This window comes from Callospermophilus lateralis, chromosome 7, assembly GCF_048772815.1.
Source record: "Callospermophilus lateralis isolate mCalLat2 chromosome 7, mCalLat2.hap1, whole genome shotgun sequence".
Taxonomy (NCBI): domain Eukaryota; kingdom Metazoa; phylum Chordata; class Mammalia; order Rodentia; family Sciuridae; genus Callospermophilus; species Callospermophilus lateralis.
Genome location: NC_135311.1, coordinates 135077597 through 135218403, shown reverse-complemented (window position 1 = coordinate 135218403; position 140807 = coordinate 135077597). Strand labels below are relative to the sequence as shown.

The 140807-nt window shown below is 49.7% G+C and overlaps 6 protein-coding genes and 2 pseudogenes across 6 annotated transcripts in view; 5 read left to right on the top strand and 3 right to left on the bottom strand.

The window, feature by feature from the left end:
- LOC143404545 (PRAME family member 12-like) overlaps positions 1–1729 on the bottom strand; it is a 2644-nt gene extending 915 nt beyond the window's left edge. Inside the window, exons 1-2 of the mRNA XM_077110090.1 lie at positions 1428–1729; positions 479–1060 (exon numbers count right to left, since the gene is read on the bottom strand). Of these exons, the coding sequence (XP_076966205.1) occupies positions 479–1060; positions 1428–1729 (884 nt within the window). The remainder of the gene's footprint in view (positions 1–478; positions 1061–1427) is intronic.
- Positions 1730–11640: 9911 nt separating this feature from the next.
- LOC143404550 (PRAME family member 12-like) lies at positions 11641–14082 on the bottom strand (annotated as a pseudogene).
- A 6273-nt stretch (positions 14083–20355) lies between these two features.
- LOC143404549 (PRAME family member 12-like) lies at positions 20356–22984 on the top strand. The gene is made up of 3 exons (XM_076862655.2): positions 20356–20642; positions 21020–21601; positions 22411–22984. The coding sequence occupies exons 1-3, from the start codon at positions 20356–20358 to the stop codon at positions 22982–22984; spliced, it is 1443 nt and encodes a 480-aa protein (XP_076718770.2).
- A 17518-nt stretch (positions 22985–40502) lies between these two features.
- LOC143404548 (PRAME family member 12-like) lies at positions 40503–43096 on the top strand. The gene is made up of 3 exons (XM_076862654.2): positions 40503–40789; positions 41167–41748; positions 42559–43096. The coding sequence occupies exons 1-3, from the start codon at positions 40503–40505 to the stop codon at positions 43094–43096; spliced, it is 1407 nt and encodes a 468-aa protein (XP_076718769.2).
- Positions 43097–58559: 15463 nt separating this feature from the next.
- Positions 58560–61204, top strand: LOC143404551 (PRAME family member 12-like). Its single transcript, XM_076862656.2, has 3 exons — positions 58560–58861; positions 59229–59810; positions 60631–61204. The coding sequence occupies exons 1-3, from the start codon at positions 58560–58562 to the stop codon at positions 61202–61204; spliced, it is 1458 nt and encodes a 485-aa protein (XP_076718771.2).
- Positions 61205–64963: 3759 nt separating this feature from the next.
- LOC143404552 (nanos homolog 1-like) lies at positions 64964–65832 on the top strand (annotated as a pseudogene).
- Positions 65833–81128: 15296 nt separating this feature from the next.
- On the top strand, positions 81129–83647 carry LOC143404543 (PRAME family member 12-like). Its single transcript, XM_076862650.2, has 3 exons — positions 81129–81415; positions 81679–82248; positions 83098–83647. Exons 1-3 carry the CDS (start codon positions 81129–81131, stop codon positions 83645–83647), a joined length of 1407 nt encoding a protein of 468 aa, XP_076718765.2.
- Positions 83648–101885: 18238 nt separating this feature from the next.
- Lrrc38 (leucine rich repeat containing 38) lies at positions 101886–129775 on the bottom strand. Its single transcript, XM_076863357.2, is given in 3 exon segments — positions 101886–102214; positions 128369–129125; positions 129128–129775. Coding segments are annotated over 3 exon segments (1659 nt in total). The 3' UTR covers positions 101886–101960.
- Between the last annotated feature and the right edge of the window lie 11032 nt (positions 129776–140807).

The window sequence follows — 140807 nt, the reverse complement described above, 5'->3', positions numbered from 1 at the left end:
GTACCCTCCACCCCTGCTCCTCACCCTCCAGTCCAGAATCACCACCCAGAGCTCAGAGCAGCCTTCCCCAGGGGGGCATTGGCAGCAGGTCCTCTGCTCCCTGCTGGAGAGCACAGAGCTTCCCTGTTACAAGGTGCAGGTGTGGGGGCTTCCCTCCTCCAGCGCCCTCCTCTCTACCCTGCTTCTCCCCACCTTTGCTGGGCAGGCCTCCCAGGGAAGGAACCTCACACCCACTCACTTGCTCCTCTCCCCCCACCGGGCTCCCCAGACCAGGGACCCCTGTTTAGGACTCTGCTTCTGTGTGGGGGTTTAGGTGAGACCTGGCTTCAGGACAGAGTGAAACAAACACTTCATTGACTTTCTAACATCTCCATCAATGTTAAGTCACCATGGCTGGCACACAGCAGGTGCCCGCTGAAGTTTCATGTGACAAAGAGTTTGCTCTGATGTCCTAGGACAGTTCCCTCTGCTTCCTCACCTGAGCACCTGGCACAGACGGCCTTCTAGGAGGAAGACACCATCCAGGTACAGCCTCCGGAGGCTGTCCATCTTGGCAAACTGTGAGGTAATGTCGTCCATCAACTGATCTCTCTCCTCCTGGGAAGCATAGGCAGACACATAGACGTGGGAGAAGAAGAGCTTCCTCAGGTTGCTCATCTGGCCCCAATAGGTAGCAAAAGTAGCCAAGGTGGACAGTCTCCAGCAACAGTGCACATCCAACTGCTGGATAAAGTCCAGATCCAACCTCTCCAAGATCCTCTCGATGCTATGGACGGGCAAAGAGCACATCTGCAGCTTCTGGCAGCACAGCTGTATCAGACCCTTCCTCTCATCCACCCAGCGAAAGAGAAAGGAGAGGAATGCATTCAGGGGTCTTTGCTGAAAGCGCAGGTTTACTAACACCTTCAAGGGCAGAGTGGGCCCTGTGTCTGGAGAGGCCTTCACTGTTTGCCACTCCTTCATGACTCCTGGTGAGCAGGCATCGACCACGGCTCCAGACCACGTCCTCCAGAAGTTCCCATGAACCTTCCGCAAATCCAGCACCTGCAGTTTCCACCTCCTGCGGGGACCACAGCAGAGTCTCAGCCCTGAGGCCCCTTCCTTCCCCTCTCAGCTGCTGCCGCCTGCTCCACCTCTTCCTTCTGTCTCACTTTACTCCTTGCCCCTCCAATCCAGTCTGGTGCCCCCACCTGTACCAGCGGAGGGAGGGGCAGGAGCAACCTCCTTCAGGGGTCATGGCAGCTGCCACAAGCACCTCCACATCTGGAAGCCCCTCCCAGGTGGGGCTCAGCATGGCCAAGGCCTCTCCACCCCTCCTTGCTGGCAGAAGAGGAAGCCATTTGGGAACACTTCAGCACCCACTCTCCCTGCCCACAGCCATCACTTCCCTGGACACCCAGGGAGCTCCCTTCCAGGGTCCCCCTCACCTGGGGCGATCCTGCTGGGCAGCCAGCATGTCCAGCCCATCCAGGGCCACTCGGATCATCCCCAGCTGTGGCTTCTTCATCAGGGCCCCCAGGGGCAGGCAGGGGAAGGGCCAGGCCTGCACCATTTTCTTCAGGACCTCAGTGTGTCCCCCGCTGAAGGCCTCCATGAAGAGTGGTGGGAAGAGCTGTATGGGCAGGTCCTCCAGATCCAGGATGGCCCCGGACTTGTCCTTCAGGAGGCTGCGCCCTGCCAGCTCCTGGAGTGTGGGTGGGGTCCGCCGCTCATCCTTTGGAGTCTGCATGGAGGGATCCTGGGGGACACCCCGCCCAAACACATCATTCACAGCCAAGCTCCATAGCTCTACCTTATACCCACCCCGAGAAAACCACTCAGCCAAGTGGATGCTTTGGCAATTGATTGATCCAATTTCACTCTTTGGGTGGCTAAGCAGACCTGGTGGTTGAGGTCTATAACCCCATGGCTTGGGAGACTGCGGCAGGGGGATCACAAATTCCAGGCCAGCCTAGAATTTAGTGAGACCATGTATCAAAATTAAAAATAAAACAGGGTTGGGGATGTAGCTCAGTACTAGAGTGCCCCTGAGTTCAATCCCTAGCCTCAATAAGTAAATAACTAAAGTGGGTGTCATTGGTTTTCATTTTTAAAATGAGCAATTTTTAAATTAATTTACTTACTTACTCATACTTTTCTTTTTTTGGTGATACTAGGGATTGAAGCAAGGGGTATCTTACCACTGAGCTACACCCTTACCCCTTTTGGTTTGTATTTATTCACTTTGTGGCACAGGATTAAACTCAGGGTGCTTTGCCTCTGAGCTACATCCCCAGCCCTGTATGTTTTTGATACCAAAGATTGAATTCAGGGTACTTAACCACTGAACCACATCCTCAGCTCTTTTTAATTTTTATATTGAGGCTGCTTAGGGCCTTGCTAATTTGCTGTGGCTGGCTTTGAACTTGCGATCCTTCTGCCTCAGCCTCCCAAGCCACTGGTATGACAGACACCTGTCAGCACACCCGGCTCCCAACCCTGTTTTATTTTGAGACAGGATCTCACAAAGTTGTCCAGATAAGTCTCAAATTCAGCATCTTCCTGCCTCAGCCTCTTGAATAGCTGGATTACAGACAGGTACCACCATGAACAGTTTAGATGTAAGCAATGCTAAAAGCCACATATAGTATTTGAGAGCATTTGGAAGTAAGAGATGGAAAATGCTAACTCTGAGATGAGGCTCGATTGTCACATATATCTTGTACACGTGACAGCGTGCCACTTTGGAGTGGAGTCCCAGGAAAAAAACAGATCAGAGTAGAGTGCAGCCTATGAAAAATATTGTGTGGTTCCAGAAAAAAAAAAAAAAACCAACTTTCTAAGTGAAGGAAACTAAGAACTAAGCCCAAGCATGAGAGTGTTAACAAACTTTGAGGTACTGAGTGGCTGAATGTTAAACAAGAACATCAGTGCTTTGCTCTGAATAAGGCTTTCCTTACTCTTCATTCATTCAACAGATATTTACTGAAATGCCTGCTCCAGTCCAGCCAACATTGAAGATGTTGTGTTGAATTATTTAAGAAGAGACTTGTCTTAAGAGTATCAGACCCAGAGAGAAGGAAGGACAATTATGTTTGGAAAACTGCAGTAGCCATTCCTTTGAGTCCCATCTACTTTTTTGAGTCTGTTTCTCTAACTGGAATCAAAGTTACCATGAAGATGCAAAGGAAGAAGTATTTTGAAATTAAAATTGAGAAATAGGTGGAAATTCATCTAAAAAAAAGAAAAACAGAAGGAAAGAAATTTAATATGACCTAAACCAAAGCAGAAATCAAAATTATTGGGATGAGGGAAACTGCATTTAGAGACATGAAATGCAGATATCTGGTCCTTTGGAGAGACAGAATATGATATTCCTTTTGCCATCACAAACTACGTGTCACCATTTTTTGTTTCTTTTTTGATATTGGGGACTGAACCCAGTGGTGCTCTAACACCAAGCTACATCTCCAGCTCCTTTTATTTTTTATTTGGAGACAGGATCTTGCTTAATTGCTGAGGCTGGCCTCCAACTTGTGCTTCTTTTGCCTCAGCCTCCAGAGTTGCTGGGTTTACAGACATATGCTACCTCTCCTAGGCTCTAGGTCACTGGGTAAGAGTGGCTAAGAGTAGACCCCATAGAGGTGCTGTTTTGAGTTCAGTTGCCCAAGCTGGTCTTGAACTCCTGGGCTCAAGCAATCCTCCTGCCTCAGCCTCCTGAGTAGCTGGGACTAAAGGTGTATGCCCCCAGGCAGCCTGAATGGGGTCTCCATAGGGTTTAGTGACTTACCAGAGCTGGATGATTGGCAGGGAGTTCTGAATCCTAGCAGTGCCAGACAGTGACACAGGTTCCAGGTTTCTGTGCTTCTATAGCTCCTTGAAGCTTTTATGGGGTCTTTCTAATTCCCCCTCCTCTTTTCAACTCCTAGCTCCAATCAGAGTTATCTGGTTAAATAGTTGAATCTCCACCTACTTAATCCCACTGAACTTCTTCTTTTTTTCCCTAAATTCACTTATTTAATCAAAAGTACATACCTGAAAGGGAATACCTGAAGAGTAGGGTCTCAATGAAGAACACATTAATTGTTCACTCTATATTATTGATTGACTTTTATTATATTTGACTTTTATAGTCCTGAGTGTGACACAGGAAAGGGTTAAATCTGTTTTTGGTCTTAGGGAAAATCAACTGAATGCATCATTCTTGGGATTTCTTTGGCCATGCCCTCCCATCCGTCTCTCTCTCTATACACAGAAATGATTTTTTTTCGGTACTGGGATTGAACCTTGGGACACTTTACCACTGATCTTCATCTCTAGCTCCTCGTATTTTTTTCCTGGAGACAGGGTCTCACTCAGTTGCCATGGCTGGCCTTGAACCTGCCATCCTCTTGCCTCAGTCTCCTGAGTTACCAGGATTAGAGGCATGCCCCAACATCCCAACGGGCCACATTGAATTTACACACATATGTCAGAGTTACTCAGTGTATTAACTGTCACTTGGGTTTTATGTTTCCTAACATACCAGTTCATGTGCCCACTCAGGCAGGGAGAGAGGAACCCCTGAGGACATGATTGATCTTCCAAAACTTGGGTCCAGAGGATTAGGCCACAGCTATAATGGGAGCAGAGCTAGGGCCTGGGCCGCTGAGGCTGCTGCATGTGGACACTGGAACTCTGGATCACCAAGGCAGTGGGAAGTACATGCACCTATTTTTGGTGCCTGCCTGGGGCTTTGTTTTGGCGTGGTGTAGTTCTCTTGGGTGGTGAGCATGGAAAGATTAATATATCTGTTTTAGAAGGAGTTTAGAGGTCAGAAGGGAAGTAGCTACAAGACGGAATACAGAGACCCTTCAATCTCAGTGCTATCCTTGAGGTAAGGGCTTTCTTTGATTCCCCAAGAAATAAAAGGGGAGTCTCTATCTGGGATCAGCACAGTCAACCTGCTGGACAAGATTGCCTCCAAAAAAGTAAATTGACACAGAAAGCCAGAGAGCAGGTTCATGGTCAGAACCAGGGGAAGAGAGTCTAGACAAAAATCCACTGAGAGCCAGGCATAGGGACCCACACCTATAATTCCAGCAACTCAGGAGGCCGAGACAGGAGAATTGTGTTTGAGGCCAGCCTGGGTAGCTTAGCAAGGTTGTGCCTCAATATAAAAAATGAAAAGAACAGGGCATGGAGCTCAGTGGTAGAGCACTCACCTAGAGATCCTGGGTTCCATCCCCTGTACTGAGACAGGCAGAAAGAAGGAAAGAAAGATAGATCTGAGTGAACACCAGGAGTGAATGGTGGGCTCTTAGGGACATAAGAGATAGAAACAGGGCCAAAGGCATCTGTCCCTGTCTCCATGGTGGCTGTCACCTGGAGCCTTTTGGTTCTTCCCAAAGTAGGGTATTTCCCAGGCTGCATCAACCCTAATCAGTTTCTATGTCTCTTGAGCCCATAAGGGAATTCTCTGTAGCATAATGAAAGGAGAGAGTTTGAGTAACAGCCAATCAGCAATTGGGGAGCCTCAGAGTTATAAAGTTGAGCACGTTCACGCAACCTGTCAGACGCAAGTGCCTATGGGAAAATGCAAAAGGGATCTTTGTTGGTGTGTGTTGGTGTTGCAGCTCCAGGGATTGAATCCAGGGTGCTGTCCACAGAGCTCTACCCCTAGCCCTTTTTAATCTATCTATCTATCTATCTATCTATCTATCTATCTATCTATTTATTTATTTATTTTACCTTCAGTGAAATTTTATTCTAATTCTTTGAAAATTGACAAACCATCTCATATTATAAAACTCAAGTCACCAAAACATTCTTTCTTGTTCCCCATATCTCCACTCTGTTGTCTCATTAAATGACAGTCTCTATAATGAACCTCAACTAACTAGAACTTTCTTTCTTTAAGTATCTACCCATTTATTTACTTATTCTCATTAGGCCTATATGGCAGCAGAATTCATTTTGATTCATTGTACACAATTACAGCACAACTTTTTATTTCTCTGGTTGTACACAATGTATGTTGCAGTCATATGTGTCCTCAGCCCTTTTTAAAATTTGAGCTAGCCCTTGATAAGTTGCCAAGGCTGGCCTGAAACTTGTCATCCTCCTGCCTCAGCCTCCTGAGTTGCTGGGATTACAAGTGTGTACCACCACACCCAGATAGTTGCTCTTTTTGTTTTTGTTGGTTTGGGCTGTGCCTTTTTCTTAAGTGTTTAGCAGAAATTACCCATGTTCACTTCACTTATGTTTGCAGTTGAAGCCTGCTTAGGATTATTTTTAAGACATAATGGGGGCTTTTGGTGAGAAATATTTGAAGCCCAGCCTTCAAATTTGATGTGTCTATACCTCTTTCTTGCTTTGGGGCATCTCTTACGGCAGCTGAGCAAGAGTGTTGAAATGGCAAGGTGTCACTCTCGGCTGCCACCCTTGACTTGGTGCTTGGGACTAGAGACAGGTAGATGTTTCTGCCACCCAGGTAACAATAGAGTGGCTCTCCAAAACTGACTTTAGAAGAGACAGAAATTCAGGACCCCAAGTAAAGTCAGGCCCATCCAGGAGGCAAAGGAAGACAGGGTTTCAAAGGCCACATAAGGTGCTTTGAAACCATTATCATTGGCTGCAAGGATTCAGTAACAAGGTTGGCCTTGGTCCAAGATGACAGGGACCTGCTGTGTGGGTTTCTCCTCAGAAAAAAATAATTATGAGCGGGACACAGTGGTGCATGTCTAAAATCTCAAATGCTTGGGAGGCAGAGGCAGGAGGATTGCAAGTTCAAAGCCAGTCTGAGCAACTTAGTGAGGCCCTAAGATTTTGCATAAGGCTGTGGTTCTGTGAGTCTTTTGTGATGGCTCCTGTTAGCAGGCAGTTGTGGTTCAGGAAGCCCGCTTCCTGGCACCCTGCCGGCCTGTTGTGTTGGAATGGTGTCATTTTGATGGAAAACTTTCACCATTAGCTTCACCTGTAAGTACACAGGAGTTCACGGCTGATAGACATCCTCAGCAAGGACACAACAGTGTTGGTTTCCTTGAGTTGTCAGAAACTGACGGCAGTAGTTTGGAGTGTGTATGGTTGTAGGAAAGTGTTTAAAACTCTTTAAAACCAGGAAACAAGCATGGGGACTATAAAAGGACCACTGGCCAGGGGCCTAGGGATAGGTATGCTCATCCTGCTTTCTTGCTTATTTATTTATTTTTCATACCAAAGATTGAACTCAGGGGTGCTCTACCACTGGATGCCAAAAGCTCTGTCCTTGTCCCTGATAACAATCCAGTAACAAGGACACAGTTTTGAGAAAAACGAAAAAGAATGTTTATTACTTTGCTCACAAAGGAGGAACCCAGGGGACCTGTCCTAAAGGCTGTGATTCTGCCCATCAGCAGGAACAGGTTGTTTTTAAAGAGGTGTTTCAGAGGAAATGAGATTAGAGAGAAACCAGGAAGGAGATCAGGGAAAGGAAGATCAGGGAGGAGAAGGTTAGGGAGAAGATTTGGGGAAAAAAATGTAAGTTTCAAAGCCACAAGGGATATAGTCAAAGCATCAAGGGAACCCCTGTTCCGCACTGAACCACATCCCCAAACCCCACATTTTGGAGGAACTGGGGTTGGACGCAGGGTTGTTGGACCACTGAGCCACATCCCCAGCCCTTTTCATGTTTTATTTTTCAGACAGTGTCTCACTAACTTGCCCAGGCTGTCCTTGAACTTGCAATCCTCCTGCTCAGCTCCTGAGTTGGTGGTCTTAGGGTGTGTGCCACCGTGTCCACTACAATCCACATTTTTTAACCCCCCACAAATTGTGTTCAGTAAAAGAACAAAGTACCACAAATCACTTTTTTTTTTTTTTTTTGGTACCAGGTGATGAACCCAGGGACAGTGAACTGCTGAGCCACATTTCCAGTGTTTTTTTCCCTTTCTTTCTTTTCATTCAATAAATACAACCTAAAGGAAAAGAATAGTTTAATTATAGAGTGTGATAGGCAATTAGGCCTCTCCTATTATTCAGTCCCCTGATTTCGGAAGCTTATTGCTTTGAGGTAAGATGAAATATTGGATTGATCCATTGAAAAATTAATAGAGACACAATTCCCTGCATTACTGAAACCTAGGCACTGAATGAACTTTACCAGCTTCATTCTTACTAACTTATTTCTCAGAAATGCCCTTAGTGGCCCCAGGGATGTAGGTCTCTCTATGCCGACAGCAAGCAGATGGCAGAGCTGCGGTGCTTCTAGATCTCGAGGCTGCTCTTCCTGGTTCTTTGTCATCTTCTGTAAATGATGTCTCTATTTGCTTGTGCCTCTGCTCACACTTCTGTGCTACTGCGTCTCTCGTCTGGGCTCTGAGGCTGTAGGGTCTGCATCCTTGGACTCAATCAGCCTTGGATTGCACATGGTTGAAAATAAGTGCATCTGGGCTGAATGTGTAGAGACTTTTTCTTGTCATTATTCTCTAAGCAGCACATTGTAAACAGCTATGTAATGTTCCCATTGTGTGCAGTGACTTAAGGAAGGTTGAGGTGACTTAAATCACACAGGAGCATGTGTATAGGTTAGGTCCATAGCAGGAGGAACCCCAGGGCAGTTACAAAGCATGGGGATTCTTCACCATGCTCCCCAACAACCAATGGGTCATTGAAGAAACCAAAATGAAAGTGTAAAATGCCTGCAGACCAATGAACAGGGCCACACAAGATATTCAAACCTGTGGACACAACAAAAGTAATTCTAAGTGGGAAGTTTCCAGCAAGAAATACCTACATTAGGAAAAAATCTCAAATAAATGGCTCAGTCCTGCATGTCAAGGGACTGGAAAATATATGCATGGACTATGCCCCCAATTAGTAAAATTGGGAGAAGATATGAGTTAATTAAACTTTAAAAGTAGCTGGATTCCAGACATGTGCCACTCCAACAAGCTTTTCCTACTTGTTATTGTCTTGGGGACCAGGCATTGCACCCAAGAGTGCTTTGCCACTGAGCCACACCCTCAGGAGGCATTTTGAGACAGGGTCTCACAAACTTGCTTACAATCTCACTAAATTGATGAGGCTGGCTTTGAACTCACCACCCTCCTGCCTCAGCCTCCTGAGCTGCTGGGACTACAGCTGAGTACCACCAAGCCGCCTTTTGCAGTTGTTTTTGGAAAAGAATCTTTGAGGACATCAATTTGACCCACCTGTCCAGACCAATTAAAGAATGCATTCCATTGTTTTCATGTGGGTTCTGGTTCTTTCTTTTCAAATATTGCTAACAGATGGACACCTCTATTCCAATTAAACCTTCCCAATGTGGTCACTTCATTTTTGGATTTATTTATTTGTTTACTTATTTCTGTGATGCCTTGGATGGAACCCAGGCCCTTCCAAATGCTAGCAAGTGCTCTACCACTGACTGATGACCCCAGATCCCTGAGGTAGCTTTGATGAAGTTCACTCATTTCACTAGAAAAGCATGGTTTCTGTGTTCCTAGACTGTACAGGTGAAATTGGCCAGTGTTCCAGAAGGGGTTTTACACTCTTTTGATGCAGATGCACAAAGGACTCTGCATCTTTCAGTAGCCACTCCAAGTGTTATAGTTAAAGCATCCTCCTGGGGTTTCACAGATTGACTTCTAGACCACTCACATGTAACTGAATCAAGCCTTTATTGAAGCACACAGATGGCGACTGACCACGACATAAAGCTGTTCCCCTGATCAGCCCCAAACAATTGCAAGGTTGCTCCTTATAAGCCTGAAAACCACAAAAAGGGTGTTTGGGGGTCCAGCCAATGCAAGCAAGACAAGTTACAGAAGTGGGAAAGTGCAGTCAGGTGGAGGGGTGCTCAGCCAATCACAATTAGCCCAGTCACCCCAGGTACAGAAACAGTCCCGTTCCTCTAGTTACAGAAACAATGCCCCATTAGGTAGTTCTGTGTTCTTAAAGGTTTCTATAGCCAAAGGAAAAGAACATCTTGCCTTGGTCATGAGCCTTCTACTTGGCATGGTTGTTTAACAAGATGGAGTCACAAAACAATATGGAGTCACTTTGTCTGGACTATCACCACAAGGAGTGGAACCCAGTCCCATCTGCCTGACCCGATCACGCTTAAACACCCGATCCTGTTTGTCATGACGTCTTACATTTGTGTGCTGTCTCACAGCACAAATGAACCTAGAGTCAAAAATGAGCAGCTCAAAGAGAGTTGAGTGCTTTATCCCCAGGGCTCTGGGAAGACTAAGAGCGCTCACAGCCCTTCCAGTGTTCAAGGGGTCTGGAGACACCAGAATATCTTCAAGTCCCTTTTTAGTCATGATAACTCTTAAAAGATCAAAAGAGGACAGATCTCACTTTGCAGATCTTTGGCTTTATTTGAACCTAGAGTCCAGCAGCAGTGCAGAACAAATGCCGCTCAGAACCGTCCTCCCGCCACGTGTGCAAGTTAGACTTAGAGCCACAGAAAAGGAACTTCCATGAAGAGGGGGTGAGGCACATAGTTCTTGTTTGGGGGACAGATGAGCTGGTGTGCATGGCCCAGACTCTGCTACCAGTTCCAAGAGCGAGCTGCAGTCTGCTTACAAGTGGGTTCCAGTTCACTATGTGTGGAGAGTTATTCAAGCCGTAATTAAAACGCGTCCACAGGCAGCTTTAGAACACCTCAGATGAAGACTGGGGGACCTCGTTCTCATCCTTGGATGGGAAGCTAAGGCTAAGGTCACTGCACAACCCATCAGCCCAGTGCTCAGTGGAGGGAAGCGTTAGGGGAAGGTCTGTCAGTTATGTGCAACCCCGCCCCACCAGAGCTTGTAATTTATTCAGTTTAATTTTGAAATATTTGCAAGTGTTATCTACCTACATGATTCTACTATTTTGCTGAAAGAGGATTTGGATACCTTCAATGGGCACCAATAGTTTGAGGACAGACTTTGTAGGTGGATGACAGGCAATGTTTGGTGAGACCAGAGGCTCTGATCAAAGTACAGCATGGACACCTCCTGCAGGCACTGGGAGCCGGACACTGGGGCCTGTTGTATGCACAGATGCCCTTGCCCAGCGCATCCAGAGACAGGGACCTGAGGTTTCTGGGTCTACATGAAGATCCACGAGGAAGGGGCAGTGTTGAATGTCTGGGTGGCACTGAGGTCCCGTGAGAAGAGGTTTTCTTGCCTTGGCTCATGTTCAGTGCCTACGTAGAATGTTCCAGGCCACCTGTGTGCACCTGCATGTGTTAAGCCCAGAGTAGCCACATATCATGATCAGTTTTCAGTTTGATCCCTTGACTTCCTGGGGCTGAACCTCATTGTTCACCAAGTACCCGGAGAATCCCCAGGTTTCATCAGAAAGCCAGGTAAATCCATCACAGAGGACGTCAGAAGACGAACCCTGAGATTCCCTTCATTTCTGACTATTTATGGACCAGCCATGAAACACAATAGCTTCTTCCTGTGCCCATCCAGCCTGAATCCCATTCTAGAGATCCAGGTCCCTATGTATGTCTCTATGAAGACACATGTCCTAAAGGTCCTATCCTCGGGGGACTTCCCTCTAATGGAGCCCCCTGCTGCACTTTCCTTTCCCATCCACGCCTCAGAGAGTGTGAAATGGTGGGCTCTGAGTTCCCTCTAAGGTGACCCTACATCATGATTATACCTCCAATTGCCTCGAAGTACGCTTTTAAAAAACACCCAACTAGGCAGCTGGTGGACACGAGCAGTGAAGGAGGCCCTGGTTGTAGAGGAACATGCGGCCACATTGAGGACATGGGGCAGTACAGAACACAAGGACCTTGGGCTGCCTAAAGTCCCTCACTATTGCTGTGAGCTCAGCACAGAGTTGGGAACATCTCCCTGGGTGGATGGCACCCTGGGCATCATAGCTCTCCAGAGGGGCAGGGTATAGCTCTATGCTCAACTGGCTCAGCCTGGCAGTGTGAAGCAGCAGGTCCCTCAGGGCTGACATGGAGATGCGGTTCCCATGGAAGCTCAAACCCTGAGCTGGGAGCAGCGGCTCAGGACAGGCAGCAGGGCCTGGAGCTGGGAGTCAGTGATCCTGCAAGCTTCCAAGTCCAGGCTCTTCAGGGTGGCTGCAACAGTCTCCAGCAGAATTTTGAGGGGCTCTGGACTGAAATTGGTCAGTTTGATGCCCCTCAGTTACAGGTGTCTGAGCTTTCTGGTGTTTGGAAATCAGGAAAGATAATTCCAGTCGGAATCTGACAGCCGGCTGTTGGTTATTGAGAGGGTCTCCAGGGGGGGTCTTCCCCTGGAGAATTTGAATACCTTCAATGGGCACCACTAGTTAGTTCTGAGGAGCAATGTCAAAGGCAATTCTGCCTTTTGCAGAATCTGGTCATTCACATCACCACCATGTCAGGGCGAGGTTCGGCATCACTCCTGTGACCGGATGGGTGCACATCTCTATGGATCCCCTCCTCACTGCCAAGCAGAAGGGCACAGCTCTGGCCACAGGAGGTCAGGGGGAGTCATCTACAAAGGACAAACCCAGGCAAGATGAAGGAAACCCACCAGGGTTGTCCACCTGCGAGGCTCACACCCTGTACCTTCCATCCCTGCTTCTCACCCTCAACCCCAGAATCACCAACTGAGGCTCAGAGTAGCCTTCCCCAGGGAGCATTAGAAGCAGCTCCTCTGCTCCCCTCTGGAGAGCACAGAGTTCCCTGTTGAAAGATGCAGGTGAGGGGGCTTCCCTCCTCCAGCGCCCTCTCCTCTACCCCGTCTCCCACCACCTTTGCTGGACAGGCCTCCCAGAAAAGGAACCTCACCCACCTCACTAGCTCCTGTACCCTGTCCTCCTGTGGCTGGCACACAGTAGGTGCCCTTTCATATTTACTGATACTGGTCTGCAGAGGATGCTCACCCCCCTTACTCACCCCAGCACCTGCTCCAGGTGGCCCTTGAGGAGGAGGACAGCATCCACACAGAACTTCTGCAGGTAGTCCATCCTGAGGAACTGCGAGGTGAGCTGGGAGAGCAGCTGCTCCTGCTCCTCTGGGGAGGTGTGGGCAGGCACGCGGACCTGGGAGACAAGCAGCTTCCTCAGGTTTCTCATCTGGCCCAAGAAAGGAACACAAGCAGCCAAGGTGGAGGGCACCCAGGTGCAGTGCACTCCCACCTTCTGGACAGAGTCCAGCTGCAGCAGTCTCAGGACCTTCCTGGTGTGGCGGGTGGGTTTCCCAAAGATCTTCAGCCTCTTGCAACACAGGTGTACCATGTCCCTTCTCTGTGTGACCCACAGGAACAAGTGGGCCTGGAATTCATCCAGGGACCTTTCTGTGAGGCACAAGTCTATGAATACCTTCAAGAACGGCTTAGCTGCCATTGCTGGACCAAGTTTCAATGTTCGATTCTTCTTCATGTTCTCTGGTGAGCGGGCATCGACCACGGATCCAGACCACATTCTCGAGAAGTTGTGGTGAACATTCCGCAATTCCAGCACCTGCAGTTTCCACCTCCTGCGGGGACCACAGCAGAGTCTCAGCCCTGAGGCCCCTTCCTTCCCCTCTCAGCTGCTGCCGCCTGCTCCACCTCTTCCTTCTGTCTGGATTTTCTCCACCCACTTCCCTCCAATCCAGCCTGGTGCCCCCACCTGTACCAGCTGAGTTAGAAGCAGATGCAGCCTCCTTCATGAGTCACCACAGCTGCCACAAGCACCTCCACATCCAGAAGCCACTTCCAGATGGGGCTCAGCATGGCCAAGGACTCTCAACTTCTTCTTGCTGGCAGCACAGGAAGCACTTGGTCCACCCTTCAACACCCACTCTCCCTGGATCCATCAATCACTTCCTTGGACCACAAGGTGTTCCCTTCCAGGCCACCTGGGTCCCTGTCATTGGGGCGATCCTGCTGGGCAAGCAGCATGTCCAGCCCATCCAGGGCCACTCGGATTATCTCAGGCTGTGGCTGCCTCATCAGGGCCCCCAGGGGCAGGCAGGTGAAGGGCCAGGCCTGCACCATTTTCTTCAGGACCTCAGTGTCCCCTGCTGAAGGCCTCCACAAAGAGTGGTGGGAAGAGCTCTATGGGCAGGTCCTCCAGATCCAGGACGGCCCTGGACTTGTCGCTCAGCATGCTGCGCCCTGCCAGCTCCAGCAGCGTGGGTGGGGACTGGATGCTCATCCTGGGGATTCTGAAAGAAGAAGGATCCTGGAAAATGGTCCAGGGAAAAGACCACTATCCCATCCATTGCCAGCCACTGGGAAGGGGGTACTGGGGAGTCTAAAAGCTCACATCACCCTCATGGGGGAAAGGCTTTGATTATTATTTTGTCCTAATACATAGGGAGTTGGAGTGTCATGTGGCCTAATGCAGTGGTAGGCTCCTCAGATTCAGCAACTACTATGGCTGGGAAAGGACATGTCCTCACATGGATGACATTAGTTTGTTTGTTTGATTGTTTGTTTGTTTTGTCCATAGATGGACACCACACAATGTCTTTTATTTATTTTTTTATTTTTATGTGGTGCTGAGAATTGAACCCAGGTCCCACATGTGCTGGGAAAGCACTGTACTGATGAGCCACAATCCCAGCCCAGGTGACATTAGTTTTAATTTTAAAATCATTAAATGTTCAATTGTAATAGCACATGCCCATATTATAAAATAATTTGAAATTACAACAGAGTCTCATGGATATCTGTTACCTATGAGAGATTCTGCCACCTTAGGGGGGAGTTGAAGAGAACAAATAGATCAGAACAGAGTCTGTGAAGTGTTGCATGAAATAGTTTTAAGTTTTTGTGTAATTTGTTTAAACAATAAAATGACAAAACCATGTAGGCCATAAGGAATAATTTTGAGGACTGCAACTGGGTATTGAACTCAGAGCACTCAACCACTGAGCCACATCTCCAGCCATATTTTGTATTTTAATTAGATACAGGGTCTCACTAAGTTGCTTAGGGCCTCACTGTTGCTGAGGCTGGCTTTGAACACCAATCCTCCTGCCTCCTCAGTCTCCTGAGTAGATTGGATTACAGGCACATGCCATCTCACCTGGCAATAAAGTTTCATTTTAAGGGCACACAAAGTAAATATCTTAAATATCAAATAGCAGAATTCCACTCAATTAGAATGATATAGAATTCCAATCATTCTCTTTGGTTAAGAAATATTAAAGCGGCTTTGGCTGGAAGTCAGTAGTGAAGCAGTCGCCTAGCATGTGTGAGGCCCTGGGTTTGATTCTCAGCAGCACATAAAAATAAATAAATAAATAATGTGCTGGGCATATAGCTCAGTTGGTAGAGTGCTTGCCTCACATGCACAAGGCCCTGGCTTTATTCCCCAGCACCACCAAATACATAGATAGATTCATAAATGTGTTGTGTCCCTCTCAACTAAAAACAAAAACAAAACAGAAGAAGATTTGGGCCTTTTGCAAATGCCTGTGATTCTAGCAGCTGGGAAAGCTGAGACAGGAGGTCACAGTGGGTTCAAGGCCAGCCTCAGAAGAAGAGGTGCGAAGAAATTCAGTGTGACCTTGTATCTAAATGAAATACAGAATAGGCCTGGCAATGTGGCTGAGTGGTTGAGTGCCCTCAGTTAGATCTCTGTAGCAAAAGGAGAGAAAGAAAGAAAATTGAAAGCAACATAAACTAAAGTGCAAATCCTAATGTTCAGCATAAAGGTAAAATGGCACTGAGAGGCAAAATCTAAGTCTTAAATTGGTGCATAAGAAAAAACCAAATACAAAATTGTTCCTGCCACTGCACAGATGAGGCTGGAACCAGATAGTTCAGATAGTGGTGGGTGACAGTCCCTAGTCAGGTAAGTAAAGCTCTCTTTTGATTTGAAATTCAGACTTAGAGTGCTTTCTGGGGGGCTCCCCATAACACCATCTACTTAGCAGGCTAAGGCAGAAGGATCTCAAATTCAAGGTCTGTCTCAGTGATTTAGTGAGAACCTGTCTCAAAACAATTTTTTTTTTTTTAAATGGGCTGGGAATGTAGCTCAGTGGTGTAGTTCCCCTGGGTTCAAACCTTGGTACCCAAACTGAATAAATGAATAATTTAATTAACTAAGTAATGAATTAAAAAATGAAAAAAGCTGAGGATGTAGCTCAGTGGTAAAGCTCTCCTGGGTTCAATCCCCAATGCCAAAAAATAGAAAATAAAAATAAATAAATTCTAGGCCTAAATATTTTTTAAAAAAATGAACACCTGTAGTCATAAAATTTCTGCAAAAGTCTAACTCTTCCTAGAATAATAGATGAAAAACCTAAGGCCTAATGAACAGGCAAAATTGAATTTAACAGTGACTTTCTGGTGGAGGGACACTGAGAGCCACTCCCTCCAAACCCACCTGTTCAAATGTGGCTCAATGAGTTTCAACACTGATTCCCACTCATCTATTAATTCCCTCCAATGGGAGATGGAGCAACCAGGAAAAGTCCATCCTGGCACTGAGAGAGAATCCAACCCTAACCATTGTGTGATGCACCCAGAGAAAAAAATCTTCTTCCCAAGGGGGAAACATAATGGTGTTCAAATCAACAGGCAGGAACTGTGTCAAATCCGGATGTGGGGGAAGCAGGGTGCTGTGAAGGGAGGGTCCCTGGGCAGCTCTGCCTGATGGCAGGAACTATCACAAACCAGTCAGCCCCAACCTCAGCTGTGCATAAAACCTACCCCAACCTGTACCCCCATGTTTTCTAGGAGGACACTTGGCCAGTCGCTGCCTGTTGTCCTTGAACTGAGGCCACCCTTGGTACTGAATCTGTGGAGCCAGTGAGAATTGACTCAAAGCTGCCTTTGACACCCTGTCTCCCTTTGCCTCCTGGATGGGGCTCTGACTCGTCTTGCTTTGGGTGTCCTGCATTCCTGCCCTATTAGGTCTGACTACCCTTGTTCTTTGGAGAGCCACTGTCTGTTGTGACTTAGGTTGACAGAAACATCTACCTGCCCCCTGCACCAAGTCAAGGGTGGTAGAGAAGGCAGGGCTGTGCCGTGAAGTCACCCTTTCAGCTGGCTACACACAGACAAATGGCAGAGAAATTCAGAATTCAGTCAGAGACTAGATTTCAATTGTTGTGGAGCCTAAAAAGCAATGAGGTCTCTGAAATAGCCTTAGCCCTACTTCACTGCACACATAGGAGATTAAATGTGGTCATCCGTGGTAAGTCATTATGTGAAACAGAAACCAAAGGTCATCTCAGCCAACTGTAAGTATCCAACTGGGATGTGAGCAGGGTTGTTTTCCAACAAGAGACCCAAGAAGACCATCCCGGTTTAGATGCTGTGTCTCCCAACAGCTCACCTGTGAGACAATGGTTTGGGAGGAGACATGATTGGTTTATAGCCTTAACCTTGTCAGTAAGTTAATTCCTAATGGGATTCACTGAGTGACAACAGGGGGCAGGTGTGGTGTGGCTGGAGGAAGCTGATCATTGGGGGTGTGAATATGGAGTGTATATTTTGTATCTGGCTAGGGGCCATCTCTCCCCCTCTGTTCTCTAATAATGTGAGCACCTTCCCTCTGCCACAATCTCCCACCATAATGGTCAGCCTCACCTTGAAGGTGAGGGCCCAAGGAATGGAATCTGCTGTGTGTGCGTTGAGACCGCAGAAACCATGAGTCCCCAGATCAACTTTTCCTCCTCTGTAGTTGTTGGGGTTGGGTGTTGTAGTGACAGCGTGAAAAAGCTGACTAACACAAAGACAGAACAACCAAGCAGAAATGCTATTCTGTATCTGCTGCCTATCAAACCATTCCTTCTACGTCTTCCCTATAAGCCCTCCCCTCACATGGCTCATCAGCCAAGCACTCCCTCTCTTTCCGTCTCTCCTTCCTCAATTCCTGAATCACTTTTTACTCAGGCTCTTCAATTTTTCCTTTGCCTGTGAACTTCTCACAGCCTAAAGAGCCCTGGAAACTGCCTGGAGCAAAGGCTGCTGGGAGATGTGCCCTGGGGGTCCCTGATTCTGCAGGGAGACTCTCCAGTGGGTGGCCTCCCTGATGTCAGGAACACCTGCTGTCCAACCCCCTGTCTTTCTCTCCCATTCCCAAGTTGCCCACAGTTTCCACCCTCGGTGGGTCTCAGACTTTTCCAAGTCCCCATCAGGGGCATGTTGGCCCACGCCTGTAATCACAGCAACTCAGGAGACTGAGGCAGGAGGATGGCAAATTTGAGGCCGGCCTCAGCAACTTAGTGAGGACCTAAGCAGTTTAGTGAGAAAATATCTCCAAATAAAAGCAAAAAATAAAAAGGGCAGGGGATGTGATTCAGTGGTTGAGAACCAATGGGTTCAATCCCCAGTACAGACAGACAAACAGGAGAAGTCTTGCCCTAAGTCTAGAAGACTGATTCCACCCTCCTTGTCTGCTCTTCCTCTCTGAGTGTTCCCAGACTTCCTGAAAGGTAACTGGAAACTTGTGTTGTCAAGTTGGTTTCCATTCTGTGGTCTTCGTGGATGACACTACTGTCTTCAAAAAGCTGTTATTACTATGGAATTTTTGGGGAAAAAAATTAATAATTTTGATATGGCCCAAGACCCCTTTGAAAGCTATTTTCAGTTGTTGTTTTTTCTTAGGGACTCAGTGCTTTTCTGTCTCACGGGAGGAACAGGAGGGTCACATATGGACAAAATTAGGTCCATGGTGTGGAGTGCATGGAGGGACGCATCCCTGACTGTCACACTCTCCCTGATTCCGTGCTCCTGCATGAGCAGCAGACTCAATCAATCAATCTGGAGGAAGAAATTCCGATCAGGATTAAGTGGGTGGAGACTGGAGAACCTGATCAGATACTGCTTTCTGATTGGATGCCAGCCAATCAGATGGAGCTGGGGGCGTGGTCAGAGAGGTCCATAAAAGCTTCTGTGGAGCCAGAAGAGAAACACAAGAGTCCTGGAGCCCAAGGAGAACCAGCCTGGCCTGGTGAGGCTCCGAGAACCCTGCACACCTGGACAGATCCCGTAAGTCCCTCACTGCCCTGAGCACCACCCGGTTCCCGCCTCACCTGTGCGGATTCAGGAACAATTTTTTTCCCTGTCTTTTCTCATGAACCAGTTTACAACGTCGATTTGCCTCTCAGTGTAGTTTTATCTTGATCCTGAACTCTAGGATTTCCACTTTGGTTTATGTCACTTTCAATTTTCTTTCTTTCTTTCTTTGATATGGGCTATGGAACCAAGGGGCACTCAAACAGTGAGCCACCTCCGCATCCCTGTTTTGTGCTGTATTTAGAGACAGGGTCTCACTGAGTTGCTTAGCGCCTGCTCTTGCTGAGGCTGACTTTGATCGCATCATCCCCGGGTCTGAGTCTCTGGAGACCCTGGGATTACAGGCTTGTGCAGGACGCCCCGAACTTTTTCTTTTTCTCAATTGTTGTATTCTAAAGTTTATATAGATAATATAATTTATTTATCCATTTATTTATTTGGTGGTATGGCGATTGAACCAGGGCCTTGTGCATGTGAGGCAAGCACTCTATCAACAGAGGTATGTCCCCAGCCCAACATTGAATAATTTTTACCTTCTGCTGAGGATCAAGCCCAGTGCCTCACATGTCCTAGGAAAGTGCTCTTCCACTGAGCTCCAGGCAAAGCCAAAATAAAATTACTTAACCAAGGAAGTGAGTTGCAATCCTATTTCATTCTAATTGATTGGAATTCGATTTCCTGATAATAAAAATGCATATTTTGTGTGCCCTTAAAATTATACTGTTTTGCTGGGCGTGGTGGCACACACCTGTAATCCCAACACCTCCAGAGTTTGAGGAGGCCAGAGAATTAGAGTTCAAAGCCAGCCACAGCAGCAGGAGGTGCTGAACAAATCAGTGAGACCCTGTCTCCAACTAAAATACACAATATGGCTGGGGGCAGTGACTTACTGGTTGAGTGTCCTGAATTCAATCCCCAATATTGCCTCATCCCCCAAATTATACTTCAAGGCTTATGTAGTTTTGTAATTTTATAATTTGTTTAAACAAATAAACAAAAAGCTTCAAACTATCTCATGCAACAATTCACAGACTCAGTTTTTCTGATCTGTTTATTCTCTTGATCTGTTTACTCCCCCTAAGGTAGCAGAATCTCACATGGGTAACAGATATCCATGAGACTCTGTTGTAATTTCCAAGTGTTTTATAATATGGGCACATGCTTTATAATTGCCCATTAAATTTTTTGAAATTAAAAATAACTTCACCCATGTGAGGGCAACTCCTTTCTGAGCCTCTGTAGTTGTTGAAACTGAGGAGCCTACTGCATTAAGTCACATGACACGCCAATTCCCATTTAATAAGGACAAAATAGTAATCAAAGGCTTTGTCCATTAAGGTTGGGGTGAGTTTTAGACTCCCCAGTACCCCCTTCCCAGTGGCTGGCAATGGATGGGATAGTGGCCTTTCCCTGGACCATTTTCCAGGATCCTTCTTCTTTCAGAATCCCCAGGATGAGCATCCAGTCCCCACCCACGCTGCTGGAGCTGGCAGGGCGCAGCCTGCTGAGCGACAAGTCCAGGGCCATCCTGGATCTGGAGGACCTGCCCATAGAGCTCTTCCCACCACTCTTTGTGGAGGCCTTCAGCAGGGGACACACTGATGTCCTGAAGAAAATGGTGCAGGCCTGGCCCTTCACCTGCCTGCCCCTGGGGGCCCTGATGAGGCAGCCACAGCCTGAGATGCTCCGAGTGGCCCTGGATGGGCTGGACATGCTGCTTGCCCAGCAGGATCGCCCCAGGTGAGGGGGACCCAGGTGGCCTGGAAGGGAGCACCTTGTGGTCCAAGGAAGTGACTGATGGATCCAGGGAGAGTGGGTGCTGAAGTGTGCTCCACAGGCTTCCTGTGCTGCCAGCAAGGAGGGGTGGAGAGGCCTTGGCCATGCTGAGCCCCATGTGGGAAGGCTTCCAGATGTGGAGGTGCTTGTGGCAGCTGTGCTGACCCCTGAATGAGGCTGTACCTGCCCCTCCCTCAGCTGGTACGGGTGGGGGCACCAGGCTGGATTGGAGGGAAGCGGGTGGAGAAAAGTGAGACAGAAGGAAGAGGTGGAGCAGGGGGCAGCAGCTGAGAGGGGAAGGAAGGGGCCTCAGGGCTGAGACTCTGCTGTGGTCCCCACAGGAGGTGGAAACTGCAGGTGCTGGATTTGCGGAGGGTTCCACGGAACTTCTGGAGGACGTGGTCTGGAGCCGTGGTCGATGCCCGCTCACCAGAGGACATTAAGAAGAATCGAAAATTGAAACTTGGTCCAGAAATGGCAGCTAAGCCGTCCTTGAAGATATTCATAGACTTGTGCCTCACAGAAGGGCCCCTGGATGAATTCCTGACTCTCTTGTTCCTATGGGTCACACAGAGAAGGGACAGGCTGCACCTGTGTTGCAATAGGCTGAAGATCTTTGGGAAACCCACCCACCACACCAGGAAGGTCCTGGGACTGCTGCAGCTGGAGTCTGTCCAGAAGGTGGAAGTGCACTGCACCTGGGTGCCCTCCACCTTGGCTGCTTATGCTCCTTTCTTGGGCCAGATGAGGAACCTGAGGAAGCTGCTTATCTCCCAGGTTCGCGTGCCTGCCCACACCTCCCCAGAGGAACAGGAGCGGCTGCTCTCCCAGCTCACCTCGAAATTCCTCGGGATGGACTGCCTGCGAAAGTTCTATGTGGATGCTGTCCACCTCCTCGAGGGCCACCTGGAGCAGGTGCTGGGGTGAGTAAGGGGGGTGAGCTTCCTCTGCAGACCAGTATCAGTAAATCTGAAGGGCACCTACTGTGTGCCAGCCACTGACACTCTCATGGTGAACAAGGCACTGGAAGGTTAATAACCCATCATCTGTTCCTGCTGTATCCTGAAGCTGGATCTCCTAACCTGTGTTAGAGCAAAGGGCTAAACCAGGGTTCATGGTCTGGAAAGTGACATCATGCTGGGAAGCCAGCTGATGTGGACAGGAGCTAGTGAGGTGGGTGTGAGGTTCCTTCCCTGGGAGCCCTGTCCAGCGACAGGGGTACAAAGCAGAATAGAGGTGAGGACTTTGAAGGAGGGAAGCCCCCACACCTGTACCTGTTCAACGAGGGAGCCCTGTGTCCTCCCTCTGGGAGCAGAGGAGCCCACTTCTAATGCCCTCCTGGGGAAGGCAGGTCTGAGCTCCAGGTGATGACTCAGGGGTTGTGAGTGAAGAGCAGGGAGTGAGACCTTGCTGAGGGGGCAGGGAGTGAGCCCTGCAGGGGTCAACCCCAGTGTGTTGTGACACATCTTTCCTGGATTTGCCTTTGGCACATGACTCTTCCTGACTTGCTGTGGCTAGATATGTGGCTTTCTGCTTGTCATTGAGGGTGACATTCATAGAGATGGAGGACCCACCTGGATATACAAGTAGTGGTGAAAGTTTCAGGTTGAAATGGAGTGACCTGAATGAGCAGATTCTACAAAATGTCAAGCATGTTCAGATGGTCACAGTGACCTTGGGTTTGGGCCAATTCATCTTCTCCCTCAGAACTAACTGCTTGGTTCCTCCTTAGGCACCTGAAGACCCCCCTGGAGACCCTCTCAATAACCAACTGCCCACTCTCGGATTCCGACTGGAATTATCTCTCCCGATGCCCAAACACCAGCCAGCTCAGATGCCTGGATCTAAGGGGCATCAAACTGACCAATTTCAGTCTGGAGCCCCTCAAAATTCTGCTGGAGACTGTTGCACCCACTCTGAAGTGCCTGGACTTGGAAGCCTGTGAGATCACAGAATCCCAGCTCCAAGCCATCCTGCCTGCCCTGAGCCGCTGCTCCCAGCTCAGGACCCTGTGCTTATTCCGGAATGGCATCTCCATGTCGGTCCTCAGGGACCTGCTCTGTCACACTGCCAGGCTGAGCCAGTTGAGCGTAGAGCTCTACCCTGCCCCTCTGGAGAGCTACAATGCCCAGGGTGCCATCCACCCAGGGAGATGTTCCCAACTTTGTGCTGAACTCACGGCACTATTGAAGGACTTTAGGCAGCCACAGGTCCTTATTTTCTATACTTTGCCCTGTCCTCAATGTGGCTACATGTTCCTCTACAACCGGGGCCTCAATCACTGTTCCTGTCCAACAGGTGCCTAGTTGGGTCAGTATAAAAAGCTGCCCTCTACGCAATTGGATGTATAACCAGGATGTAGAGGGATCATGAAGGGAACTCAGAGCCCAGCATTTCAGACACTGCCTGAAGTGTGGATGGGGAAAGGAATCAGATGCTGGGGGCCACATTGGAAGGAAGCCCCCGAAGAATGGACCTTCCGTATAGAGCCATATGTGTCTGTATAGAGTCATCCCAAGGGGCCTGGGTTTTTAGAATGGGATTTAGGCTTCATGGTCATATGAAGAGACTTTTTTGTTTCATGGATGGTCCATCAATAAATTGTCTGAAATGAATGGAATCTCAAGATTAGTCTCTGACATCTTCCATGATGGTTTCACCCAGTTTTCTGATTTTGACACTGGAATTCTCCAGGGGCTGATGGAGAAATACCACCAAGTACTTGGTGATCAATGAGGTTCATTCCCAGAGACTCAAAGCATCCAACTGAAATCAGGTCATTATCTGTGGCTACACTGTGGCACAATCCATGTAGGGGAACACAGGAGGCCTGGAGCATTCTAAGTGGACAGCAAAATTTCAAAACACCCTTCTTAGGCGACCTCAGTGCCACCCAGACACTCAAGGTACACCCATCCTTGTGGGTCTCCACATAGACCTAGAAACTTGGCTACTTGGTCTTTGGATGCAATGAGAATAAAATAGGGTCTCTGGGCCTTATAAAACCTTGCCTGTCATCCTGGTACAAAGTTTTTCCTGAAATAATGTAGTCATGGCCAATGAAACCATCTAAATTAGCTTTCATCAAAATAGTAGAATTATGTAAGTAGGTAATACTTGTGAATGTAAACTAAACTTAATAAATTACCACCTTCTGGTGGGGGAGAAGGCTGCTCATAACTGACAGATCTTCCCCTAACACTTCCCATCTCTCCCTACCCAGAGACACAAGGCTTTCAATAAGCAGATGATCAGAGGATGAGTAAGCATTAGGTGGCTGTGGGCAAAAGGGTGGCCCAGCCTGTGCTGCCTGGTCCTAGACCAAGATCCCCTAAATGATGATTCCTGCTGAGGACTCAGGCTGTTGGGATTATGCAGTGACCTTAGCCTTAGCTTCCCATCCAAGGAGGAGAAGGAAGTCCACCCAATCTTCTTTTGAGTTATCCCAAAGCTGCTTGTGCATGTGTTCTAATTTGGGCCTGAAGGCTTCTCCATACACAGTGAACTAGAACCCAGTTGGATATGTAAGCAGACTGCAGCTCACTCTTGGAACAGGTTGCAGAGTCCAGGTCCTACACAGCCAGCCCATCTGTCCCCCACACAGGGATCTGTGTGCCTCAGTCCTCTTCATGACACTTCCTTTTTCTGGCTCTACATCTAACTTGCATGTGTGGTGGGTGGGGTGGGGAGTTCTGAACAGCATTCATTCTGCTCTGCTGCAGGATTCTAGGATCAAATAAAGGCAAGGAAGATCTGCAATATGAGATGTGTCATTACTGGTTGTTTTAAGGCTTTTCATGACCAAAATGGACTTGAAGATATTCTGGTGTGACCAGACTCCTTGGATTGTGTAAGGACTGAGAGCTGCATGTGTCCTCACACAGCCCTAGGGATAAAGCACCCATACTCCTCTTTGAATTCCTCCTCTTTTGACTCTAGGTTTATTTGTGCTGTGAGATAGCCCACAACTGTAGGATGTCATGACAAACAGGACCGGTTGTGTAAGCACATTCCTTTGAGCATCTTCATTAAAAGAGTCTAGATCCCCTTCTGGAACACTGGCCAATTTCACCTGTACAATCTAGAGACCCAGAACCCATGCTTTTCCACAGAAATGAGTGACCTTCATAAAAAATAACGGAGGGCCTGGGGACATAGCTCAATGGTAAAACACTTGACCTAGCATGTGGAAGGGCCTGGGTTCCATCCCCAGAACCACAAATCTATGTGAACACATAAATGAATAAGTAAATCCAATATTGATGTGACTCCAGGGGGAAGTTTTAATTTGAAGAAAATTATCTAACTGTGAGGAGAACAGAGCCCATATGAACACAATGAAATGCATTCTTTAATTTGAATGCTGCTGAGCCTTTCTCAGAAACCCCCTTGGTCAGGAAAGTGAAATGTTTTCCTTAAAATGGCAGCTGTCATTTAAGATGGCCATCCAGGTGCTGACCAAGAACCTTATAAGTCCTAAAAAGAAAAGAGAAAGTTGGACACAGCAGAGACTCCTAAAACCTACCCGTGAGAACAGGGAGGGAGAAGACTCTTTGGTTCCCCTAAAAGTAAAGGGTGTTTTGGGGGGGGTATTGGCTCAGCAAGGAGGCTTGAGAAGAATAAGCATGCAGAGGGAATGTCTGTCATTAGCCTGTCATGATTAAGTGTGTTTGCAATGCTTAAAATTAATCTAGAATTGTTTGCTGTGATTTGATTATGTCTATTGGAGTGCCTACCATTAAGGACTGTCATTTTTCTTGATTAAGAACCTATAGAGGGCTTGGATTGTGGCTCAGTGGTAGAGCTCTCACTTAGCATGGGAGGGACACAGGTTCAATCCTCAGCACCACATAAAATAAAGGCATGGTGTTGTGTCCATCTACACCTAAAAAATAAATGTTAAATAAAAGAACCTAAAGTGTGATATTGTATTGAGTAATTTGAGTGAACAAAGCACCGAAAGGGGCAGAAGCACGTGGACATTCTTTATTTCTCTTAGATCTTGGCCCAGCACCAAGATTCTCAACCTTCCATCCCTTCTCCTTCGCAAGTTCACTCTGAGTCTTGGTTCCCAGATGGCTCCTTCTTCCTTCAGGAGGGAATTCACGGGGTAGGGTAGGCAATAGTCCCTCTAGCCTCAGTTGTGTAAGAGCCTCCACTCCCAATATCAGCAGGCTGAACTTGTTGTCCTCATCAGAGCCTTCACTGTGGCAAAGGGAGCCCCTCTCAATGTCTACTGTCCCTTGAATTACATTTAGACTGAACTAAACTTCCTTGGCTCTTCCTCTGTCACAGGCCCTCCCAAGGAAGCCACTCGACACCTCCCCTTTGAGCTTCTATAGGGACAGCCCACCTCCCTGCTCAGCTCACCACCTCTGATTCTCCACTCCCCCTTGCTCCTCATCTCTTCTGGCCCCTTCTTGCATACACTGGGATCCTTCTTTGGCAACACAGGGATGTTGTTCTGGCAAAGCCAATTCTGCCTCTTCTCTTTCTCCCACTCTGTCTCCTGGTGACCTGGTACTTTTACCACCACCAAAAGCCCGGCTCCTCCTATCAATTCTCTGCAAAATGGACTGGACCCTATCAGGTCATTCTTACCACTTGTTTGGTGGCCCAACTTGAGGGCATCCCATATCGAGTTCCTAACCCCCATTTAAAACAGTCCTCTCTGCCCTCTTATACAGTGAGACCCACAGGCCTGCCACAGTCTGGCTGGGCACAAAATCACGAGCCACTCACAGCTTTGTAGATTCAAACAGCAATTCTTTATTCCCGAACTCACACCAGCCCTCTCCAAACAAGTTCTGGGGAAATCCACGTTCTCTGCCCAAATCCCACCTCCACTGGGCTCCTGTCTCCCCAAAATACTGTCTGAATCCTATGAGAACTCAAGGGGAACTCAGGAAGCAGGATACGCCCTATTCCCAGCAGGAATAACCTTAAACCTGGAACTGCCCTAAACCCTGATTGTTCTAAACCGGGAACGCCCTAAATCCAAGGAGAGCCTTAAACCCTGATCCACCCTAAACCCGGATCCGCCCTGGTCCTTGAGCAAGGTCACCTTACATGCAATGTCACTGCAAAATGTCCTATTTCCACGAGTCCTTCCACTAAGCAACATGGGATACACTGGCAAGGAAATTGTCATATCTGCTTGGCTAATGGCTCCCAGCATCTCCCCCCTTCTGATTAATTAAACAACAAGTAATGTGGCTTAAGGACCGTGCCTGGTAGGTTGTCCAATTTAACATATGGTTCTTACCCGTCATCGGAAAACTGACCTTTAGGCGTCAGCCTCCTGTCTTAGGTTGATACCACTGCAATTGGATCATACCCGTCACTGACTACCAGTCCAGCATATAGCCATACTTGTGGATTGGTCTATGCACCAGTGGGGGGGTGAGGTTTTTTGTCTCACCTCTGTAAAGGACAAGCAATGTGGCTTAAGGACCGTGCCTGGTAGGTTGTCCAATTCAACATATGGTTTTTACCTGTCATCGGAAAACTGACTTTTAGGCGTTAGCCTCCTGTCTTAGGTTGATACCACTGCAATTGGATCATACCCGTCACTGACTACCGGTCCAGCATATAGCCATACTTGTCTATGCACCAGTGGGGGGGTGAGGTTCTTTGTCTCACCTCTGTTGGCCCCCAAATTTAGACCATCACTAGCAGAAGGGAGGAGGATACGGAAATGCCACGACACCAAGCCAATTGACATCCCCTTTGGAAAAATTCCATCACTGGTGACACCATCAGCAAAGATATGCCAGCACTACCACAATTCTCTGCACCAAACGATAGTTCACAATGTCCAGGCAAGTTCTGTAAGCAGTTCAAAGTTTAGGAATCTATCAATATGTCCGTTTCCTCCCAAAATCCGTTTCCTCCCAAAGTAAGTTGACTCCTTGATTGAGCATTACTTGTTGAGTTATATTCATTGATGCATCAGTTTATACAGTTTACTGTGATAGCTATCATAGAAGCTGTAGTTTGATTTTATCTTTGTCTTCACCGGCACTGGGATGAAGATAGAAATTTTGGCAATGATGCTAAAGAGACATTATCCTGAAAAGAATTATTAAATATAATGAAAAGGAAAGGTGAAAGTAAACAAACAGATCTGTTAACCTTTAAAAACAATCCTTAACAGCTGTTTACCTAATTTAAATTAAACCATTTAAATCACGTGAATAAAAAAAATAATAATTTGGATCCATTTTTTCATGAACGCTCCTCATATATGAAATATGGACATACACACACCCAGACATACAACACAAAACACAAATGTGCACACAAATGTACAGCACATAAGACAATAATAAAGGCCTTGTAGCTTTACCTAGGTGAAATCTCCATTGCAATGTTTAAAAACTCCACAGTCAAAAAATAAAGCTGATCAGAAAAACATTAACCTAGGTTTGTATGAGCTCAAAAAATAAAATAGAACTTTATGATGTGGGAAAAATGCAATAATAAAATAGATATTGAAAAAAGCATCCTGGTTAATCACTGTCGCAGATGTAAGAATGGCCAAGCTGGAGTTCTGGATTTCAGCTGTTATGGATTTGAGTCAAATCATCTTCTTTTCGATCTGTAGAAATTGTTTTACTTAATCTCTCTGGAATCCAAATCGGCTGCTGTTCTCCCTGTGGAAACACGCAAACAGAGCCCCGACTCCAGACAATCACTGGGTCAGGACCTTTCCATTGTCCTGTTAGAATATCTTTCCAAAGTACTTTAGGCTTATGTACATTTTTTGGATACATATGCCTTTCCGCAGCACTAAGTCCTGATGAATCCAAATTTAAAAAGTTTAGAGTAAAAAGCGTTATTTTAAGTTTATCTTTGGGGGATATATACCCCCTTCCAATTCCCTCTTTTTGCTTTAATAAGTACGTTTGTATCTAATAGTTGTCTTAGCTTTTTGCATTTTCTATCTGAAATACCTTACTTGACATTTTCAACCATTTTTTATCTTATTTCTGTCTTGTAGTTTTTTTCCCCCCTAAGGTTTGTACATTTACCCTTAGTTGCTTTTTTTTTTCTTTTTCCTCTTAGTTTTCTTTTGTTTCCTATTTTGTGGGTTTAAAATTCTTGTCTTCCTACATCTTCTCTATCTTCCTACATCCTTTTTATCTTTTTTCTTTTTAACTTTCTATACTTCTGTCTTTAAAGTTTTTCACTTCAAATTTTTAATCTTCTTTATCTAAATATCTTTTATCCTATTATCTTCTCATTTTTGTGGTTCTTTTTTTTCCTCTGTCATGAAGGCATCTCGACCACCTTCAATTTAACCTTTTAAAGCCTTCCAATTATCATCTATACTAAATTTTTAAATGTACTTTTTTTTTTACCACCTATAGCTTCACTCTTTTAAACGAGGCTTAGATTCTGTATTATTGCTTTAATGTTAGTTTACATGGCTGCCCTTCAACTAAAGGCTCTTTTTTACTCCATTAAGAAGCTTTGTCTCAATCTGCCATGTACAAATACCTTTTTCTTCTTTTTTCCTTTCTCAAGCTTTTAAAGTGAGTCTAGTTTCCTCAAAATCTTTTTAAATGGCATTTTACAACTGTTTTACTTTACCACACAGAGATTATCTCATCTAGAAACATTTCTTTTTCTTTTAACCTTCCATATTAAATATATTTCCACATCTTGAATCTTTAAATATCTCTTTTCTAGCCGTTAACCCATTTTATAAATTCACATTCTGAAACAACTGTTATAAAATTTCTGATTTAGATAAATTACTCCACTTTAATAAGATGAAATACTTTCATGTTTTTTATGGTACTATAATACTATAATTGAAACCCAACTGAAACTTCTTATACTCTTTGCATATAAATTACACCTGATAGAATCTTAACACTTAGTAACCTTGTTTCAGCAAAGACACAGACCAAAGCAATATTAAACCTTTTTCCATTCACCAATTTATGAAAACACACATAATGTTTAAATATATTACCTTATGGAACTTAATAAGTAAAGAGTACTTGATTTTATATTTAGTGGTTGATATTTTAACACTTTAGCTTTGTAAATTAATCAGATGTCTGTAAAAACCAAGATCTTAGACAAATGTAGTAAACAGAACTAGCCATCTCTTTCTTGTTGAAGAAAAACCCTTCTACAGGATACCATGATGGTCCCATTGAAATACTTAATAACTTGTCTTTAAAACTAAAATTTGGTGGCTCGCACGGGGAGCGACTGAGGGTAAGTAAACCGCTCGCCCCTGAGGGCAGGGTGAGAGGATGGGGAGCCATTTTAAGATTCCTCTTTTGTTTTGCTTCATTTTTGTTTTAAGTTGCCTGTCCCTGGAGATGAGTGAGACGGAAGAAAAACCGCTCACTTCTGAGGAAAAACTATTTACGTCTGAGGAACAGATAGGGAGAAAGGATGGCTGCACATGTAAGGAGGATAGAAAGGCTATAATGAATTTTTGTTGTTCCATTTTTATTTCATTCTGTCTCGGGTTTGTTTGGTGTTATCTTGTTGGGTTGTATTATAGTAGAAATACGGGATCAGAAACTAGTAAAAAACAAACTGAAAGAGTGTTAAGTAAATTGTTAGAGGAAGAAGGCATCTCAGTAAAATCAAGAACAGTCAGGGCATACGTTGATACAATGCAAAAATGTAGCCCATGGCTTTTTAAGGAGGAGTTGTTAAGTGTATCACAATGGAACCATCATGGTGAAGATTTAAAAAGAATAGAAAAGAACAGCCCAGGAACTCTGCCAGCTGGCACATTGGCATTGTGGGCATTGGTATCTGGTTTTCTTAGTCCAAAGCCTTCAATTCAGACAAAGGTAGAGGAAGGAGAAGACATATTGATTCAAGTAAAAGAGGAGGTCTCTCAAGTTAGTCAGAAAGAGGAAAAGATTCAAGTAAAAGAGAAGGTCTTTCGAGCTAATCAGACAGAGAAAGAAAGTTTAGAGCAGAAAAAGCCATCAGGGGGAAAGTTACAAAAGGAGACTGCTACTAAAATCTTTCTATCACCAGAGGATGTAAGTGTCCAACTGACAAGGCCACCTCCATATGCTGAGAGGCCCCCAACCCCCGCAGTGGATAGTTCAGATCCTGAGACAGGATCTCAAGTATTAACATGCCCTGTATTTGAGGTAGGAGGGCAGAGAATTTACCATACTTTAAATTTCAAAACAGTGAAGCAGCTAAAAGAAGCTGTAACAACCTATGGTCCTCAAGCACCCTTCACTGTAAGCTTGGTCGAATCCATTACCAACTTGAACATGACGCCAGCAGATTGGGCTAATATGTGTAAAGCTGTGCTAAATGGAGGACAATACCTGTTATGGAAGGTTGCCAATGAGGAATTTTGCAAGGAGACAGCTAGGCGAAATGCAGCAGCTGGTTATCCTCAGAGAAATCTAGATATGTTGTTAGGAAAGGGACCTTATGAGGATCAGCAGCAACAAATTGCATATGATCCTGGTGTATATTTACAAATTGCTGTAGATGCAGTTAAGGCATGGAAGACTTTACAAGGACATGGAGGTTTACAAGGTCAATTATCTAAGATAATACAAGGAACTAATGAATCTTATGCTGAATTTGTAGATAGGCTTATTCAAACAGCTACCAGAGTTTTTGGGAATACAGAACAAGCAATGCCATTAATAAAACAACTGGCTTATGACCAAGCGAATCGTTGGTGCAGAGATATCATTAGACCATGGAAACATGAAGATTTAAACACATATATTAAATTATGTAGAGACATTAATGAACAAGAGCAAGTCATGGCAGCTGCAGTAAAACAGGCTTTAGATGCCAGAGACATTAATGAACAAGGGAAAATTGTGGCAGCTGCAGTAAAACAGGCTTTAGATGCCAGAGACATTAATGAACAAGGGCAAATTGTGGCAGCTGCAGTAAAACAGGCTTTAGATTCCAGGCCAAGAACATGCTACAATTGTGAACAAACAGGACATTTTAAAAGGAATTGCCCCATAGGAGGAGGGTTTAACAAAACTAGGTATCAAAGAAGTAGAATACCGGGTATTTGCCCACGATGCCGTAGAGGGAGACATTGGGCTAATGAATGCCGTTCTCAAACCACCATAGAGGGTACTCCATTATCAAAAAACGAACAAGGAACAAGTGTTTATCCACGATATCGTGGAGAAAGGCATTGAGCTCCATTGCCAAAAAATGGACAGGGGGGCCCAATGCTCCAGGGCCCAAAACCACAAATATACGGAGCACTGGAGGAACCCAGCAACCCCATCAGGGTAGTGCCCAGGACACATTGTCCATCAGATCCCTCATCAGACAAACCAGAGGGAGCGCAGGGTTGGACATCTGCGCCTCCGCCAGATCAGTACTAACTCCAGAGATGGGAGTTCAAATCATTCCCACAGGGGTGAAAGGACCTCTTCCCAAAGGAACAGTAGGCTTATTATTGGGACGCAGCTCTTCTACTCTAAAAGGACTTATGATAAGTCCGGGGGTAATTGATCCCGATTATGAAGGTGAAATAAAAATTATAGGCAGTTCTCCAAATGGTATATCAGTAATTTCACCAGGAGATAGAATAGCACAGTTACTAATAATACCAAGCCTACATGATAAATTTTCCAGTCGTGCTGTAGAAAGAGGTTCCAAGGAATTAGGCTCCACAGGTGTAGATTGGGCTATGCTGTCTTTAAATTTAGATTCTCGCCCCATGCTAAAACTAAATATTCAAGGACATGAATTTAATGGGCTACTGGATATAGGTGCAGACCTTAGCATCATCTCTCGTCAAGAATGACCAAAACATTGGCCATTACAACAAGCCACTCAAACGCTTCGAGGCCTAGGAGTGGCGACTAATCCCCATAGAAGTGCAATGGTATTAGATTGGAAGGATCCTGAAGGATGTGAAGGAACTATACAGCCATATGTATTGGATCATCTTCCTATAAATTTATGGGGACGAGATGTCCTAGATCAATTAGGTTTGACATTAACAAATAACATCAACCAAAATGCACCCACTATTATGACTAGACAAGGTTTTAGGAAAGGAAAAAGATTAGGAAAACAAGAACAAGGTATAGCAGCACCAATACAAATAGATCAAGGAACAGACAGACATGGGTTGGATTTTCAGAAAGGGCCACTGAGACAATAAAAATTACTTGGAAATCAGAAAGACCAGTATGGGTTCCTCAGTGGCCCTTGACTAAAGAAAAGATACTAGCAGCCCATGATCTGGTCAAACAACAATTAGCAGAAGGACATATACAACCTTCTGTATCTCCCATAATACTCCCATTTTTGTCATCAAAAAGAAATTTGGTAAATGGAGATTATTGCAAGATTTAAGAGCCATTAATAATGAGATGGTTATTATGGGACCTGCTCAATCGGGAATTCCTCAATTGTCTGCTTTGCCAAAAACTTGGTATGTTTTAGTTATAGATATTAAAGATTGTTTTTTTTCAATTCCAATTCATCATGAGGATAGTCCACGTTTTGCATTTACTATCCCTGCACTGAATCATGAAGGTCCTGATCAGAGATATGAATGGAAAATACTCCCTCAAGGGATGGCTAACAGCCCAACTATGTGTCAAATTTATGTTAACAAAGCAATCCAGCCACTTAGAAATCAAAATCCTGAACTACAAATATTTCACTATATGGATGATGTATTATTAGCACACAAAGCTAAAAACACATTGCTAGACTGTTATGCCACACTTACAAACTTATTAAAAAATTATAATCTAGAGATAGCAATAGATAAAGTACAATTAAATTTTCCAATTAATTATTTAGGAGTTCTATTATCCTCAACCATGGTCTGTCCACCAAAAATTCAAATACGAGTAGATCAACTCAAATCACTTAATGACTTTCAAAAGTTATTAGGAGACATAAATTGGATAAGGCCTTATCTAGGTATACCAACAGGAGAGTTGGGACCTTTATTTGATATCCTAAAAGGTCCATCAGATCCAAATTCACCCGAATGTTAACGCCTGAAGCAAGAAAGGCATTAAAAATCATTGAAACATATATGGAAAATATGCATTTGGATAGAATTGATATAAGTTTGCCTTTATTATTTATTATACTACCAACAAAAAATATTTCTACAGGAGTATTTTGGCAAGAAGGCCCATTATTATGGATACATTTATCTTATTCTCCTAACACTATTCTTACTAGGTATCCTGAGGCTGTAGGACAATTAATACTCAAAGGAATAAAAGCAGCAAAGGGAGTGTTTGGAATTTCTCCCAATAAAATTATTACTCCATATACTATGAATCAAATTGATGAGTTAGCTAATGAGTTAAATACTTGGGCAATAATCATGTGCAAATCTAATGTTTCATTTGATAACCACTTACCATCTAATCCTTTATTGTCTTTTTGGTCATGGCATCCTGTAATTTTTCCAAAAATGACAAGAAAAATACCTATTGGGAATGCTCCAAATATATTCACTGATGGATCAAATAATGGTACAGCAGCAATAGTTACACCTGATCAAACTTTTACATTTTTAGTACCCAAACAATCAGCTCAAAAGGTAGAGCTTAAGGCAGTATTACAGGCTTTTGTGATGTTTAAAAATTCTGTATTTAATTTATTTTCCGATAGTCAGTATATAGTTAATGCTATAGTATCCCTTGAAGATGCTGGTAGGATTTCCCCTTCCTCTACTATTTTCTTTTTGCTTTCCACTATACAAAGTCTAATCTGGGACAGAAAAGATCCATTCTTTATAGGACATATCAGAGGATTGAGGTGGTGGCTCAGTGGTAGAGTGCTTGCCTGGCATGTGTGAGGCACTGGGTTCGATTCTTGGCACCACATATAAATAAGTAAAAATAAAGACCCATTATAGGACATATCAGGGCACATACAGGATTGCCTGGAGCCCTTAGTTTGGGCAATGATTTAGCAGATAAAACTACACATGACATACATATTTTCTCTACACTAGAAGAAGCTATAAATTTTCATAAAAAGTTCCATGTCAATGCTAATACTTTACAAAAGCGTTTTAAAATAACTAAGGAACAAGCTAGACAAATAATAAAACAATGTCAAAATTGTGTGACCTTTTTACCACAAGTTAATCTTGGAGTCAATCCTAAAGGATTGATACCTAACCATATTTGGCAGATGGACGTCACACACTTGCCAGAATTTGGAAAATTAAAATATTTGCATGTTACAGTTGATACTTCTTCTGGATTTTTGATGGGCTCCCTTCATGCTGGAGAAAAAACTAAAGATGTTATAGCTCATTGCTTACAAAATTTTGCCACTGTGGGTGTTCCAAAACAGTTAAAAACAGATAATGCCCCTTGTTATACTTCTACCTCTTTTAAACAATTTTGCTCATCATTTGGCATTACTCATATAACAGGAATCCCATACAATCCACAGGGACAAGGCATAGTTGAAAGAGCTCATCAAACTATTAAAATGTACTTATTAAAGCAAAAAGAAGGAATTGGGAAGGGATATATATTCCCCAAAGATAAACTTAAAATAACCCTTTTTACTCTAAACTTTTTAAATTTGGATTCATCAGGGCTTAGTGCTGCAGAAAGGCATATGTGTCCAAAAAATGTATATAAGCCCAAGGTACTTTGGAAGGATATTCTAACAGGACATGGAAAGGTCCTGACCCAGTAATTGTCTGGAGTCGGGGGTCTGTTTGTGTGTTTCCACAGGGAGAACAGCAGCCGATTTGGATTCCAGAGAGATTAACTAAGGTCCTGACCCAGTGATTGCCTGGAATCGGGGGTCTGTTTATGTGTTTCCACAAGGAGAACAGCAGCTGATTTGGATTCAAGACAGATTAACTAAAGCGATTTCTACAGACCAAAAAGAAGATGTGATATCCAGAACTCCAGTTTGGTTATTCTTACATCTGCAACAGAACCAGAATGCTTTTTTCAATATCTATTTTATTATTGCCCTTTCCCATATTTTTTTTTGAGCTCATACAGACCTAGGTTAATGTTTTGCTGATCAGTTCTATTTTTTGACTGTAGAGTTTTTAAACATTGCAATGGAGATTTCACCTGTAAAAAGTTATAAGGCCTTTACTATTATGTTATGTGTCGTATGTATTATGTGTGCACACTTGTGTTTTGTGTTTGAATGTACGTATGTCCATATGTCATATATGATGAGCGCTCATGAAAAAATGGATCCAAATAATTTTTTTTTATTCACGTGATTTAAATGGTTTAATTTAAATTGGGTAAACAGCTGTTGAAGATTGTTTTAAAATGTGAACAAAAAAGGAGGTTAACAGATCTGTTTGTTTACTTTCACCTTTCCTTTTCATTATATTTAATAATTCTCTTAAAGATAATGTAAATTGTTAAGAAAATTGTTTTCTTTTAATGCCTTCTGGAACGTTACATAATTTTTTCTTTAGCCATTATTGCCAAAATTCCTATCTTCATCCCAGTGCCGGTGAAGACAATGTAAATTGTTAAGAAAATTGTTTTCTTTTAGTGCCTTCTGGAATGTTATATAATGTTATATAATTTTTCTTTAGCCATTATTGCCAGAATTCCTATCTTCATCCCAGTGCATGAAGACAAAGATAAAACCAATCTACAGCTTCTGCAATAGCCATCACTGAACTGCTTGCAGAACTTGCCTGGACTATGTATCACTTATATGCATTGTGAACTCACTTGTATGCATTGTGAACTATCTGTTGGTGCAGCAACTTCTGGTAGTGTTGGGGTATTTATGCTGATGGTGTCATCGGTGGTACAATTTTTCCAAAAGGAGCCGTCAGCTGGCTTGGTGTATCTTCCTCCCTTCTGTTTGTCATGATCGTTCAGCTAAAATTTTGGGGCCAACAGAGGTGAGGCAAAGAACCTCACCCCCCCGCTGGTACGAAGACCTCTACACAGGTGTGGCTGTATACTGGACTGGTAGTCAATGACGGGTAAGATCCAATTACTATAGTACCAACCTAAGACAGGAGGCTGACGCCTTGAGGTCAGCTCATCCGATAACGGGTAAGGACCATATGTACTATTGGACAACCTAAGGAAGGCACGGTCCCTAAGCCACATGCTTGTTGTTTAAACAGAGAGGGGGAGATGTTGAGAGCCACAGCCGAAGGGGCCCCAGCAAACTTTCAGACTGCCAGCTGATGATTGGATCACAGCGGCCCCAGCAACATCTAGCTGATTGGCTCCTCTGCGGTGATGCTCATTGGGCTGTTTCCCTGCCCTTTCAGACCACGGAGCTGCTCATTGGGGGACTTTTTTGGCTCCGCCCATGCGACCCAGCCAATCGGCCTCAAGAGCAGGAGGATTGTGGGAGGAAGAGGTTGTTGGGGTGTGTGGCTTGTGGGAAGCCGGGGGTGGCAGTTGGGCTCTGAGGGTTTTTTCCTGAGGAGCTGTTTAGTTTGTCATGTGTGGTTCTAAAAATAAAGTTAGTTTCTTTTGACAAGTGGCTCCTGAATTGTGCCCAGCCAGACTGCGGCAAAAAAGCCATGGGCTACATTTTGTATTGTATCAACGTATGTTCTAACTGTTCTTGGTTTTACTGGGGTGCCTCCTTTTTCTAACAATTTCTCTTTTTCGGGGGTGAACAACTTCAAACCTTTAGTCGACCATTTTCCCCAGTTTGCCTGAGACCCAAGAAGACCATCCCGGTTTAGATGCTGTGTCTCCCAACAGCTCACCTGTGAGACAATGGTTTGGGAGGAGACATGATTGGTTTATAGCCTTAACCTTGTCAGTAAGTTAATTCCTAATGGGATTCACTGAGTGACAACAGGGGGCAGGTGTGGTGTGGTTGGAGGAAGCTGATCATTGGGTGTGTGAATATGGTGTGTATATTTTGTATCGGGCTAGGGGCCATCTCTCCCCCTCTGTTCTCTAATAATGTGAGCACCTTCCCTCTGCCACAATCTCCCACCATAATGGTCAGCCTCACCTTGAAGGTGAGGGCCCAAGGAATGGAATCTGCTGTGTGTGCGTTGAGACCGCAGAAACCATGAGTCCCCAGATCAACTTTTCCTCCTCTGTAGTTGTTGGGGTTGGGTGTTGTAGTGACAGCGTGAAAAAGCTGACTAACACAAAGACAGAACCACAAAGCAGAAATGCTATTCTGTAACTGCCGCCAATCAAACCATTCCTTCTACGTCTTCCCTGTAAGTCCTCCCCTCACATGGCTCATCAGCCAAGCACTCCCTCTCTTTCCGTCTCTCCTTCCTCAATTCCTGAATTACTTTTTACTCAGGCTCTTCAATTTTTCCTTTTGTGAACTTCTCACAGCCTAAAGAGCCCTGGAAACTGCCTGGAGCAAAGGCTGCTGGGAGATGTGCCCTGGGGGTCCCTGATTCTGCAGGGAGACTCTCCAGTGGGTGGCCTCCCTGAGGTCAGGAACACCTGCTGTCCAACCCCCTGTCTTTCTCTCCCATTCCCAAGTTGCCCACAGTTTCCACCCTCGGTGGGTCTCAGACTTTTCCAAGTCCCCATCAGGGGCATGTTGGCCCACGCCTGTAATCACAGCGACTCAGGAGACTGAGGCAGGAGGATGGCAAATTTGAGGCCAGCCTCAGCAACTTAGTCAGGACCTAAGCAATTTAGTGAGACACTATCTCCAAATAAAAGCAAAAAATAAAAAGGGCAGGGATGTGGTTCAGTGGTTGAGAACCAATGGGTTCAATCCCCAGCACAGACAGACAAACAGGAGAAGTCTTGCCCTAAATCTAGAAGACTCATTCCCCCTCCTTGTCTGCTCTTCCTCTGAGTGTGCCCAGATTTGCTGCAAGGTAACTCGACACCTGTGTGACTGTTGTCAACATGGTTTCCATTCTGTGGTCTTCGTGGATGACACTACTGTCCTCAAAAAGCTGTTTTTACTATGGAATTTTTAGGAAAAAAAAATTAATAATTTTGATATGGCCCAAGATCCCTTTGAAAGCTATTTTCAGGTGTTGTTTTTTCTTAGGGACTCAGTGTTTTCTGTCTCAAGGGTGGAACAGGAAGGTCACATATGAACAAAATTGAGTCCATGGTGTGGAGTGCATGGAAGGACGCATCCCTGACTGTCACACTCTCCCGGATTCTGCGCACTTTCATGAGATCGGATTCAATCAATCAACCTGGAGGAAGAAAGTCCAATCAGGATTAAGTGGGTGGAGACTGGAGAACCTGATCAGATACTGCTTTCTGATTGGATGCCAGCCAATCAGATGGAGCTGGGGGCGTGGTCAGAGAGGTCCATAAAAGCTTCTGTGGAGCCAGAAGAGAAACACAAGAGTCCTGGAGCCCAAGGAGAACCAGCCTGGCCTGGTGAGGCTCCGAGAACCCTGCTCACCTGGACAGATCCCGTAAGTCCCTCACTGCCCTGAGCACCACCCGGTTCCCGCCTCACCTGTGCGGATTCAGGAACAATTTTTTTCCCCTGTCTTTTCTCATGAACCATTTTAGAACGTCGATTTTGCCTCTCAGTGTAGTTTTATCTTGATCCTGAACTCTAGGATTTCCACTTTGGTTTATGTCACTTTCAATTTTCTTTCTTTCTTTCTTTAATATGGGCTATGGAACCAAGGGGCACTCAAACAGTGAGCCACCTCCGCATCCCTGTTTTGTGCTGTATTTAGAGACAGGGTCTCACTGAGTTGCTTAGCGCCTGCTCTTGCTGAGGCTGACTTTGATTGCATCATCCCCGGGTCTGAGTCTGTGGAGACCCTGGGATTACAGGCTTGTGCAGGCACGCCCCGAACTTTTTCTTTTTCTCAATTGTTGTTTTCTAAGGTTTATACGGACAATATAAATTATTTATCCATTTATTTATTTGGTGGTATGGCGATTGAACCAGGGCCTTGTGCATGGGAGGCAAGCACTCTATCAACAGAGGTATGTCCCCAGCCCAAAGTTTAATAATTTTTACCTGCTGCTGAGGATCAAGCCCAGTGCCTCACATGTCCTAGGAAAGTGCTCTTCCACTGAGCTCCAGGCAAAGCCAACTTAAAAGTACTTAACCAAGGAAGTGAATTGCAATCCTATTTCATTCTAATTGATTGGAATTCTATTTCCTGATAATAAAAATGTTTATTTTGTGTGCCCTTCAAATTATACTGTTTTGCTGGGTGTGGTGGCACACACCTGTAATCCCAACACCTCCAGAGTTTGAGGAGGCCAGAGAATTAGAGTTCAAAGCCAGCCACAGCAGCAAGAGGTGCTGAACAAATCAGTGAGATCCTGTCTCCTACTAAAATGCAAAATATGGCTGGGGGCAGTGACTTACTGGTTGAGTGTCCTGAATTCAATCCCCAATATTGCCTCATCCCCCAAATTATACTTTAAGGCTTATGTAGTTTTGTAATTTTATAATTTGTTTAAACAAATAAACAAAAAGCTTCAAACTATCTCATGCAACACTTCACAGACTCTGTTCTTCTGATCTGTTTGTTCTCTTTGACCTCCCCCCTAAGGTGGCAGAATCTCCCATGTGTAACAGACATCAAAGTGTTTTATAATATGGGCACATGCTTTATAATTGCCCATTTAATTTTTTGAAATTAAAAATAACACCACCCATGTGAGGGCAACTCCTTTCTGAGCCTCTGTAGTTGTTGAAACTGAGGAGTCTACTGCATTAAGTCACATGACACTCCAATTCCCATTTTATAAGGACAAAATAGTAATCATAGGCTTTCCCCATTAAGGTTGGGGTGAGTTTTAGACTCCCCAGTACCCCCTTCCCATTGTCTGGCAATGGATGGGATAGTGGCCTTTTCTCTGGACCATTTTCCAGGATTCTTCTTCTTCTTTCAGACTCTCCAGGATGAGCATCCAGTCCCCACCCACGCTGCTGGAGCTGGCAGGGCGCAGCCTGCTGAGCGACAAGTCCAGGGTCATCCTGGATCTGGAGGACCTGCCCATAGAGCTCTTCCCACCACTCTTTGTGGAGGCCTTCAGCAGGGGACACACTGAGATCCTGAAGAAAATGGTGCAGGCCTGGCCCTTCCCCTGCCTGCCCCTGGGGACCCTGATGAGGCAGCCACAGCCTGAGATGCTCCGAGTGGCCCTGGATGGGCTGGACATGCTGCTTGCCCAGCAGGATCGCCCCAGGTGAGGGGGACCCAGGTGGCCTGGGAGGGAGCACCCTCGGTGCCAGGGAAGGGATGGGTATAGGCAGGGAGAGTGGGTGCTGACGTGTGCTCCACAGGCTTCCTGTGCTGCCAGCAAGGAGGGGTGGAGAGGCCTTGGCCATGCTGAGCCCCACGTGGGAAGGCTTCCAGATGTGGAGGTGCTTGTGGCAGCTGTGCTGACCCCTGAAGGAGGCTGTACCTGCCCCTCCCTCAGCTGGTACGGGTGGGGGCACCAGGCTGGATTGGAGGGAAGTGGGTGGAGAAAAGTGAGACAGAAGGAAGAGGTGGAGCAGGGGGCAGCAGCTGAGAGGGGAAGGAAGGGGCCTCAGGGCTGAGACTCTGCTGTGGTCCCCGCAGGAGGTGGAAACTGCAGGTGCTGGATTTGCGGATGGTTCCACGGAACTTCTGGAGGATGTGGTCTGGAGCCGTGGTCGATGCCTGCTCACCAGAGGACATTAAGAAGAATCAAGCGTTGAAACTTGGTCCAGCAATGGCAGCTAAGCAGCCCTTGAAGATATTCATAGACTTGTGCCTCACAGAAGGGCCCCTGGATGAATTCCTGACTCTCTTGTTCCTATGGGTCACACAGAGAAGGGACAGGCTGCACCTGTGTTGCAGTTGGCTGAAGATCTTATGGAAACCCACCCGCCACACCAGAAAGATCCTGAGACTGTTGCAGCTGGACTCTGTCCAGAAGGTGGAAGTGCACTGCACCTGGGTGCCCTCCACCTTGGCTGCTTGTGCTCCTTTCTTGGGCCAGATGAGGAACCTGAGGAAGCTGCTTATCTCCCAGGTTTGCGTGCCTGCCCACACCTCCCCAGAGGAGCAGAAGCGGTTGCTCGCCCAGCTCACCTCCCAATTCCTCAGGATGGACTGCCTGCGGAAGTTCTATGTGGATGCTGTCCTCCTCCTCCAGGGCCACCTGGAGCAGGTGCTGGGGTGAGTAAGGGGGGTGAGCTTCCTCTGCAGACCAGTATCAGTGAATCTGAAAGGGCACCTACTGTGTGCCAGCCACTGACACTCTCATGGTGAACAAGGCACTGGAAGGTAAATAACCCATCATCTGTTCCTGCTGAATCCTGAAGCTCGATCTCCTAACCTGTGTTAGAGCAAAGGGCTAAACCAGGGTTCATGGTCTGGGAAGTGACATCATGCTGGGAAGCCAGCTGATGTGGACAGGAGCTAGTGAGGTGGGTGTGAGGTTCCTTCCCTGGGAGCCCTGTCCAGCGACAGGGGTACAAAGCAGGGTAGAGGTGAGGACTTTGAAGGAGGGAAGCCCCCACACCTGTACCTGTTCAACGAGGGAGCCCTGTGTCCTCCCTCTGGGAGCAGAGGAGCCCACTTCTAATGCCCTCCTGGGGAAGGCAGGTCTGAGCTCCAGGTGATGACTCAGGGGTTGTGAGTGAAGAGCAGGGAGTGAGACCTTGCTGAGGGGGCAGGGAGTGAGCCCTGCAGGGGTCAACCCCAGTGTGTTGTGACACATCTTTCCTGGATTTGCCTTTGGCACATGACTCTTCCTGACTTGCTGTGGCTAGATATGTGGCTTTCTGCTTGTCATTGAGGGTGACATTCATAGAGATGGAGGACCCACATGGTCACACAAGTAGTGGTGAAAGTTTCAGGTTGAAATGGAGTGACCTGAATGAGCAGATTCTACAAAATGTCAAGCATGTTCAGATGGTCACAGTGACCTTGGGTTTGGGCCAATTTGTCTTCTCCCTCATAACTAACTGCCTGGTTCCTCCTTAGGCACCTGAAGACCCCCCTGGAGACCCTCTCAATAACCAACTGCCCGCTCTCGGATTCCGACTGGAATTATCTCTCCCGGTGCCCAAACACCAGCCAGCTCAGACGCCTGGATCTGAGATACATCAATCTGACCAATTTCAGCCCAGAGCCCCTCAAAATTCTGCTGGAGACTGTTGCAGCCACCCTGAAGAGGTTGGACTTGGAAGCCTGTGAGATCACGGAATCCCAGCTCCAAGCCATCCTGCCTGCCCTGAGCCGCTGCTCCCAGCTCAGGATCTTGTGCTTTTCCCGGAATCGCATCTCCATGTCGGTCCTCAGGGACCTGCTCTATCACACTGCCAGGCTGAGCCAGTTGAGCATAGAGCTATACCCTGCCCCTCTGGAGAGCTACGATGCCCAGGGTGCCATCCACCCAGGGAGATGTTCCCAACTCTGTGCTGAGCTCACAGCACTATTGAAGGACTTTAGGCAGCCCAAGGTCCTTGTGTTCTCTACTGCCCCATGTCCTCAATGTGGCCGCATGTTCCTCTACAACTAGGGCCTCAATCACTGTTCCTGTCCAACAGCTGCCTAGTTGGGTGTGTATAAAAAGCTGCCCTCTACGCAATTGGATGTATAACCAGGATGTAGAGGGATCATGAAGGGAACTCAGAGCCCAGCATTTCAGACACTGCCTGAAGTGTGGATGGGGAAAGGAATCAGATGCTGGGGGCCACATTGGAAGGAAGCCCCTGAAGATTGGACCTTCCATATAGAGCCATATGTGTCTGTATAGAGTCATCCCAAGGGGCCTGGATTTTTAGAATGGGATTTAGGCTTCATGGTCATATGAAGAGACTTTTTTGTTTCATGGATAGTCCATAAATAAATTGTCTGAAATGAACGGAATCTCAAGATTAGTCCTCTGACATCTTCCATGATGGTTTCACCCAGTTTTCTGATTTTGACACTGGAATTCTCCAGGGGCTGATGGAGAAATACCACCAAGTACTTGGTGATCAATGAGGTTCATTCCCAGGAACTCAAAGCATCCAACTGAAATCAGGTCATTATCTGTGGCTACACTGTGGCACAATCCATGTAGGGGAACACAGGAGGCCTGGAGCATTCTAAGTGGACAGCAAAATTTCAAAACGCCCTTCTTAGTCGACATCAGTGCCACCCAGACACTCAAGGTTCGCCCATCCGTGGGGGTCTCCACATAGACCTAGAAACTTGGCTACTTGGTCTTTGGATGCAATGAGAATAAGCTAGGGTCTCTGGGCCTCACAAAACCTTGCCTGTCATCCTGCTACAAAGTCTTTCCTGAAATAATATAGTCATGGCCAATGAAACTATCCAAATTAGCTTTCATTAAAATAGTAGAATTATATAGGTAGATAACACTTGCAAATATGTCTAAACTAAACTTTATAAATTACCACCTTCTGGTGGGGGAGAAGGCTGCTCATAACTGACAGATCTTCCCCTAACACTTCCCATCTCTCCCTACCCAGGGACACAAGGCTTTCAATCAGCAGATGATCAGAGGATGAGTAAGGATGAGTTGGCTGTGGGCAAGTGGGTGGCCCTGCCTGTGCTGCCTGGTCCTAGATCAAAATCCCCTAAATGAGGACTCCTGCTGAGGACTCAGGCTGGTGGGATTATGCATGGACCTTAGCCTTAGCTTCCCATCCAAGGAGGAGGAGGAGGTCCACCCAATCTTTTGAGTTATCCTAAAGCTGCTTGTGCATGTGTTCTAATTGGGCCTGAAGGCTTCTCCATACACAGTGAACTAGAACCCAGTTGGATATGTAATCAGACTGCAGCTCACTCTTGGAACAGATAGCAGAGTCCAGGTTCTACACAGCCAGCCCATCTGTCCCCCACACAGGGATCTGTATTCCTCACCCCTCTTTATGACACTTCCTTTCCTCTGGCTCTATGTCTAACTTGCGTGTGGTGGGTGGGGTGGGGAGTTCTGAACAGCATTCATTCTGCTCTGTTGCTGGATTCTAGGATCAAATAAAGGCAAGGAAGATCTGCAATATGAGATGTGTCATCACTGATTGTTTTAAGGGTTTTCATGAACAAAAAGGGACTTGAAGATATTCTGGTGTGTCCAGACTCCTTGGATTTTGTAAGGACTGAGAGCTGCATGTGTCCTCACACAGCCCTGGGTATAAAGCACCCAGCTGCTCTTTGAATTCCTCCTCTTTTGACTCTAGCTTTATTTGTGCTGTGAGACAGCCCACAGCTGTACGATGTCATGACAAACAGGACCGGTTGTGTAAGCATGGCCGGGTCAGAAGGGGACTGGGTTCCACTCTGTGGAGTGCTACTGATAGGTGCACATTCCTTTGTGCATCTGCATCAAACAGTCTAGATCCCCTTCTGGAACACTGGCCAATTTCACCTGTACAATCTAGAGACCCAGAACCCATGCTTTTCCACAGAAATGAGTGACCTTCATAAAAAATAACGGAGGGCCTGGGGACATAGCTCAATGGTAAAACACTTGACCTAGCATGTGGAAGGGCCTGGGTTCCATCCCCAGAACCACAAATCTATGTGAACACATAAATGAATAAGTAAATCCAATATTGATGTGACTCCAGGGGGAAGTTTTAATTTGAAGAAAATTATCTAACTGTGAGGAGAACAGAGCCCATATGAACACAATGAAATGCATTCTTTAATTTGAATGCTGCTGAGCCTTTCTCAGTAACTCCCTTGGTCAGGAAAGTGAAATGTTTTCCTTAAAATGGCAGCTGTCGTTTAAGATGGCCATCCAGGTGCTGACCAAGAACCTTATAAGTCCTAAAAAGAAAAGAGAAAGTTGGACACAGCAGAGACTCCTAAAACCTACCCGTGAGAACAGGGAGGGAGAAGACTCTTTGGTTCCCCTAAAAGTAAAGGGTGTTTTGGGGGGGGGGGTATTGGCTCAGCAAGGAGGCTTGAGAAGAATAAGCATGCAGAGGGAATGTCTGTCATTAGCCTGTCACGATTAAGTGTGTTTGCAATGCTTAAAATTAATCTAGAATTGTTTGCTGTGAATTGATTATGTCTATTGGAGTGCCTACCATTAAGGACTGTCATTTTTCTTGATTAAGAGCCTATAAAGGGCTGGGATTGTGGCTCAGTGGTAGAGCTCTCACTTAGCATGGGAGGGACACAGGTTCAATCCTCAGCACCACATAAAATAAAGGCATGGTATTGTGTCCATCTACACCTAAAAAATAAATATTAAAAAAAAGAACCTATAGAGTGAAATCGCATTGAGTAATTTGAGTAAATAAAGCACCGAAAGGGGCAGAAGCACGTGGACATGCTTTCTTTCTCCCCTGGACTGCATACATTGCAATTTTGTCTTCTTGTGACAGATGCTTTGAGAGGGGGCTTCTAAATCCCAAAGCTGAGGTTCTGGAAGTGACCTTTAAGGTGTATAATGAGAGAGGTGAGAAGGCCTGAAAGCAGAGATAGCAGATGCTTGCTCAAGCCATCTGTCCCTGGTGTCACTGGCCCATGGGACAGTCCCTCAGGACCACTCAGACCCTGTTTTAAATGTGGTCACACGGGTCACTGGATCGTACATGTTCCAAGCCTCATAATTTCTGGATTTTTGTCCTAAATGTCATCAAGAGGGACACTGGGCTGTTCACATTCCCTGAGTACATGGGGGCCGCCCAGCCACCTGGCCCTTTGGGTTCCCCTTTCCAACTCTTAGGACTGGCTGCAGAGGACTGAAAAGATCCAGGTCCCCATCACCCAACCAACACCATCACTCCATGGAAACTCAGGGTAACACTGCAAATGTCAGGTAGGACCTCTCCTTCCTCCTAGACACCAGGGCTACATGTTCAGTCCTCGGGGTGTTCTGGGGGCCGACTACCAACCCTTACAGACACCTAGCCTTGTTTGTGCTTGTGGCTCTCTAATTTTTACTCATTCCTCTTTGGTCAATCCACAGTGTCCTGTTCCCCTTATGGGAAGGGACATCCTCACAAAGTTGGGGACTATGCGCTCCTTCTCCCCTCATAGTCGCTTCCATGCAGACTCACCTGCTGGTCCCCTCACCCTCACCCTTACCTTACGACCATCCCCTACTGTGTGGCCAGTGCCTTCCCATGACCTGCTTCTGAGGTGGACATCTCCAGTCCTTCTATCACCTCACACCACGAGCCCATTCACATCTGTCTCAAAACCTCCTCCATTTTCTGCCCAATCACCACACCTGCTCTCCCTCTTTGCTGATGCTGTCCCTCTCTTTGCAGAGCAGACTTGACCCCAACAGACTTTCTCTCCCCTCTGAGGATTTGAGATGGTTTGGACCCTGGTCTGAGGACCCAGGACAATGACCACACACTTTTCCCATTCACCTAGGGCTCTTCTTCTTTATCCACACACCGGCTCCCATGGGGAAGGGACTCTACCCCTTCTCCTCCCCTCCTCCTCACAAGTCTACCCCCTAGAGATGGCAGTGACAAGTCGCCTCCTCAGACACAAAGGTTAACTTAGAGCTTGGCCCAGCACCGAGATTCTCGACCTTCCCAACCCTTCTCCTTCGCAAGTTCACTCTGAGTCTTGGTTCCCAGACGGCTCCTTCTTCCTTCAGGAGGGAATTCATCAGGCAGGGTGGGCAATAGTCCCTCTAGCCTCAGTTGTGGAAGAGCCTCCACTCCCAATATCAGCAGGCTGAACTTGTTGTCCTCATCAGAGCCTTCACTTTGGCAAAGGGAGCCCCTCTCAATGTCTACTGCCCCTTGAGTTACATTTAGACTGAACTAAACTCCTTCCTTGGCTCTTCCTCTGTCACAGGCCCTCCCAAGGAAGCCACTCGACACCTCCCCTTTCAGCTTCTATAGGGACAGCCCACCTCCCTGCTCAGCTCACCACCTCTGATTCTCCACTCCCCCTTGCTCCTCATCTCTTCTGGCCCCTTCTTGCATACACTAGGATCCCTCTTTGGCAACACAGGGATGTTTTTCTGGCAAAGCCAATTCTGCCTCTTCTCTTTCTCCCGCTCTGTCTCCTGGTGACCTGGTACTTTTCCCACTCCTGCCGCCTCCTCTCAGTTCTCTGCAAAATGGACTGGACTCTATTGGGTCATTTTACCACTTGTTTGGTAGCCCACCTCGAGGGCATCCCATATTGGGTTGCTAACCCCCATTTAAAATAGTCCTCTCTGCCCTCTTATACTGTGAGATGCACAGGTGTTTTTTTTTAAATAGATTGTAGTGGACACAGTGGCACACACCTGTAATTCCACCAACTCAGGAGCTGAGGCAGGAGGATTGTAAGTTCAAGCACAACCTAGGCAAGTTAGTGAGACCCTGTCTCAAGATAAAAAAACAAAAAAGACCTGGGACATGGCTCAGTGTTCAAACAACCTTGTGTTCAATCCGCAATTTCTCCAAAAAAGAGCAGGTAAGGAACTGATTCAGTGTGTTAAAGGGGCTCGCTTGATGCTCTTTTACATATCTCTTGTAGCTTTGAAACTTACATTTTTCTCCCCCAAATCTTCTTCATTACCTCTCCTCCATGATCTTCTCTTTCCTGGTTCCTCCTTTCTAATGTCATTTTCTCTGAAACTGCTCTTTTAATAAACCCGTTCCTGCTGATGGGCAGAAACACAGCCTTTGGAACAGGAGTTCCCTCATTTCCTCTTTTGCTAGCAAATTAACAAATATTCTTTTTCTTTTTTCTGAAAACTGTGTACTCCTTATGTGGTTGGCATCATGGAGACTGAGCTTTTAGCAACCAGTGGTATAGCTCCCTTGGGTTCAATCTCCAATACTAAAAATAAATAATCAAGCAAGCAAGCAGGATCAGCATACCTTTCCCTAGGCCATTGGCAATTATTTCTGTTATAGTTGCCATGCTTGCCTTCCTGGCTTTAAAGGGTTTGAAACATGTTAGGTTCAGGACAGGCTGAATAAGCTATCTGCAGGGCATGCCTAACAAAGTTAGATGCAGGGTGACCTGGCCACTCCAACCCTTCTGTCTTGTTCTTTATCACCTGTTTGCTTCAAGCCCAAATGCCCAAGCCCCTGCTCAAGGCTGAACACTTTACACACCTGCTCAAGGCTGAACACTCAACCCCCCTTGTGCCAACAAGGCAGCTTGCGGACCCAGAGACCCCATTAGATTTGGGCTCTAATAATTCCTTCCTGCCAGGCCCCTCTCTCTTGCTCTTGCTCTCTCTTTCTTCTCTTGCTTTTGCTCTCCATTGCTCTCTTTTTCTTTTCTTTCTCTCTTTTCTCCTCTGTTGCACTGCTGCAATAAAGATCTCTTGTTTGCTCCACGTGTTGTGGTCACTTTCCTTTCAAAACACATTCCTACAACCACACACTCCAAACTACTGCCATCAGTTTCAGAAAACTCAAGGAATCCAACACTGGTTGTGTCCTTGCTGAGGATGTTGATCAGCTGTGAACAACTGTGTACTTACAGGTGAAGCTAATGGTGAAAGTTTTCCATCAAAATGACACCATTCCAACACAGCAGGACTGGCAGGATGCTAGGAAGTGGGCATCCTGGACCACAACTGCCTGCTAACCAGAGCCATAACAAAAGACTCACAGAACCACAGTGTTATGCAAAATCCACCACAAATTGTACATAAAAAATATTTTTCTTCCTTTAAAATTTTTTAGGTACCAGGGATTGAACCCTGGGTTCCTATAACACTGAAGCACATCCCCAACCTTTTCTTATTTTTTATTTTGCAACAGGGTCTCAGTAAGATGCTTAGGGCCTCAATAAGTGGCTCAGGCTGGCTTTGAACTTGAAATCCTCCTGCCTCCACCTCCTGAGTCTCTGGAATTACACACATGCACCACTGCATTCTGCACAAAATTATATTTTTATGAAAAGACACCCTTCTCAGCAGCTGCTTGTCATCCTGGACCAAGGCCACCCTTGTTACTGCATTGTTGCAGCCAATGATAATGGTTTCAAAGCATTGGCCTTATGTGGCCTTTGAAATCCTGTCTTCCTTTGCCTCCTGGATGGGCCCCCTGACTCTCTTTGCTTGAGTATCATGCATTCCCTATCCCTTCTAAAGTTAGTGTTTGGAGAGCCACTCTCTGTTGTTACCTGCGTGGCAGAAACATCTACCTGTCTCTAGTTCCAAGCACCAAGTCAAGGGTGGCATGTGAGAGTGACACCTTGCCATTTTGACCCTCTTGCTCAGCTGCCTCAAGAGATGCTCCAAAGCAAGAAAAAGGTAAGACAAGTCAAATTTGAAGGCTGGGCTTCAAATATTCCTCAGCTTAACCACCATCTACGTCTTAAAAATAATCCTAAGCCTGTTTCAACTGCAAACGTGAGTGAAACAAATATGGGTGATTTCTTAAGAAAAAGAAAAAGGCACAGCCCAAACCAACAAAAACAAACCAAAAGGACTCTCTGGGTGTAATCACAGCCACTCATGAGGCTGAGGCAGGAGGATGACAAGCTCCAGGCCAGCCTGTGTAAGATAGCAAGACCTATCTCAAATTTTAAAAAGGGATGCGCCATGTGTGACTGCGCATATGGTGCGATGCTACATCATGTACAACAAGAAAAAGGAAAAGTTGTGCTGCAATTGTGTACAGTGAATCAAAATGCATTCTGCTGTGATATTTGCCTAATTAGAATGATAGATAGATAGATGATAGATAGATAGATTGATAGATAGATAATGAATGAAAAAAGTTCTAGTTACTTGAGATTCATTATAGAGACTGTCATTTATTGAGATAACTGAAGAGAGTGGAGATATGGGGAACGGGAAAGAATGTTTTGGTGATTTCAGATTTGCAATATGATATGGTTTATCAATTTTCAAAGAATTAGAATAAAACTGCACTGAAGCAAAAAAAAATAATAATAAATAAAAAGGGCAAGGGGTGGAGCTCGGTGGACACACCCTGGATTCAATCCCTGGAGCTGCAACACCAACACACACCAACAAAGATTCCTTGTGCATTTTCCCATAGGCACTTGCGTCTGCAAGGTCCCGTGAACTGCTCAACTTTTTAACTCTGATGCTCCCCAATTGCTGATTGGCTGTTACTCAAACTCTCTCCTGTCATTATGCTACAGAGAATTCCCTTATGGGCTCAAGAGACATAGAAACTGATTAGGGTTGATGCAGCCTAGGAAATACCCCAATTTGGGAAGAACTCAAAAGGCTCCAGATGACAGCCACCATGGAGACAGGGACAGATGCCTTTGGCCCTGTTTCTATCTCTCATGTCCCTAAGAGCCCACCATTCACTCCTGGTGTTCACTCAGGTCTATCTTTCCTTCCTTCCTTCCTGCCTGTCTCAGTACAGGGGATGGAACCCAGGATCTCTAGGTGAGTGCTCTACCACTGAGCTCCATGCCCAGTCCTTTTCATTTTTTATGTTGAGACACAGTCTTGCTAAGCTGCCCAGGCTGGCCTCGAGAGCACAATCATTTTGCTTCAGCCTCCTGAGTTGCTGCAATTACAGGAGTGGGAAACCTGGATCTCTGTGGTTTTTATCTATTAAACATATATATGTTGTTTGTTTTTCTTTTGTTTTATTTGCATGGACAATGAACCCCCCAGAATGATAAATTCCATTTTTCTTCCCTAATACCAGAAACAGTTTAAGACCCTTATTGGAGACTAAAGGCAGAAGTGTCTCAAGCAGCAGCAAGACAGTGGACTTCCACCGGGGCAGTACCAGGACATTCTCAAAAACTACACTGTGTCTGAAATGTCAGTGGAAATTATGAAACAGGCCAGGCCAGGCCTGGTGGGGGCATGCCTGTAATCCCAGCAGCTGGGGAGGCTGAGGCACGAGAATGGCAAATTCAAGGCCAGCCGTCAGCAACCCAGGGAGATCCTGGCTTAAAATACAAAATAAAAAGTGATGGGAGGTAAATCCCCAGTAAAAGATAGATGTCGAAAGAGAAGTAAAGGTCTGGGTATCAGTGACTGGAACAACATGTTTCTTGATTGTTAACAACTTTGTTGGCCTCTAGGGCTTGGGATCAACTGGTGGGCAAACTGGCCACAATGACTGAGATGGCTGTGATCACGTCTAGCTCTATCCCTGTGCTATGGTTTGGTGCAATTTATCCCTCAAAGCTTCAGGTAATGGAGCTTTGTGTGTTCTTAGAAAGGAATGGTTCTCCTGGGATGCCGAGCCCGTCCCTCTGAGAGTTGTTTACAAGCCTGACCCTGAGCCCCAGGTTGTTCTTTGGCTTCTTCCCACAGGCCAAACCAAGGGGGCTTCCTGATTTTGGTCTTGTATCTTTCAGAACTGTGAGCTAAATAAATCTCTTAAAAAAAAAAAAAGCCTGTCTCAGGTATTTCGTTACAGTAACAGAAAATGGACTAGAGTACCAATCATCTGAAGGGATTCTTTTGTAGGCGAAATTTTACCTCAGGTAGGAATCTCTAAATTGGAAAATTCACTTAATAATATTTTAGCAACTGTTACAAACAGTTTGAACCTTTGAATTGCCTCCTAGAGGTGCAACCTGAGAGGGATTTGGCCTCAGGCACACTCCAGAGGGGAAGTGGTCTCTTTGCCCTGCTGTTCATCAGGAAGGAGTTTGTGCCCTAATTCGTGAAAACTGATGTTTCTGATAAAAATCTAAAAGTTTTTAAAGAAGAAATGGCTTTTCATGAGATGAGAACACGCTCCACCATTGACTTATTCAGTTGGATAAATCTTGGTTCCTGGGAATCTTCATCCGAGGAATTTTGCAGTCCCAGGCTATCATTCTCCTCATAGGTATGGTGCTTCTCCCTGGTGCCATGCAATCTCTCAAAGGTGTTAAATGCTCTATGCCAGGTACCATGGCGCACACCTATAATCCCAGCAACATGGAGGCTGAGACAGGAGATTTGAAGGTTTCAAGCCAGTCTGGACAACCTAGAGAGACCCTGCCTCAAAATTAAAAAAAAAAAAAAAAAAAAGGCTGGGGGTATTGCTCAGTAGTAAATTGTCCCGAATTCAATCCTCAGTACTATACACACACACACACACACACACACACACACACACACCACACACACACTGCTTCCAAACCCCTGACTTTCCAAACAAGGTCATCAGATTTTATTTTGGCTCCCAAGAGATGAGTAAAACACAGAATGGAACCTGCAAACTCCAAGGAATGCCAGGAGAGCCTTTCTTCTGCACTCCAACTGAGATTATTATGGTTCATTCTTAAGCACATTTGGAAATTGGTGGACAAATGATACCAAAGATAATTCAAAATGGTGATAGCTTTCATGTGGAATGTTCCAGATGAACAACTGCCAAATAGCTGCACTCTAACAAGTACATTTTAGGCTAGATCAGATGAGCCATGAATGTAATTCCACCTTCTCAGAAGGCTGAGGCAGGAGGATGGCAAGATTCATGCCAGACTTGGCAATTTGGAAAGCCTGTTTCAAAATAAAACAAAATGGACTGGGCGGGTGGCTTAGTGGGAGAGTGCCCCTGGTTCAATGCTCAGTCCTAGAGCTGTGGGGAGTAACCTCTTATTATTTATTGATTGATTGATCCTAGGAAATAAACTCAGGGGCACTTGACCACTGAGCCATGTCCCCAGCCCTACTTTGTATTTTATTTAGAGACAGGGTCTCACTGAGTTGCTTAGTGCCTCGCCTTTGCTGAGGCTGGCTTTGAACTCTCAGTCTTCCTGTCTCAGCCTTCCTAGCTTCAGGTTGGTTTTAACAAGGTCTCTGATTACATGGAAAAACAAAAATGGAGTCATCTCTGTTAAAATTTGAATTGTTGTTTCTTATGACACAACTTTCTCTATTACCTTTCAAAATCTTTCATTACTCTTGCTAAATGACTTATCTTTCATAATGATCAAGGCCCTTACTTTCATTAAGTGCTTTAAACCTTTTGAAGTTGTTGACTAACTTCTCTAGGATCAAATTCTACATTGTCACTTGACCTTGAGCTAATATTGGGATGTTCCACAGGGCTCCAGAATTTCTCAAGGTAATTCTAGAAGAAAGATATTAAGGCAATTAGCCTAATTTGTGAGATGGGAAGCCCTGTCAAATAAGACATGATATAACCTTTTTCAAGTTACATTTATTTGGCTCTTTTATTAATATTTGCTTCTAAATTCATTAAAATTCTAATATGTTTTCAGACATACTTCAGGACACTATATTAAAATGTATGCCAATCAAATCACCTTGTTAATAGCTGGTTAAAGCAAATTCTCAACACATTTTTAAGCATGGGTATTCTAAGTGTTTATCAGAAAGTGTAACCATTCGAATTTTTTCCATAAAAGTAACTATAATCAGCTTCATGCAAAAAAAAAGTTTTTTAAAAAAGAAAGAAATGAAAAAGAAAAAAAAATAACTCTAAATGATGTACTTGAACACAGGTTTCTGATTTTTTTTGTTTGCTTATCTATTTATCTGTATATTTATTTATATTTTTCATGCAAGGGTGCAAATCCAGGTTCTTCTGAATGCTAGGCAAATGCTCTACCTTTTTAAATTTTAATTCAAAATAGGGTGTGGTGGTGCACACTTGTAATCCCATCTACTTAAGATGCTAAGGCATGAGGATCTCAAATTTGACCCCAATCTGAGAAATTTAGTGAGAAACTGTCTCAATAAATAAATGGGCTGGGGATGTAGCTGAGTGTTAAACTCTCCCTAGGTTTAATCCCCACTGCTAGAGAAAATTAAAACTAAATAAAATCACCACCTAAATGTTTTTTTTTTTTTTTTTAATGAACACTTAAACTATAAACTTTCTGCAAAAGTCCAGCTCCCAACAGAAAATCAGAGGCCTGGACCTGGATTTGAGAGAGCCAATGCCTATTCAACAGACAAAATTGATTTTAACAGTGATTTCCAGGTAGAGGGAGCCTGAGAGCCACTCACTCAAAACCCACCTGTTGCTCAAATGTGGCTCAGTGGGTCTCTATGTGATTCCTAGTCATCCATAAATTCCCCCCAGTGGGGACTGAACCAACCAGGACAAGTTCATCCTGGCACTGAGATAGAATCAAACCCTAACCAAAGAATGGGTGATTCAAGATGCTTCAGGAGAAAAGATCTTCATCACAAGAGGGAAACATAAACAGTGTCCAAATCAACAGGGAGTAACATGTGTCAAATCCTGATGAGGGGGAGCGAGGCTGCTTCGAGGAGAAGGTCAGGGGGCAGCACTGCCTCCTGCAACAACTATCACAAAAGAGTCAGCCCCAACCTCAGCTGTGCATAAAACTACCCCAACCTGTACCCCCCATGTGATGTAGGAGGACACCTGGCCAGTCACTGCCTGTTGTCCTGGAACTGAGGCCACCCTTGGTACTGAATCTGTGGAGCCAGTGAGAATTGACTCAAAGCTGCCTTTGACACCCTGTCTCCCTTTGCCTCCTGGATGGGGCTCTGACTCGTCTTGCTTTGGGTGTCCTGCATTCCTGCCCTATTAGGTCTGACTACCGTTGTTCTTTGGAGAGCCACTGTCTGTTGTGACTTAGGTTGACAGAAACATCTACCTGCCTCCTGCACCAAGTCAAGGGTGGTAGAGAAGGCAGGGCTGTGGCGTGAAGTCACCCTTTCGGCTGTCAACACACAGACAAATGGCAGAGAAATTCAGAATTCAATTGAGAGACTAGATTTCAATTGTTGTGGAGCCTAAAAAGCAACAATGGTTTAGATGCTGCGTCTCCCAACAGCTCACATGTGACAATGTTTTCCAGGAGAAATGATTGGTTTAGAGCCTTCACCTAGTGAATCAATTCCTGATGGGATTAGTGATAAGTGGGGGTGGGTAGAGTGTGGCTGGAGGAAGCTGATCATTGGAGGTTGTAAATATGGGTGTATATTTTGTATCTGGCAAGGGGCCATCTCTCTCTCTCTCTGCTTTCTAATGATGTGAGCCACTTCCCTCTGCCACACTCTTCCACCATGATGTTCAGCCTCACCTTGGAGGTGAGGCCACAAGCAATGCACTGCAGTCTCTGGATTGAGACCTCTGAAACCAACCGTGAGTCCCCAAATAAACTTTCCCTCCTGTAGTTGTTGGGGTTGGGCGATGTAGTGACAGCGTGAAAAAGCTGACTAACACAAAGACAGAACCACGAAGCAGAAATGCAATTCTGTAACTGCCGCCAATCAAACCATTCCTTCTACATCTTCCCTGTAAGTCCTCCCCGCACATGGCTCATCAGCCAAGCACTCCCTCTCTTTCTATCTCTCCTTCCTCAATTCCTGAATTATGTTTTTCAGACTTCTCATATTTTCCTCTGTCTGTGTACTTCTCACAGCCCAAAGGGCCCTGGAAACTGCCTGGGGCCAATTTGCCTGGGAGATGTGCCCTGGGGGGTCCCTGATTCTGAGGGAAGGCTCTCAGGTGGTGGCTGTTCTGAAGTCAAGGACACCTGGTATCCAAACCTGTGTCTTTCTGTCCAACATTCCAAGTTGCCCACAGTTTCCACCCTCTGTGGATTTCAATTTTTCCATCTGGTGGGGCATGGCGGCCCATGCCTGTGATCCCAGTGACTCTGGAGACTGAGGCAGGAGGACAGGAAGTTTGAGGCCAGCCTCAGAAACTTAGTGAGGACCTAAGCAATTTTGTGAGACCCTGTCTTAAAATCGAAAATAAAAAGGAGAATGGCTAGGATGTGGCCCAGTGGTAGAGCACCAATGGGTTCAATCCCCAGTTCAAACAGACAAACAGGACAAGTCTTGCCCCAAGTCTAGAAGACTGATTTCACCCTTGGTGTCCATTCTTCCTCCTGAGTGGCCCTGATCTACTGCAAGGTAATGTCACACCTATGTGACTGTTGGACACCTGGTTTCTATCTGTTTTCTTCGTGCATAAAGCTACTATCTTCAAAAAGCTGTTTTTACTATGGAATCTTTAGGAAATATTTTTTTAAAAAAATATTTTGGATATGGCAAAGATATCACAATGATATTTGGGTTTTTTTTTTTTTTTCTTACTGTAGGGATTCAGTGCTTTTCTGTCTTCCAGGCAGGAACAGGAGAGTCACATATGGGCAGAACTCAGTCCTCCGTGTGGAGTGCATGGACGGAGGCAACCCTGGCCCTCACTCTCCCTGATTCTGCCCTCCTGCAAAAACATGGGATTCAATCAATTAATCTGGAGAAAGAAAATCTGATCAGGATTACGTGGGTGGAGATTGGGGAATGTGATTAGATACTGCTTTCTGATTGGATACTAGTCAAAAGGTGGAGGTGGGGGCGTGGTCTGGGAGGTCCATAAACGCTTCTGCAGAGCCAGAGGAGAAACACAAGAGTCCTGGAGCCCAAGGAGAACCATAACCACTGCTGAGGCTTGGAGCACCCCGCACACCTGGAAAGATCTCGTAAGTCCAACACCGCCCTGAGCACCACCAAGTCACCTCCTCACCTGTGCGGATTCAGGAACAATTTTCTGTTTTTTCTCATGAACCAATTTAGGACTTAGGGTTTGCCTCTCAGTGCAGTTTTTCATTTATCCTGAACATTAAGATTTCCACTTTAGTTTATGTCTCTTTCAATTTTGATTCTTTCTTTCTTTCTTTTTTTTTTTTTTTTTGGTTCCAGGGATTGAACTCAGGGACACTCAACCACTGAGCCACACCCCAGCCCTATTTCATATTTTATTTAGAGACAGGATCTCACTAAATTGCTTAGCGCCGCTTTTGCGGAGGCGGGCTTTGCATGCATGATCCTCCTGTTTCAATCTCTGGAGCCCCTGGGATTATAGGCTTGTGCACGCATGTCTCGCATTTTAAACAAATAAATAAATAAGTTTACATGGACTGCATTCTTTTATCTATTTATTTGGCAGTGCTGGTGATTGAAACCAGGGCCTTGTGCATATGAGGCAAGCATACACCACCTGACCTAATCCCCATCCCACTATTTATTAATTTTTATGTGCTGCTGAGGATCAAACCCAGTGCTTCACACCTCCTAGGCAACTGCTCTTCCACTGAGCTCCAGCCCCACCCACGTTAAAATTACTTAAGTAGATTGCAATCCTGTTACAATCTAATTGATTAGAATTCTATTTTCTTTTTTTTAAGGAATATTTATTTATTTATTTTTATTTAATATTTATTTTTTAGATTTAGGTAGACACAATATCTTTATTTTTTATTTTTATGTGGTGTTGAGGATCGAACCCAGTACCCCACACATGCCAGGCCAGTGCACTACTGCTTGAGCCATATCCCCAGCCCTGGAATTCTATTTTCTGATAATAAAAATATTTATATTGTGCATCCTTAAAATTATACTTTTTGCTGTGCTTAGTGGCACATGCCTATAATCCCAGCAATTTGGATTTAGGAGATTGAGGAAGCAGGAGGATTAGTGTTCAAAGCCAGCCATAGCAAATTAGCAAGGCCCTAAGCAGCCTTAATATAAAATATAAAAAGAGCTGAGGATATGGTTCAGTGGTTAAGTACCCAGAGTTCAATATTTGGTATCGAAAACAAACAGGGCTGGGGATGTAGCTCAGAGTTAAAGCACCCTGACTTTAATCCTGTGCCACAAAGTTAATAAATACAAACCAAAAGGGTGTAGCTCAGTGGTAAGCTACCCCTTGCTTCAATCCCTCATATTGCAAAAAAAAAAAAAAAAAAAGAAAAGTATAAGTAAGTAAGTAAATTAATTTAAAAATGGCTCTTTTTAAAAATGAAAACCAATGACACCCACTTTAGTTATTTATTTACTGAAGCTAGGGATTGTACTCAGGGGCAATCTACTTCTGAGCTACATCCCCAACCCTATTTTATTTTTTATTTTGATACGTGGTCTCACTAAGTTCTAGGCTGGCCTGGAATTTGTGATCCTCCTGCCGCAGTCTCCCAAGCCATGGGGTTATAGACCTCAACCACCAGGTCTGCTTAGCCACCCAAAGAGTGAAATTGGATCAATCAATTGCCAAAGCATCCACTTGGCTGAGTGGTTTTCTCGGGGTGGGTATAAGGTAGAGCTATGGAGCTTGGCTGTGAATGATGTGTTTGGGTGGGGCATCCCCCAGGATCCCTCCATGCAGACTCCAAAGGATGAGCGGCAGACCCCACCCACACTCCAGGAGCTGGCAGGGCGCAGCCTCCTGAAGGACAAGTCCGGGGCCATCCTAGCTCTGGAGGACCTGCCCATACAGCTCTTCCCACCACTCTTCATGGAGGCCTTCAGCGGGGGACACACTGAGGTCCTGAAGAAAATGGTGCAGGCCTGGCCCTTCCCCTGCCTGCCCCTGGGGGCCCTGATGAAGAAGCCACAGCTGGGGATGATCCGAGTGGCACTGGATGGACTGGACATGCTGGCTGCCCAGCAGGATCGCCCCAGGTGAGGGGGACCCTGGAAGGGAGCTCCCTGGGTGTCCAGGGAAGTGATGGCTGAGGGCAGGGAGAGTGGGTGCTGAGGTGTGCCCAACAGGCTTCCTGTGCTGCCAGCAAGGAGGGGTGGAGAGGCCTTGGCCATGCTGAGCCCCACCTGGGAGGGGCTTCCAGATGTGCAGGTGCTTGTGGCAGCTGCCATGACCCCTGAAGGAGGTTGTGCCTGCCCCTCCCTCAGCTGGTACAGGTGGGGGCACCAGGCTGGATTGGAGGGGCAAGGAGTAAAGTGAGACAGAAGGAAGAGATGGAGCAGGCGGCAGCAGCTGAGAGGGGAAGGAAGGGGCCTCAGGGCTGAGACTCTGCTGTGGTCCCCGCAGGAGGTGGAAACTGCAGGTGCTGGATTTGCGGAAGGTTCATGGGAACTTCTGGAGGATATGGTCTGGAGCCGTGGATGATGCCTGCTCACCAGGAGTCATGAAGGAGTGGCAAACAGTGACGGCCTCTCCAGACACAGGGCCCACTCTGCCCTTGAAGGTGTTAGTAAACCTGCGCTTTCAGCAAAGACCCCTGAATGCATTCCACTCCTTCCTCTTTCGCTGGGTGGATGAGAGGAAGGGTCTGATACAGCTGTGCTGCAAGAAGCTACAGATGTGCTCTTTGCCTGTCCGTACCATCGAGAAGATCTTGGAGAGGTTGGATCTGGACTTTATCCAGCGGTTGGATGTGCAGTGTTTCTGGAGACTGTCCACCTTGGCTACTTTTGCTACCTATTGGGGCCAGATGAGCAACCTGAGGAAGCTCTTCTTCTCCCACGTCTATGTGTCTGCCTATGCTTCCCAGGAGGAGAGAGATCAGTTGATGGACGACATTACCTCACAGTTTGCAAAGATGGACAGCCTCCGGAGGCTGTACCTGGATGGTATCTTTCTCCTAGAAGGCCGTCTGTGCCAGGTGCTCAGGTGAGGAAGCAGAGGGAACTGTCCTAGGACATCAGAGCAAACTCTTTGTCACATGAAACTTCAGTGGACACCTGCTGTGTGCCAGCCATGGTGACTTAACATTGATGGAGATGTTAGAAAGTCAATGAAGTGTTTGTTTCCCTCTGTCCTGAAGCCAGGTCTCACCTAAACCCCCACACAGAAGCAGAGTCCTAAACAGGGATCCCTGGTCTGGGGAGCCCGGTGGGGGGAGAGGAGCAAGTGAGTGGGTGTGAGGTTCCTTCCCTGGGAGGCCTGCCCAGCAAAGGTGGGGAGAAGCAGGGTAGAGAGGAGGGCGCTGCAGGAGGGAAGCCCCCACACCTGCACCTTGTAACAGGGAAGCTCTGTGCTCTCCAGCAGGAAGCAGAGGACCTGCCTCCAATGCCCCCCTGGGGAAGGCTGCTCTGAGCTCTGGGTGGTGATTCTGGACTGGAGCGTGAGGAGCAGGGGTGGAGGGTACAAGGTGTGAGCCCTGCAGGAGGGCAACCCCAGATTGTGCGGCTCCATCTTGCCTGGGTTTGTTATTTGTGCTTGTCTCAGCCTGAACCCCTCTACTACAGCTGTGCCTTTCTGCTTGGCAGCCAGGAGGGTTGCCTTAGAGATGATGGACCCACCTGGTCACTCACGTGGGGGTGAAAGGCTCAGCATGAGACAGGGTGATGCTATGGAGCAGATTCTGCAAGAGGCAGAGTCCTGGGTGGAGACCATCATCAGAAGGTCGGGGTGACCTTGGGCTTGGGCCAATTTGTCTTCTCCCACCTTGACATCACTCCTCAGAACTAACTGCTTGATCTTTGCTTAGGCTCCTGAAGACCCCCCTGGAGACCCTCTCAATAACCGACTGCCTGCTCTCAGATCCAGACTGGAATGATCTGTCGGGGTCTCCAAACCTCGACCAGTTAATACACCTGACGCTGTGGGGCAGCAAATTGACGAGTTTCAGTCCTGAGCCCCTCGTACTTCTGCTAGAGAATGCTGCAGCCACCCTTGAGACCCTGAACTTGCAGGACTGTGGGATCACCAGCTCCCAGCTCCAGGCCATCCTACCTGTCCTGAGCTGCTGCTCCCAGCTCAGGCTCTTGAGCTTCAGTGGGAATGACATCTCCATGTCGGTCCTGAGCAACCTGCTGCTCCACACTTCCAGGCTGACCAGGTTGAGCCTAGAGAAGTACCCTGCCCCTCTGGAGAGCTATGATGCCCAGGGTGCCATCCACCCAGGGAGACTTTTCCAACTCATCGATGAGCTGATGGAGATACTGAGGGATGTGAGAGAGCCAAAGAACGTCCTTTTCTATACTAAACCCTGCCATAGATGTGGCAACTGGTTCATCTACAACCTGCCCTCCAGTCCGTGTCGCTGTTGGCTGCCTGCCTAGTGGGATGCATATATGAGAAATTTTCTCCTGTGCACTTGAAAATAAAGATAAGACATGAGTGTCTCTCCAAGGGGAACTAGAAACAGCATGCCAGGGCACTACTTAACACGAGTGGAAACAGAAAAGCTGATGCAGGAGGCCTGGGTCACAGAGGCTTGGTTCCCGTCGGGAGACTTAGAATCGATGGGGACATGTGTCTTAGGAGTCAGAAACAGGAATCTGAATTTCTGGAAGTAGATTTGTGCTGAGAGGTACACAGGGCATGACTCCTGCATGGATGGTTGCAAACGAGCGACTTGGGGAACTTGCAGCAGAGCCTCTGCTATCCTCCATGGTTTTAAGCTTAAAGGTCAGGAAGCTAACCCAGTGGCTGATCAGTGCTGATCAGTGACACTGGAGCCGAGGACCTCATGACATCACAATAGTGCAGGGCCATTCTGAGTATACCCTCCATTCTTTACTTCTCTCTGGGTGCCATTCCGTCGGATGAATGTGGCTTTTCAGTGGGGTAATGCGCCTGTGGTTGCCCATGGAACTGAGAACACTAACCTGCTCTCCAAAGGAGTTTATCTGTGGATAGTAGGAGACTTCCATCTGAGTTATTCAGGTCATAGTGGACCACAGACCACAGCTTTATCCACAAGGGCTGAGGTTCAGGGAAAAATAGTCTGAGTCTTTGTGTGTGTGCGTGTGTGTGTGTGTGTGTATCTGTGTGTATGTTGGGGATATATCCCAAGGGTGCCCTACTACTGTAGAGAACTTCACAGAATACAACTTATAAATCCTTGTACAATTTAACAACCCATCAGTCAAGAAACCTAAAGGGAGGTTGGACATGTACCCAAGAGTTAGGTGCAATAGATAAAATTATAAATGCAAGATTTCCTGCAATTCCAAACCCCAGCACCTGTCATCTAATGGGCCTGCAGACTCCAAATGGTTCGCAGCAGACACCTTCACTCTGCTGTCTCTGGTACCCAGGTGATAAGCAGAGCCAACACTGTTGCCTTCTGAAAAATCAGCACTAAACCCAGACTGGGAATCTACAAGTGTGCCCTGAAACCCCACATCACCCGTCTCAGGCATCACGCCAAGACCTCTCAACCATACAATGTCCTACAAATGCCTCTCACTCAATTTGCAAATGATTTGTTTTATGGTCTCCTACCGCACCGGATTCTAAAATAGTTTTTCTTCACCTTTAACAGTAGGTGGCAAAGAGAGCCATAAGACCTCCTTGGATAAACTTGAGTCCTCTGCAGAAGAAATCCGTTATGCCTGGAGCAGTGGCACATGTCTGTAATCCCAGCAGCTCGGGAGGCTGAGGCAGAGGGATTGCAGGTTCAAAGTCAGTCTCAGAAAAAAAATGAGGCACTAAGCAACTCAGTGAGACCCTGTCTCTAAATAAAATATAAAATAAGGCTGGGGATGTGGCTCAGTGGTCGAGTACCCCTGAGTGAAATCCCAGTACACCCCTCCCCCCAAAAAACAAAGAAATAAAGAAAAAGTCTACTACTTAGTTATGCTCTGATTATGCAAGAAATTTCCCTCTTACTTGAAGAAGAAAAGACATCCCAGGGCTCCCTAAACCCAGAACTGAGATAATTAAGAGATTTCCCTTCCATCTCTAAGACTCAAATCCTCTATGATATTGTAACCCAGCTTTTATAATTTCTCTCTAAAAGTTTCTTTCAGTACTTGGGATGGAACCCCGAGGCTCTCTAGCACTGAAATACAACCTCAGTCCTTTTAATAATTTTATTTTGAACTAGGGTCAGTTGCCTGAGCTGCTGGACACAATGGCACAGAACAAAAAGCCCAGCAACTCAGGAGGCTGAGGCAAGAGGATCATAAGTTCAAGGTCAGCTACAACAATTTAGGGAGATCCTGCCTCAAAAAATAAAAAGGGCTGGGAATGTGACTCAGTGGTAGTGCACCCCTGGGTTCCATCCCCAGCACCATAAATGAACAAATAAATTGCACTTGCTATATCCCAGCCACTGGTGTTGTCAGAGAAGGAGATGCTGGAGTGACCGAGGGACCTCAGGGTCTGGTCCCCTGTTTAGTCCTGAAGGATGGACTCATCACCACCCACACAGAAGCAGAGGGCTAAACAGGGGTCTGTGGTTGGGAAGCAGAACTCTGCTGGGAAGCCAGGTGGTGGGGAGAGGAGCTAGTGGGGTGGGTGTGAGGTTCCTTCCCTGGGAGGCCTGTCCAGCGAAGGTGGTGAGAAGCAGGGTAGAGGGGAGGGTGCTGAAGGAGGGAAGCCCCCACACCTGCACCTTGTAACAGGGAAGCTCTGTGCTCTCCAGCAGGGAGCAGAGCGCCACCTCCAATGCCACCCTGGGGAAGGCTGCTCTGAGCCTCAGGTGGTGATTCAAAGTTGAGGGTGAGGAGCAGGGATGGAGGCCTTGCAGATGGTGGACCTACCTGGTGTAAGCCTTACCCTGAAATGGGTGATGTGAATGAGCAGGTTCTGCAACAGGCAGAATCCTGGGTGTTGACCATCATCAGAAGGTCAGGGTGACCTTGGGCTTGGGCCAATTTGTCTTCTCCCACCTTGACATTGCTCCTCAGAACTAACTGCCTGGTGTCTCCTTAGGCAACCCTTCCCACCAGACCCTCTCAATTACTAACTCCCTGTACTTAGAATCAGAGTTGAGGCATCTGTCCCTGTGCCTGGGTATCAGTCAGCTGAATCACATGGATCTTGATGGCATCACAATTTAAAGCCAGGTGTGATGGCCAACACCTCTACTCCTAGTGGCTCAGGAGGCTGAGGCAGGAGGATCAGAAGTTCCAAACCAGCCCCAGTGACTTAGATCCTCAGCAACTTGGCAAGACCCTGTCTCCAAATAAAAAAGGAAGTGGACTAGGGATGTAGGTCTGTGTTAGAGCACCCCTGGGTTCAATTCCCAGTCCCCCTTCGTCCAAATAACGTCCAGTTGAAGAAACATGCCCCTCCAAGTTCTGCTACAGAATGTTGTAGCTACTCTGCAGACCCTGGAATTGCAGACTGAGAGGTCATGGACTCGCAGCTCCATGGCACCCACCTTCCCTGAGCCGCTGCTCCCAGCTCACCATGTTCAGCTTCAATGGTGCCTCCCCAGGTCAGTCCTGGAGAACCACCTGCTGCACTGTGCCAGGCGGAGCCAGTTAAGCCTAGGGCGTGTGCCCCGCCCCTCTGGAGACCATCAGTGTCCTACTCTCCACGTTGGTGGTTTGTCCAGCTTCCTGCTAAGCTGATGGGGATACTGAGGGACATTAGGCCTCCCCTGAACATCTGGATCTGTGCCCCCTCCTGTGCTTACTGGGCAGATAGGCACCCTTTAACCTGGTGCAACTGGATGTTTCATGGCCCAGGTCCCTGTCAGGAAGTAGCTGTGCCGCTACTGTGTGCCTTCCCAGTCGGGTGCATAGGAAAAGCTTTCCTCTGGGCACTTAGAGATGAAACTTTGCATGTGGCTGCAAATTCAGAGGACACAGAACCCTGGCTTCAGGGTAGCTGGGAAAGACTGAGGTGAAGGATTCGCCCCTTCCTGGGGTGGGTATAGAACTCCTCCTTCCTGTCCACTAGGTAGACACACTACCCCTGAGCTGCACTCAGCAAGTTAGCCAGGCCCTCAGCAACTTAGTGAGAACCTGTCTGAAAATGAAAAAATTTGAGGGCTAGGGATGTGGCTCAGTGGTAGAGCACCCCGGGTTTCATCCCTAGTACCAAAAATTTGTTTAAGCGGCTGGCCGGCGGGCAGGCTGGGCATGTCCCTTCTGTCCAGCCTGCGCTGGCGGCGGGGAGGCAGCGTGACGCCCGCAGCCTGCAGCCCACCCATAGAGGCTTTTCCCTGGGCGCCCTGCTCGCCCCGCCGTGGCCGCGCCCCAGCGCCCGTGCCGGTCGTGCCCAGTGCCCGCTACGTGAGTGCCCAGGGTCAGGCGCACCCGCAGCCCTTCAGCTGCTGGAACGACTACCTGGGGCTCGCTATGCTCATCACCAAGGCGGTGGATGGCGAACCGCGCTTCCAGCTGCGCCCCTGGCTAGGATGGCGGTGGTGGCTCTCCGCCCTCTTCGTTGTCCTCGTCCTGTAGCTCCCCCCACACGGGGGCCGGGCCTGGGCGCTGGGGCCGGCCGACTACGAGGAGGACGACGACGACGACAGCGACGAGCCGCGGTCCAGGGCTGCTTCCTGGGGGGCGCGCTGGAGCTATGCGCAGGCCCCGCCGAAAATGGTCTGCTGGAGGAGCGCTTCGCCGAGCTAAGCCCGTTCGCAGGTCGCGCCAATACGGTGCTGCTGGGCTGCGTGCCCGCAACGTCCACCACCCCCGAGGTGGCGCCGGGAGAGGAGCGGGCCCCGGCATGGGCGGCTGAGCCCCGACTGCAAGCTACCTCGGGGAGGGCCACCGCCCGGCTGCTCAAACCCGAGCTGCAGGTGTGCGTGTTCTGCTGGAACCACAAGGAGGCGGTGGCTCTCTACACCACCCACATCCCGAAGGGCCCCGACGGGAGAGTGTTGTGCCCGGTGCTGCGTCGCTACACGTGCCCCGTGTGCGGCGCCAGCGGCGACAATGCGCACACCATCAAGTACTGTCCCCGCGGCGCTAGGGATAACCTGCCCGGCAGGAAGCTGCTCTGAGGGCCCCGCGTCCAGGCTGCGGGCACCTGAAGCTACTGCATTCGCTGCCTGCCCTCCGTTTTGTTCTGCGAACGGTCTTTCCCTGTTTATTGGGGAGATGCGGAGCTGTCAGCACTGGCTCAACCTGGAACCTCGTGAAGTCGGCTGTGCGGAGTACTTCTGTCAAGCAGATTGAGACTAGACGCTGATTTTTCTTTCTTTCTTTCTTTTTTTTTTTTTTTTTTTTTTGGAGGGGGATGGATGAGGAGGACTGTGTTTCTAGTTTGCACACATCCAGGACTGCGAAGAAGGCTGGATGTGTATTTCACTAATTGAATATGGCAGCCGAGAGACGCTGTTTATTTACTGTATATGTCGCAGTATTTTATTTGTCCTTAGTTATATTCTAATTCCAGGTGAAGCAATTATAAGCATTATAAGAAGTGAAATTTAGTTCTTTTCAGTATTAATTTGGGTGGGCATTGCCTCCTTGTGGCTTGTTTCCGTCCTAACTGGAGGTGTAAAATGCAGTCTGTAGCAGGTAGAATACAGCTCCTTTTATGTACCAGATCTTTTATTACTGAACTAGCAACTAGCCTTTTCACCTTTAAAAACTGTGCCAAGTCATAATCAAATTGTGTATACACTTGGAGATGGTGCTGTTAAACCTAAAGAAAAAAATTTTTTAATTGTTTAAAAGTAAAAATTAAAGGGCTAGGGGATATAGATCAGTAGTAGAGAGCCTCTGGGTTCATTCCCCTGGACCACAAAAATGAATGAAAGATGAATAAATGGACTGTGCATGGTGACACACGACTGTAATCCCGGCAGCTCAGGAAGCTGAGGCAGGAGGATTCAAAGTTCAGGTCCAGCCTCAGCAACTCAGTGAGGCCCTAAGCAATTTAGCAAGACCTTGTCTCAAAATAAAAATTACAGAGGGCTAGGGATGACATGCTCAGTGATTAACCATCCTTGGGTTCAGTCCCCAGTACCAAAAAGGAATAAAAAAATAAAGTTTTAAGGAAAATTAACGTTCAGCATCCAGAAGATGTGGATTTGGGGAGCACAAGGCTGTTTACCTGCAGTGATCTCAAGATAAATTTTTTCAAGTAGTAGATTTCACACGCCACCTGCTAGTAGCTCAGAAGTCCTGGCATGAGTTTTTATAAGCATAACTACCATTGACTATTTTTGAGTGGTATTTTTCAAAATCCAGTACTGTAAAATGATGTTTGAGTATAAATATTTGTGCTGTGATTTTTTAAATAATGTGCGTATTAATTGATTTCAAAACTGTAAAAGAAATTTAGTACTGGGTTAGCTTTTTGTTATTCTAACCAAAATGCCTGACATAAACAACTTAAAACAGAGAGCTGGGCAGGGTGGCACACGCCTGTAATCCCAGCAGTTCAGGAGGCTAAGACAGGAGGATCACTACTTCAAAGCCAGCCTCAGTAAAAGTGAGGCACTAAGCAACTCAGTGAGACCCTGTCTCTAAAACAAAATAGGGCTGTGGATGTGACTCCGTGGCTGAGTGCCCCTGAGTTGAATCCCTGGAACCCCACCACCAAAAAAAAAAAAAAAAATTAAATGGGCATGAAAGTGTCCACCTGTGAACCCAGGAGGTTGAGGCAGGCCAGCTTGGAACCTTGGTGAAATCCTGTCTCAAAATTCAAAAAATGAAATAAAAATGGACTGTGGAGTAGCTCAATGGTAGAGGAACCCCTGGGTTCAATCTTCAGTCCCAGGAAAAAAAAAAAAAAAGGCAGAAGATTTCTTTGGGCTCCCAGCTGGAGAGCCTTAGCCAGGGTTAGCCAGCTCCACTGTTCTGGCCCCTGAGTGAGGCAGAACAACATGGCCCAAGGGCCTGGTGGAGCAGAGCTGCTCAGCTCCTGCAAACCAGAAAGCAGAGGAAGCAAGAAAGAGGTCAGCAACAAGACACAACCCCCAGGGGCCAGCCTCCTAGTGACCTTCCTGCTCCAGGCATGCCCATCCCCCTTAGAGTTACAGCTCAGTAACCCACTCAAATTGTTAGCTCCTCCAGTAGATTAAACACTGAGGGGTTACAGCCCTCACTGCCTAAGACCCACCTCTGACCTTGCTGCACTGGGGATCATTTTTTTTTTTTCAAAACGTGAGATTTCAGGGGAACATTTCTAGATCCAAACCATAAAAAGTCCTTTCAAATACTACAGTAGGATATTTAAAATAAATGTCTAACTTGATTTGCTCTCTCAAAGCAAACAAGACTTAAAAAATTAATTTTAGACTTGAATGAGTGAGATTTATTTCTTTAAATAAGCATTCAGTATAGTAAATTGTTAGCTGGGCGTGGTGGCTCATGCCTATCATCCCAGCAACTCCGGAGGCTGAGGCAGGGGGATCCCAAGTTCAAAATCAACTTCCCCAATATGGCAAGGACCTGAACAACTTAGTGAGAACCTGTGTTAAAATTAAAACAAACAACAACAAAAACAGGGCAGAGAGGGTGGACTGGGAATGTGGTTCTAAGGTAAAATGGCCCCAATTCAATTCACAAAAGGCGAGGACTGGGGATGTGGCTCAGTGTAAAGTGCCCCAGGGTTCTCTTTCCATTACCAGAAGAAAAGAAAGAAGAAGAGGAGGAAGGGGAAGTAGAGGAAGGAGGAGGAGGAGAAGAGAAGCCAGATTTTAAGGACAGGTAGTTAGTGTAGTTAGGTAAATTGGGTCAAATATCAAGTTCCATAAAGAAAATGGAGACCATAGTGGGAATGGAAGAAGAGGGCATCCAATCTGAGCCTGGGAAACCAGAACAACACCTGGGGAAATTGAAGTTAATGTCCCCAAGGCCTGGGGCCCATCCTAGAGAACTGCTCAGGAAGTACCTCCCAGCAAACAGGGAGGCACTAATCAAACCACCCCAGGCCCTTCCTGCCCAGATCACTCCTCCCCTTGCTCCTCCCTGGCCCATCCTTCCACCTATTTCCCACCTTTTGGCCTTCCCTCCTGCGTCCCCCACCACTGCAGGATGGAGGGAAACAAAGGACAGGGGTGTGGGAGGACTAAAAGAAGACCTCAGCTATAAAAAAGGGAAGACCCTCCTTCCACGGATTCCGCCTTTAGGGTCCCCTTCTTTCTCTGGGGGGAAGTCTTTTCTGCTGTCCTTTAATAAAGCCTTCTGTTAAACCACGATGCAAAGCAGAACCCCGACTCCAATTTTAAATCAAATTAAAGCAAGCTTGTATTCTGGCCGGCCTGGACTCTCTCTGGATACCCGTGGGTTAGAGGACACTGCCCCAGCTCTCTAGGAACAAGGTTTTATAGCACAAAAAGTTGCAAGGGGCGGGGGTCTTGAAACTTACAGATTACAGGATTTTGACAAGCATAATACAAAGGCAGGTAGTAGGTTAATGATGCACATGGCTCACCATTTCAAGTTAGGGAGTAAATTTAGATCCCAACGCCAGAATTTATGAGGCCCCGCTAAGGTTTCAGAGAGGGTTGTTATCTGGCCAGGGAAAGCCAGGCATGGGTGAGTTCCAGGCACGGGCAGGCATTCCAAGCGAGTTTAGAAATCGCAGTAATTTATAGTAAAACAGAAATGACCTTTTCATGTCTTTGTGATGAGATGGCTCCCGATCTTAACATGGAATTAGGCTGGGCTCATTGCCTTCCCCTGTTCCCTCTCCCCTTGGCTCAATGTGCCTCTCTGGAGTTATACTTCGGCATTCCGGGAAGCACGGACTCCTCAGTAAACAGAAGGAGAAACCAACATTAGACCTGGAAGCCTACCCTTATGTTTTTTCTTAACATAGACTGGATTTTGTTTGTTTGTTTTGTTTTAGAGTAGTTTTAAACCACAGCAAAACTGAGCAGAAGCTCCACGCTTGCCAAGTCCCTCTGCCTACCCAGCCTGCCCTAGGACCAGCATCTCACACCAGAGTGGTACCCATGCTACAATTCATGCCTCTGAGAAACTGATGTGACTCCATTTTTGAAAACAGCTTCTACCTCAAGGCCTGTCCAGAGGGAGGGGGTGTGACCCTTGTCCTTGGAAAAACCCACAGAGCTCTCCTAGGCACATACCCACCCTGCTGAGTTGTTTGTCTGCAAATAACAGGAGACATCTGCAGCACCAGGTGTCCCTGACTCAGTTAGGCTAGGTGAGGACCCATAGCAACCCCCTAGCAACCACCAATCAGCATGAGACAGGGAAAATACCTGGAATGCCAGATGACCCCCCAATAGTCTTGGTAGTTGATAACTTGTTGGGAAACCATGTAGTTTAGCACATACACCCCTCATGGATTAAACCAATCAGTTCAAAGGAATCCCCCTCTTGAACTAACAATCACCCCTACCCAACTTTTTCCCACCAGTGATTGTGCTAATCAATGTTAAGAGTTGTTTGATTCTCCTGTGGTGTGTGATGATTTGCTGTGTGACATTGTGACACATAGAGTATCCCCCACAACCTATAAAATCTCACTGAACAACGGACCAGGACTCACTCCCTGTGACTGCTGCATCGGAAATGGTTGTGAGTCCAGGCTTGAGTTTGCAATAAAGACTCTTCTGTGATTGTATCGGATTCGGCTCCTGGAAGTCTAATGGGGTCCCACAAATCTGGCATTGCACCTCTACTGTGACACATCAGTGTTATGCAAAGTCCATAGTTGACTCTGGTTCTAGTCTACACTGATGGGGTTAGAAATGCCCAAGGACATGGTATCCACCATTATAGTGTCCCGCAGAATAATTCACAGCTTACAGCCCCTGGGTGCTCCAGCTGTTCAGCCCTCTCTCCCACCCAAACCTGGCAACCACTGGACTTTATCCTGTGCCCCTGGTTTTGTGTCTTCAGGAATGTCTACAGTACACCACCCTCAGGTGGCTTCCAGCCCTGGTGACTACACTTCAGGTCACCTTTTCACAGCTGTGTGGACCACTGTGTGTGTCTCCATTCCCCAACTGCAGGACATCTTGTGCCACTGAACAGAGCAGCTGGGGTCCCCACCCGACTCCTGGGGCAGCTTCCCTCATGTGGTGAATACCTGGAGCTCCAGGCTGCATCCTGGGCTAAGGATGTTTTCTAGCTGTTTACTGGACAATCTCACCTGATAGATGGAGCTGCCCCTTGAAGGGCAGGGGCTGTGTCTCCATCTCCCTTGGAGCTGAGCATGGAACCTGAGGCTATGCTCACTACGTGAGTGCATGTGTGTGTGTGTGCGTGTGTGTGTGTGTGTGCACGTGTGTGTATGAAAGTCCAGCAATCCTAAGGGGTCCATGTGGGCAACCTTCACTCGGTTTTCATATGTTCTTTGCCCACGTAATGCACAACCACATTCTCCCTGTAAAAGGTCCAGTAATGCAGACACCTTCCCTGGCCTTGCCCTTCATCCTGTACCTAGCATGGGTACCTCTTGGCTTCTCAATGTCTTCTCCCTGTTTTTAGCTCCATCTCTCTTGAATCTTGTGTCATATTCTCTCATAGATCATTTTTGCCAATTTAGAATCACTTTTCCATTAAAAATGGGGAAGAAATGAAAAGAAAGAAAAACCTTTCTCGCTCTCCACCACCCCCCCATCCACCGATTCATTCCTACCCAGGGGACCTTCTTAGCCTTCCCTTCTGTCTCTCTGAATTTCCCATATATTTTTTGCGGGGTGGTGGGTACTTGGGATTTAATCCAGGGACGTTTAACCATTGAGCCATGTCCCTAACCCTTTTTATGTTTTATTTTGAGACAGGGTTTCACTAAGTGGCTGAGGCTGATTTTGAACCTGTGGTCCTCCTGCCTCAGTCTCCTGTAGCTGGGGTTAACAGGCCTGCACCATCTTACCTGGCAGACAAATATTTCTCCCTGTGTCAATTGAGATGATTCTTATTTCTTTTCTTTTTTTTTTTTTTTTTTGCTTTATTTCATTGACATGGTTAATCAATGAAATTGTTATTCAAATATGAAAGGAGATTTGCACTCCAGGTTTATTCCAAGTGTTAAGCCAATCTTGCAGGGGCTGGGGATGTGGCTCAAGTGGTAGCGCGCTCGCCTGGCATGCATGCGGCCCGGGTTCAATCCTCAGCACCACATACAAAACAAAGATATTGTGTCCGCTGAAAACTAAAAAAAATAAATAAATATTAAAATTCTCTCTCTCAAAAAAAAAATTATTTATAAAAAAAAAAAAAAAACAATCTTGCATTCCTGATGGATTTTCACCCCTAACCAATCTTGCCTGGTCTTGGGCTGTATACTGCCAGAGGCAATTTCTTTCTCCTCTTCCTTCCTTACTTTCTCCTCCCCTACCCTCCATTTCTTTCTTTTTTCTCCTTTTTTCTCCTTTCTTTTCCTTCCCCTCCCTTTCTTTCTTCCTTCCCTCCCTCTCTCCCTCTCTCTCTCCCTCCTTTCCTCCATTCTTTCCTTTTCCCCTGTATGAAGGATTGAACTCAGGAGTCCTCTGTCACCAAGCTACATCTCTGCCCTTTTTATCTTTTCTTGTTTTATTCTGAGACAGGGTCTCACTGGTGGAGGCGACCCCCCACTCACTGTCTTGACAGGGTCCCAGTGAGAAAAAGTGTTGGCAAAGCCGCTCTCCCACTGTCTTGACAGGGTCACAGTGAGAATGAATGCTGGCAAAGCCACGCTGGTTGGTGGGTAACCGAAACCATGAGACCCTTTTTTTTATGTAATTGGGACTTTGCATTTTCATGCTTATGTTTCTCACAGGAGGCATAGGTATGTCAAATGCCAAAGAAATTAAATTTCAGATGGCTAGAACATAACAGGTAGTTCATGCCTTGGAGGCTGTTCTACTACCCCTCAGCATATCAAGGACAAAGTAGAAGGCTGTTCTTCTATCTCAGTACACTGAGGACAAACCTGATAATGAACAACAATCATCCTCTGATAGGTCATGAGAACTAGTGCACCTCGACTGAGAAACAAACTCTTTGAGAACTAGTGCACCTTGACTGAGAAACAAAGAAACTCTTTGAGAAAGCAGCTCAACCAGTTTTATGAAAATAAATTTAGGAATTAATTAAAATAGCTTTATAAGACACAGTTTTAGAATAATGTTAGAAATATTATTTTATTTAGATTCTTAAGTTTAGAAATTCTTAAGTCTTTAGTTGTATAGGTTTCTGATATGTTTTAAGGATGATTCATAAACTTTAGGATATTTTAAATATAAGATTTAAGGGACTTTTTTAGATGGGAATTTTAAATTAGAAATAAAGTACAAGTGTACTTTAGGTTAATGATTGATTAAGAGACTTGGAGTCTGGTTACGTAGTTTGGCATTAGTTAATAAGAAAATAACATATCTTGGGAAAAATAGTAAATCTTGGGAAAATCTAAAGAACGTAAATTAGTGACATATTTTATTAATGATTCTGTACTTTTAATAATTATATAACTGAAGGTCACATCCTGGAAAAATGTAAATTAATGTACCCTCAATCATGGTTAAGGAAATGTCACGTCTTGGCAAAGTTTTAAATTATATAATTAATGACGTATTGTGAATCTATAATAATGAGAAAAATTGTAATAAAAGGGGACCCAGGGAAAGCTGCTTTAGCTCTCTCTCTGGAGATGGCTCAAACAGAACGACTCCTGTCTCATCTTTTCGTCGATGCCACTCATCCTTCAGGACTCCCTGGACCCCGCTAGGGCTGGACCCCGGCATCTCACTAAGCTGCTGAGGCTAGCCTGGATCTTGCCATCTCCTGCCAGCTTCTCTGAGTTGCTGGGGTTACAGGGGTGAGCCACCTTGCCTGACTGTGAAAGGCAAATGTACCCAGACCTCAAAGTCAGAAAAAAAAAAAAAAAACATGAACTTGACTTGAGAAGCTCTGCTAATACCAGAAACCTGCACTGGGACCCTCAGGCTTGTCTCAGGGCTGGCAGACTCCCAGCAAGAAATCCAAATGTGAATCTGAAGATTCTTCTGGAATCTGTAAGCCCCTAACTCACCACTTTCCCCAGAATTAACACAAGTGAAGGGTTTAATGCTTGAACCTCAGCTTTCTTCTTCAGTGATAAATAGAACTAGTGCCAGAGATTTTCTCTCCCTCTGGAGATAGCCTGCACTCTGCCTTTGTTATGCTCAAATTCGGGACCCCCAAAAGACCACCAGAGACCAAGATCGATGTAAACAGCAAAGAGGTGTTTATTGACAGATAGCTTGGTCCTCCACACGCACACAGCAACTGGTGACCCTGAGAGGCCTGGAGCCCAGGGTTTGCAGCAGTTTTATACATTCTTTGGAGAAGGCAGGGACCCCACTTACATCATAGCATCTCTTAGCAAATCATCACACACCCTGGGAAAATCAAACAACAACTCTAAAACATGATTAGCACATTCACTGGCAGGAACAAGTTGGGTAGGAGTGATTGGTTACTACCAGAGGGAGTTTCATTTGAACTGATTGGTTTAAGCCAAGAGGGGTGCTCATGCTGAATTACATGGTTTCCCAACACCATAAACTTCTGGGAGGGTCATCTGGCATCCCAGGTATTTCCCTGTCTCATGCTGATTGGTGGCTGCTAGGGGGTTGCTATGGGTCCCCACCTGGCCTGACTGAGTCAGGGACACCTGGCTCAGCAGATCTCTCCTGTTATTTGTAGATAAACAACTTAGCAGGGTGGGAATGTGCCTAGGAGTGCTCTGTGGGTCTTTCCAAGGACAAAGGTCATGTCTCTTCCTTGGAAAAGGCTTTGCTCTGAGGTCGAGGCTGGTTCTTCACCCTGAGTGAGTATTCCTTGCTTTACCCCAAAGGCATCTTACTTGAGATTGCACCATTCTCCCTAGAATTTGTATCTACTTGCTGGGAGCCATCAGCCAAGTAGGTATGACAAATTCCTTGCCAGCTTACTCCCATGCTGTCTAGTGGAAGGACTTCTGAAAGGTGACCTTGCTCAAGGACCAGGGCAGGATCCGTGTTTAGGGTGTTCCCCCTTTTGAATAGGGCGGTTTAGCATAATAGGAGATTAGGGTGTTCCCCCTTTAGAATAGGGCGTATCCTGCTGCTGAGTTCCTCTTGAGTTCTTAGGGTCAGACAGTATATTTTGGGAGACAGAAGCCCATTCGGAGTGGATTTGGGAGAGAGTGGATTTGGACAGAGAACGTGGATTCCCCCAGAGCGTGTTTGTAGACGGCCGGTGTGAGTTCGGGAATAAAGAATTGCTGTTTGAATCTACAAGCTGTGTGGAGACTCGTGATTTGTGCCCAGCCAGAGACTGCGGCATCTACTTTACCAAATAAACCTCTCTCTGTGGCTTAAGGAAAAAAACAGTGCCAGAGCCAAGTGTGGTGGCAGATACCTATAACACTGGCCACATCGGAGGCTGAGGAAGGAGGACTGCAAATTCAAGGCTGACCTCACCAATTTATCATGGCCCTTAGCAATTTGGCCAGAACTTGTCTCAAAATGAATGAAAGGCCTGGGGAGGAAGTTAAGTGGTAAAGCATCACAGGGTTCCATCACCAGCATTTTAAAAGGGTGGGGAGGGGCTGGGGATGTGGCTCAAGTGGTGGCTCACTTGCCTGGCATGCATGCGGCCCGGGGTTTGATCCTCAGCACCACATACAAACAAAGATGTTGTGTCTGCCGAAAACTAAAAAATAAATATTAAAAAAGATTCTCTCTCTCTCTCTCTTAAAAAAAAAATAAATAAATAAAAAGGGTGGGGAGAAGGAAGATGGCAGGCCAGAGGGAGGCAGCGTTCTCTGTGGGTCTGTGACCCAGACCTCACCTGGTTGGAATACTGCATCTCAGAGGGTGTTTGAGGACTCCTAAACAGCTGCTCTCCACAGAAATCACCAGCGCTGTGACCCCGCACAGGGCTTCAGGCCTCAGCATTCAAGCAGGAATGAGTTAAAAAAAAGTGGCCTATATGCACAATGAAATTTTACTCAGCAATAAAAGAGAATAAAATCATGGCATTTGCAGGTAAATGGATGGCATTGGAGAAGATAATGCTAAGTGAAGTTAGCCAATCCCCAAAAAACAAATGCCATTCTAATGTTTTCTGTGGTATAAGGTGAGGGACTCATAGTGGGGTAGGGAGGGGGAGTTTGGGAGGAATAGATAAACTCTAGATAGGGCAGAGGGGTGGGAGGGGAAGGGAGGGGAAGGGAGGGGGCAGGGGATTAGCAAGGATGGTGGAATGTGATGGACATCCTTATCCAAAGTACATGTATGAAGACACAAATTGGCATGAACATAATTTATATACAACCAGAGATATGAAAAATTGTGCTCTGTATGTGTAATAAGAATTGTAATGCTTTCTGCTGTCATTTATTTTTAATAAGACAATGAAAATAAAATAAATTAAATAAAAGTGTGGGGTCTGGGGAGGCAGAGCCAAACTAAAACACCTTGGTTTCAAATGCCAGTACCATAAGTAAGTAAATAAATGAATCTAGTTGTCATAGAGTTTTAAAAAGTAGTTACCATCATATAATATATGTTAAAAACAGTTTTTGCCAGGTGCTGTGTCTTATGCTATAATCCCAAAAATTTGGGAGGCTGAGGCAGGAGGATCACAAGTTCAATGCCAGCCTCAGTGATTTATCAAGGCTCCCAGCAACTTAGTGAGATCCTGTCTCAAAATAAAAAATAAAAAGGGCTAGGGATGTAGCTCAGTGGTAAAGCGGCCCTGGGTTCAAACTCCACTACCAAAAATAAATAAATAAATAAATAAATAAATAAACAATGGTTTGTGTGGGTCATGGTGATGAATGCCTATAATCCCTAGCCCTACAGAGGCTAGGGCAGGAGGATCTCGAGTTCAAAGCCAGTCTCAACAAAAGTGAGACACTAAGCAACTCAGTGAGACCCTGTCTCTAAAAAAAAATACAAAATAGGGCTGGGGATGGGGCTCAGTGGCTGAGTGTCCCTGAGTTTAATCCTCAGTAGCCCCACCCCTGAAAAAAAAAAAAAACAGGCCAGTTTGGGCAACTCAGTGAGATCTTGTGTCAAAATAAAAACTGAGAGGAGCTGGGGGGAGATTCAGTGTTAGAACACCCTGGGGTTCAGTCCTTGGTAGTGCGAACAACCAATCAGAACCAAACCAAGATGAAACCAATTGGTTCTTATATTGTATTTTATGAAGTTGTTTTTTAAAAGCTCAAACAGACGTGAATATGTGAGAGAAGGCTGGAGACTGTCGGGGCAATTATCATAGACCTTTCTCACTGCTTTAGTACTTAGAGCCAGTACCCCTGCTTGGGGAGGGTTTTTTCCTTATTTCTTTCTTTTTGCTAAAATGTTCCAATCCAATGTACCTGAGCATGCCTCCTGTTTGCTCTGCTTCTGTTATGCTCAAATTCGGGACCCCCAAAGACCACCAGAGACCAAGATCGATGTAAACAGCAAAGAGGTGTTTATTGTGAGATAGCTTGGTCCTCCGCGCACACACACAGCAACTGGTGATGCTGAGAAGCCCTGAGCCCAGGGTTTGCAGCAGTTTTATACATTCTTTGGAGAAGGCAGGGTCTTCACATACATCATAGCATCTCTTAGCAAATCATCACACACCTCGGAAAAATCAAATAACAACTCTAAAACAGATTAGCACATTCACTGGTGGGAAAAAGTTGGGTAGGGGTGATTGGTTAGTACAAAAGGGGTATTCATTTGAACTGATTGGTTTAAGCCAAGAGGGGTGTACGTGCTGAACTATGTGGTTTCCCAACATGTTATCAACCACCATAAACTACTGGGAGGGCATCTGGCATCCCAGGTATTTCCCTGTCTCATGCTGATTGGTGGCTGCTAGGGGGTTGCTATGGGTCCCCACCTGGCCTGACTGAGTCAGGGACACCTGGCTCAGCATATCTCTCCTGTTATTTGTAGATAAACATCTTAGCAGGGTGGGAATGTGCCTAGGAGTGCTCTGTGGGTCTTTCCAAGGACAAAGGTCATGTCCCTTCGATGGACAGGCTTTGCTCTGAGGTAGAGGCTGGTTTTTAGTGTCTCTAGCAACTCTTTTCCAATTTCTTTTCTACTGAGCCACTTTTTGTATTTTATTTTGAGACAGGGTCTTGTTGAGTTGCTCAGGGCCTTACTAAATTGCTGAGGCCAACCTTTATCTTGCAATCCTCCTGCCTCAGCCTCCAGAGCTACTGGGATTAGAGGTGTGTGCTGCCACGCCTGGCTTCATAAAGCATTTTTGTTTTTGTTTTTGAGATGGGTTCTCACCCTGCTGACCAGGCTGGCCTGGAGCTCCTTGCTTTAGGGATTGCCCTCCCTCAGCCTCTGGGGCTGCTGGCATAGATGGGATTAAAGAAGTGAGCCATCACACCTAAGAGGTTTTAACTCCAGAACATGTTCACAATATCAGTGTGGCCACGGACCCCTGAACAATGAGCTTTCAGGGGTTTCTCTGTGTCCAATGTCAGATTAAGTCCTTTGGTGTCTCATGCTCAGAGCTGAATGAAGCTCTGTGAAAGAAACCCCTGAGAGCATCTCCACCCACCCAGAATCCCTTCCCCTTCCTGCCTGGAGATCTGCTAAACCAACCAATAAGCTGAAAATCCAACCAGGATTAATTGGATGAGATTCAATAATCTAGTCAGATATGAGCTTCTGATTGGAAGGGAGGGATTTGGAGAGGAGGGATAAAAGCTTCAGAGCAGCCAGAGAAGGTTCCATAGAAGGTTCCATGGACCAAGAGTCACTGCCTGGACCTGTTGACACTTGGAGAGCCAGACCGTTCCATCCAGACGTGCAGAGAGGGTAAGTGACAGTCCCCCCCAAGGATGCGCCCCCCTGTCTACCACAGCCAGTCTGCCCTGGTGACTGCAGCCCAGTTTGCCACCACTGCTGCTGCTGATTCTTAGGGATTGAACCCAAGGATGCTTTACCACTGAGCCTCATCTCCACAGACCTGTGTTTTATTTTGAATCAGGGTCTGCCTAAGTTGGTCAACGTCTTGCTAAGGTGCTATGGCTGACCTGCAACTTGACTTTTTGTGGACTCAGGATTGAACTCCGGGCTGCTTAACAAATGAGCCACATCTCCAGCACCTTTTACTTTTTTTTTTTTTTTTTTTTTTTTTGACACAGGGCCTCCGAAGTTGCCTAGAATCTCCCTAAATTGCTAAGGCTGGCCTTAAACTTTTGATGCTCCTGCCTCAGCCTCCTAAATTGCTGGAATTACCAGCATGCACCACTGCACCCAATGATTTTTTTTTTTTTTTCTTTTTTGGGCACCGAGGATTGAACTCAGGGGCACTTGACCATTTGAGCCACATCCCCAGCCCTATTTTTATATTTTATTTAGAGACAGGTTCTCACTGAGTTGCTTGGACAGGGTCTCACTGAGTTGCTTAGTGCCTCACCATTGCTGAGGCTGGCTTTCAAGATCCTCCTGTCTTAGCCTCCCAAGCTACTGGGATTACAGATTTGTGCCACTGTGCCTGACCCAGCAAGAGCTATCTATTTGATTTTGAATTGTCTTGACAATTTTCATAGGTAGTCTATATTCCTTTAAATGACACTTCATGGAATGTGTGGTATTGTGGTTTTACAAGTTATTTTATATTTAGAGCTTTAAACAGGGTGAGGGTGTTGCTCAGTGTTAGAAGACTTGCCTAGTATGAGGACCTGGGTTCAAACCCCGTCACTGCAAAACAAAGGAATATGTGTGCATATGTGTGATGTATATATTTTATATCAATGTTTTATTACTAGATTTTGGTGTCATGGTTTGGATAGGATGTATTCTCCCAAAGGTTCAAGTGTTAATGCAAGGGGTGGGATAATTAGGTTATAAGATCCATAATCAGTACATTCATCTATTTAACCCAATTATAACAATTGGTTTTATAAGATCCATAGTCAGTACATTCATCTATTTAGAGTTTAATTACCCATGATAAACTGAGTGATGAACTCTAGGCAGGTGAGGTGTAGCTGGAGGAAATAGGTCCCTGTGGGTGTGTCTTTGGGTTTATATTTTTGCAACCAAAGGCTTGGTCCCCATCCTCCATGCTGATCCAATAGCAATGACAAGATATTGAGAAAAAGGAAAAAGGTTTATTGTTTCGCTAGCAAAGAAGAAACACAGGGACTAGTGTCCCAAAGCCTGTGCTTCTGCCTATCCTCAAGAACGGGGGGCTTTTATAGAGGTGATCAAGAAAATGGGATTAGGAAGGAGAGATCAGGAAGGACATCAGGGAGATCATGAAAGAGAAGGTTAGAGAAAAGAAGATGCGGGGGTGGGGGGAGAAACCTGTGAGTTTCAAAGCCACAAGGATATAGTGAAAGCATCCCGTGAACCCCTGTTAAAGTTTCTTGGCACCGTGCCCACCACCTCCAGGCTGCCCTGTACTGATCAGCTTTTCTGAGGCTCTGTTTGGTCATGTTCTTCTGCCTCTTGAGCAATGGAGCTGGCTGTCTGTGAAATGAACCTCTGAAACCAGGAACCCCAAGTAAACTTCCTCTAAGTTCAGCAACCAAAAGTTCTGATTTTCATTTTTGGGGTCCAATGGGGATCTCACCCAAAGCTATATGTGGGCTCAGTAACCTCCTATATCACTGAGCTACCACCCTCAGCACAGCTCCTAAGCTATAGATATATCTAGATTTACATCTGTGCAAGTCCACATATGTATATACTTTTGTGTGTGCATGTGTGGTACAGGGAATTGAACCCAGGGCCTCACATGCTCGGCAAGCTCGCTACCACTGAACCACATCTTGAGCCTCGGACAAGGTCTTGCTCAGTTTCCCAGTCTGCCCTTGAACTTGAGGTTCTAATTTTTTTAAATTATTTTTTGATAATGGGGATTGAACTCAGGGTGTTTACCATTTAGCCACATTCCAGCCCTTTGAAATTTTTATTCTGATTGGATCTCTCACAAGGGCCTTGGGTCTTGTTAAATTGCTAAGGCTAGACTTGAACTTGTAGTCCTACCGCCTCAGTGTCCCAAGGTGCTAGAATTTCAGGCTTGTGCCACCAGGCTGGGCATTGGCCCTGTGACATTTCCATTCTCTTTAAGGGGGTCCTAAGTGAGGTTTAGGTTTGGGATGTGGATCGGTGGTAAGGCACTTGCCTGACATGCATTCAGCCCTTGGTTCACTCCCCAGGATCTCAAAAGTGAGGATGAGTCACCTGTCCATAGGGGACTGTGAGCCTTCAGACTCCTTGATAACCAGTGGGATTAGTGTTGGGAGGACCAGAGTGGACCTGGGTACTGGGGATTTGAGCCCCACCACCACACAGCTGTGGCTTACCAGGATTTGGGCCTCGGCTGGATGAGAAGGGGTTTTTTAGGCTTGGCCTGAAAGGGTGCCTCTGTTCCCTGCAGAGTCAACAGGATGAGCTTCCAGACGGTACCCACACTCCAGGACCTGGTGATACAGAATATACTACACAACGAGGCCTTGCCCATCCCCAATCTGGAGTACCTGCCCAGGGTGCTCATCCTGCAGTTGTACAAGGAGGCTATAATGGGGGGTCACAAGGAGATGCTAAAGAAGATGGTAGTGTCTTGCCCCTTGGCCTGTCTGCATGTGGACTACCTGGTGGAGACAGGAGATCTGACGGCCTTAAGAACTCTACTGTATGGGCTAAGCTCGCTGTATTTCAACAAGGTTCACCCCAGGTGAGAGGGGCCCAGGAAGAGAGGGGGGGGGGCAGGGCAGGGTGAAGGGTGGACCAGGTGGTGCCAGGAAGGAGGCTGCCCTGTCCCCTCCACAGGAAGGGTCCCTGGCTGGATTAAAGGAGAATGGACACGGAGAAAAGTAGGAGAGCAGAGGAGCAGCCACCCAGAACAAGGGGTTCACTGGGGTCTAATGCACAGGTTGGAAGTCCAGGGGGCGGGGGGCTTCATCTATTTTTCTAGCCTCCTTCCTATTTTCTCCATAGGAACTGGAAACTGAAAGCAATCGATTTTAGAATGAATCAGGACTGCCCCAATCAGTGGTCCACAGCCCCACCGGGCGCCTGCTCACAAGAGGCCACGTCTCCAAAGGAAAGAGAGAAATGCAGCCAAAGAGCAGTGAAGCCACACTTGAAGATCTTCATAGAACTCTGTCCGGACACAGTCTTCCTTAGATTATTATTCGTCCTCATTGAGTGGGTGATGGAAGTAAGGAGGGTGGTCCGTATGTACTGCAAGAAGCTCCAGGTCGGTGATTACTTCTCAGAGTATGAAGTCCAGAGGATTGTGTCCTTTTACTACGTGCAGGAACTGGAGGTGAATGCTGATCACTGGAGTTTGGAAATAATGTTCCGTTTTTGTTTTATCCTGAGCAAGATGAGGAACCTTCGTGTCCTCCATTTCTCCAACATGAGCCCGCAGGTCTTCACCAAGCGCTCCAAAAACAGGTGGTATTCCCACAGATACAGCTTTCAACTGCGGAAGGTGAAAAACCTCCGCGAGCTCTACGTGAACAACGTCTTCTTCCTCTGCGGAACGCTGCACAAAATCCTCCTGTAAGCACCAGGGGTGCGCATTGCCGCAAAAGCCATTTTTGCTTACCGAGCAGTTACAGGGCTTGTGCCCCGGCCACTGGCCATGTCAGGGAAGGAGATGCTGGAGAGTGACCGAGTGACCTCAGGTTCTGGTCCCCTGCTCATTCCTGAAGGATGGTCTCACCACTCACACAGAAGTAGAGGGCTGAACCAGGGTGCATGGTCTGGGAAGTGCCACCATGTTGGGAAGCCAGCTGGGAGGGACAAGAGCTAGTGAGGGTGGGTGAGGTTCCTTCCCTGGGAGGCCTGTCCAGGGAAGGAGGTGGGAGACGGGGTAGAGGGGAGGGTGCTGGAGGAGGGAAGCCCCCACACCTGACCTTGCAACAGAGAAGCTCTGTGCTCTCCAGCGGGGAGCAGAGGAGCCCCCCCCAATGCCTCCCTGGAGAAGGCTGCTCTGAGCCTCAGGTGGTGATTTGGAGTTGAGGGTGAGGAGGAGGGATGGAGGGTACAAGGTGTGAGCCCCACAGGTGGACAACCCCAGTGGGTTTCCTTCATCTTGCCTGGGTTTGTCCTTCGTACATGACTCCCCCTGACCTCCTGTGGCCAGAGCTGTGGCCTTGGGCTTGGCAGTGAGGGGAGGAGCCTTAGAGATGAAGGGCCCACCTGGTCACTCAAGTGGTGAGAAAGGCTCACCCTGAAATGGGTGAGTGTAGGAGCAGATTCTGCAACCCGCAGTGTCCTGGGGGTCCACCATCATCAGAAGGTCAGGGCGACCTTGGGTTTGGGATTAGACAGTTCTCGCCTACCATTTCCCACTATATCCACGTGGTGCCCTCATTCTCCAGAAGTAACTCTTTGCTTTCTCTCCAGGAGTCAGACCCCCTTGAAAACACTCTCCCTGAGAGGCTGTCCGCTCAAGGAGAAGGACTTAAAGCATCTGTCCATGTGTCCGAGCACTGATCAACTGAAGTGTCTGGAGCTCAGCTCTTTTTCCATGCAACGTATGAGTCCTGAGCCCCTGCGGGTCCTGCTGGAGAAGGTGGCACACACCCTTGAGACCCTGGTCTTAGAGTTTTGTGAGATAACAGAGTCCCAGCTAAATGCCATCTCACCAGCCCTGGGTCACTGTTCCCAGCTCAAAACCTTCAGTTTCTGTGGGAACCAAATCCCCCTGACTGCTCTTAAGAACCTGCTGAGCCACACCGCTAGCCTGCCGCTGGAACAAGCGAAGTACCCTGCCCCTCTGGAGAGCTTTAACGAAATCCTCGGGGATTTTTGGACTGGGATTGACCCCATGAAGTTTGACCAGGTTCGGAAGGAGCTGATTCAGCTGGTGAAGGACATCAGGCCTGTCCACGACATCCAGATTTATTCTTATGATTGTATTCTTCACCTCAAACGTACAGATTTTATTGCCTGAAACCCAGTGGCAATTCGGTAGGCAGGGGATTGTTGACATGCACAACACATTAGCTTTCTTGGGCTGGGGGTGAGGCTCAGGTAGAGTGCGCCCTGCAGGCATGAGGCCATGAGTTAGATCTCCAGAACCTCAAGAAATGCTTCTTATAAATTTCTGATGGGGTTCATGTGTGCACATGGCCTCAAGTTTGAGTCCAGTCTTGACAACTCGGGATGACCCTCTCAAAATAAGGGCTGGGATGTAGCTCTGGTCAAATGCCCTGGCTTCAATCCCCAGTACCCCTAAAAAATGGGTTAGGGTTGGCCTTCAGGAGATAGCTATAAGGGCCTTCATTTTACTATGCTACTTGGTTTTTGGCTCTATTATTCGTAATAAAAATGTACTAAATTTCCCTATTATGATTATTTTTGTGTGTGAGTGTTGGGGGGGGGTATTGAACCAAAGGGTGCTCAACAATTAGGCCACATCCACAACCCTTTTTAAGACAGGTTCCAAGTTGCATAGGACATAGTTAAGTTGCTGAGGCTGGCCTTGAATTTGATCCCCCTGCCTCAGTCTCCCAAGCTGCTGGGACCACAGGTGTGTGCTACCACACCTGGCTGCTAATTTGAAATCCTTTGGAAACATGGGACATAACTGCCATACCTGCCTTGCTGAATTTGAAGCCCTGCTTTTTTTCTGTGCCTCTGCTCAGGGCCAAGAAGCAAGTCTGAGCTACCAAGACAGACCAGCAGTCCTGTAAGCCTGGTGCTGCCTGCAGATTTGTTCAGGGAAGTGAGGGGGAGGTTAACTCGTAAAGATCAGACAACCGTAGCCAAGGTCAGAGGACAGAAACCGCAGGTACTTTAGAATTTAGTCTGCACTGTGTGACCAGGCTATTTAAGGACTTCCAGTTGCCTAATTCAGACACCACTGGAGGTTCAAGGCTACCTTCTGGCATAACTGAGGAACAGGATTCAAGACTAGGATTGTTTTCTGTTTGGTGGGGGCTCAAAATGGATTTTTTTATTTGGTCATTTGTTGACAATCTGCCCAGTGTGATCAATAAAACAGGACACTCCTGGACCCCCTTCCTGTGGATTTAACCAAACCATTTCTCGACTGTTCTTTTTGCGATCAAATAACTCTCTCCTTGCTCCAAGCATCTGCAGCTTCCAGAACGAGTGGACGAGTGTTCTGAAGGGGCTCCGATCTACAGAATTGTGGCCAGGCCACCATTTGGGAGGACAGTGGAGATCAAAGTGTGGTCACCTTCTGCAGCTGCAGCATGTTGCTGAGGTCGCTCTCCTTCAAGCAGGCTGGCTCTTTCCGCCTCTTGGGGTGAAAATCTGCTACTTGCCAGGCAGGAGCAGCAGCTGGAGAAGGGGTTCAACCACTGTGGTGACTGGCTCTGGCTGTGGAAGGGGCAGGCAGGGGGCTCTCTGCTGTCCCATATGCCCCCTACTCCCCAATACTAGACTGGCTCCTCCTCCAGGTCTGAGTTGGCATCACCTCAGAGGCCCTCCCTGAACACCCCATCGTCCACACCATGGTTGTTCCATAGAAGGAATGGATCACAGTTGGCCACGTTGCACATTCTTGCTTCTTATATGTGGCCAGCCCCAGAGACAGGGACTCACCTGCCATCTTCATCCATGAGGACGGTACCTGACCCCCTGTCTAGCCACACAGGTGCTTAATACATAGTGTTATTTTTTTTTAATATTTATTTATTTTTTTTTAGTTTTCGGCGGACACAACATGTTTTTTTGTATGTGGTGCTGAGGATCGAACCCGGGCCGCACACACACCAGGCGAGTGCCCTACCGCTTGAGCCACATCCCCAGCCCAATACATAGTGTTATGACTGAGCTACATCCCAGTCCTTATTTTTTATTTTGACACAGGCTCTCAAGTTGCTAAGGCTGGCCTCCAACCTGTGATCTTCCTGCCTCAGCCTCCTGAGTTGCTGGGATTACAGCTATGCACCACAGTGCCCTCTGGTCTTCTCTGTATGTGGCCTGTTGCCCACCAGGGCCTCCCCCTGATGGGTGCACTTCTCAGCCTGGTGGTCTCAGGAGGGCTGAGCTTCCTACATGACAGTGGCTCCCAAATGGCAGGAAGCACAGCCTGCCAGGTGTGTTAGGCTCCTCTCCAGGGCCCAGTTCAGCAGCACTCCAGCATATTCATATTCTACTCCTCAGAGCAGGGCTAGGGATGTAGCTCATTGGCAAATACCCCAGTCTCAATCCCTTATACCAGGCTCAATTCCTTATAAATAAAAAATAATAATAATAATAAGGAGCGCTGGGTGTGGTTGCACATGCCTGTCATCCCAGTGATTGTGGAGGCCGAGACAGGAGGACCTCAAATTCAAGGCCAGCCCCAGCAATAGGGAGACCCTATCTCATTAAAAAATTAAAAGGCCAGGACATGTGGCTCCGTGGTAGAGAACCCCTGGGTTCAATCCCCATCACAAAAAAAGAAAAAAGAAAAGTCATTGTCCTGTGGATGCCAGGGAACCACTGTGAAGCTTCCTGCCCGTCCCATCCAGAGCCCTTGGACTGCTGGGTCTCACTGGGCACATGACTTCCCTGTGAGCACCATTGTCCACGAGGGAAAAGCAGCTAGTAGGACCAGTCTGGCGTGGAGATTTGAAAACTCTGGAAAGTACTTGGCCTGCGCTAGGAGCCCCAGTGGCAGCACGGCTTCCCTGGCAGGTACAGGGATGTGGCCATTAAGCTGTAGCTCTCCAGGTCAAGGGAAGGACACACTGCCACCTGGGTCTGGGCTCAGCGCTGCCTCCACCCATCCCATCTTCTCTACCTTGAAAGTTCTAAGGTTCCAGCTGTAACTTATTTCCTTAACCCACCCTCCCTGATCCCAGGGCTGAGATGGAACCCAGGGCCCTGTGCATGCTGGGCTGCCCCACCACTGAGCCCCCTCGCCAGCCATGTCTATCCAGGACTTGCTCTGGGCAAGGAGGTTCACCACCTGTCTCCTCCCCTGCCCAAACAGACATACTGTGGAACCACTGGGAACGAAACTCGGGGCCAGGGCTGCCCATGAGATGTGGAAGTGCTTCTTGTTTCTGTTTCTTCTCCTTTTAACATATTTCATTTCTTTTCTGGGCTAGGGGTTGCTCTCTGGTCGCCGCCCATCCTCGGCTGTAACCCCACACGCTATCTATAGTCCTCACTCAAGATCCCAGCAGAAGGGAGGGCAGAATTGGTGGTGAGCTGACTCTGGGCTTTCAGCGGATCCTCTCTGTGTCCGCGACACTGTCCTCCCAGCCCCTGTGGCTGCTCAGGCGCTGAGAGAGTTGCCCATTGACGGAGGGCTGCGGTCGGAGGCCACTGCCTGACGTGGAGGGCTGCAGAATCCTGGAGACTCCCACACTCACTTTTCAAATCAGGAACTAACAGACTTCTTTTTTTCTTTCTGATTCGGAGGCAGAAACCACACAGGCTCTAGCAAGCAAGTAAACAGTTGCTTCACCTGGTGCCATGAGTTCTGAACTCAGGAAGGAAGACACAGAGGTATCCAGGTAGCATTTCCTCAAGAGCCCATTGTCCATTTGCCCCTTTGGAGAAACAGGCCTGGAGAGATCAAAGGACCTGATCACTGTCAGCCCTCAAGTGTGTGCAGCAGTAAGGACAGGAGTGGGGCTCAGGGGTGGGGGGCGTGCCTAGCAGGATGGAGGCCCTGGGTTCCGTCCCCAGCCCTGAAAAATAGACAAAAGCTCCTTAGCAATAAAAAGAATGAGCTTCTAATATGTGTAATAAGGATGAACCTTGAAACAGCCATACTGAGTGAAAGAAGCCAGACCAAACAGAACAGGAAAGTTCTAGAAAATGCAAGTTATTTTAAAGTGACAGAAAACATACATCTTTGATAACAGCAGCCTTGAAGTCCATGAGGCATTGGCAATAAATTCCCACTGAGTGTATCTGCAATATCCATTGAACTTGTGTGATGTTAGTAAGGTCATTAACTGTTTCAAGTGCATTATTTCTGTGCCCTGTCTGTGCTTGCTCTGAAGGATCAAGACACATTACCCCAAAACATGCTGCACTGGCCTAAGGACTAAGTGGAGGAGGACTAAGGGCAACTGAGGCTCCCAGATGCAGGTAGAGTTCTCTGCAAGACAGGGCTGTCCTGGGAGGAAGGCCCCAGGCCTGAGGCCAGCAGGGCAGAACTGTTGTTCTCCTGGAAGATAGGGCCCACGCCACTGCCGAGAGGAGTCTGCATCCCCAGCCCTCCTGGCAAAATCCCTCTCTTCCCTTACTTCTGTCCTGTATTTCCATCCTTCCTACTCGCCACTCTGAGCTCACAAGATTCTTGGCAGAATTCATTTCCCAGGGCTGGGGATGTAACTCAGTGGTAGAGCACTTGCCTAGTAGTGTGAAGCCCTGGGTTCCATCCCCAACAATGCAAATAAATAAATAAAGAAATAAACAATTAAAAGTGAAGAATTCGTTTCCCTGCACCTGGAGAATGTAAGGCAGCAGCCGGCTTCTTCAAGTCCAGAGGGAGACACAGTCTGCCTCCACTGCCCCATCAAGGGCTCTCCCAGCCTCGTGCAGTGGTGCAACCTGGAATCCCAGCAGCTCAGAGGCTGAGGCAGGAGGATTGCAAGTTCAAGGCCAGCCTTAGCCACTTATCAAGGCCCTAATCAACTTAGTGGGATACTTTCTCTATATAAAAAGCTGGGGATCAAATAAATTTAAATAAAGTGTTCACCCATATGTCCTGCTCTCTTTGGTAAACCCAAAGTCAATGCTTCACCTGGGTTGGTTGGTTTGTTTCTTTTTCTTTTTCTTTGTTGGCATGCTGGGTTGAACCCAGGCACACTCTTCCACAGAACTACATCCCCTGCCCTTTTTATTTTTATCTTGAGACAAGTTCTAAATTGCTGATGCTGGCCTTGAACTTGCCATCCTTCTTCCTCAGCCTCCCAAGTAGCTGGGATTATTTCAAGGTTGTAGAGTTCAAGTCTTAGGGTGGGGCATGGGTGAAGGCCAATCCTCCCCTCGGGGAACACTGGGCAGATTTTGGAGACATTGTTGGTTGTCTCATCTGGGGGAGGATGCTACTGACATCTGGTGGGCATAGGCCAGGGATGCTGGGTGCACAGGACAGCCTCACCACAAAGAATGATGCAGCCCTGGGGAGAAACCAGGAACAGAGTGAGGGAAGCAGGAGAGGAAAAAATGAATACCAGCGGGGTTCCAGGAGCGTCCAGGCTCAGCCCTATCCCTGGGGGACCCTGGAGCATGCACTGTCTCCCAGGACTTGTCCCACCTGAAGTCCAAGGAGTGGGCTTTTGTACCCCAGTCGCCCCTGCCCTTAGTCTCTGGCATGGGCTTGGGAGAGTGTGGGGAGAGGGCACAGGCCTCTGGACATGGCTCCCACCTGTGGCTGAGTCCAGTTAGGCTCGTGTCTTCCTGAGTCTGCTGTAACTTCACATTGGTGGCCTGACGTTGGCCAAGACACAGGGAAGGGGTGTCAGCCTGGTGGAGGCTGTGTTGGCTTGAGGGCAAGTGCCATAGAAGGCTGCCCCTGTGCACTCTGAAGCTGGGCAGCGGTGGCGGGTGGGCAGAGCCTGACCCGGGGAAGTCTCCTCTTGCCAGGCAACATGGCTGCCTTGGGAGGCCAGTGCCCACCTCACTAGTGGGGACTGCAGTAGAGGATGGGGGCCAGCAGTGGAGGCAGCACCTGTATAAAGAGCCGGGAGCGAGGGAGCAGCTCCCTCCTGCAGCCTCCTGCTGCCCCCAGCCTGCTCCTTGCCCCACTGTCCCTCCTGACCCCTGTGGGGTGTGGTTGAGGACAGGGCCACATTGAGGAGAGGCTGGGACGGTGGAGGCTGGAAGCACCACAGCGGGAAGACTCATGGAGCCTCTGACCAAGTAGATTTTGATTGGAAAGAGCCCAGCTGGCAGCCTCAGGCCTGGGAGCCAGGCAGCTCTGGTTACCTGCCCTCCCTGGAGCTTTAGAAAGGAGTGGCCGTTCCTTGAGGGTCCTTGGTAGGAGTGTGCTCAAGGGCTCATGAGGCTTTCTCCCCAGCTCCCAAGGGAGCTCCACGGCAGCTCGCACCACCCCAGGCCACACCAGACCACATGCCACCTCACACCCACGGAGATGGCAGAGTCACAGCAACAAGGGCCATTGAACACACAGAGAAATCGGAACCCTGGTCTGTGGCTAGTGGAAAAGGGCACAGATTTTGTTCCCAGAGGCAGCTCCGGGCGTCACCAGGGGACCCAGAGATTCTACCCTCACAGATTCACCTGGGGGGACTGACAGCGTGCTCAGGAGACACTCCAGTCCACGGGCGTCCTCAGCAGACCACTCACAGCTGCCCAGGGGCAGAGGCGTCCCATGTCCAGGTCCCACTGAAGGGATAAACAAGGTGTGGGCTTCGCATAGTGGACGCTGAGGAAAGAGCTCCTGGGAACTGTCCAGAATAGGAAGTGGACACACAGGTAGATTGGTGGCTGCCAGGGGTTGGGGAAGGGGCATGGGGGTCACTGCTGATGGGCATGGAGATGAAGTGTTCTGGAGCTGGACAGTGGGGACAGCTGCGTGATGCTGAGGGCCCCTGGCTGCACAGTTGCAAAGGCTGAGCTTCCAGGCTGGCGAGTGGCTCTCGGGGAGAGCGCAGCAAGCTCCGGGTCCTGGGTTCCGTCCCCAGCACCAAGGTGAACAGAAGAATGAGCGTTAGGTGTGTGACCCACATCCCAGTTTTTAAGAGAAGGAAGAAGCCCTGTGGTGTGCATCCTCTTGGTCTCCAGAGAGGGCTGGACAGCCCCAAAGCAGCCCAGCAGAGAGGGGGCGGGACCCTGGTAGAGCAGATCCAGGAGGGAAGAGAAGCTCCAGGGAAGCAGGAGGCGCCCTGGGCCCCTGAGAGGCGGTCATGGGGATGCGTGGACAGGCTGCCCACAGGGCAGAGGAACACCCGTGCCAGGGGGGACCAAGGGCCCCAGCGACCCCCTCCCCTCTCCACTCCAGCTCTTCTGAGCCTCCCTTGGTTTCCCTGATTCTCTCCTAGAACATCCTCCACCTGCCCCCTTGCTCCGAACCCCCCCACTTAGCCTGGGCAGCCCATGCTCTGCTTCACAATGTCCCTCTCACAACATCAAAGAGAAACAAGAACAGGCTTAGTTACACAAAGCAGATTTTTATTGCGGGGCAAAAGCGGACCTCCACTCTGGCTTGTACAGAGGTCACCGGGCATTTTATTTTAATTGAAGTCCTGAGGATTTGAACCCAGGGATGCTCAGGTTTTGGGGGTTTTTTTTGTTTGTTTTTTTAAAGCAGGGTCTCACTAAGCTGTCCAGGCTGGCCTTGAACTTGCGATCCTCCTGCCTCAGCCTCCTGAGTAGCTCACACCACTGGGCATTTTAGAGGCTGCACAAAGGAGGGGGCGGTCGAGGGCTCAGGGGAGTCAAAGAAGTAAAGAGTCACACAACATGGGCCAAGGGGAGTGCGGTCAGCCCAGGGTCTGCAGCTGGCAGTGACAGAAGCTAGGGTCCCACCCTCCTGCGAGGCTTGGAGGCAGAGGCCCCACCTTTCCTGAACACATGTCAAAGAGCTGGTCCCCAAGTCCTTGACAGAGACACACTTGAGTCGCAGCATGAACTTCACACACTTCTCAAAGGGACAGAGGACACTATGCTAAGCCCTCTATGTAGATGCTCTGAGGGGGTCGGCTTCGGGGCAGGTGCTGTCCCAGTGCTCAGTGTCTCCACCACCCCTGGCCTGGCCTCCCGCTACTGCAAGCCCTGCTGGAGTCTGGCCATCTCCAGACCTTTGGACGGACCCCTTATTGCTGAGTACTCCACAGATCTCACCAGCGACTCTTTCCCTGACCCCTGAGCCATGACCCTGGGATGGCCCCTGCTCTGGGACCCCCCTGATGTCACCATACCCGTGACAAGTGGTTGCTCCTGTACTTGTCTTCTCTGGCAGGAAACCCCCACAGTGGAGGCCTGATGGCCTGCTGCCTGACCAGAGCCTGGCCTGGGGTGGCCACTTAACAAATCCTGAATGAACGAGCAAACCGGTCTCGCGTACGAAGCCTCTAGGACAGGGAGGGCGTAGGCAGGAAAAGTGGAGGGAATGAGAGGAAAGGACAGACCAAAGGATCTGGCACCCGTAGGTAGTGGCACCCGCCCTCCACAGAAAACCTTAACTAAGCTTCTCCAGAAATCTTCACCACAACAGATTTTAGAACTGTGGGCAAAAGAGTCTCTGCAAAAGAGTTCAGTGGAGGTAAACTTCCTATTTTCCTGCTGCTCTATTACTCGGCCACGGGCCTGGAAGAGATCAGCACCCAGGTGCTCCAGGCCCCTTTACTTATTTTCCACAAACATGCACCCAGTGTAGTAGTACAGTACAGAAGTGTGTCCGCAAACGCAAAATGTGATAATAAAAAGATAAATCCTTTAACAAGGCCTCTGGCCTTGAGCTGGGCTTCACAGAGATGTCTACATTTCTAAGATCAGAGAAGTCACCACCTGGGCTCCATGGACAGCCGGCAGGGGAGGAGAGAAAAGGGAGAAGAAGCTCTCCCCTTCTCAGTGTTGTCCTTGAAGGGTTAACTTGCCCAGCACAGGGAAAGAAAAAGCTGCTTTTATGTGAACTTCTGAGCCCCTCCCCTCACATGCTGGGTATAAAGTTCTGAAACTGCCTGAACTCGGGGTTCAGGAAATTAATTGATTACAGTGAAAGCTGTGCCCTCTGAACCTGGCTGTAGCCAAACAAAACTGTTTCCTGCTGTCTTTGGGGCCCTGCCTTTCTGCCCTAGAGGAGGGGCCAAGATAGTAACCCTGTGCATCAGGAGATGTTTGAGGGGTGGTAGGAGCTGTAGGCTTTTGTTCTTGTGAGTGTGTGTGTGTGTGTGTGTGTTGTGGGGAGAGTGCTGGGGATTGAACTCAGGAATTCTGGTGAGTGCTCTACCACTGAGCGACCCCCCTAGGCTCAGCTGTGTCCCGTGGACTTCTGTACAGGGTCAGGACTGCTATAAGGGGCCCTGTCCTTGGTGGAAATCAGAGAGGGGACCACAAGTAACAAGAGCAGTTAATTCCACACTGCACAGTGGACCGGGGCCTCTGCCCTCCCTCTCCCTCCTTCCCACTATCACACTCGTCCCCCCCTGGACAAGCAAATCAGTCACTTTAGAAGACACGGGATTAGCAGAGCATCGGGTCTTTGAGGGAGTCCATCAGACGACAGGCTGACCTCAGCCAGGCTCAGAATCTGCAAGAATCGATCTCTGGGGTATAAAATAACCTAAGCTGTGTCCAGTCTCCTCCCTGGAGGGGCAGGTGGTGGACAAGGACAGATGAAGAACACCCCCTCCCACTTCCCTAGGTTTTAAGCTGTTTTTATATGGAAAGCCTGTCCAAGTAATTAACAGAAGTAATTAGGGGTCAGATGGTCACAAATGAAAATCACTCAGTATCCAGCGCTGGTGCCAGGGCCAGCAGGGCCAAGGGCGAGGGGCTGGCCTGATGACGTGGCAGTCTGACCACGGCTCTGGGGGACGGCCAGGTGGCCTAGCAGCCTGAGCTATGACAGAGACAGGCAACTACCAAGGAAGGAAAGGTAAGTGGCTCCCAGAGCCCCAGGCTCAGGGCCGTGCCCTTTGTAAGGCAGAGAGGGAAGTTTCCTTTAATGTAGGGAGTGTGGATCTCCCTGTCCCTGGGCCTCACACAGGATGTGCAGCTTTTTAATCCTTGAAAAGGGCAGGAATTCATCACCCATCCATTCATCCCACCCACCTGCCATCCACAACCCACTCATCTGTTCATAACCCACCCACTATCCAAACCAGAGAGAGAGAGAGAGAGAGAGAGAGAGAGAGAGAGAGAGAGAGAGAGGAGGGAGGGACCCAGAGGTGTCAGAGGGATTCCTTAGGGGAGCTGGCTCAGGTGACCATGGAGGCTGGGATGTCCCATGATGTGCAGAAAGTTGGAGACACTGGGAAGCCTGGGGTTCAGTCCAAGTCCAAAGGCCTGGGGGTCAGGGGAGCAGGCAGCACAAGTCCAGGGGTCAGAATGCTGGAGAACCTGGGGTCTGACGTCCAAGGTCAGGAGAAGGGTGTTGGCTCCAGAAGAATGTGCCAGTGAGTTCACCTTTTCTCTGCCTTTTTGTTCTGTCCAGGCCCTTGGCTGATGGGAATAGGCCTGTCCACACCGGGTAGGAGCCACCATCCACCAACTGAAAGGCCAGGCCCCGCCAGACACCCCCAGAAAGGGCGCTGTTGCAGCCGCTGAGTACCCCTTAGCCCAGGCAAGCTGGTGCCTTAAACTAACCATCACAGAGGGTGACAGGGGAGGGTTTCTTTGCTGGGGTTGGCAGGGAGGGCCTCTCTGAGACGGTGACCTGGAGAGGAGATCTGGATGCCAAGACAGAGGGAAGACTTGAGGGAAAGCATCCCAGATAGAGAGCACAGCAGGAGCAAGGGTCCTGTGGCTGGGACCAGCTGGAATCATGCAAGGACCCCAAGGTGGGTGGGGGGCTTCAGGGAGCTAATAGTGGGGAGAGGGACAGAAGCAGGTCCCTTTAGGACCTCAGGACAGCATCATGGCTAAGGGCCACCGGGGTGAGCAGCAGGCCCCACTCAAGTGCCCCAGGTGCTCAGGTGGAGTGGAGATACTCTGCTCTGCTTGAATATTTTGTGACTCTAGCACCCTAACCCTTGGGTACAATATTCCCCCCACCAGTCCTCCACCTTCTATGGTTCCAGTTAGCTGTAGTCAACCAGAGTTTGGCAATATTAAATGGAAAATTCCTGAGATAAACACTTCACGAGTTTTAATACCATTTACTCATTTGTTTGTTTGTTTATTTTGTACTGGGGATTGCTAGTACAAAATCTGGCTTTACCACTGAGCCTCATCCCCAGCCCTTTTTATTTTTTATTTTGAGACAGGATTTTGCTAAGTTGCTTAGGGGGCTTCGCTAAGTTGCTGAGGCTGGCCTCAAACCTGTGATCCTCCTGCCTCAGCCTCCTGAATCTCTGGATTACAGGCGTGCACCAGCACACCTGGCTAAATAACTTCTATTGTAGTATAATGCTAGACTTATTATTTTTTATTAGGAGTATTGCTGACCTCTTATGAGTCTAATTTATTTATTTATTTATTTACAGTCCTGGAAATTGAATCAAGGGCCTCACCCATGCTAGGAAAGCACTCCACTGAGCCACATCCCCAGCCCTTTTTATTTGATTTTGAGACAGGGTCTCACCAAGTTCCCAGGCTGGCCTTGAAGGGGTGATCCTCCTGCCTCAACCCCCTGAGTAGTTTGGATTACAGATGTATGGCCACTGTGCTGGGCACTGTGACTAATTTATAAATTAAGGTTTACATAGGTGCGTATGTGCAGGGGACACATGGAATAAGTGGGGTTGGGCACCCTCTGTGGTTGCAGCCATCCCCTGGGGTCGCTGTGAACAAGGGTCTATTTCGAAGCTTCCCCAGATGCCCAGCTAGACGGCTGCGGTGCTTCTGAAAGGCCAGCACAGTGGGCTCCGCTGTGGACCAGCTGCACTCTGCCCCGCCTGCCCACTCCCAGGGACTCGCCCTCCAGCCAGGTCACTTGCTGTAGCTCTTGACCTGGGAACCCTGTGTCTGTCTCTTTGGGCCACAGTTGAGGGGCCCACCTGCCAGGCCTGGGCCAAGGTTGTTATTTAATGACGAGTGACACCCTCAGTCTGGCCTCATCTGTGGGGACAGAGGATTCACAGGGAGGAAGGGACCTGTCCCGTGGGGCCACCATAGAGCCCCTGAGGAGGTCCCTGTGTTTCTCACCTCCGAGGCGATGGCTCGGGTGCGTGCCGAGTCCACAGCCTCCCCGGGAGCCCCAGGACTTTCCGGGTTCCTCGACGTCCATCCTGCGCCTGCTCCGGGGCCGCGGCTGCTCTGGCTGGGCAGCGGCAGCCCTGCCCCAGGGAAGCTGCTCAAGTTTCTAGACACCAGTGGAGGGAGCCTGAGGAAGGGGAGGTCTTACGTCCAGGGAAGAGACTGGAGGCAGACATTAGAGGGCTGGTCCTCAGCCTGTCCATGGGACTAGGCCTGGTCCCCGGCAGCGGGCATGGTTCCCATTTCTGGGACAGGCAGGGTGGCCCTGTCCTGTGCTGGGGGCTGAAAGGAAGCTCAGTGTGTGAGCACCTCCAGAAACAGGCACTTCCGGATCAAGCTCCTGGGCAGGCAGGAATGGCCTGAGGAGGGCCCCCAGGGGCCAGGCAGCGCCGGTGGCGGCCATGCTGTCCTGGGCCAAGCTGAGCAGACATGGTGGCCTCTCGATGGATGCCGTCAGGGGGCCTTCTCAAGAGGAAGTCTCCCTGTCCCCACCTGTCACCTGAGGGCTGCAGCCTGGGCCGGGGGACTCTTGCACTCAGGCAGGAAGGGTGACGGTGGCCAGGACATTATCTAGGTGTTGGGGGTCCTCATCATCTTCCTAGGCGAGTGGGCTCTGGGGGCGGGTGGGCCGCATGTGTGGAAGCAGCTGCAACATTCATCCAGATTCTGAGAGAGAGGGGCAGCTGGGTCCTGAGGCCACCACAGCAGGGCTGGGGACAGCTAGGAAAGGAGAAGACAGAGGCTGGTCTGCGGACTGACCCTGGGACTCTGCTCTGGTTCCCCAGAAGGCACTCTGGGACTCTCAGGGACAAGGGCAGGGAGACAGTCGGTGGGCAGGGTGCACCTCTGGGTGCACGGGGCTCTTCCCACTCTGCCAAGAAGTTGGGGTCACTGACGCCCCAAGAGGATCTGCAGCCCGCCAAGGCCACTTGGCTGTGAGGACCGGCTGGTCACTCCCTGGGAGCTGCTGTGGAGACAGCTGACATTCATTCGCTCCGCGGTGGGATTCCCTTCAGAGGCCGAGGGGCCCTGAGCACGGTGGTCTGTGCCGGATGCTGAAGGGATGGTTCTTGGAAAAGCAGCTCCTGGCTCCGCTTCCAAAGGACTGGGAGCAAAGCCTTCGCAGCAAATGGTCCCGACTGTGGGTGTGAGGATTTCCCAAAAAAGGACATAGCATTTTTCCAAAATATAAGTCACACCTGGGAAGGTATGTTCATTAAAAAAAAAAAAAAAAAAAAAATGATCCCATCTGCAAACAGCAGAGAACAGTGGTCTTTCTCCTTTTTAAACTCTCTTTTCCACGGAAAAACATTTAAAGTTTGGAGGTGTGTTTATTCGCCTGGGGACTTAAGAACAAAGCTACCTTGTTGGTTGCAGGCAGGGGACACCCACAGGGGCCTGCAGATGTGGCTCAGGGGTAGAGCGCTGGCCTCACATGCAGAGCCCCGGGTTCTACCCCAGCACCACAAAGAAAAAAGAAAAAGAAAAGAAGACCCAAAGGGGTTTCCTTCTCAGATCACGCACAGGGTTTGAACAGATCACTTATGCAAAGAATGAGTCACTTAAACCTTGAGGCCGCTAAAAAGGAGTTTATAGCCAAGGTACAGAGATGGTGGCTATCTTAGTAAAAAATATTTTTTGACTGTGAGAGATTTTGATTCAATTTGTTGGTGTTTGGGGCTGGGGATGGGACCCAGGGGTGCTCTTCCACTAAGCTACAGCCCCAGCCCATATATATATACATACATACATATACACATATATTTGTATACACACACACACACACACAGTTGTAGATGGACACAATACCTTTATTTTATGTATGTATTTTTTAATGTGGTGCTGAGGATCGAATCCAGTGCCTCATTCATGCTAGGCAAGCATTCTACCACTGAACCACAATCCCAGTCTCACCAGCCCTTATTTTTTATTTTGAGACAGGGTCTCACTAAGTTGCTGAGGCTGGCCTTGAACTTGGAATCCTCCTGCCTCAGCCTTCTGAGTAGCTGGAATCACAGGCAAGTGCCACTCCACCCAGCTGTAATAAAAATAGTTTTAAGACAAAATATTAATGCACTCTTAGAACATTTCTTTTTCACTTGACATTTTATCTGTCTGTGCCCATTGTTATTACAAAATTCATAAATGTCAAAATTCAGCACAATATCTGCATCAGTAGTTGCCTAAAGAAAAGTTAATTTCTATAAAACCATTAACTTAATGCAGTTCTATTAAAAGAGATTCAAAATTCCCTCAGTTAACAAGATATAAATAGTGGTATATATGTTTTAAAGCAGAAAAGCCCCAAAAAACAAGGAGAAAATGTTAAATATTTTGGTCTGATGGTTCCTACAAGTGGTAACTTCCAATATGTATAAAGGAAATGTTCATGGTTAAAACTCTAGAGTGCAAGTATAAAAACAGTCAATCAGAATTTACCCCAGGCTACATCGTTAAGTGGCATTAAGTGGGGGCACCATGTATGGCCCCATGTCACCGTGTTCTACATCTAAAGCCTTCCCTGCAAGGCAAGTTGCAAAGTTTAAATGAGAAGTCAGGAAAAAAGACACTCTTTTTTTTTTTAAGCTGGGCATTGAACCCAGGGGTGCTTTACCACTGAGCCATGTCCCCAGTCCTTTTTATTTTTTTATTCTGCGACAGGGTTTCCCTAAATTGCTGAGACTGGCCTTGAACTTTTGATCCTTCCTGATAGGAACTGGTGTGCTTTGTTTGGCTCTTTTCTTTGCACAAATCACTACTAGGCAGCTCTGTGAGGCTACTCCGTGTGCTGGGAAGCAGTCACGTCATCAGGAACTCTACAGAGAAGAGCAAACCAGCTTTTCAAACTACACCCATGTGTAAATCACCACGCACCCCATTTATTGCCCCAGTTTATCGTGATTAGATATAACTCACAAAAAGAAAAATGGCAATTTCTAGTGACAATATTAAAACATATATAGACACTAGCACAAGGAAAAAATATGTATTTTTTGTGGTAGTGGGGATGCAACCCAAGGGAATACCACTGAGCCTCATCCCTAGTTCTTTCAGGATTTTTTTCTTTTTTTTGAGACAGGGTCTTGCTAAGCTGCTGAGGCTGGCCTTAAACTTGCCATCCTCCTGCCTCAGCCTCCTGAGCTGCTGGGATGACAGGCGTGTGCCACCGCACATGGCTTGTTCCCAGTTTTTCAAAGGAATTTTATATCCAGGAAGTAATGGTCTCACTGAGCATTATGGGAAAACCCCTTTCCCCTCCCCCAGAATAATGTTCATGCTAAAACTGTGGGATGTGGAAAGGACTGACCCTGCCTCACTCAGGAACCCCTTCAGGGACTGCTGCACAGGGCTGGCACCATGACCCTCGGGAGGCAGGTTGAAAGACTACAGGAGACAGGGTGGGAACTTCATCCTCCAGAGCCCACTAGAACAGGGCCTAGCGCCATGTCCATAGCCGGGGCACCACCTCCTGAGGATTCTGGGAGAAACACACTCTTCAGTGGGGCCGAGAGGGTTCAAGCCTGCAGCTGTGACCCAGAGTGATGCTCCTGGGGACGGGGAACAGGTGATGGCAGCTGCTCCACACAAGCCTGGCTGAGTGTGTGGCCAGGCTGTGAGCAGCAGGTGACCCAGAGGCGATGACATGAAGTAGCGTCTGACTCCCGGCTTCTGGGCTCCTCCACTGAGCTCTTCTGAGTCTTCTCCCTCCCTGCGTGGCCCAATGTGAGTGCAGCCTCCCTCTGTCCAGAGTGAAAGCCTTCCCCAGGAGCCTCCATTCCCATCAGGGTGTAAGTGTCGGCTGGAGCTTTCAGACAGAAACTCTAGCAGCGTCTCGTGGCTCGGGATGACCAGTTTCCGGGTGCCTACATGGTGTTCTCAACAGAAGTGCCACCTTCCCCGACATCAGAGCCCACTGGGCAGCTCCCTAAGGTGCTGAGGTTACCATGGACACCAGGAGGAGGCTGCTCACTTCTCCACCTGCCCAGGGACTGTGAGAAGACAGCCCCTCTGAGCCAAGGATCTCTGCTGGCGACCATAATGCTGGACCGGGAGTCTCCTCAAGGTTGATGAGGGTAAAGAAGGGTAGGGAAGGAGAGTGGAAGAAGCGGAAAGAAAGGAGGGAGGGAGGGGAGAGAAGAGGGAGTCAGAACCCGGTTTGAAGGCTACCGATCACAGGAATACTGGTTTTATATGTCAGCTTGACTGGGCTACAGGGTGCCCAGATATTGGATTAGTTCTGTGTGTCCACGGAGGGTGTTTCTGGATGAGATTAACATTGGAGTAGGTAGAGTGACTTAGATGACCTTCCCTATGTATTGGACACCATCCATTCCACTCAGGACCTGAAGTGAACAAGAAGGTGGAGAAAGGGGACATTTGCTCTCTGTCCCCCTGACTGCTGAGCTGGGACTTCTCCTACCCTTGGATCAAATGTCACCATTGGCTTCCAGCTCACCAGCCACGGCTCCTGCTCTTCAGCTTCCACAGCTATGTTAACCAATCTCTTATAGTAAATCTCTTTTTACACCTTCTATTGACTCTGTTTCTCTACTCCTCAGAGACCCCTGAAGAATATGCCCGCTCCCTGCTCTACAGCAGCTCCCAAGTTACTTTCTATCACAGGAGTTCATTGATTTTCTTTGTGGAGAGTTTCTCTACATGCAATGATACTTTTGGTTCCTTGCTGGTCCTATGTCCTACCCATAAAAATATAAGGCCTCCCAAAGAGAGCAGGACTATCTTTCTTAATTAAAGCAGTATCTGGCATTTAGCAATCACTCAATAATTACTAATGGAAGCAGAAATAGAGAGATGAAGGAAATATAGCAGATGTATTATGAAGCTGGGCACATTGGTACAGACTTGTAATCCCAGCTCCTCAGGAGGCTGAGGCAGGAGGATCACAATTTAGAGTCCAAACTCAGCAACTTAGAACCTTAAAAAGGGGTGGGGATGCAGGTCGGTGGTAGAGCATTCCTGTATTCAATCCTCAGTGCTGCAAAGAGAAAACAAAAAGATATCTATTATGAGTAACAAAGGAGAAATGTTTTCCCCAAATATCCCAGGAGCTTCTTGAGAACCTTCCATCCAAGACTCTGTCGCAGCCGTTCCAATGCTGCTCACGTGACGTCTTGCATCAACCCGGGGACACACAACCTCTCACATGGTCTCCAACCAAAGTGCTGCGTTCCACATCCTGAAAAACGCTGCCTGTCACAGCCCACTGCAAGAAAAGTTTTCCAAAAGTTCCAGAGAGGACGAGTCGGGGCCTGTAGAATGGCCCAGTGGGACAGGCTGAGGAGGACTCAGGAGGGGCTGGGGGAAGGGGAGAACCGTGACTCCAAAGAGACAAAGTGACTGTCCCTCCTCTGCAAGTTGCTGCCTCTCAGGAAGAGGTTTGGGGTTTGCATTATACCAGTGAAGGTTTTTCCAGTGACTTACCAAAACAACAGCAGTGAAGGCCCTGTCGCCAGTTCTCATTTCTTTCCTTGATAACCATTTTTAAAAATTTATTTTTCAAGGACCCAGGGATTGAACTCAGGGCACTTTAACACTGAGCTGCATGCCCAGCTCCACCTCCCTTTTTAAAGACAGGGTTGCGGAGGCTGGCCTCACTTGTGATCCTTCTTCCTCAGCCTCCCGAGGAACTGGGATTACAGGCATACACTGTGTTCCACCTGAGCTGAACGCGGTCTCCTAGTCGGCTTGGGCCACTATAACAGAACACCACACCGGGGCGATTTATAAACAACACATTTATTTCCCACAGTTCTGGGAGCTGGAATTGGGAGGTGGGGGTGTCAGGATTGAGCTCCGATTCCTGGTTCATGGATGGCTGGTTTCTGGCTGTGTCCTACCTGCTGAGGGAGTGAGGGGTTCTCTGGCATCTCTACTCTGAGGGCGATCAGGGGAGTCCCACCCTCAGGACATCCCAAGGCTTCACCCCCCTGGGGATGAGGAATCCACACAGGGAAGTGGGGGGTCACAAAGGTCTGTTGCACATAGATTGATTTGTTCTCCACACACATCCCAAGGCTGCTGAGGCCTATTATATGGAGAGAATCCTGCTTCCGTGGAGGGGGCTCTGAACTGGAGGCCCTGCCTGGGCAGCTTCCCGGCCTTGGGGGAAGAGGTTGATGCTGGTCTCCCAAGCACAGCTCCGGCCCAGAAAGAAGGGCTGGAGATGCGTCTTGGCATCTCCTGCAGAGACCCCGGCTGGATCCTCCCAGGCCCGCTGCCTGCACCAAGAGTGGGCCCTGCTCAGGAGCGACCCACCCAAGCTCCCTGGGCTTCTGGGCTCTGCGATGGGCGCGGCCAGCGGGCGCCCCGGTCCCCTTCGCCAAGGAGACTCTGTTCTGTTCTTGGAGGGTGGCCGGTGCCTCCCGGTCTTCAGCGCTTTCCCCTCCCTCTCCGAGAGGCTCAGCCGGCTGGGTGTTGCCAAGGGACGCGCCCGAGCAGGGGGCTCAGTCGTCCTCGTCCTCGTCCTCGTCCTCCGCATCCTTGTTGGGGGCGCATCTCTGGAAGCACTGCACGACGGTGGCCAGGAAGAAGCTGGAGATGATGGCCGCGATGGAGACCGCCACGCCCGAGAAGATGATGATGAACAGGTCGGTGAGCGACAGGCTGAACTTGCACTCGCTGAAGCTGGCCTCCGACAGCTGCCGCAGCGCCACCCTGCGGTTCTCCGCGGGCAGCGAGCACTGGATTTCGTCCAGGCCTGTGGAGAGGCGGTGGCCAGAGGGTCAGCCTCAGCCCGGCCCAGCGGGAGTCCCGCCCCACCCCAGACACGAGGGGACAGGAGCTGGCCCGAGCGCAACTGGGACTTCTCTAGACCTCAGAGTCACCGTCGTGGGGAGAATCAGGACACGGCTCTTCCTGGGCTCCTGGAGGGTTAGGGGCCGGTTGGGTTTGGAGTTAGGGTGACATGGGGCGCTACACTCCACTTAGGGCTGGGGACCTCTCTAGACCCAGTCACAGCCAGCCATGGCAGGGAGCAGGAGGTGGCAGCAGGTGCAGGGACTAGGAGCAGGGCCCACCCGGTGGCAGGACCCTCCGGGCTGCAGGGCCATCGCCCCACTGGATACCAAGCTCCTCTCCACCGTCCTCAGGGCAGACAGGAAGAGAGGCTTGCCACCGTGTAAAGCCCACCACCCCGACACAGGAGAGGGGAGGAAGAGGGGGCAGCTGGAGGGGGCCTTCCCGTGGCATCTGGTACTTTTTATTTTTTTGTACTGAAGACTGAACCCAAGGTTGTCATCCACTGATGGGGACCGCAAATCAAGTCAAGATGGTGGAGGAGTGGTTTGTGAGGCAACGCCATGGAGCCATTAAGATGGTGGAGATTCCTTAATGGCTGATTGCTGTATCTGGTTGATGCTAACTGAGTCAAGCTGGGTGTCATCAGTTAGGTATATATACCTCTGCTGTTCCCCAATAAAGCGGCTCCCGCTACCTTGGGTGCCCACTACCTGGAGTTCCCCCGCAATAAAGCAGTTCCCGCTTCAACCTTCAAGTTGCTTGTCACCTCTGGGTTATTTTGCCCAGCCGGACTGTGGCAATCCACCACTGAGTTACAGGTTTCATAAGCTGCTGAGGCTGGCCTTGAACTTGGGATTCTCCTGCCTCAGCCTCTTCAGCGAATCACTGGGACAACAGGCATGTGCCACCACCCCCAGATGGAGTATTTGATACTTGGAACTTGGGTGAAGCTTCCATGTGCTGAAGAGTCACCAGAAGACTGTGCTTGGATGCAGGCTCCCCAGGGATCCATCCTGAGGTGGGGGGGGGGGGGCTTCTCTGCATTTTTTTTTTTTTTTTTTTTTTTTTTTAGTACTGAGCATTGAAACTAGAGGTGCTTAGTCACGGAGGCACATCCCCAGCCCTTTTATTTACATTTTACTGAGAGACAGGGCCTTGCTAAATTACTGAGGCTGGCTTTGAACTCCCGGTCCTCCTGCCTCAGCCTTCTGAGCCGCTGGGATTTCAGGGAAGCACCACTGCTCCAGCCCACTCTGCATTTTCTAATAACTGGGGGATTCTGTTGTGGCTGGAGGCAACTTTGAGAAGCTTCACTATCCAAACACCCAAGGAGGAGCGGGAGGGGCCTGAGCCCACCCCTGATACGACCAGAGGAGGTCTCTTGCACTCTGCTTTCTGTGTTGGGTTGACTGTAGGATTTCACTTGAGTGTTTGACTAATTTAAGAAGAAGCCTCAAACCCTCCAGTCTAGAAAAATGTTAAAGACGGAGCCCATGCTGAGTAAGGGCTTGCTAAAAATAACTACCACACCACCATCTGCACAAGGATCGCTCCATAGGACTCACCCAGGCTCTGTTCTGAGCACCTGACTTAGATGAATTCATTTAATCCTTACAACAACTCCGTAGAAAGGCCTCGATATCAGCCCCACTTTTCAGATAGGGAATGGGCTCAGACAGGTGAAGTCACTACTCAATGTTGGACAACTAGTAAACGGCTGAGCCCGGATTCAAACCCAAGCAACCTGGCTCTGGAGCCACTATGCCTCCAAAAGGAAAAGAAAAGGAGAGAAGCCGGGAAGAGAGGGCAGGGTGGGAACAAAAGACTCTGGCACTTCCTCCCCAGGGCTGCCATCAGGTAGCCACCTGGTCATAGGAGACGCAGTTTCCAGGGTAAACAGTTCATAATATTTTTAGAGACACCTCTGATGACTCCCCTGCTTTGGTGAGTTATTTCTCTTGGGGTCCCCCCGTCTGCCATCAGTGGAGTAAGAGGTGGTCAGAGTGACAGGCAGGTGAAGTCTGTCCCTACCCTGGACTTAGATGAGCCTAATGGGTGACCTGCCCGAGGCACAGACACCGATCCCCGTGACAGGTGGCTCTCTAAGCACTCATTTATTGATTCAACAAACACATGTTGAGGATTCTGCCTGTGCCAAGGAATTGATGACAAGCAAGGAAAATAAGGACCCTACCACCCAAGGGTGTAAACTTTAACGGGAGAAGACAGACGCTCATTCAATCATTCAACCAAAAAAAAAATTTGTGTAACTTACTTTGTGCTAGGTCCTGGGGCTGCAGCAGAGAACAAAACAAAACTTTGGCCTTCTTGTGCCTTATTTATTTATTTGTTTGTTTGTTTATAGATGGGGTCTTGCTGCATTGCCCAGCCTGACCTTGAACTTGCAAACCTTCAACCTCAGCATCCCAAGTAGCTGGGATTACAGGCCTGTGTCACCGCCTGGCTTCAGCTTGCAATTTAGATGACAAGGGAGTAGATCAAGAAATACATTAAACTGTTAGGATGCAACACCAAGGTGAAGCAGTTGAGGGTGAGTGGGAGAAAGGACTCTGTAGATGGGGAGGTCAGGAGGAACAGTCTAAAGGGTGAGGAGGAACCAGCCTGCAGATCATTCTAAGCAGAAAGCCTGGGACAGGGCTCAGCATCTGAGAAACACAGCATAGCCAGCAGAATGAGAAAGGAGAATTTAGTATGAGCTGAGCTGGGAAATGGACCTATATTGAGATGAAGTTTTTGACTGCCAAGGCCTCTGAGTGAATATTATGAACAGAGCCCCCATCTCCACCACGAAACCTCAGTGGACATGAACTAGAGATACGGGCTATGAAATGCTGAGCCACTAAAGGGCCACTTGTTACCAAGCACATTCTACCCATCCTGACTGACACATGCACAAAATGAACTATGTACCAACCCAAATGACTGCTGTGATTCTGCAGACCTCAGATATAAGAGAACATGTGATATTAGAATGCACAAAGAGCTCAGAGCTTGGTTCTGATCTGGAAGAGGAAGGATAAACAAATAGAGCGGTTGTAACAGTTTCATTACGCTTACTACCTGCAGATATGGTTCTATGTATAGGGGACAGGGTGGGGACATAGCTCACAGGTAGAATGCTTGCCTAGGATTCATGAGGCCTTGAATTAATACATAGTTCATACTATGCATGCATCAGTCAGGATGGGTAGAATGTGCTTGGTAACAAGTAACCCTTAGTGGCTCAGCACTTCACCAGTCTCTATTTCTGGTTCAGGTCCTATGAAGTTTGCTTGTGGAGATGGGGGGCTCTGTTCATCAAACCCAGGACTGCCAAAACATGGAAAAAGAAAAAAATCTCAACCTAGATGCTACCTATCTATTAACTCAATTCTGACAGAAATGCACGAGGCCCATTTATGAGAAAACTAAAGGACCGTATGCTGTCAGGGCTTTCTTTGGCAACAGGGCTTCATAGTGGAAGTGGCAAAGTGAGGATCTGGGCCTGGCACTCGGCTCTGGAGGCCCACGCTTACCCTTGGAGCGTAAGGTCCACTTCTGCAGTGGAAGTAGCCAGAGAGATGTGAGGACATCATCCTGACATCAACTCACCTGCCTTCCTCACTACCTCCCAACTCTCGGGGAGAACTTCTCTAGCTGTTTTTTCAGAGCTTTCCAGTTTCACAGAGCTGACCCTCATCCTGTTCCCAGCATATCTGAAAGTCAAGATGATACCTTCCCACCTTGCTCGTCACCAGCTTGTACCCTGCAGAGAGCTGCCCTTTTAATTGCCTGGCACCTCCGTGACCACCTTGGGATTCTTCTTGGTGTGTCGTTCCTCCTCTAGCTCAGAAGCACAAGATGAAGGGTGCGTGTCTGTCCTTGTCCATTTCTTGTATGATCCACAGCCCCCCCACCAATGCTGCCCTCTCGCCATGGGAACTGTTGCCTAGCAACCTGACTGCAGGCTCTCCTCCCTGAATCAGTGCCTGCTTTATAGACCCAAGGATTAGGTGGACCAGGCCTCTGTGGGCTTCCCTGGCTTATACCTGGCTACACTTTTGAGTGTTTCTTTCTTTTTTTTTTTTCTTTCTCTTTTCCTTTTCCTTTTTTTTTTTTTTTTTTTTTTTTTTGAACCCAGGAACACTTTACCACTGGGTTCAATACCTTAGTACCCAAAATTAAAAATTTTAAAAAGGCCTGGGGATGTAACTCAGTGGTATTGGACCCAAAGATGCTGTGCCGTGTCAAGCCTCTTTCTTTTCCTTAAAGCAGCCAAACTTATCCAGGTACAGCCGAGCCCGCCTGTCATCACAGCAACTCGGGAGACTAAGGCAGGAGGATCACAAATTCAAGGTCAGCCCCAGCAGCTTAGGGAGGCCCTCGGTAACTTAGTGAGAACCCGTCTCACAATAAAACATAAAAAGGGCTGGGGATGTGGCCCCCGGTAGAGACCCCCTGGGTTCCATCCCCAGTACCAAAAGGAAAAAGCAGGAAAAAGAAACCCAAGGTAAGCCTACTTCAGAGCATTTTAAGTGTTTCTGAATCACACAGAGGAGCCCTGAGGCAGTGTGTTGGGGGTCCCTTGAAGACACTGGTCTCCTCAGCGGAATCCAGTCGCCTCCCTCCTAACAGCCCCCCTCCCCAGCCAGAGGTGCCAGGAGGTCAGATGCGAGGGACGACGGCAGTGGGAGGCGTGAGGCCCCGGCAAGTGTGGGGGAGCGGGAGAGCCCTTGCAGCCCTCCTGCTCATAACTGGTCATGATGTAGCGGGGGGAGCTTCCTGGAAATCCTCCTCCTCCGTGAGCAGCCTCAGAGCCCGGGGCACCCACTCTTGGGCTCCGACTTGAGCTGGCCTTGGACTCCTGGAGTCCCCTCTGGTTTCCACAGTGTTCCCTGGGGCTTGAGATCCGTCTCCGCAATTTAACAAAGCGACGGTTTTCGAAATGTCACCTCACATTCTCTGTGGCTGGGAGAAAAGGGCCTGTTCAGAAAATGCCACGCAAGCCCCCCCCCCCCCAATGGGGACCAGCCGGCCGGGCCGGTGCCCTGTGTGGCTATCGTGATAAGATGCACCGACTTAATGGCTTTCTGTGGCTCACAAAGGGCAGAGAAACAAGATGAGCTGGACAAAGAGAGTCGCCCAGGAGATGACCCAGCAGAGGGGGGGCAGGGGCGGCTCCTAGAGCCATCTGCAAAGGCGCCCAGACTGACTGCAGGACTCTGGAGCCGGGGTCTCCGACGCTGGGGTCTCCTCCTGCTCTCCTGCAGGATCTTGGGTTGCTCGACCCCCCACTGCTAACCTTGGGGGCAGGAGGCATCTTGGTCTGGGGGTGCTGTCCCATGCACTGCAGGAAGCTTAGCAGCATCCCTGCCCCTTACCCCCCAGATGCCACAGCAGCCCCACCCAGAGTGCCAGAGTCCCTTGATGGGGGCAGACAAAGCTCCCTGCTGGAAACTGACCGCTCCGCTAAGCAGGTGGCTCTCAGGGACTGAAGGCTTATGTACAGGGGGAAACGAACTTTCCCGCTCTCTCTGACTCTGCACCGTTACAAAAGGCTTCTGTGACCTGGGACACTCGGGGGCTTCTCCCGGCCAGCAGGCTGTGATTCTGCAGTGGACATCAGCTGGCCTGTCCTCAAACCCAGTTCAGTTCTGACGCTACCTTCCCGGAGGTGGCAGCAGGTCCCGGGGTTGAGGCTTGGTGCCCAGGTCGGCCCTGACTCCGGTGCCATCTCAAGGCCAGGGTGCTCTCCCGAGTGCTGCCGACAGACCGGCTGGGAACGGGGGCTCCCGGAACCCCCTCCTCCGGTGGACTAACTTGCTTGAGAACCCAGGAAATGGATTTACCCGTTCACTCTAAAGGGTTTGACGAAGGGTGCAGATGCAGAGATGCGGGGAGGGAGGCGGGGGCACCCTCTCCAGAGCCCTCACCTGTTCTGTTACCTGAACCCTGACCTTTGGGGCTTTGTGGCGGCTTCATCTCGGAGGAGGCCGGATGGATTAAAGCTTTGGCCACTGGCGATCAACTTGACCTTCAGCCCCTCTCCCCTCCCCAGGGGCTGGGGGGTGGGACTCAAAGTCCCAACCCTCTACTTTTCCCAGGGACCAGTCCCCATCCTGCAGCTACCATTAGCATCGAAAAAGAATCTCTGGCTTCAGAGATGCTACAGATTTTAGGGGTTGTGTGCCAGGAAATGAGGAGTAAGATAAAAAATGTATTTCACAATGTCACAATTTGTGTCCCCCCAAGACCCATAGGTGGAAGCCCTCACCCCCAAAGTGATGGTGTTGGGGGACTGGCCTTTGGGAAGTGCCTAGGGTTACATGAGGCAGGAGGGGGGGACCCCATGATGAGATTAGAGCCCCCATAAGGACAGGCACAGAGCTGTCCCTCTGTCTCCTCCTCTGTCTTTCTGAGTGTCTGTCTGTCTGTCTCTCTGCCATGTGAGGACACACTGAGAAGCCAATCTTCCGCAAACCAGGAAGAGAGCTTTCCCCAGGGCCCCGCTTTGCCGGCATCCTGATCTCGGGTTGCAGCTTCCAGAAATGTGGGACGAGCCACGTTTCTGCCATGGTAAGACCCGGGTGTGTGGCCGGCTGCTCGTGGCCACTGAGTAGATGTGGGTTACTGGGCAGCTCCCTGCATTCCTGCATCACACACACAGGTGCATCTTCCCTTTGGGCGCCATGAAGGAGAGAGAGAGAGAGAAGGAGAGGTAAGAGCAGGAGGGAGGGAGGGAGACAGGAAGCACAGTCACCCTGGCCTCCAACAGCAAAGGTGGCAGGACACCAGCAGACACACTCCCAGATAGAAGAGGAGGGTGGCACGGAAGAGGAGAAGCTGGGAGGATCTGGGAGGAGAGGTGGGAGGCCTGGAGGCCCTGAGGCTGTCCGCATGGGGTGTGGGAGTCCCTGGAGTGTCCCTGCTTGACTTTCCTTGCCCTTCCCCAAGCCACCTCTTCAGCCGACTGAAGTACACATAGATCAAAATGTCACATTGTTTCCTAGAAATAGACACTGTTATTTGTTGATAAAACAAAGATATCTGGAAAACAAAACAACACAACAAAGAACAGCCCATAGACACATCCTCCTTCCTGCCCCTCTCCCCACGTTTTGTAAATAACCTTCTTGGTGCACAGCCAGGTTGGGTGGGTTCCTCACGATCTATGGCTGCTTTTCACCGCCAACAGCCGAGTGGAATAGCTGTGACAAGGCACATACCCTAAGTATTGACTACCTGGTCCTTTGCAGAGAAAGCGTGAACTCCTGTTTAGCGCTCAGCTCAGAGGACCCCCGCTCTGGGAGGCCTGTCCAGGTGGCTCCCGGGCTCCCCCTTCCCTTGACAGACCTCCTCCAAGTCTGACCCCCTCCCCCGGGGGGCCTGGGTCTCCCAGCAGTCAGGGTACGCTGCAGGAAGGAGAAAATCCAGATCAAGTCAAGCAGCCCAGGTGACAGGATCCTGGGCAGCTGTCCCGCTGGGAGCTGGAGGTGGGCCGGAGTGTGAGTGAGGCCTGGTGGGTCAGCAGCACAGCCCGCCCGTGGCCGGCCCCCGGCTAGCTGCCAACCCTGCAGTTGGCTGGTAGAAAACTCTTTCAGACCTGGGATTGAGACCCACTGATGGGCTCTTGGTGGAAAGCCATTGGGAACCACCATTTTTTAATGATTTCTGGCTTCTTCATGGAAGCTCATCCCAGGTGCACTCCTCCTAATTATTACAGCTAATTTGTGGGGAAAAAAATAAGAGCAATTGATAACAGTCTCCTCCCGGAATCTAAGAACTGAAAAATGAATGAATGAAGGAGAAGCTGGGATTCAGGAAAAGGGGGGGTGAGCTGCCGGACCCTCTCCTGGGGAGGACTGTAAGAGCCTCCAGCTGCCTTCCAGCCTCTGTCTTGGAGACTGCCCCAATTTCCCCTGGGAAATGGATCTTTTACAGAGAAACCTACATCCTTGTCACCCTCGGTTCAACACCCCACCCCCTGGGGCTCCCCATCTCTCCTCTCAAAATGAAATCCACAATCCCCACCTCCATCCCCAAGCCCCTCCATGTCACCTTGTTTGCTGCTCCTCAAACTCCACAATCAGAGGACTGCCTCGGGGCCTTTGTACCTGCTCCCTCAGCTGACACATTATTTTATTGTACTGTATTTTACGTATCAGGGCTCCCCACCACAGAGCTATATCCTCAGCCCTTTTTGTTTTTTTAGTTGCCCATGCTGGCCTCAAACTTGTGATCCTCCTGCCTCAGCCTCCCGAGTTGCTGGGATTCCTGGGTGCACCCCAGTTTCTTCAGGTCTCTGTTCATATGTCACCTTGTGGACTAGGCCTCCTCTCCCCCACCTAAAGCAGCCAGTCTCCTGACCTCTCCTTGTTCTCCATCCCCACCCCCAACCTGGCTTTGTTTTCCACACCGCCCGTGCCACCCACATCCCTGCATGTGTTTAGGTCCCACCTCCCTGCGCGTCCCACCCAAATGTCACCTCACCCCCCTGCTGCATTCCGGGACTCAGAGCTCGCAAACAGTATTTGTGAATGAACCTACAAATAAAGACAGGCTCAGGGCACGTGACTCCCCAGGCCACCTTCCCTGCAGACGGGTCCCCTCCGTTGAGGACAGAAGCTCTTCCCCAGCTTGGTCAGCAGCGGGAGGAGGACGCTGGGTGGGCGTCTCCCCAGCCTTTCCCTCCTGGGAGGTGGGAACTCTCCTTGCTCTTTGGAGGCAGGTGGATGGGAACAAAGCACCTGACCCTCCTGCAGCCTCCGCATGTCCCCTCCTCTCTGAGCTGCCTTTGTCCCTGTAATTTGCAAAATAAACTCTGCAGCTGGCTCTATGGGGACCCTGGGTCACAGATTAAGGGATGGGACAGGTGTGTTCCTTACTTAAAGTTGTCCACTTGGAATAATGGCCGTAGCCTCTCTCCCCTGCTTGCTCAAGTTATTCCGGGAGGCAGGACCCAGAGGGCACCGGATTGCAGCACCCTCACCTGGCAGAGCTGGTTTGGACCATGCTGCCCCCGGTGGTGGCCCCGGCTCACAGCACCCGGAGCACTAACGGGTTATTCTGAGGGTTCTGTTTGATTTTTAGGTAACTAATTGTCACAAGCCGGTGGCCTAAGGCCTCTGTAGGCCAGAGTCCTGAAATCGGAATGGAGCTGTCAGCAGAGCTAGATCCTGTGACAGTCTGAGCGGAGGGAGCTTCTGTGGTAAGCCATTGTTGTAAATTGTGGCCGCCATTAGAAGATGGCGCCGGCTTCCACTGTGGCCTGTGATAAATCAAATTCCTTTGTGGAGAGTTGGCACGATATCTCTTGCCACCCTATAAGAAAGATCCACGCGGCGGCTTAAGATTGGTACGTGGGAGGCTTTATTAGGCTGTGCTTGGGCCCTCGGAGGGAGAGAAAGAGAAAGAAAGGGAGTCACTAAAAGATACTTAAATCAAGGCCTGAATAAACTGCTGAAAGAAGATTCCTGAGTTGCGTCTTCCTTGCGGGCAAGGGGTCGCGACAAGCTTCCCGCCTCCTCCACCCTCCGGTGCCCCAGAGGGTCCTTGGCTGGTGGCCTCAGCCCGCCTCTGTCGCCGCTCCGCTCTGCAGGGCCTTCTGCTCTGACTCTTTCAAATCTCCCCCAGCCTTCCTCCGAGAGGCCACCTGTCGCTGGATTTCGGCAGCCCTTCCCTGAGCCCGGGATGAGCTCCTCTCCAGATTCTTCACTTTAATTACGTCTGCAAAGACTTCCCAAATAAGGTCACCTTCGCGGGTGTCTCGGGTGCCAGAAGTTAAAAGCCGAGTGAATCTTTCTGGGGGACACCCAATTCACCCCGCTACAAGGGACATCAATGTGATAGTCCCCCCCCCCCCGACCCTTTGGCTTCTCACCCTCCATCTCTCCTCACTGGGAGGTGTCCCTTGGGGACAGTCCCCTCTCCCCACCGAGCATGTCTTGAGGCAACCTTCATACAGCACACAGCCCTTTCCTGGCCGCGGCCAGCCGGGGACCTGCATCTCTTGTGTCAGGACAGAATCGCGGTGCGCTGGACGCAGCCCTGGCGGGGCCCATTCAGCCGCACCCCAGAGAGCTCCCCAGTGGGGTCTGTTTCCTGGATCCCCTGAGCCACCTGGTTCTGTTCTGCGCCTGCGTCTCCAGCCTCGTCTGTTCTGCAAATTGCCTGACGTCCTCCGGCTTCCTGTGGCCCGAGCTGCTGCCTAGACTTCAGAGGAGTTCCAGGACAAGCTGGACCCCTGTCCTGTCACTCTCTGTCCCTCTGTCCCAAATCACCTAACACTGCCCAGCCGTCCTAGCCCCGTGCATAGTGGCTTGAGGGTCCTGGGAGGCGGTGGGAATGAGGCAGCTCGGCCCGCCTCCCCTCCTGGGCGACAGCCCCATGGCAGGCCCCCCCTGGTGGGCTCAGCTCCCCACCTCGGCCTTCACATGGGTCCCCCTCCAGCCCACGTCCACCAGAGCCACAGTGGGCTCCGTCTGGCCCAGGCCCAGGTGGGACAGGCCCACGGCTCCCTCCCTTTAGAACCACCCAGCTTCTCCGTCAGGGCACACTCAGGGGAGACGGGGCCTCACCCCTGCGAGGGTCCTGCCTGTCGCCCCCGGCCCCCCGCCAGGCTCGCTCCCCTTGACTGATAACTTGTCCCCGCAGCTGACACCTGAGCTGAGAGGCTGACGAACTGCCACCCTCCATAAATAGATGGTGACATAGCAGATGGTAGATTGAGATTAATCTCTTGCGCCCCGACCGGCCCCTCGCCAACGAGCAGCCTGTGGCCAGGGAGATCTCGGGGCCTTTCCCTGAGCTGCGCTCCTGGGACAGTCCCACCCTGACCAACAGCAGCCCCCGGTCAGCACTAGTGTCCTTAAACATGCGTGGCAAAGGCTGTCCCCACTCCGAGAAAGCAGAAAGGGGATAAAAGAAGCCCATGAACACACGGTTAACAAGCTGCTCTGTGCCCTTCTAGGTTTGTTTCTGAGCGTGCGTCTCCAAAAATCTGCAAAGAGAAAGAGCCTCCGCCACTGTGCTGGACCACACGGAGAGCACCTTGCCATGCAACCAAAGACCACTTTTTTTTTGGAAGCAGGGATTGAACCCAGCAGGGGCTTAACCTCTGAGTCCTATCCCCAGAACCTTTTACGTCTTATTTTGAGACAGGGTCTTACTAAGTTGCTGAGGCTGGCCTTGAACTTGCAATCCTCCTGCCTCAGCCTCCTGAGTCACTGGGATTACAGGTGTGTGCCACTGTCCCCAGCTTCACTGGCTATTTCTGTGAACTGCCTGCCCGAGACCTGTGCTGTGACCTTGGCAAGTCTTCCCCAGGTGTGAGGAGGGCCTGGTGGCAGGAGGGCTTGGGCAGGGAGTGTGTTGACCCAGGCGCTCCCTCCACTGCCCACTCCCAGGGATGGTGGCTCATCCTGGAGGAAGGACGGACCCAGAAGCTTCTCCCGGGACCCTTGGACACTAGTGCCTGCTCTTGGCAGGAGTTCACACCTCCCAATCACTTGCATCTTCTGCCTGCCGCTCACTTGGCCAAAGTGACGCAGCCTGTGCAGGTGAAACCCCCTCCCCGCCCCCCCTGCCTGCCTTTCTGTTTTTGGTTTTGTTTGTTTTTGTTTTTACAGAGAGGCCCAGAGCAGTCAGGGAATTTGTCCAAGGTCACCTGGCATCTGGACCAGAGCACAGATCCCTGATTCCCTGTTTTCATGTTCTTTCCAGGCACCAGCTTCTAAATCCAGTCTGAGCACCTGGAGAAGAAGGTGCGTGTGCTGTGGCTGCAGCAGCAGCCGCTTCGTGCTACAGAGGAATCCTGCACGAGGAGACTCCTGCTCCTGCTCCGGGGCGGGGGTGCCAGGGAACGCTGCCTCTAATTTCCCATAGTGCTGACCTTTGTCCTCCACCGTCACTTTCATTAAATATCCGCCGCAGCCTCACGGGAGGAAAATCCCCAATCACCCTCCCCGTCTCGGCCGGCAGGCACTTGGGCTGATTAAGTAATAAGCTGATTTCATGAAGAGGAGGCCATCTCCGCAGCATCAGGTCAAGGGCCCGCCCCGCTCGCCCTGCTCTGCAGACAGAGGGGCTGTGGCAGCCTGGGCCCTGCCCAGGGTATTCGGACCCGCCCTGCAGCCTGGCCCCCACCCTGACCTCAGTCCTACCCCGAGCCCGGGAGACTCCATGTGGGTCATGTGGGTGTCCTGGTGTGTCTCCGCCCCGGCAGGGTCTCAGCCGGGACAGTCACCAGGGCTAAAGTGGGATTCTCTGGAGTTTCCACCATTGCCACCAAGATCACCGTCACAGCCACCGTCCTGACCCTCACTGCCACCACCACCAGGCTGTCCACCTCCCCAGGTCCACCGCCACCACTAGGTGGTCTCTGTCATGCCACCACCACCTGGTCCACTGTAAGTCCAGGCCGCACCTGACCCCTCGTCCTGACCACTGCCAGTCTCCCTGTGTGGGGGGCTGGGCTGAGTAGGGTGCCAACCTGTGCCGAGTGACTATGGGGACCCGGGAGCAGGGAACCTTCTGGCAAGGCTGGTGTGGGGAACTCTGAGAGGCTTGGGAGTCCGGTGGCTCCCGGGGTCTGGGTGGCTATCAGAGGGCTCAGACACAGCTCCGCCCTTTCAACCACCGAACGTCCCCAGCTTGTCCCCAGAGGAGGGCTTGCTGGTACGCTGGAGAGGAGACAGGCCGGGCACCTGGGGTGGAGGGGGTGTGTGTGACTGCGGCCCCCTCCCCTGACGCTGTCCCAGATCGGGACTGTGACAGATCCCTCCCAGTCACCGGCTCCCTCAGGACCCTCGACGACCACGTGGAGCAGTGGTGCTGAACTGCAGTGACTGTGCCCCTCGGGGACTCTGTTAATGTCTAGTGGCACTTTGGGTGGATGCTGCTAGAATCCAGGGGACAGAAGCCGGGGATGTGGGTGACAGCGCAGACGCGCGCGGGGAGCCCCAGGAGGGAGGAGCCGGCCGACTGCAGCCTGCCGGGAAGGAGACCCAGCCAGGCTCTTTCTTGTCTTTTCTTTCTTTTTCCCCTTGAACCAGCGGCTCCCTGGGTCACCCGGGCTGGCCTTGAACTCCTGGGCTCAAATGATCCTCCTGCCTCAGCCTCCCAAGCTGCTGGCATTCCTGGCATGTACCACTGTGCGCGTTCCGTCCCCCAGACTCAAGCTCTGTCCCCCTTAAACAACCAGGCCTCCTCCCCTCCCCTAAGCCCTGCAGCCACCAGTCTACTTTCTATTTCTGTGAATGGGACCACTTTAGGGACTTCACAAAGGTGGAGCCCTACACAACTTGTCCTTCGGTGACTGGCTTACTACACTCAGCCAATGTCCTGAGGATCCATCCACATCAGAGCATGTGGCGGGATCTCCTTCCTCTTTAGGGCTAGGTAATATTCCATTCCAAGTACAGACCCGGTCTCAGGGGGTACTAGGGATTGAACCCAGCGGCTTAACCACTGAGCCACATCCCAAGCCCTTTTAAAAAAAAATTAAATTTATTCTTATTAGCTATACATAAACCAGCCCCTTTTATTTATTTATTTATTTTAATTTTGAGACAGGGTCTCACTAAGCTGCTTAGGGTCACTGAGTTGCTGAGGCTGGCTTTGAACTTGCAAACCTCCTGCCTCAGCCTCCTGAGTTGCTAGGACTATAGGCATGTGTCACTGTGCCCAGGAGTCTAGTCTTTTTAATTTTTTTTTTTTTTTTTTTTTTGAGACAGGGTCTTGCTAAGTTGTTTAGGGCCTTGCTAAGTTGCTGAGGCTGGCTTTGAACTTGTGATCCTCCTGCTTCAGCCTCCGGAGTTGCTGGGATGACAGGTATAAGGGATAGTGTCCAGTGTTGTATTATTTTTTTAATGAAAACAACTTGCTCTGAAAGCCCTGTGATGATCCACATCCCATGCACTCTCCCCAGCACACGCAGGACGTGTGTGGCTGTGTGTGTGCCCCTGACGTTCCAGACCCAGGAGACCTCAAGATGTGGACAAGCCGACGCACAGCAGATCCACCCTCATCATGAAAGATGGCACACGGGGCCGGTGGACGCTCAGGGCGGTAGCTCAGGGTAGCTCAAAGCAGAGTAACTGGCTTTGAGCAAGTGACTTAGTCTCTGAACCACGGCTTCCTCAGCCTAACGGGGCCGAGGCCCTGGGTTCCACATCTAGCACCAAAAAGCAAAAAAAAAGACACTCAGCGCTGCCACCTCCCTCTCCCACCCCCTCCCCTGTCCCCCGGAGGCTCCCCCAGTGCCCTCCTCCTGGGGCTGAGCAGTGCCCGTCACTGCAGCCTGCCCCCAGCACTCCAGGGCCACCTTCCGGTGAGCACGCCCGTCCCCCTGGGCCCTGAGTTCCCGGGTCCTGAGCAGCTCGGGGACAGCTCGGAGCCACCCCTTCTTCCGGGCAAGACCAAGGGGCAGGTCTGGGCGGGTCCTGGAGGTAGGACCCCGCGGCCACTGGTTCCAGAGCTGAGGTGCTGTGGGGGAGGTGATGGCAGGGGACCCTGGGAGGCTGTGCGGGGAGGGGACCCGAGCCTTGCTGTCCCCTCTGGGTTCACAGGTGGGAAGACAGAAGGGAGGCGACTTCCCTCGGCAGACAGAACCCAGCCCCCAAGATGCCCACAGCCCACTCCTGGGACCTGCGAATGTGTCACTATTAGGATCTCGAGAAGGAGACCATCCTGGGTCACCGGGGGGGGGGGGGGGGGCTGATTGTCACAGGGTCCCTAGGTCAGGGTGCCAGGTGGTCAGAGTCAGCAAAGGAGAGGTCACAGGGACGCGGCTGCAGGATGGGGACGGCCTCTAGAGGCCAGCAAAGGTGAACAGACACAGAGGGTTTGATTTGAGCCTGACAGACCTGCGTGGCCGTCCAGGTCCCAGTCCTGCAAGGCCACTGAGTGGTCATTTTAACCCCCTCTGTTCATGGTGACTTGTTCCAGCAGCCAAAGGACTTCACACAGAGAGCCGGTGGCAGAGCTGTACCCTGGAGCCAGGAGTCCACTCTCAGTTCCCTTCACCTTTGGGGCCGCCACATTGAGACACTGGCTCACAGTGAGCGTCTGGTCCCCTGAGTGGCTGTGGAGGTGTGGACTGATTGACTGCCATGGTAATGACAGCGAGGCACTCAACACATGCCTCCTGTGTGACAGACACCGTGCCAGGCACTTTCCAGGGATTCTCTCTTTGACCCTCACAGTACACATATTATCATCCATGTTTTATTCATGAGAAAGCTGACGCACAGAGAAGTTAAGCAGTCTACCCAGGCTCACACAGCCAGCAACTAAAGAAGCTGGATTGAAACTGTGATGAACCTAAATCCCAAACTGGTGCTCTCAGCCACTGTGCTATGACCCCTTTAATGGCCACCGTGCAAGATGAGGGGACCTGGAAATTGCAGGGGGGGCGTGGCTAGGATCTGGTCTTGGCTTTTCCCTAGTCTGCTTTGTGGCTTTGGGCAAGTAACTTGCCCAAAACTCTCTGAACCATGGTTTCCTACCTAAAAATGAAGCAGGGTAGATGAGATAATCCTACAGTCTTAGCTTTTCTGAATCTTCTGGAATGTTTGCTCCAAGAGGGCAGAGCCGTGGTCAGATTCACCACAGTGTCCTGAGCACCTGGCGCTGGGTTTGCTCTTGAGGGGGGCGGTGGTTAGTCTGCTCAGTTTCCGCTACTGCGTTCAGGTCACCTTTGGCGGATAACCCCCAGGGCCGGGTTCCCATGCAGAGACGCAATGGCCCAGCCTGGCTCAGAGCCTAAGGCCGGTGCTATGGACCCTAGGGGTGGGCTTGCCACTAAGAGACTCTAGTTCCTGAAATCCTGGAGCCTCCCTGCTCCACAGAACTCGGGCCTCTCTGGAGCAAGGCACAAGCAGGACAAACATCCACGAATGAATGAAGGAGCCTGGTGGCACTGGCCGTGGGACAGCCCTGGTATGTCTGGAAGCCCGGGTCCCATGGGCCCACAGGGAGGGCCACTGGGGGTCAGTGTCCTGGCCCCGGGGCAGCTGGACGTGAACTGGATGTCCATGGTCCACATTTAGAAACCCATTCTGGTGGCTGGCAGGTGACCTGGCTTCCCACAGGGGCTGGGTGTGAGTAAAGAGAGACCTGAGCTGGACAAAGGCAGGTGGCTTCATTTCTTCTCAGCTGCAGGGGAGGAAAGCGGGAGGGGAGCCCTTGTCCTGGGCATCAGGCAGGTCCAGCCCCCCGAGCCTCTGCAGGCCCTGCCCCTTCAGCCAGCAGAACCAGGAGAGAACCACGGGACCCCAGAAGGTCAGAACCAGGACTGGAGGCTCCTGGGGAACCTCCCCCATAGGCACTCTGTAGCTACACTGAACCGTGGTCACCAGGCCCCTGCGGGAACGCCTCCAGTGGTGGTCACCTCCCTCAGCAGCCCCGTTACAGAGTCCTGACAGCCTGCAGGTCCCAACCACCAGTGAGTCTTCTGAGGCCACTCACAAGTCTCCTGTGTTCAGTGACCGCCCTTCAGGCAGCTGGAGACAGGGACCACACTCTTCCAAGCCCCTATTTTTGACAACTAAACACCAATTTCCAGAAAGACCTAAAATGTTTACTCTCCAATGCAAAGAGTAGCTGCTGCCTCCTACCAGCCATGGAGCTCAGGTGCCTACTCACAAGCTGTGACTCAAAGGGGCCTCAACCTTCTTCCCAGACGTCCCGCACCCATGTCCGCGATTCTACGCAGACTCGTGCCCTGGAGGTCAGGAGACCAGGGCTTCGTACAGACCTACCAATGCCCTGGGATTTGGGCATCAGTGCCTTTTAAATCCCCATGTCTGGGTGCCCACGGGGAGGAGTGTCACCTGCTTGTACACCACACCACCCAGCAGCTCTGAGCTGCCCGCAGAGGAGCTCCCCGGCATTCCACCTCTCCCTGCTCCACGCTGGTCATGGGACGAAGGTCAAGGGCAGGGAGTCTGGACGCTGAGAGAGCTAGGAGCCTCTTAGACTAAGAGGCAGTTCTGAGGGACCAATCGGATTCAAAGAGTTCAAAATCATGATCCTGCATCTGACTAAAGGGACCCTGGGCCCAGGAGTGTCAGAGAACTTATCTGTCCATTCACTGGAAGCCCAGCTGTGGCCCGGACACCTGGGGAGTGGCCTGCTCAGACTCCCTTCTCAGCGCCACTCCCTACACCCCATCCCATACCCACTGACTGAAAAGCTCCTGGTGACCATCATGGACAAGGTCACCCCATCCATTCCCCCAGCAGGATGGACCAGGAGAGGGACGGCTCCAAGAGGGGGCCAGACAGAGCCTCCCAGAGGCCCCAGGGGAACCTCTCGCCCAGCCTCAGCTCCCCGTGTGAGTGGAGCAGGGTGGCAGCGACGGAAGGTACAGTTTTTGCCAAGGGGACAGGAAAGCAGAGAAAGCTCATGGGTGGATGGAGAGAAGGCCATAAGACTGGACAGCAGAGGGGGACCCCAGCCTCAGTCCCAGGACTCCCTGGGCACCGCTGTTCAGGACCAAGGTTCCTGGTGGCACGTCTGCAGCCTGCAAACGTCCTTCCATCTGCTCGCACCCCTGAGGTTGGTTCCCGTTTCTGCAAAGGTGTCTGACTCGGCGGGGCTCACCGGCTATTGATCCATGCCCTGGGTGTCCTGTGCCCCCTCCAGCCACGGCCACTGCCAGAGACAGCACCACACATCCCCAGCTGCCACCTTCATTGGTCAGCAAGTGCTGGCAGTGGGACAGGGGCAACTGGCCCGTCTGTCTTTCACTTGGAGGCTCGGGGCTCAGGGAGGCCACAGGATGTGACCAGGGTCACAGACCCGGGAAAGAAGCCAGGGGAGCTGCTTCCCCAGCTCCTGCCCTTGCTGAAGGAGGTCTGGACATGCTCTGCTGGCCAGAATTGTGCCAGCCTGTGCCAGGAAGGCCCCCAGGACCGTGCCGCCACCTCTCCTCATCCCACCGTCCACCATCTACCCAGGCCGGGCTCACAGGCTGCTCGTCTCTTGGAGCCTCCCTTTCCATAGATCGTGCCAACCTCAGCGTCATGATGAATGCACCAAGGACAGGTGACGGAGGGATGGCGGGTGGTGAGGGATGGCCTCTGGGCGGGGGTGAAGCCAGCTACAGACCTGGTGATGGGACAACCTGGGGCTGCATGTCACCAGGCAGAGGGGGAAGGAGCCCAGAGGCTGGGGCTTGGCTTGCTCCAGGGATAGAGGAGGGCTCTGGTGGCAGGAGGGAGGAGGAGTTCTGAAACACAGAGAGCCAGACACGGCCTGCCGGTCAAGCAGAGGACCTAGAGGCAGAACAGGACCCAGGATCACACGGGACAGACTCCTGGCCCAGCCTGGAGCCCAGAGAGGGGGAGGTAAGAGGATCAGAAGAGCGTGAGCCAAGGGAGGGGAGGGGAGCAGGAGGGGGGGGGCGCAGCCGTCAGCAGCTCCAGGGCCGAGAGCAGCACAGGGGGCTGCGTCTCTTGCTGGTCGTGTCCAGGACACAGTGTGATGCGCGGAACCTTCACTACCCCCGGCCTACACAGCGTGGAGTCCCCACGCATCCTGAGGGCCACTGCTCCCCTGAAGGCTGAAAAGACACGCCAGCCGCCTCATCTCCCAGAACACTCTGGAGACCACAAGACGGGGGGACAGCAGTGACCAGACGGCCACGTGGCTGGGAGGCCTAGACCCTCTGGGATCTGAGTCCACTGGCAAAATCCCCCACGGGGTGTCCCTGGGGCTGTCCATGTACTGTCCCATGCTGTTCAACAACAAGATGTCCCTCGGAGTTAAGTGACAGAGTGACATGACAGAGGCGACCTTTTTAGAAACATCTGGTGTTTGGGAGCAGAGTAGCGGGACTCACAGGCCCTCTCCAGAGAGCACCGGGCAGGCTCACAGGGGTCACCTCAGGTCGTGTCTGCAGGTGGCTTTCCACCGGAACTCAGACACAGTGCCCGTAAAAGCTGATGCCAACCCCTGGACACCAATAGAGGCAAGAAAGGTGACACTCCGGTGACTCACCTCTCGGAGACAATTTGAAAATGCGGCAGCCTGTGACACCACAGGACATGTACAAACAGGTGACAGGCAGGGGAGAGGCCACTGGCAAGAGCAACTGAGACCTCAACCAACCCTGCGCGGGAACACGGTTCCTTAGGGATATAAACACACACAGAGCGTTGCCGGGCACCGTGGCGCACACCTGTCACCCCAGCGACTCAGGAGGCTGAGGCAGGAGGATCGAAAGTTCAAGGCCAGCCTCAGCAACTCAGCGAGACCCTAAGCAACTTGGTGAGACCCTGTCTCGAAATAAAACATAAAAAGGGCTGAGCATGTGCCTCAGTGGTAAAGCACTTCTGGGTTCTGTCCCTGGTACCAAATAATAATAATAATAATAAAAATTAAAAAATAAACATATGCAGTGTCCACGGGGCCAAACAATAATGCAGGTTAAAGTGACCAGGAGATGTCTTTGTGCTGCTATCCAACGGGGGGACTTTTTTAAAAAATTATTTTTAAAAAAGTTGTTGTTGATGGACCTTTGTTTTATTTATTTATTTACATACGGTGCTGAGAATCGAACCCAGTGCCTCACACGTGCTAGGCAAGTACCCTACCACTGAGCCCCAGCCCCAGCCCCAGCCCCAGCCCATGGGGGAATATTTAGAGCAATAACAGGTCAAGCCGTTTGGGCTCCAGACCTCAGTTCTGGGCTCCACTTACTGTAAGTCACTGCAGCTGCTGCAGATACTTGTGTTCCAGGAGCCACGGGTGTGGACGCAGACAGCTCGAGAGAGCTGGGGGAGGTGAGGGTCTCTTCCTCTAGTGTTTTCTAAGGAGTTCTCCCTGGGGTCATTCTTCGGCCTTTTCTGCTCTCCTTGCTCCTCCTGTCCTGGGCCTGGGAACTCTGAGCACTGGACCCTCTTTTTCCAGAGCTAGCATTTGAACCCAGGACCTCACGCATTTTTGCTAGGCAAGTGCCCCACCATTAAGCAACACCCCTAGTCCTTTAAAATTGTATTTTGAGAGAGAGTCTTACTAAGTTACCCAGATTGGCCGTGAACTCGCGATTCTCCTGCCTTAGTATCTCTCAGTAGCTGTGATGTGACAGGTGCACTCTGCCCTCTGAACCTCAGTGTCCAATGCAAACATTCCTCAAAAGGACTGCTAAGGACCAGCCTCCTGAGACCTAGACTCTCTGCTAATGGTCTCTCCAAGCAAAAATGTATCTATGGCTTTAAAAAGGCCTGAACCATCACCCTCTGTTTCCATCCAAAGAAACAGCTGAAAGTTATTTACATGCATTAGGACCCCCAGCTCTGCGCTGTTTACATACAAAAGTACATGGGAACAACCCGCCTGGCTGACCACAGCGGCAGGTCTGGTGTCTCTGTGAAACAACCTCGCCTCCGGGCTCTTGGGGTGGATTTTCAGAGCTGTGGATGGAGCCCAGCGGTAGAGTGCCTGCCTAGGGCGCATGGGGACCTGGGTTCAATCCCCAGCACCAAAAATAAATAAACAAACAAACAAATCCAAAGAACTATAACGAGAGTTCTCTCATTTCAACTCAATAAGAGAAAAAAGTATGAACATGTGCAGTCTAATATCAATTGGCTTAAAAATACCTATGAGCATAAGAAGAAAACCCTAGAACTTGAGTAGCGATGGGATTCTGAGTTTTCATTTTTTTGTTTTGTTTTGTTTTTATTTTCTTCATGATATTTCCTTACAATTCCCCAGTTTAATTACAGGAGCCAGTTATTTTCATAATCTGGAAGCGAAAATTGCTTTTATTTCTTAGAAGAAGAAATAGAGTCGCCTTGGGGGTCACTAAGGAGAAAGTACCGGTGTGACCTTCAGGAGAGGGCAGGCCTTGTCTACTTGGCTGAGAAACAGTTCCTTTTATCAGTGACAAGAGATCCCCATGTGACAGCTCCCGCCCTGGGAAGCAGGTGCTAGGAGATGGGGCTGGGTCCCCCAGCCAGCCCCAAGTCAGGCCAGGTAAGCAGGTGGGGCTAGTGACATTGTGCCTCTAGGTGTGTCCTGCCTGAAATGACTGCCCAGAGGGAAAGTCTAGTGTGGCCCCAGCCCCTGAATGACCTGAGGCTGAGGGCGGATCTTTGTGAGGAGGCTGTCCCCACTGGCCAGGGCCAGCAGAGACAGAGCATGACATGTGGCCCTGTTAGTTCTGCCCAGGTCCCCCTCCCAAGCCTGCACTGCACCTCCATGTGTCAAGGTCACAGGGTGAAAGACCCTTCACATGGTGCCGTGGGCTGTGACCCACCAGCCACCAAGGGCTGGGAAGGGCACCTGGGTGAATCCAGTCCCCCTCTCTCAGGCCTGGAGTGGGCATGTCCCCTACTTCACCCACTTTCAAAGCCAAAGCACATGGAGCCCCACGCCCACCAGCTACCACGTCTCAAGCCTAGGGGCCTTTTCCCCCTGTGGCTCCAGGACCAAGGCTGGGGACAGCGTAGGGAAAGTCCCTCCATCTCTGGACAGTCAGCTCAGAGTCCCAGCTGGTCTAGAAGCTACGCCTGCTTCCCCACGACAAGAGAACACAGCCTTCCGAATTCCAGCCGAGGGGTCTTCAGAGGGCCCCTGGCCTTCCCAGGCCCCAGCTCCCCAGTGGACCAGGATAATATCCCTTTCAAACCACAAAGGTGTTCGATTTGGAAGGCACCTTCCAATCCTCCTATTACTCATTTGATTGCAAAAGAAAAATCTGAGGTTCAGAGACAGCTGGCAACTTACACAAAGTCACACAGCTAGTGAAGTGCAGAGCCAGAGACCCAGCAAATAGCCCTTCCCACTGCAAGAACAGGTCTCAGGCTTGTGTGTGCCTAGGAAACGCGGGCGGTGGGGGCGTGTTCACCTGCAGGTCTCCAGCCTCGGCCCCGGGAATCTGCATTTTAACAAGCCCTCAGGGGATTCTCACCCAGGTGGACGCTCTGAGAACCACCCTGGAGCGCCAGGTCTTTGTGTCTTTGCTGCCTTCCCACTTGCTGGGCTGCCGTGACACACACCAGTGACAAGAGTGTCACCGCTGCTCCTCCTGGTCTCCTCCAGAACTCCCCACCCTTCCCTCTGTCCCCTGGCAGGTCACCCGAGTGATTTCCAAGGACTCCTGCCTCCAGGTCTGGAGCCCTTTCTGCTTAAAGGGAGATCATCACTGTCCCCTTGGGGACCACTGCCCCCCAGCGGCTTGGGACCCCTTTACCTCACGGGAGAACCATCAGACCAGGCATAGAGCTGAGGCTGGAAAGAGGAGGCAGCCCACTGTCACTCCAGGGAGCTGAGGACAGGGGAGCGAACGCGCTGGGGGTGGTCTCACTCTCCCTTCCCACATCTGTGAGAAAGGCCAGGCCCAGGGCTGGACACCCTGGAGTCCAAGCCCATCTCAGCCCCTACCCGCGGGGCCTTGTGAGGCCACTTCACCTTATTGGGTGAACTGTGGACGAAGAAACCTGCCAGGGAGGGCTGCTGTGGTCACCGAGGCAGCATTTGTACCTGCCATGTGACTGCCACCCAGAGGGCCGGGGGGCAGAGCTGCTCGGTAAAGTGAAGGACGCCCCCTTTAATGTCGAGTTCCAGAAAAACAACAGATAATTTTTTGTATCCGTCTGCCCCAAATTTTGCACGGGACACATTTATATTGAAATATCGCTTGTTGTTTATCTGGAATTCAACATCCATCGGGCGTCCTGGGTTTCTGTTTCGCGGCTGTGTTGGGGTTTGCTAACTGGCACTTGGGCACACGGGCCTCGCTGAGCCTCTTCCCTCCAGGAGGGCAGTTCCTGCCCACACCTCGGACTCTGACTGTCCTGCCTGCCGCAGCCTGGGCAGAGGGGACCAGAGGGTCTTGCCAAGCCCTTCCCTTCCTCCCCGGTTTGCTCTGTGGCCAAATACTCCCCCTCAGTGCTGTGGCCACAAGGGGAGGCTTACCTGGCAGAAGAACACATCTTTGCGACTGTCAGAGCTAGTCAAGGTCACGGGGAGAAAGCGCCGGCTCCCTCCTGCTTCTCTGGGGGAGGAGGGTGCAGGGGAGGCGAGAGGACAGGATCCTCTTTGCTCTGTCTTTGAAATCCCTCCCCTGGAAGATGCAGAGCATAGAAAGGCCTGGAGCTTGTCCCCGGTGAAGGCTGATTTTCTTTGGCTGAAAGTGGGTGGTCAGCGTGGCAGGGCTGGGAGCCAGGAGGACACTGCGGGGGGAGAACCTGTGCATCCCCCGGCTCTGTGAGATCTTGGGTAAGTCACACACACCACTTTGCAGGGCCTCCCCGTTACAGCAGACAGCACAGGCGGCACCAGCTGCTGTTGCAAGCACTTCATACATAAATAACACCCTCCCGACCTTCCCAGCAGCCCCGTGAAGAGCGACCCTACCATCCCCATTTCATAGATGAGAATTTTTTTATGGCCTGAGAGCACGGAAAGGCCATGCGTCTGGTAAGAAGAATGGTGTGCAGCTCAGTGCCAGAGGCAGGGATCCCACCCACGACCTTGGCCTCTGGGAAAAGTGCAGGCTGGGCAGGGGCTGCGGGGATAGAGGGCACCATCGTGCAGTTGTCCAGAGGTAAGTTCTAGCATTCCACAGCACAGAGGGTGGCCAGAGTTTGCAACCACCTACTGTATATTTTATTAAGTAGTTCACTTTTTTTTTATACCTTTCTTTTATTTTATTTATTTTTATGTGGTGCTGAGGATCGAACCCAGGGCCTTGCACACGCTAGGGGAGCGCTATACCACTGAGCTACATCCCCAGCCCCTACTACATATTTCATAAAGAACTAGCAGAGAGGAATTCAAAGTTTCCCAGAACAAGAAATGATAAGTGCTCAAGATGGAAAGGCTAATCATCCTGATAGGACCACTATGCCTTGTGTATCACGTTATCTCAGGGTACTCACAGATACACACAACTATCATGAGTTGATACAAATGTTTTTAAAGTGTTTAAGAAGCAGTGTACCTGCAGGAAGGAAGGGGTGACGGGCCCCCTCGGGGCCACCACTGGGTGCTGGGCACTGCTGAGCCCTGGCCCCAGCTGGTCTGTTCAGACCTCACAACAGGCAGGAGGAGAATGACGTCACTACATTCTGAATTAAGAGGGAGGAAAACTGAGGCTGAGAGAGGTCGGGGCTCACCCAGGATTACACCTCTGAGTCCAGACCTGAACTCGGGTCTCTCCCTTTAAGGCCTGTGCCAGTTCCTCCACCACCCACCTGCCTTTGGTTTTCAGGGTCAGGACACTGCTCTGGCTACATGACGAGGGCAGGGAGACCCACAGCCACTCTTGCCGCTGTGTCCTGGAGGTGCCCTCATGCGGCCTCTATCCGTCCTGATTGGATGAGACCAGTCCTCCCCAGCCTGCCCTGTCCAGAGCCTCTCCTTCCTTCTCCCCAGCCCCATGTAGCCCCTGGTGTCTGTTTTATGCCCTGAATGACAGACGCTGGGGGAGGGCTGTTCCCATTGCCATCACTCCACCCTCTCCCACACTACCTGGTTTGGATGCTGCCAGCCACTCGGTCAGATGGACCACACAGCGTCACCCACAAGCAAGGTGAGACCCAAACAAGCTAGGGACTACCACGACTAGCCCAGGTTTTAAGCCAGGACTCGAACCCATGACTTCAGACTCGAATCCAGGGCTGTGTGGAGATCTCAGAGGTCAGCTAGCTACTCTAGAGATGAGGAGACTGATGCCCAGAACCTGGCTGCCCTCAGCAGAACTGACCCTGACACCTCTGCCCCAGCGCTCGCCCTGCCCTGGAAGAGTGGGAGCCTGTTCTACCAAGCAGACCAGCAGTGGAGCAGACGAGGCCAGCCCACCAAACGGAAGGGCCAGGGCAATCGGCACCACGGTGTGCCCCCATCCCAGCGAGCCCCGCCACCCACTCCTGTCACCAGCACAGCCTTCTGGTGGATCAGGGGAGCGAGACAGGAGGACAGGACAAGTTTAAAGCTGGGGACTCTGTACCTCACAGACCAGATCTTTTCATGATCTGTGTACATGGTAGAGCCAGCCCAGAGTGAAATGCCAGCTGGGGGGCCTCTATCTACTAGGGAATGGCCACCCAATACCCAGGTGTGCCAATGGCAGCGCAGAACGAACAGGTGAACCCAGGAACTTTGCATGCAGCTGAGCAGCATCTCTGAGTTCTCAGTACATGGAAAAAAAGGTCTACTGCAGCCAAGTCTGCACCTATATCACCTTCTAAAACATGTGCCTTATGGTGCTGGTCCCCAGACCTCTAAAGCCTTGGAGGCAAGGTGAGAGGCGGGATCTGGCTCAGAGGTCACTGTGGGCACGATGCTCACAAGCTGGAATCCATCCAGCATGAGGACGTCTGCCCGGGTGGATGCTGGTGTCCCTCCTCCGCGCTGCCCCAGCGTCCCTCCTCTGACCTTCCCAAAGCCCCTAAACTCTGGGCACCCTGTATTCCTGGTATGTACATCCAAGTGGGTATGTACATACAGGTCGGCCCTGGAAGAGTCCACCAGGAGAGCAGGGGATCCAACAAGCTCTGACATTTTTGTTGGGCTTTTTCACATCTGGGCTGAAAAACCACAAACCCATAAATCATCACTGCATGACTGGCTGAGCTGCCTGCATTCCTCCCCAGGAATACTCCTCTCCCCTTTTGGACAGAGCAGCAAATTGGAGCTGGGAAGCAGAGACACCCGCTTGGGCTCCAAGGATGCTGAGCAGCCTTTAGAACCGGTGGCTCTTCTCCAAGGTGCTGGGAATGTGCTGTTTCCCACAGATGGAGAGCTTTCCACTTAGGAAGGACCCACAAACAACTGGAACCCAGCTGTCCTGGGCCTGGTGAGTTGATCTGGCCAAGAGGGGCACAGACCTGGCAGGAGAATTGGCCGGTCCCAAACTTGGGAAAGTGAGTTGATGAAGAAAAGAAAAGCAAGCACCTGGGTCAAGAAGCTCCAGCCCCCTCCTGTGTGTGCCTCTCCTCTTTCCCAGTAGAGATCAGACCCACTCTCCCTCGTCCCTTGCTGATGAGCCCCCAGACTCCTCTTCCGGGCTCAGCCCACCCCCCCTCCCCGCGGGCAGGAATCCCGGCTGCGGTGGCCTCCTCCTGCTCCCGCTCCCGCCCGCCCAGCCTGCCCAGCTCACCTTTGGGCAACTTGGACGTGTTCTCCTGGATCCAGGAAAAGAGATGGGCAAAGTCACAGTCGCAGAGCCAGGGGTTCCCGTCCAGGCGCAGGGTGCGCAGCGCCGGCAGCGCGTCCAGAACCGCCACGTTGAGGCGGCGAAGATTGTTGTCGTTGAGCTCCAGCACCTGCAGCGACTCCAGGGTCTCGAAGGCGGCCTCGTCCACGCCGGCCAGGTGGTTGTTGGCCAGGCTCAGCTTGACCAGCCTCCCGGCCGAGCGGAAGGCGCCGGCGCCCAGCTGGGTCAGGTTGTTGTAGCTGAGGTCCAGGAACGCGAGCTTGGCGGAGCCGCTGAACGTGCCCTCCTCCAGCGAGCGCAGCGAGTTGTTCCTGAAGTCCAGGTAGACCAGGTCGCCGTAGAAGATGAAGAAGTCCTCGGGGATCTGCTGGATGCGGTTGCCGGCCACCAGCAGCTTGCGCACGTCCAGGGGAAAGGGGTCGGGCACGCTGGGCAGCCCGCGATCGCGGCAGTCCACCGTGTGCGGGTCGGTGCAGGCGCAGCCCGCGGGGCACCCGTGCCCGGGCCCCAGCAGCAGCAGGAGGCTGCAGAGTCCGAGCGCCGCGGCGGGGCGGCGGGGGGCGGCGGGGGGCTCATGGCCCAGGGACGGGGCCGGCCGCGGCCACACGGACGCGACTCTCTGGGGAGCCCTGGCGCGTGGCCGCGCAGCAGGGCCCCGGCTGCAGGGCGCCGTGAGCCGGAGGGCGGCGGGCGGGGAGGGCGTGCGCCCGGGCGCGCGGGGGCGACGGAGCGCGGCGGCGCTGACCGACTGGGGGAGTCACGGCGGCAGGATGCGGGAGGGAGCGGCGGGGAGGGAGCAGCCAGGCGCTGGCAAAAGGATTTACCGGCACAGGAAATTAACCCGCTGGAAAATCCCGGGGGAGGTGGGAGCTGCGGGGTAGCCTCGCGGCTGTCGCCAGCGTGGCCCCAACTCGGCCGGGAAGTAAAACTTGGCCAGCGGCACTCGACGACGAAGTTCAGTTGCTGAGCCCCGGAGCGGCTTCCATAGGGCGTGTCTGGGGCATGCGCCCCGCACCCCAGTGCCCGCCTGGTGCCAAAGCGCGCTCTCTGCTCGCCAGCCCGCTCGCCAAAGGGAGCGTGGCCTGGTACACTCTCGCTTTGAGCCTGGGACAATCCCCACAGGCTATCTGGGTCGCGCCAGGGGCTGCTGGGTGACTGGGCTTCCCTCCTCCCACCTCCAGTTGACCCATCTCGGTGAGGCGAAGAGTGAGGGAAGCCTTGGTTGCCAGGGCCCCCGCGGTGGCCCCAAGGGCAGCCAGGACCAGTCAGCACTTTCCATACTGGCCTGAGCTTCGTGATAGAACTGGCATCCAGCCGGCACGGATCCGCTGAGGGTCTAACAACAGGCATGGTGGCCCAAGGTCCAAGACTGTGTGGCCTGGGACCAGTGAACCCACCTCTTTGAACCCGGTTAGCCCCTTCTGTGAAATGGGAAAGGATACTATGTATCTAGCTGGCTGTGGGAGGACTAGGGAGCCAAGAAACCATGTTCAGAAATTTTTATTCCCTCCCTCTGCCACCAACCCCAAGCTTTGATGGGTAGGTGAGTGACCAGGGATGTCCAAAGGCTGAGAGGACCTCAGACATTGTCAGAGAGTTCCCTCTTGCCTACCCCACACCCACTTTACAAACTTTCCCGTGGGGAGGTCCACACAGAGCCATCAGGAGATGGTCCTGCTATCAGCTATTTTGGTCCAAATACCCTGGAATTGACAAGCTCCCCGGGGACCAAAATAGCGCAGGGAACAGCTGTGGGGGCAACAGGCTCCCAGAGCCCCTGCCCAGGCCCCTGGCCCTGCTAGGGATTGGTAGAGCCTGAGATTCTGAAACCACAGAGCTAAGCCCCCAGTCTTTTTCCAAAGGTACAGGCTGTTGACGCCTCTGAGCCCTGGGATCAAACAATTGAGCCTCTGGGATGGAGCCAAGGGCTCCAAGAGAAGAGTGTTTGCAGGAGTCCAGAGGAGGAGGAGGCACCCTGGGAGCTTTGACGTGCTCAGGGTCCATAAGCTCTTTCCCTGCTTATACCCAGGCTACCAAGCTGGACCTCCGGTGTCCCCTGTCTATGTTCCCACTCTTCCAGGGGTCCCAGCATGCCTTTATTGACCCCAGCCTGGAGGGTTCGGCTTCCATCTCTGGTCTCACTCTCTTGAAAAGGAGCATTCGAAAGACTGGTCCGAATGCTCCTGAGCAGGTGTGAGATTCAGTGATTCCGTTTTCAAGAGCCACACACAGTGCAAATGGGTAGCAGAAGAGCCCCTCCCCACCCCCACTCTTCTTGCAGAAGCACCTTCAAATGATCTGTTGTACCTTTCCAACCTCAAGCTTGGTTCAGAATGCTCAGCCCAGTACTGAGGGGCCCATTCCTGGTCTGCCCGGAGCATCATTGCTTCATGACGCCTGCATTTGGTTGCGCTGCCATCTTGCACTGATGCTCCTATGCACCTGGGTCTCAGGGTGCACACAGGCCTCCCTGCCAAGTGGGCTGCTTGGCTGAAAGACTAGCCTATGAGCCCCGCCATGCTCCTTGAACTTCAGGTCTGATCCTGACCCCACCACAAGCCAGAGTCTTTCTGGGGGCTTCCCAGCCTGGGTCTGTTGGAGATGACCTCTTCGAAATTTCAGAAAGTCTGGTGAAAAATTGGTCTTTTACCTTTGACACTGTCATTCTTGGCAGCGAGCTCCGAGATAGCACTAGTTCTTCTGTGAGATTGATGAATGAAAACCATGAATTTCTACCTAATAAATGCAGAGCATTTTGTCAATGAGGGCCTAGCAGGTGTGGGGGGGGTGTCGAGGGGTAGCAACATAGTAAAAGGGGGGCCCTGGTAATGAAAGGATTGTGCAATTCCACCCACTGCTTCAAGTCCCTCCTCTTGAAGTGAGGGAGAAAAGGCTTCCCTTCTCCCCTTGCAGTGATGTGAATTCCCCATGCGGGAAATTATTTGTATGGGACTGTGCTTCGTATAACATGGGAGAAACATCCTCTAAGAGTGGCCACGCCTCTTACAATGGCAGGGACAACTTGCTTTTGGCTTTGAGTGCCCCCCCCATCCCTTGGATCCAAATCTACAATTTTTTTTTTCTTAATTTTAGCAGTAGGACCAGACATAGCTGGGGCTCCTAGGGAGCAGGAGGACCCCCAGAGTCTAGGACTCCCATCCCTGGGGAAAAGGCAAACTTTGTCACCTCTGGTCCCCCTCCGGCCCCCCTCCCAAGAAACACAGAGCCATGACCTCAACAAGGTCACACTATGAGTCAGTGATAAGAGCTGGAAATAGAACGCAGGCACTGAGAGTCCCCACCTGTGCCACGCACCCACTCACCCTGCACCCTCCCCAGGTGGGGGTGGGGGGCTCTTAGGACTGGAGGACAGACACTGCAGGAGAAGCCACGGGAACCTCTCAGAGATTCCCCTTGCCAGCTCTGCTTCTGTTTTGTGCTCAGAGGCAACAAAACAGAGTTTGTTCTAACCCAGGCTCTGACACCTAGCTGTCCTGATGTTTTAAAAATCTGGTTTCATACCTTCCCAGCCCCCTCCCCAGAACCCTTGTGGCCCTGCCATGCTCCTTGAGCTTCCGGGCACCTCCTGTCTTGCCTTACTCCCCACCCTATCTGATTCCCCATGGGGTGGCACCCTGGCATGGTGGTCCCCAGGAAATTCCAGCCAGTGCACACACCCCTTCCCCACAAACCTGGACCCTGGTAGTAAAAACAGTCCAGCAATGACTTCTAAATTAGCCAAAGTCAGAGGCCCTGAGTTGTAACTGATGCCAGTGTGTTATGTGCAGGAGTCAGAATTGAGGTGCAAAGCCTGGGTTTGAATAAGAATGTGGCGTTTGGTGATGTCATTTGGGTTACTGGTGTGAATCACTTCTGATCAGTGCCTGACTGCCTGGGCAGGAGGCTCGAGGACATCCCCGGGGCCCTGGGAAAGGAGACACACTCTAGCCCTTTGCCTGGGGCAGCTGGACTCCATGGACTCCGCTCTGTGCTCCCTGGGACCCAGCTGTGTTTCACGAAAAGGGCAAGCTGAAGCTCCCACCCACTGGTCCTTCCTTAACACTACCACCAGGGGGCACCACCTGCCCCTTGCTTTGGTCAGAGTTAATCCAGTCCCTGTAGCAAGTGGCACCCACCTGATTTCCTCTATGCAACCAGGAAATTAATCTTCCACCAACTAAACCAGAGGCAGGGAGACGATAGCAGCCGTTGAGAACATGGATTTCAATGGAGTCAGACAATGAATGATACATCACCTTGAGCAAGTTACTTAACTTTCTAAGCCTCAGTTTTCTTAAGTAGGAAATGGAACAAATTGAGTGTCAACTTCACTGGGCTCTTATGAGAATAAAATGAGATGTCGATCAGATGTTTAGCAGCAAGGTTGTCCCAGGTAGTCATATTGCAAATGGTGATCAAGTAATGGTTCATCTTGATAGGTATAGTAGATAAAGACTTTATGTCAATTGAAAAGTCTTGTCTCTGGAACTTGTTAGTGATGCCCTAAGATTCTCAGGTCAGTTTTAATGACTCTCTGCACTGGACGATTCCCCACTCCAACTGCAGCCCACCTGAGACAGACACATACCTACTCCTGCGTGCATGGGAGCGGGTACATACATACCCCACTCCCTTGAGCCTGTCCAGTTCCGCGGACTCTGTGAGCACAGGTGCAGGTGAGTGGCCCCCCTCCCCCTTGCCCACCGGCTTTGGTCGGAGCATGTGCAGGTTAATGAGAATGAGGACAGGGGGTCAGTCACTTGACCTGGCACAAGGAGACATCTGTTCTCTGCTCATGGGCTGGTCCTCTGGAGCTGGCCAGCCAACCAGCAAATGTATAGCCTTGGGAGGGCTGGAGGAGAACGAGGATACTGCCACCCTCTCTGTCCAGGAGAAACACAAGAGTCCAGGCACCTTCGTCCCCCAGGCAGGAGGCACGTCTCAGCGGGCCCTGGCATCATCCCCAGCTCTTTCATCTGACTTCTCTGCCTCTCCACTGTCACCCTTCAATCCAGTGTCATCTCTCCCAGGAACCCCTAACTGGCCATCTGCCTCCCACTCTTGCCCAGCTCCCCTCACACACCCAGTGCCCAAGGAGGCTGAGGTGACCCATTGAAAATATAGGACAGATCATGTCACCTCCCTTCTAAGACACCTCCAATGGTCTGTGTCACACAGACTTTTAAGATGCTCCTGGTGATCCGACCCCCAGGTGTTCCTTGAGTGGGGGTGGGACCTGTGACTTTCTTTTAACCAATAGATTATGTCAAAGGTGATGGATGTCATTTTTGTGATAAGGTTACAAAAGATGGTGACTTCAACCCTGCTAGCAGGTTCTGTCACCTCCTTGGCTTCCACAGTTCATGAAGCACGCTGCCATGTTGGAGTGGCTGGCATGGCAAGAAGTACGGGTGGCGTCTGATCAATGGCCAACACGGAACTGAATCCTACCGATAACCACGGGAGCTTGAAGTGGAGTCTTCCCTGGCTGAACTTGGGATGTCTTCAGGCCAGCCAATGCTGGAACTGCACCCTGTGAAATACCCTTAAGTAAATGACCCAGAGAAGGATTGCCCAGATTCCTGACCACAGAGACTAATAGACTAAAAAAAAAAAAAAAAAATGTGTTTTGTTTTAAGTTGTTAAATTAGGGATGTGGTGATTTGTTACACAGCAGTAGCTCACTAATACATCAAAGCATTTGGAATAAAATCCCACCAAACCCCACGTGGTGTGGCCCTACATGCCTTTCCCACCCATCTTGGACCCTTTTCCCTGTGGTTCACCACCCCCCAACCACTTTGGTCTTTCTGTACTCCTGATTCCCTGTGTTTGTCCCACTGCAGAATCTTTGTCCTTGCTGTGCCCTCTGTCTGGACTACCTTTCTGCATGTTTGGCACCATTTGGTCATTTGGGTTTTCTCAGCCCAAATGTCAGCCCCTCTGACTGGCTTTCCCTGACTTCTAATATTTCCTCGGGTCTTTATTTGTTTGTTTATTTGTTTTTCCGAAGTATTTTTACGTCACCACCTGACTGACCTTGCTGACCTGGTTCTGAGCTTATTCCGCCTACCTTCCCCCAAGATCAATACTTGATCCCAGTTCCTAGAATCAATCCCCAAACTTAAAAGACACTGAAGAATATTCATTTTGTTGGCTCATTGCCACCTGCAAATAATGCTTCCCCATTAGCTCCCAGGTGTGCAGCAGCCTCCGATAGGTGTCTCACCTGGAGATCCTCATTTACCTCTTCTGGTGAGACAAGGGCCTTCATCCCCCCAGAGGTGGCCTTGGCTCTAGTCCTGTAGAAAGCAAGAGGTTCATGCAGGGAGCACAGAGTGCTCCAGCTGGGCCCCTGCAGTTGCCTGGGAGCCGAGAGGTCCTCCAAACCCGTGTCTAGGTCCTCTTACTCCCCGGAAAGCTGACAGCACACACGAATGATTTTACCCATCCCCTGTCTCCCGTCAGACCCGCGCTTTCACGCATACCCGCTCCTGGCTTCCCTCACACCACCTTCCAAGGTAGCTTCAGGAAATTTGGTCTCCTCTAAGGTGTCCTTCCAGAATTACCCTGAACAATTCCCTGGTCCCCTTTATTCTCCTTTCTGGGAAATAAGTGACATGCTAGGGATGGAATAGCCCCAAGCTCAGGAGCCCTGGCTTAGGAAGGAGCCATGAGAAGAACAACCAGGGGTTGCTTACTGGTCAGGGTGCACGAGTCGTTCTATAAACTCACCGGCACGCTGTTTAACCAAGTGCACGGGAACTGTAGCAGGAAATGTGGGTAGAGCAGGAGCTCAGAGCATGGGTCCGACCATTCGACCTGCGCTCAGAGCCTAGTCCCGTCACTTCTGGACGGCTCCTCTTCTGCAGGCCAAACAATCTCTCTGGGCCTCTGTTGCTCCATCTGTCAAATGAGGACTCTTGTCTGCTTGGTAACTATTGTGGGGACCGAACAAGACAATAATGTACAAATCTGCATTTGGAACAACACTGGATAGTGCTCAGGAAATAGTAGCATCCTGAAAGTGGGAGCATTTTCCTCCACGTGGACACCTCTCACAACAACATCCTTTACCTGCTGAATATTCCAAAGGAAGGCACTGGGCTGGGTCCCTGGGCACCAAGAGAGCATAGACAGGCTCCGTTCTCAAGTGACTCACAACCGCCTTGAAGAGCCAAGCTTGCACAGCAGGGGACAAACCATTCAAGGACTTGCTGTGTATGGCAACTGCCAAACAAGTGCCGTGGGCTAATAAACGTCACAGACATCTGCAGGAGTCGGCGAGCTGGGGTGGGGTGAACTGGGGAAAGGTACATCTCGACACTATTGACCGTGTTTCCCCAAATCAGTATCGGAGCACGTGGCCGAATGGCTTCATGCGTCTGTCGCCTGGAACACAGCGTTCCTTCTGCTGCTCCACCTGGCAGGCTCCTGCTCACCCTTGAAGACACCATACTTTCTTGCCTGTGGCCTTGACCTGCCCAGGTGCAGCGAATCCCTCTCCCCTCTGTGTGTCTCCTTGCCCAGGCTCCTTCGACTGCCTCTGCCTGGGGGGGGGGGGTGATGCTCAGAGACTGCATGTGGGTCTCCACCACTGGGTCATTACTGAGCTCCAGGGTGAGAAGACGAGGCCCTCAAGAGCAAGGACAGCAGGAAGAAGTCCTCCTGAGCAAAGATGGAGTCTTCTCTATCTTCACGTCTGGGAATGAGTGAGTGAGCGAGTACCCACGCATGTGAACACATGATCCCGCCATCTGAAACGATCACTGACCAAGTGCTTGGAGGCTGGACTGAAGGGGTCCAGGTTCTGTAATTATGCTGCCGAACCACCCCATCACCCCACCCCTGGCCAAGCGCTCCAGATCACTGGATGGTCTCTCCTTCGTGGTCTCGCTGCCCGGTCATGGGGTGATGGGAGAACTCGATGGCAGCTGAGCAGAGGTAGGGCCTCCAGCTGGAGTTTGGCCGTTGGTTTTGGATTTGTTACATCTGATTGCTGAGCATATTTAAGTGTCCTCACCAGCCTCCTCGGCCCTCCCCACCCGGGTCACGGAACCGCACACACCCACGGGCACACCTCTCCCCTTCCAGGTGCGTCTTTCTGAGAGAGCAGAAAGAAAACCTGATCTGATCGAGGGTGGAATAGCATAAAGCCACCCGGATTCTTTCTAGCAAATGCGGAGGCACACAGGGGGCTATTTTTGTGTGGATTTGCATGTGATTTGCATACATTTACATGTGTTTCCAGAAGCCGACACACTGAGTTCATGGAGCAGACAACTCCTGGGAGGAGCCCCGATATCTCTGCCAGCCAATGGCAGGAGCGGTGGCGGTTACTGTCCCCGCAGTCTGGACGTCTTTCTCTCTTTCTGATGTTTTTATTAATGCCTCGTGGTCATGCACAACGTTGGGGTTCATTCCGGCAACCACACTTGCATGGGGGGTGATTTGCTTCACTTAAGTCCGCAGTGCTTCCTCTTTCCTCCCCCCTCACCGGTCCTTCTTGTCCTCTCTACTGGTCTCCTCTCTATTTATTTATAGCTTTTTTAAAAAATTAGTGTTTTATAGCTGTAGGTAGTGGTGAAATTCACAGTGGGCTCTTCACACATGTACACAGTGTTCTTTGGTCATTTTCATTCCCCTGTTGCTCCCCTTCCTGTCCTTCCTCCCTCGTCCCCCAACCCCCTTTCTCTGTTCCATTGATCTCCTTCCAACCCTTCTAACCTGAAGTTATTCTAATTTGCTAAAAAATAATCATTTCAGTATTACTGAAGACCCCAAAGGCTGCAAAACCCTCAACATTTATGCAGTAATAAAAATAATTAAATAGTGTCTAAGACTTATTGATGACTGATGTGGCTGGCTGTGCCCTGTGAGCTTTATGCATAGCACCTTCATCTCGGTAATCCAAAAGGTAGGTCCAGTTGTTAGCGCCGTGTGACAGGTGAGGACACGGAGGTGCACACAGCTTGTCAGGGATTCCAATATGGGCCTCTGGCTCCATTCAAGAATGCGGTATTAGTCTGAGCACCTACTAGGAACCAGGTATTATCCTAGGACACACTACAATGAATGAAAAGGACAGAGAATGCTTGTCATGAAGCATTTATGGATGTCAGTCAGGGTGAGGCTGGCTGCTATAACAAAGAGACCCCCAGAGTTTATTGAATTAAAGGACGTGGAAGTGGATTTCCTTGCTGAGAGGAAATTCAAGGTCTGTGTCCCAGCTTGGGCAGCCCTGGTCCCCCAGAGGACCCAGGTTCCCTCCACCTCATTGCTCTGCAAAGTAGCGGGGACACTGTCGTCACCTGCATCCCAGGGGGCAGCAGGAAGCAAGAGGGAGGCAGCAGGGGCCACACCCGGCATGCTACAGCCCAGGCCTGGAGGCACCTCTGTTTCCTTTCTGTGCATACAAACCTAGGCCCGCGGCCACGTCCCATTTCAAGGGGGCCCAGGGAACCTGCCAGGAGGCTGGACTTGGGTGGCAGCCAGCGCCTTGGCCAGGGTGGCAGCACAGGAAAGTGGGTGCTGTTTATTGGATGACGTTAGGGAGCAGAAAGTGCAGGGGAGAAAAACAACGGGGCCCAGCTGGGAGTGACGGGGTCGCGTGTCTGCTCCATGCCACCAGCTCCGAGGCACTGTCCCTAGCTGACCCCAATCACACCGGTGTGCACAGTGCCCATGCCAAAGGCTTAGGAGAGCCTGGGGCACTTCATGAACCAAATAGGGTCACCTTACATCCAGCCGAGCAGCAGGGGGCTCTGGCCAAGCAGGGCTGTGCTGGCCTTGACCTTCCTGGAGTCCCTCCTGCCTTCTATCGGAGTATTTTTATTTACTGGTTATTTTATTCTCATTAAAAAAATATATTTTAAAGCTGCTAGGGCAGGTCCTGCCATCTCTTTTCAATGAGAAAAGAACTTGAGACTTGGAAATATTCAGTTCAGTTAAAAAAAAATGTATGTATACTCTTTTAAGCTCTTCTGGGCCAGGGAATTGTGATAATGAAACAACTTAACTTAGATGGTTCTCTCAGACAAGTAGCTAGTGTGGTAGGCAAACACACACACACAAATAACTTGTGTAGCAATGAAAAAAAAAAAAGTATATACAAAATCCAGTGGCGTAAAGAATGCATAATTCTATCTGGGTGAGATGGTCAAGAGAAGGTATCACAAAACAGGTGATGATTGACAGGGTTTTGAAGGATGAATAGGAGTTCAAGTAGATGGAGAATCTCTTCCTGATAGAGCAAATATATTCCAGAGATAGGGAATTGCATTCATAAAAGCATAGAGGCCTAACAGTATGAAATGAATTCGGCTATGAACATTTAAGAAAGACTCATTAACCTTTAAAATCAATACTAGGGTGAGGCACCGTAGTGCACACCTTTAATCCCAGTGACTCAGGAGGCTGAGGCAGGAGGATTGCAAGTTCAAAGCCAGCCTCAGCAACCTAGTGAGACTCTGTCTCAAAAAATAAAAATGGCTGGGAATGTGATTCTGTGTTAAGTGTCCCTGGGTTCAGCCCTAAAAACAACAAAGAAACAAAGAAGAAGAGGAGAGAAGAAAAAAGAAATTTTGTTTCAAAAGGACTGGTAACATGAAGAGTTACATGATTCATTGAAAAATCAGCCATTTACAAAACCTTACAGGTGGCAGCCTGACTGCGCAGCTCAAGGGCAGACCACCTGCCCAGCATGTGTAAGGCCCTGGGTTTGACTCCCAGCTCAGGAACGAACGAATGAATGAATGAATGAATGAATGAATGAATGAATGAATACCTCTGGGCAAAACCTTACAGGTGGCACAGCCCCAATTTTGTTTTACAGACTGAAATTGAAGTAAAAACTTCTAAAACCTTACCTCTGCCCTTGGAGTGAGCGTGAGCAGGCTAGAGGGCTTCCGTGTCCAGATGTGACTTTGCTTCCTTCTCCAGCCACCTTCTCTCCCACTCTGGAACGGGCGAGTCCTACGGGCCTCTGCCCTGCTGGGTCTCCACGTGGGACTCTCTCCTGCTCTAATCGTGTCTCACCTGTGGTCTCCGAGTGCCTGGTGCTCGCCTGGTGCACCCTGCCTCACTGAGCTAGGGGTGTCTGCTGATGTGCTTGTCTCCAGCCCTGTGAGGGCCGGACGGTGACTTGCTCTCAGCCCCCATCCCCAGCACAGCTCCTGGCACAGCAGAGGTGCCCAGTGAAGAAGTCCTGTTGTCCTACTATCGTGGGTACCCCACTTACTAGCTGGTAATACGTGCAAAGAGTCTCTATGGTGTCAAGTTCAAAGAAACTTGTAACATCAAGTCATTAAATGATAAATTCTGTGCTTGCTGGTGCTTCTTGAAGGACATTAAAGGAGATCTGAGCTGGGACAGGCAGAGCTGTCCCACAACTGAGGAGGAGAAGGCAAAGTGAGCTGGAGACGTGCACTTGCCCTTAGCCCCCGGGTGAAGGGGTGCTTGTCACCTTCTAAGTCAGACACAAGCACACAGCGGCCAGGCCAAGGCGCCCAGACACACCCTCAGAGAGCCCGGGCTGTGCTCCCGCTCTGGGGAAGGGGCTCCTGGCCTCTCCCACATTCCTCCCCGGGGAAGCAGAGCAAAGTGGGGAGCTGAGTCCTCACAGGGCAGCCACCCCCGCACTCCCCCTGGGGGCTGTGGTCCTCGGGCCGGCTCTGCAGAGGTGGCTCTACCCTAGGAGTCGGCCACCCAGGCCAGCCTGGCTCTGCCACTGCCTGGGCAGGCCACCTGTCCACTTCTGTTCTGGTTGTACGTTTGCCCTTCCCCCACGTGGGCTTTCTCAGCAACAAAGAGAGTCCAGTCCTCTGTCCTCTTATTTCTCAGTCGACTTGGGGCCAGGTAGGGATGAGGGATGCTATGTATCCCCCGAGGCTCGTGCCTCCCTCCGGGTCCCATCCACCTAGCCTACGTTTTCTTTTCTAAGCTACAGTGGTCACCCATGGTTTAGCTTCCCATGGTTTTAGGGACTCAAATTCAACCATGGTCTGAAGGTGTTGCAAGGAAAATTCCAGAAATAAATAAGCCACAAGTTTTCATTGCGTGCCTTCCGGCTCCATCCTGCCCTGGATGTGAATCACTCCTCTGTCCAGCTCCTTCTTCATGCCGTTTGCCACACCCCCGTTGGTGACTCGTAGTCCTCGAAGTCATCTGGTCACTTGTCCCAGTTCCATGGCACTTGTTTCAATAACCTTGCAGAGTAGCTGTCACCGGGCCACGTCGCCCACCTGGCCTCCTTCCACCCTGTAGGCATTGGGCTGTCTCACAAGGTCAGAGAAGGGGAGTACAGCACAAGAGGATCTTTTGAGAAAGAGAGAGAGGGCGAGAGAGAGAGAGAGAGAGAGAGAGAGAGAGAGAGAGAGAGAGA

Bases quoted from the DNA above. Each gene is read 5' to 3' on its own strand.
- LOC143404549 (XM_076862655.2), top strand. From the start codon at position 20,356: ATGAGCATCCAGTCCCCACCCACGCTGCTGGAGCTGGCAGGGCGCAGC. The intron at 20,643-21,019 runs GTGAGGGGGACC...TGGTCCCCACAG, and splicing joins GCCCAGCAGGATCGCCCCAG to GAGGTGGAAACTGCAGGTGC. The intron at 21,602-22,410 runs GTGAGTAAGGGG...GTTCCTCCTTAG, and splicing joins CACCTGGAGCAGGTGCTGGG to GCACCTGAAGACCCCCCTGG.
- LOC143404548 (XM_076862654.2), top strand. From the start codon at position 40,503: ATGAGCATCCAGTCCCCACCCACGCTGCTGGAGCTGGCAGGGCGCAGC. The intron at 40,790-41,166 runs GTGAGGGGGACC...TGGTCCCCGCAG, and splicing joins GCCCAGCAGGATCGCCCCAG to GAGGTGGAAACTGCAGGTGC. The intron at 41,749-42,558 runs GTGAGTAAGGGG...GTTCCTCCTTAG, and splicing joins CACCTGGAGCAGGTGCTGGG to GCACCTGAAGACCCCCCTGG.
- LOC143404551 (XM_076862656.2), top strand. From the start codon at position 58,560: ATGCAGACTCCAAAGGATGAGCGGCAGACCCCACCCACACTCCAGGAG. The intron at 58,862-59,228 runs GTGAGGGGGACC...TGGTCCCCGCAG, and splicing joins GCCCAGCAGGATCGCCCCAG to GAGGTGGAAACTGCAGGTGC. The intron at 59,811-60,630 runs GTGAGGAAGCAG...ATCTTTGCTTAG, and splicing joins CGTCTGTGCCAGGTGCTCAG to GCTCCTGAAGACCCCCCTGG.
- LOC143404543 (XM_076862650.2), top strand. From the start codon at position 81,129: ATGAGCTTCCAGACGGTACCCACACTCCAGGACCTGGTGATACAGAAT. The intron at 81,416-81,678 runs GTGAGAGGGGCC...TTTTCTCCATAG, and splicing joins TTCAACAAGGTTCACCCCAG to GAACTGGAAACTGAAAGCAA. The intron at 82,249-83,097 runs GTAAGCACCAGG...CTTTCTCTCCAG, and splicing joins ACGCTGCACAAAATCCTCCT to GAGTCAGACCCCCTTGAAAA.